The 113,320-nt window shown below is 39.0% G+C and overlaps 3 protein-coding genes across 5 annotated transcripts in view; 2 read left to right on the top strand and 1 right to left on the bottom strand.

Moving 5' to 3' along the window:
• Nucleotides 1-2,120: 2,120 nt before the first annotated feature.
• On the top strand, nucleotides 2,121-4,969 carry LOC131249217 (pentatricopeptide repeat-containing protein At2g29760, chloroplastic-like). Its single transcript, XM_058249850.1, has one exon. It carries the CDS (start codon nucleotides 2,244-2,246, stop codon nucleotides 4,293-4,295), a length of 2,052 nt encoding a protein of 683 aa, XP_058105833.1. The 5' UTR covers nucleotides 2,121-2,243; the 3' UTR covers nucleotides 4,296-4,969.
• Nucleotides 4,970-10,577: 5,608 nt separating this feature from the next.
• Nucleotides 10,578-107,865, top strand: LOC131249216 (probable polyribonucleotide nucleotidyltransferase 1, chloroplastic). Of its 3 annotated transcripts, XM_058249847.1 has the most exons (25): nucleotides 10,578-10,930; nucleotides 12,309-12,377; nucleotides 14,243-14,349; nucleotides 14,451-14,493; nucleotides 17,834-17,917; nucleotides 26,008-26,072; nucleotides 26,421-26,577; nucleotides 27,724-27,780; nucleotides 30,988-31,101; nucleotides 36,073-36,339; nucleotides 52,702-52,776; nucleotides 57,264-57,377; nucleotides 67,122-67,214; nucleotides 81,144-81,322; nucleotides 81,503-81,686; nucleotides 81,802-81,849; nucleotides 82,025-82,097; nucleotides 82,424-82,497; nucleotides 82,587-82,694; nucleotides 82,786-82,880; nucleotides 94,308-94,371; nucleotides 101,491-101,544; nucleotides 103,323-103,364; nucleotides 104,752-105,299; nucleotides 107,562-107,865. In XM_058249847.1, the coding sequence occupies exons 1-24, from the start codon at nucleotides 10,655-10,657 to the stop codon at nucleotides 105,190-105,192; spliced, it is 2,883 nt and encodes a 960-aa protein (XP_058105830.1). In that variant the 5' UTR covers nucleotides 10,578-10,654; the 3' UTR covers nucleotides 105,193-105,299; nucleotides 107,562-107,865. The 3 variants fall into 3 exon arrangements, with proteins under 3 accessions (XP_058105830.1, XP_058105832.1, XP_058105831.1); XM_058249849.1 differs by lacking the exon at nucleotides 36,073-36,339; XM_058249848.1 differs by lacking the exon at nucleotides 101,491-101,544.
• A 2,898-nt stretch (nucleotides 107,866-110,763) lies between these two features.
• The window catches only part of LOC131249215 (cationic amino acid transporter 2, vacuolar-like), a 19,869-nt gene continuing 17,312 nt past the window's right edge, over nucleotides 110,764-113,320 (bottom strand). Inside the window, exons 12-14 of the mRNA XM_058249846.1 lie at nucleotides 112,832-112,944; nucleotides 112,293-112,368; nucleotides 110,764-111,367 (exon numbers count right to left, since the gene is read on the bottom strand). Coding sequence (XP_058105829.1) covers nucleotides 111,211-111,367; nucleotides 112,293-112,368; nucleotides 112,832-112,944 — 346 coding nt within the window. The 3' untranslated portion in view covers nucleotides 110,764-111,210. The remainder of the gene's footprint in view (nucleotides 111,368-112,292; nucleotides 112,369-112,831; nucleotides 112,945-113,320) is intronic.

Here is a 113,320-nt window from a genome sequence, read left to right as displayed (position 1 = left end):
GGAGTGCAAAATTTGCAGGGGTCAGATGCCCTACAACTGTGACATGGTATGAAAAATAGGGGCTAGATATGTTGGCATATAGCCTGCAGTGAAGAGAACTTGGGATTATAGGATGCTGGGTTGAAAGGTTGTTATAAGTTGAGGTAAACAGGCCTGTTGTTCAATGATCCAAACAGTTGATACTTTGCCCGGGCTTTGGATGGCATGTGTACCAAAATTCTTGAGACTGGATGAATCTTGACCTTTCAATACGTGGCCAACAAATAGATGGTTAGGAAAGAAAATAAGCAACTGTTCACATTCAGCCAAGGAAATGGCCCAATATTTATACATCTGATTTTCGGTGCGTGGCCATCTAAATGACACCCCGTGTATCAATGGTTCAGATCATTTTTCAAAATGTAGATGTGAATCACTCAACAATTGGGTCCACTTGCACAACATGAAAATCCAAACCGCTTGTTAGAATACCTGGGCAGGCTACTCTTGGTACAAAAAAAACAAAGGACTCCTTTATTTTTGCCATCTTGTCGCACCATACCATCTTTTCTGCTAGCATGCTACTTGTGCAGGCCATCAGTTTTTCAATGTTTCCAAAGGCGTGGCCCTCCTGATTAATGGGCAGGTTTTATTTTATTTATTTTTTGCTGGTCGATCTTCATTGTGGGGCCCTGATCTTGGATGGGCCTTTTAAAGGATGATGATAGCCTCATGTAAGGGACGAAACTCCTTGTAAGATTGAAAACGAACTTCTTCACCGGTGTAACACTCACCTTCAAGGTCCTTTGGATGCATGGTAAGTTTAATAAAAGCTTGGATGTCTATGTCCAAGGGAGCTTTCCACAAATGAGGATTGGGCGGATGTGGGGAAACACCGAGGTTGGTGGATCTATCACTGTGAGGCCTACTGTGATGTATGTGATTTATATCCACGCAATCCATCTGTTTTGCTAGCTTTCTTATAGGGCACGAGCTCAAAAATGAAGCAAATCCAAATCTCAGGTGGACCACACCACAGGAAACTGTGGTGATTGAACTCCCACCATGATCAAACTGATATTTGTGTCTTTCCTTCATTCAGGTTGTGGATGTTATTGTGCACCCAAGGATCTTTTTAATTGTGGTGTGGTACACCTGAGATTTCGACCTGCTTCATTTTGGGGCTCATGCCCTGAAATAAGCCATCAAAACACATATGTCATGGTTGGCCCCACGCCATGGATCCACTGACCTCAGTGGTTTTGTAAGGATGGAATGGAATTGCAGTCGCCCATTGATAAAGCTTCAATAAGAATCTCTCTACTACGTGTCCTTATTGCAACTGTACAACCCAAAGGTGCTAATTTCTGATAGAGGGCTTGGATCACACTACCTGTTGCTGGGCTTGAGTTCAATCGGGGATGTTATTTTTAAATTTCATATTTTAAACGGTATTTTTGTAATTTCCTTCTTAGATTGGTTTGCTGTGTTACAAACTTTCAGTTCTAGGACATGGATTAGTTGTAATTAGGAAATAATCACCAACATTAGGGAGTGTTAATCGTAATTAGTTGTAGATTTCAAGCTTGAGCACGGCCCATGGGTCAATTTTAATGGCGAAGCCCTGGCTTTCCAGGGCTGGGCCACCAGGACTCTCCCCTAGATGGACTGGGATTCGGTAGGGACCCGTACAGGTGCTTGGAAAGCTGTGTGGGCCCCATCATGATGTATGTGTTTTATCCACACCGTCCATTGATTTTTCCTGCTCATTCTAGGACATGAACCAAAAAATGAGACAGATACAAATCGCAGATGGACTACACAATACGAAAGAGTGGTGATTGAACACTCTCCATTAAAAGCTTCAAGGTGGCTACAAAAGTCCTGGATCAAGCTGATATTTATGTTTTCCCTTCATCCAGGTCTATGTAACCTAATCAACGACAGCTTATATGACAATTTAACATTACAGTGGGCCTTAGGAGGTTTTTAATGGAGGGTTTTCAATCACCACTGTTTCCTGCGGTGTGGCCCACCTGAAATTTGGATCTGCCTCATTTTTGGGATCATTTTATAAAATGAGCTGGAAAAATGGATGGATGGCGTGGATCAAACGCATGCATTACGGTGGGACCACATAACTTCTTCCAGCACAACCATCGGTACTGGAGGGGTCACTACCGAATCCGAGTACCCCTGGCTAAGCTTATGGTGAAAACGTTTGTATTGTATCTACCCAAACGTAAAGGAAAGAAAAAAGAGAGATGCTTGCTATTCTCCCTCCAAACACTCTCCAAACTCGAATAACGTCTCCGAATCCCTCTCAAAGCCCTCCAAAACCCACCCCCACTCAATACAAAAACCCAAAAATCTCCACCAACCCATTCCCATGGAACACCAGAATCCGCACCCACGTCGACAAGAATCAACCAAAACAAGCCTTCCTTCTCTACATCTCCATGCTCGAAAACGCTGTCTCTCCTGACCTTTTCACCTTCCCTTTCCTTCTCAAGGCATGTTCTTCCCTAAATTCCTCGAAACAAGGCGAACAGATTCACACCCATGTCGTGAAAAACGGTACTGCATTCGCCCATGACGTTTTTATCCAGAATGCTCTGCTGTACATGTATTCCTGCTTTGGGTTATTGGGCATTGCACGGAAGGTATTCGATGGAATGTCGCAGAGAACTTTGGTTTCTTGGAACTCGATGATTGCTGGGTATTCGAAGTTTGACGGGCTTGGATACGATGCCTTGTTGGTTTTTGTTGATATGCTGCGTGAAGGGGTGGTGCCAGATGGTTTTAGTTTTACCGTTTCGTGCAAGGCATGCGGTTCGGTTTTGGCTGTTGAGGAAGGGATTCAGATTCATAGCCATGTGGTTAAGCTTGGGTTCGAATCGGATGTGTTGGTTCGGAATGGTTTAATTGATATGTATGTCAAATTTGACTTGGTGGATGATGCCCTTAGAGTGTTTGATAGAATGCCGGAACGGAATTTGGTTTCTTGGAATGCCTTGATTGGTGGGTTGATGAGGTTGGGCCAGTTAGATATGGCAGAGGCTCTGTTTAGGGAGATGGACGTGAGAGATGTAGTGTCATGGAATTCGATGATTTCAGGTTATGTGCAGAACGGGCAGTGTGATGAAGCCTTGGCCTTGTTTCAGCAAATGCAGCTCGAGGGCATAAATCCAAATGCAGTTACTGTGGTCAGTGCACTCTCTGCTTGCTCGAATGCAGGTGCATTGAGTTTAGGGAAATGGGTTCATTTGTACAGTGAGAAAAACTGCTTTATTTCCAATGAGTTTGTCAATTCTAGTCTGGTAGTTATGTATGCAAGATGTGGGGATATCGAGAATGCATGGCAAGTTTTTGAGAGGATGCCAAAGAAGGATATCGTTTCATGGGATGTTATGATTGAAGGTCTTGCAATGCATGGGCAAGGAAAAGAAGCATTGGAGCTGTTTGTGAAGATGAGAAGGGCGGGAGTTAAACCCGATGAGATTACTCTCATTGGCATGTTAAACGCTTGCAGCCATGCTGGTTTGGTAGATGAAGGGTTGATGTATTTTAGAAGAATGAGTCATGAGTTTGGGATCGAACCAAATTTGGAACATTATGCTTGTGTGGTTGATCTTCTTGGGCGTGTGGGCCGCGTAAATGAAGCATTGGAAATAATAAAGAGAATGCCTATAGCTCCTGATGGTGTTGTTTGGGGAGCATTGCTCAGCGCTTGCCGGACCCACAACAATGCTCCGTTGGCAGAATCTGTGGTGAAACATATCATTGAAATGGACCCCATGAACTCTGGAAGCTACATTCTTCTGTCGAATATTTATGCAGCAAGATGCCAATGGGAAGATGTTGCTAACGTTAGAAGTGTTATGAAGCATAAGGGGATTGAGAAAGAACCTGGATGTAGTTTAATTGAGATAGAGGGATCTGTTAACGAGTTCCTAGCTGGTGATTCTTCTCACCCTCAATGTGATCAGATTTTTTGCAAGTTAGATGAGTTAATGGAGCGGATTAAAGTGTTGGGTTATGCCCCAGATTTGGGGTCTGTGTTGCATAATCTGGCTGAAGAGGAGAAGGAGAGTGTTCTTTATCACCATAGCGAGAAATTGGCTGTTGCCTTTGGGCTTATTAACACTCCTTCAGGAATGCCAATCAGGGTAGTGAAGAATCTACGCATCTGTGGTGACTGTCATTCTGCAATTAAGCTTATTGCAGATATTGAAGCAAGAGAGATTATTGTGAGAGATCGGCATCGGTTCCATCGGTTTAAGGATGGGGAATGTTCGTGTGGGGACTATTGGTGAGATTGGCTTGTAACTGTAAGAGGTGTGCTGCGGATTGGGACCATTGATCCAGTCAGCTACAAAGTGGAGGGACCAAAAACAGGAGTGATTGGGTGATCCTAACCATCCACTGTTTGCTTGGTTTGTGTCGGTCAGTCATTTTCAGACCACTGAATGGATGATCGACACAGATCATGTTGATCGTTCAGCAATGGCCCACCTCACAACAGCCCACCAAAGCAACTATTTTGATCGTCAAATGCAAGTTCCATGTGTACAGGGAAACTTTTGCAGGCCTCCTCGTAAACTCTGCAAAGCATTGCATCATAGTGGACACTTGACAACCTTGTAGAGATATGCTTTCATCAAAATGTTGGATGCTTATTGAAAGTTTTCAAAGTCAGGCTGTTGTTTTCCGACCTTCTTCGGCTTCTTACATAACCTGCTTCTACGCACAGTTCTTCCTGATGGATATTTATCGACTCCTTGGAACGAATGGTGGTCTGAGTTAAGAACCATTCATCCATTTCAATATAGAGAGAGAGATGGACTTGTCTACAAATACATGTTGGTTTTTCCTTTTAGCTAGAGAGAGATCCAATTGGTAGTGATGATGTTGGTTTTCTTAACAGTGTCTTCTCTGAGAGGAATTATGAAGCATATGAAAGTGTCATCTTCTCACAAGGAATTATCAAGCCTTCATGCATCGAGATGTTAATAGCGTTCTGATCGAACCGATCCATACAAGTGGGACCCACACTTAAGTGATCTAGAATGTTGATTTGATGGGCCCTGCTTTGGGAGGGGATGGTAACCCTTGAGTCACTAAGGAGTTCTTTGGATGCCTGTAAAATCCTTTGGATGTAAAGGCTTACAGGTAAAGTGTTTGTACAGGTGGTGTATGGATGGAAATTTTTGGGTGTAAACAAGTAAAAAACCCCATTTTTTTTCAGATGCAACAAAACCATGTTTCATATTACACGAAAAACCTGGGCCCTGGCCCTTGCCCTTGGAATGAAAGGTTAGACCGAAACCCGCCCATCGCAGATGTAAACAGGCCAATGTTTGTAACTTGATGGACCTCAAAAAACATAGCCAAAAATCAAACCTGAGCCTGGCCTGCTGAACCAATATTTACATCAAGCCCGCCATGCCAGCACGGCCCATTGACGGCTCTTTCACCTAGCCAAGACCCAAGAAAGTTGACTCCTACCTAGTTTCTTGAAAGGAGGGTTTATTTGACACTCTGGCTACATATGACACTTGATAAATGGGCACTTAGAAACTATACCCATGGTATTACATCCCAAAAAATCAGATTGGTTGAACAACCTTTACTTTCGATTCATCAACACTTAATTTATATAAGACGCTTCGAAAGTCTTTTCATTTTTAACTGTCCAATAAAAGTCCACCATTCTAACTGTCAGAGAATCAAAATATCTGGTTCATTTTAGACCTACACCAGCAAATGTATATTGGGCCAGTTGATTTGAATTAGTCATTTCGCATAGTATGCAAATCCAAAGTAATTTATTAGTGCCTGCATATAATCTGCACGAGAGTTTATTGCAACAACTGTTACAGGGAGTTTCCACGACATAAAGCCTGTGGGTTTACTGAGATGCCCGTGTGAAATCCACCACATCCATCAGTTCTGTCTGCTTATAATATGATGGAAGGCTAAAAATGAATTGGATCCAATTCAAGTGGGCCACTCCACAAGAAACAATGGGGACTGAATACCCACCATTGAAACTTCATTGGGACACAGGGGTTTTAGATCAGGCTGATGTTTGTGTTTTCCATTCATAAAAACATTTAGTGCCGCCTTCTCAAAATCAGGACAAGACTATCATGGCATTGCGAGTAAAAAACATCTTTGGCATGGACGCAGATTGCGTCCTGCCCCTGCCCCTGCCGGTCTCTAGCCATGAACGGGCAGTTCTGTGTGTGGGGCCACCCTGATGCATCTGTTTATCCATGCCGTCCATCCCTTCTCTCGTATTAGTTTAAGGTATGTGCACAAAAATGAGCAGATCCAATGCTCAAGTGGACCACACCAAACAATAAGCTTAGGTTGCATTAAATCTACAAAGCATTAAATGCAAGAGTCATACGTGGTTTAGTCAACCTTAGCGTTGGATCCGTCTCATTTTCGTGCCCATACCTTAAACTGAGCTGTGAAAAAGTGAGATGCTCAAGTGGACCACACCAAATAATAAGCTTAGGTTGCATTAAATGCACAAAGCATTAAATCCAAGAGTCACATGTGGTTTGGTCCACCTCAGTGTTCGATCTACCTCATTTTGTGCTCATACTTTAAACTGAGCTGAGAAAAGTGATATGCTCAAGTGGACCACACCAAATAATAAGCTTAGGTTGCATTAAATGCAATAGTCATACGTGGTTTGGTCCACTTAGGGCGTGTTTGGATTCACAGTTTCGAGTGTATAGTATCATATTAGTGGGGTTGATGGGACATGGCCCTCGTTTGGAAACGAACGGCGGGCGACGTATTCAACCCGCACGAATACGCCCAAGAACCACTTTGCATCATCGATGAGATTGTACCGGGCAACTAGCCGGACGTTCTGTCAGACGTAAACAGGAAGAAAGCATTTTCTTCTTTCACCGTGTTGCTGGTAATGCCCAATATGGCCGTCTTTTGACAAATCCACACCGTCCATCATCTTCCTCTCGAGATTTAAACCATGAATGGTGAGTTTGATCATCCGATGATGTGGCCCACTGAGACAATCAAGCTGAAACAACAGTCGAACGGTCTTCTTTTGATCATTGTAGCGATCATGAGGAAGTACATGGCCATGAAAGGTCAACATGTTTTTGATGGGTTTTTCTCCCTCTACTTAATGAACGGTTCAGATCCACCTTTCACTGCATGATGGTGGCCCACAACGAAAAGACGGAACCTCTGTTTCGCAACAGAGTCGACGTACGTCGACTCTGTGAAGTTTGGTGGCCCACTTATTGAAGCTTCTTGGAAAATCCACTCTGTCCATTGGATTTAGGTTGAAAAACCATCCGGAAGGGAATACTTTTGGAGTGAAATCAGTGTGGCCCATGAGGGTGTTTACTCCGCCATCCATTTCATGTGTAACGGTTAAGATTCTGCAATAGTTTGCATAGAAATGAAATGACACCTACACAAGGGTAATGCCCGCCCTCTGAAGTGAATGAACGGCTCAGATCATTCAATGGAACAGTGAGTGGGCCCCACTATACGCATGTATATACATCGTGTGACCCTTATTCGATCATTTCCAAACATTGATCTGACATGAAATTGTATACATGCTAGAGTAATACGTCCAATCCAAACATTGGTTAGTGGCACGTCTCCGCTGGATGTATTTTGAATATCGCCCAACATATACGTGAATAGTACCGGATACAATACAATACAACCAAAACGTGAATCCAAACACGCCCTTAGAGTGTTGGATCATTCTCATTTTTGTGCTCATACCTTAAACTAAGTTAAGAAAAGTGAGATGCTCAAGTGGACCCTACCAAACAATAAGCTTAGGTTGCATTAAATGCACAAAGCATTAAATGCAAGAGTCAAATGTGTTTGATCCACTTAAGCATTGTATCTACCTCATTTTTGTGCTCATACCTTAAAATGAGCTCTCATACCCTAAACTAAGCTGAGAAAAGTGAGACGGCATGGATAAACAGATACATATACATCACGGTGGGCCCACCCATGGAACTGCCCGTTCGTAGGGGGAGGACGCAATCCGCACCCCTTTGACACATGAGAAAGTGGTCTTGTAGAAACACATGGAGTAGCAGTGTAATGTAATTCATGACATAGTTAAGGGAATGACGATGAGATATCTAAGCTATGGAAGCGGATTGCCTTGTGTGTGTTGACATGGCAAAGTTCCTTGAGCCTCACCATGAGGTATGTCTTGTATCCACATTGTCAATCCATTGTTCGAGATCATTCGAGGATGTAAGTTTAAAAATGAGGTAGATCCAAACCTCAAGTGGACCACATCATAGAAAGATGCGGGGATTAAATGCCTACCATTGAAAAACTTATTGGGGCCAAATAAGTTTGGATCAAGTTGATATTTGTGTTTTTCCTTCATCTAGGTCCATGTGAGTAGTGAACAAGTTGGATGACAAAAAACATCATGGTGGGCCCTAGGAAGGTCCCAATGGTTGGTGTCATCGTCCTCACTACTTTATGTGGTGTGGTTCATTTGAGGTTCCCATCAGCCTAAGTAACTGGGGATTTCAAATCACCTCAAAAAGAGGATTTGAAATCCGGGTGGAAGCTAGGATAGCATCTAAAATCCTCTTATGAGTTGCATGTGTAACATGTGTCACTTGCCTGCTAATTTATTGGGTAGGTGGCCACTGGTGATATCCCGAAACAATCAGATTATTAACAACATCACTAAAATTATTTAAATAGGATGATTTGCACAATTCAAACATTGTCTGTGTAAATCAACGGTTAAAAATAGTTAGTTAGTTGCTCGGATGTGATCCTATGCTTGTGGGCCATACGAGACTTGAAATTTCATCGTTTTTGGCTAACCTATATATTTCAATGGGCTTATCACAATCATTATGTCAAACATTACATACGTACACTAATTAATGATGTTAAAGTTAAATTAGTAAACAAATTCAAACCCTGTAAATATGTTATGCATAGCTACTTTTGAATGTATAGGGAATTCTAATTCGAGGTGTCGAGCACATCTGAAAGATTCCAAATTCAAAGATTTCTAATCCAGAGTATTTCAAACTCATGGTGCCAAACGAGGCTTTATCTACTCTTTTACCACAATGAACATTATTAGGTTTGACATATTACAATCATTGTGTTTAGAGGTGTACATCGAGTCGAGCTGGCCTCAGCTTGACTTGGCTCGAACACTAGCTGACCTTAGCTCGAACTTGATTTGGCTCGGTTCTCAAGCTTGATTGGCTAGCTCGGCTCGGTTCGGTTCGGTAGGCAATTTGGGCTAGTTCGAGCCAAGTTCGAGTTGAGTTCGCCTTTGCAGCATTTTCACAAACACATGAACTGCACCTTCAAAATCTCATTGTATGTAAAACAACAATAGTGATTTCACAAGTATTTTATCAAACACCTTCTAAGCAACATAAAAATCAAGAAAAAAATGGTATTTATTTCATATACATACTTTTCTCGCCACCAGCCTCACTTCGTTGAGTCATTTTATCAAACACTTGGTGGGCAACATCAATATCGAAGTAACCGAGTCACTAAACTGGTTCGATCCGAGTTCAATTTGAGTTGGGTTTGATCCCAGTCGAGTCGAGCTGGGGCCAATTCAAACTCAACTCAAACTCAGCTTCAAACCAAGTCAGATTGAGATTTTTTGTGAGCTAACCGAGCTAGCTCGGTTCATGGACACCTCTAACTGTGTTAGACATTACATACATGATACACGCACTAATTAGAGAAATTAAAATTGATTTAGTAATTAAATTCAAACTCCAATCAATATACTATGCATAGCTACTTTTGTATTACCAAAAATTCTAAATCTAAAGAACCAAACACAAATAAAGAATCCCAAATCCAGATATTTCTAATCCAAGTTAGGGTGCCAAATGAGGCCTTATATGCTCCTTTGCCCCAATGCACATTCTTAGTTTTCGCTTCTCCTTGATTTTCTTTCCATCACTTCACATTCTCTTCGTTAATACAAGATGAGCTTAGCACTTGCTTTTCTTTATATTCTTTTACATTCTCTTCGTTAATACATGAAGAACTTAGCCTGCATGCACTGCGTTTTCAAACTGAAGTAGGGTTTGAGCGCCTGGGTGGTTGTGGAAATAAAAGATTACTTAAGCATATTTGGACCATATTATAATGTTTTATTTTATTTCCAATAATATATTTCCCATTACTAGTTGTGGCCCATTTCACCAATGGATTGATTTGATGTGTTATGGAATGTACATGGTGGGCCCCACACAAAACAAATAACGTGGACCATGAACACCATGCCAAACCCTAGAATATGCCGTGGATTTTATATATTTTTAAATTTTTTCCAGCGGTTAATTTTTCTGGTACGAGTGTAGATCATTGAAGGTGGACTGTCTTGATTTACCAGTTTAAAAATTATCGTCCTTGGCCCCACAGGATGAATGGCCTTGATCTCTCACAAGTCTGCCAAGCAGGCACGTGCGATGCGATTCACTACTTCAATATGCCCTCGCGCGAATCGCCCTGCATACTTGATCTCAAAAATCTCTTCAAAACCTCTTTTAGAGGGAGAAAAACGGACGGATAAAGTTCCAGAGCTGCTCTCTCTCTCACTGTCACTCTCTCTGCGCCGAAGAGAAAGGGTAAATCCAGAAAAATGCTAGCAAACCCTAGCTTCCATGGCAGACCTTCTCCTCTCTCTTTACAACCCCCTCGCAATCGAAGCCTCTCCTTCTCATCCTTTTGTCCTGCCTTCTCATATTCCAGAACCCTTCCATTCCCTTCCCTCTCATCGATTTTGCACAGAAACCCTAAGAAATTTCGAACCAAAGCTTTGACGGACTCCAAACAACCTGGAACCAGCGATTCCTTCGACAAGGCAAATTTCGCACCGCGACCATGCTCCGTCAAGATCCCCGTCGGAGACAGACACGTGAGTCATTACCTCTCGAATCCATGCTCTCTTCCGCATCGAGCTTCTGGGAAAATTTGAGGAACTTTATTATGTGGAAATGATATTTACACCCTTTTTTTTGTTGATATAGACACCCTTTTCAGCTCTAAAATGTGAATGCAAATATGAAAACTGCGGGAGGAAATTTCATTATCTGTTATGTTATTTGTTTTGGAAGTTTATGGTACTATTTTTGAGTTTCATGGGCACTTCAATTGTAGAAACTACATCATACTATCATTGACAGAGAATGGTTGTTCATGATTATGCAACATCTGTGCATGTGGCGAGCATGCATGTTAATCTAGACCGCCCAAAATGTGGGCCGTGCTATTGATGTGGCTTATACCAAAAAAGAAGCCGATTGGACCACCACAACCGTTTGAATTTGGACAGCTTACCATTTTCTTTTGTTGATCCATTTGATGGGCACTGTTCACGATGGTTGAATTGTCTGATCAGTGTGGTTTCTGGGCTACACACTACATCACAATGTAAGCCACAATTTGGATGGTCTGGATTGTCATGCCCATGATATGCATGTCGGTATATTCCACTGTACTCCACCAGGATTCATATAATTCCACTTTTCTTCATTCTTTGGAGTTCTTTTTTGTTTTTTTAAAGCTTTGTTTGGTATCATAAGCTACATTCCCGGAATTTGTTGAAATCTTGGAACTATGACTTTCCAGAATTTCCCAGCTCCTGGAATCACAATAGTCTATTTGGTTGACAAGAAAAATGCTCACATGTTTTTAAGATGAACCATGTTGATTCTGTGAATTGACCATATGCTTTTTTTAAGTGATGAAAATTTGCTTTCTTAGAGCCAAACTATTCTTCTCCAATCCAGGCTAGCTTGGTCTGAAGTTTCCATTGAGGTATATGGAGTATGGACTAAATCAAGATCTGCAAACAACATCCTCTGGATGCTAATAGCTTCCTCTATCATCCATGAACATGGTACTCCTACAAGAGGCACACCCATCAATGTCAACAGAGTAGGCTAGACTTAACATTAACTAGAATTGCTTGGGAGCCAAGACCACTGGGGTCCTCAAGCTCTTCATCATGGATTCCTATGAAAAGTTGGTTTTGTTTCCTCATGAGATCTGAAAACTGCAAAAAGCACTAATCTAAAGAGTCTAGAGCTGGATATCTTCTAGCAATTGCCATGAAACTTGATTGATTTTCTGGAAACCTTTATTTATTTCAGGTAAGCTTATCTTATGTTTTTGTTGCTGGAAAATCATGAAAGTATATAATTCTTAGAATTCCTCAATCGTTACTGCTTGTCCATATCATTATCAGATGCGCATTCCAAGCATGTAAACGCGGCTCCTATTCATTATTGCAGATCGTGGTTGAGACGGGTCTTATTGGAAGACAAGCCAGTGGGTCTGTTACCATAACTGATGGGGAAACCGTAAGTTGCTATGTTTTCTTTATGTAGGCATGGTTTATGTTCCTGTGTAAGAAATAGATTCTTTCACATGCATATTACTTCTTTTAGTTAGGGATTTATTTTAGTGCTCAACTAGTAGTCCTTGGAATATTCATTTGTTGGAAAGTTTCTCTTAACAAAATGAGCTTCACATGCATACATGTAAAAGGCACACCCAGTGGATGTCAGCAGGGTGTTTATCATTTACTTGGAACTGATATAGGCACCAAAAGACAAATTTTAGCCCTTTAGACGGTCTAGTAATATTTCCGTGTTTTGGTTTGGAAGTTACCACGGAAATATTCAAACTACCTTTCTGTTTTTTTATTTTTATTTTTAAAAATCTTTTTATTATTTAATTATGTTCATTGTTGGTATAAGGCTATGATGATGATGATATGCTCATTGCTGCTAGCAATTTGAATGGATGTGGTTTAATCATTACTTTTTTGAAAAAAAAGGTTCCATCATTACTTGCTACAAAATTATTTAGATTTTTTAATGTTTAGTTCTAGCAAATTTTAAGGTAATGCTTTATAATTAATTTCCATTTCTAGAACCATAACAAAGAGTGAATTTGTTGTCAAACAACCATTTACTCTAAAAGCTTAAGCTGTCAGAGTGTGGTGTATCAATGTATATCAAGGGACTTTATCACTCTAACACCCCCCCGCACGTGCGGGGTGAGAACATACTGACAAGGGTGGAGGGACACTCACACCATAAACAGGCCGGGTTTGATTTCCTGGTCCCTGGGCCGGACCTGATTTTCCTGATCCTCCGTGGGAGAATAATATATTACCGAGGCATATTTGTTGCTCTCGGGATTCGAACATAGGACCTTCCTCTCTGATACCATGTCAAATAAGCATTTACTCTAAAAGCTTGAACTGTCAGTGTGATGTATCAATGTATATCAAGGGACTTTATCACTCTAACATTTGTGTCATCCATAGTTATCTCCTTATGAAACAACTGCAATCAAAGCAACATCTTATTTGGAAAATAAAGCAAAGTAGTTTGAAAGGAGATAATCTTGAACTTGAGGAACATCAATCACCATGGTCTTAAAAGTTGCGGGCCAAAGAAATCCAAAGCTTTTTCACTGCTATTTGTATTATAAATGGGAACTCAAAGAATTTGTTCTGCTGGTCACCCTTGGAGGGTAGCTAACTGGATTGAGGAGAACTATGAGCATTAATTTAAATCTCGAATCTAGAGTTTTATCTCCTTGGGGACCAATGACCAAATTTGTATGTGGAGTGTCTTCCCTTTTGTTTGATTTTGCCTTTGAAATAAATTGTCTTTGTTTTACCTTCTTGAAGTGGGTTAATAGTTGAGAAGTTTCTGTTTGTGGCAAGGGATGAAACATTTGTAACATTATATTCCAATTCTAACCAAGAAGCCTGTTCTTTAAGCCTTTAAACAACTCTCAATTTTGGTGGGAGAGAATCAGTCCTTGCTTTCGAAACAAGAGTGGATTGGAGGCGGATGTATTTTCAAAAGCAAAGATGGATGTAATTAGGTGGGTTTCATGTTTAAAGGATTTTGACCGAAATGCTTGGTCTTTCATCTCTGAGCTATAATTGCTTTGCGCCTTTTGTGCTTTCTTAATAATTTTTTTCATTACCTTTCATAAAAAAAAAAAAAAAAAAATCTCAATAGTTTTTTTCATTGAGAATGCCATTTGTTGCAATTTATGCTCTATACACTGGTGCTACTCTATAGAGTTTTTCCCTATTTATTTAGAGGTGAATTTATTAAGATTTTATGGTTGAAGAGTTTGATTCGATGGGTCCACAACACAGTCCTTGCAAGTGAAAATCCTTTTACTTTGACTTTTGCAGATTATCTACACATCTATTTGTTTGGCCGATGTTCCAAGTGAACCTTCTGATTTCTTCCCTCTCTCAGTAAATTATCAAGAGCGCTTCTCTGCTGCAGGTCGTACAAGGTATGATATATTTAACCTCCCTTTGTTTCATTTTGAGAAATTATTTCAAATACTTTTTTTTTTTTGTCCACCTCACCTCTTTTGGCTTTAAATAATTTTAGTGGCGGTTTCTTCAAACGAGAAGGGAGGGCAAAAGATCATGAGGTGCGTGGACTACGTTTGTACATAGGAACCTTTTTAATCTAAAGTCACCATGGGAGTAGTTTATTTTTAATTTTAACTAGTGCCATTTTTCATAAGCCTATGGTGTAGGACGACCTAATCCAACCCTAAATGAATGTGATATTTGAAAGTGGCAGATTTATGCAAGAACAAATGAAGGTGGTATTTAAAATGGGCAGATTTATGCAAGCATTGGCAATAAAATTCAGTATTATACATCATAAAGCAAGAAGGAAATAAAGAACATTCAACATTAATCATGATCATCCATCACAAACATGTTGTATTGAACCTTAAAATCTGAATTTAGTTAGATCGGCTAAAGATAGGACTTTTGTCTTGCAATAAATCCTTGTAACGATCCAAGTGGATTTTCTAATCCAGGAAATAGGAATTTTTTGGATTGGAAAATTTGAAAAATTCAGAAAAATTGATGGTTCTTCAAATCTAAGGCCTTGAGATATGAAGAATATCAAAATATGTAAATGTGGGAATGAAAATCTTTCAAGATTTAATGATTTGAATTGAAAAGAAAAAGGATCGACTTCTAGATCTAGAGAATTTAGAAGAAAAGGAAGAAAAAACGTTTAAAGAAGAGAATACCTTAAGAAAAGAAAGAAGGAGAGAGAAGGAGAAGATGAGAAATCACTTCCTTGGGCCTCACATCCTCTTCCAATCATTGGAAGTCGAAGACGGAATCGTCCGGTCTTGAAGAAGCAAAAGCTCTATTTCTTTTCATATACATAACATAACATATTTAGGTTTAGGGCAAAACGCCCTTATAAATTTGTTATTACATTAAATGACCAAAATACTCCAACTAAAAAAAATTTCAAAAAAAAGAAATTTGCACAAAAAATCGTGCGCGCACTGTCTCAAAACTCAAATAAATAAAATATTCATAAGATAAACTCAAATAGAAGATGCCCAATGGGCCCCAATGATAGCGCAATGAAAGTGGGCCGTGACGATCCAACGGTCCAATCACACCATTCTCGCGATCCAACGGTCAAAATATTTCCTTCAAGTAACTTACACATGTCACGAACACATGTGTAAGGTTTTCAACCTCTAGAGACCCGACCCGTACCCGTCATCTAACCATATTGACACGGGTAACGCATGTCTCCTGCGTTGATATATTTTGAATGGTTTGATGTTTGCATCAACTCTCCTCAGCTGAGAAGAGTTCGACTCCGGCGAGATAAAACTCTTGTGCTTTTATAACAAATCCGGATCTAGCCTCTGTAACTCCGCTTTTGTTAACCATGTATAGTCGGATGATGATCTATTCTTCCACTTTACCAAGTACCTCTGAAATCCATCGTCTCAAGTGGAAATACTTTGTTTATCCACAATTCCTTCAATTTCTTCTCTTTTCTTGGGTATAGTGGGCATAGGTGGTGTAGGTTGGGAAGAAAATTTAGAAATTGGCCAATGGTTTGGAACAAAGTTAGGGTCTATGAGACGGCTTGAACAAGGCATTAGAACCTCCACATTGAATGTTGAACTAATCCCTATGCGAGATGGAAGATCTATCACATATGCATTGGATCCAATCCTTTTTAGAATCTTAAATGGTCCAACACTGCGTGCTTGTAGCTTCTTAACAGCATCTTGTGGGAATCATTCTAGCCTCATCCCAACCATTACATGATCACCCTCATTAAATTCTTGAATTCTATGATGTAAGTCAGTTGAAATTTTGTATTGTTCATTACTAGCATTTATCTGCCTCCTAATCTCTGCATGCAACTCATGAATGTGATAAGAAAATGCATCGACTAGCTCTAAGGGCCTATGGGCGACTAACATAGGTAACAAATCTATGGGCAATATATGTTTGTAACCACTAGCAATCTTGAATGGACTCATACCCGTAGACCTATGAACTGAACTGTTATATGCAAACTCAGCGACAAGCAAGACTAAGTTCTAAGTTTTAATGTGTTCACCCACTAAACATCGTAGTAGATTTCCGAGACTTCGATTCACAACCTCATTTTGGTCATCAGTTTGATGATGGTAGGCATACGACAATTGGAGTATGTACCACAATGTCTTCAAAAAATAACTAGTAAACTGGACATCCCTGTCAGACACTATGGTCTTAGGCAAACCATGTAACCGAACCACCCCCTCAAAGAAAATCTTGGCTATGTTGGATGCATCTGAGGTTTTTGAACATGAGAGAAAGTGAGGCATTTTTGAGAAAGAGTCCATGACCACAAAAATGGAATCGTGCTTTTTAATTATCTTGGGAAGCCCAAGCATGAAATCTATCCTGATGTCTTGTCATGATGCATGTGGCACTGAGGAAATCCTTTCAAGGGAAATCCTTTGTATTCAAAGGCTTTACAATGGCTCTGAGGTACTATTGAAAATGGGACGTGGGGTAGTGGAGAAGGGAGGCTTCCTTAGGGATTCATGTTAGGAGGTTGTTGGCCAACTAATGGAAAGAGAACACTTTCACCCTGAAATCATGTCTGCCTCAAGATTGAAACAATGGTGTTTGGGTTTGAGAAAGCATGTCTGAAGGCAGTTAGGCCAGGTGCCATAATCATCCATGAAAGGAGGATGCGGCTACAATGTAGTGTCAGCTGTGTCCTTTTGGCTAACAATGCTGAATATAGACCTTAAACAAAATGGTTAATATGCCAAGGGAGTCAGGGTGTGTTTTCTGGTTGCCGCTGCTGTACACCATTATGTGAGGACTTTAGAAATGAGTGAAAACGACAAAATTTAAGATGAAGGGGCTTCAATAGAGATGATTGTGAGGAAAGTTTAGTCTATGACTGCTGCGAAGCCATGGTTGTGCCAGAGCTTAGAAGATCATCTTTTTTCCTTCATAGTAGCAAATTGGTTTTGTTGTAGAGGTGATTAGGGTCTTTGGCTAGTTTTTGGGCTGTTTCATTGTTTTTTTTTTTTTTAAAAAAAAAAAAAAAAAAAAAACTTTGGTGATGGTTAGGTGTCTTGGTTGTATGCTTTGGTAGGGATGATTTCTCATCCTCTCCTTTTCTTGTACATGTTTTGGCCTGCTGTTTCAATGATTTTTGGTTGTTTTTTGAAAAAAAGAAAGAGTAGATGGATGGATTTCTCTTGTAAGGATTTCTACAAAGTCTGTAGTATTTAAACAAGATAGGCGACACTTTAACACAATTGTTTAAATAAATAATGCGTTGATAATAATTCTAGAACTACTACCTGATATTCTTTTGCCCCCTTTACTGAAAAACTTGGTTAAATGATGGAAGCATGAAAAGGATGCTATTTTTATATTTTAGAAATCTGTAGGATTAATTTCTATATTTGTTGTATGCAGGTTCTTACTTGTAGATTGATAGATAGACCCTTGCGTCCAACAATGCCGAAGGGCTTCTACCATGAAACTCAGATATTATCTTGGGTACGTTTCGTTTTTCCCCTTGAATGTTTCAATGTTTATTTTTGTATCTTTTGGTTTTTTAGTGGATAGATATCCATGGTTAGTTAACCCCCACCCCCCTCTTTTTTTTTTTTTTTCCGAGTACGTAGCTCAAAAAGAAAAAAAATAAAATGATGGATATCTTTTCTTTATTGTCACTTCCGCCAAAGTGAACCTTTTTGCACAGGATTGCTTCTATTCAGTTCCACTGCTTTCAATATCCTTTTAACTGATTGATACTGAACTGGAACCAAAGTAAGAGAAGAACACAATATTCTTGTATTTCGATCTACAGTTGCACAACCTTTTAGACATTCATTCTTGTTCTCAGATGAAGCCTACTATGTTGTGTATGAACTAGTGTTGTTATTCCCTCATTATTATTATTATTATTATTATTATTATTATTATTATTATTTACTTAACAACAAAGATGTCCTTTTTTGGCAATAGTGATTTGTGATGACAATATGATGAGATCTGTAATCTTTCAACATCTCATAGAATGCATTTCCTTTTAATTTAACTTTGGCAGCATATCCAAGCAAGTTATTACTCTTGCCTACTTGTCATGATTGCTGATGAGAGGCAAGGTGGTTATTCTGTTTAGTTAGGCTATAGATCCATGTCCAATCTAGATGACCATGCTGTCCATGAAAGCTCTTTCAGGGTTAGTTATTGGTTTCCAAGATTGCTGGTTGGAAAATGCAGTTGGGGTTGACAATGTCATATGAGGTTTTCTTCTCCCTCAAATGACATATCGAGGAAGGTAGAGTGCATGCAGATGTATGTGCATCTGAGTTTTTTGTGATCTATATGTAGGTAAAATCTCATTTATAAGGGTGTGTGTGTATATGCTCTGGTTCTCCCTCAGGACACTATTCCTTTATGTTCATTAGGTTAATAAAATATCATTAATGTGTGAGAGGAGAGAATTCTCAACGGAACCCTTTCTCCAAAGGTTCTCTTTTCTTCTTCTTTCTTCTCCATGGAGCATTAAGATCTCCACACCCCTACCCTCTTTCTTTTTCCTCACCTACGCAATAGTGATATGCTGCAATTTCGTTCTATAATACGAGCTAAAGTACTGTGCTAGAGTACCACGACAACAGCGTGCTACAGTATGTGTGAGTTGTCGGAATATAGATTCTGTCACTGAGTAAATGTAATAGTTGTTATTTTTTCATTCATCACATTGTCAGTGCAAGTTGGCGTTTCTTTTGGGAAGATCATATGAGTTCATACGATCAGAGAACTGGGGTAGTTAAGGGGCCCGCACAACCAGCTCACCATGTAGGGTTTTATGATCACCACTGTTGAGCTCAATTGCCACAACTACCTTGAATGTCTCAATCTGGCACGATGTTCATTGGTAGCAAGAGAAAGCCAGGGTACATTATGGGTAATAAGGAGCTAGCAGCAGATGATCCATCCCATGATGATTGGGAAAGCAACAATCTAACAGTTATGTCCTGGCTTCTTCATTCAATGGATCCTAGCATTAGTCATGGCTTGATGCTCCTAAAAACAACCAAAGAATTGTGGGATAAAGTTGCCAATGCATATTCTTAGTGGGATGATATCTACCGTTATCGGCCATGAACAATATGGGTTTGTTGGCCCTTTATCGGCTTGAAACAACCTGATACAGGGTGGTACAGGGCAGTACCTGATGGTATCGGTGGTGAACGATACGTTAAGTAACATGTCCATTTCAAACCCTGGATGATATGGCTCATGTCTATTAGTTGCATAGAGGGGTCACGAGTATGCAGTGAATCTTCTGTGGAGTAATATTTTGCAGCTCTCCACAGAAGTGTGAGGAACTTGATCACTGTCAATTAGCTACTTCCACTCTTGAAGAGCTCAAGAAGCAAATTAGCTACTTCCACTCTCGAAGAGCTCAAGAAGCAAATAGACAACGACATCTATTTGAGTTTCTGGGTGGGCTACACCTTGATTTTGAGCCTCAATGCTTCATGTTTTGGGGAGAGTCTCTTCCTTCTCTGGAGCTTGTCTACAATTTTGTCAGAGGGGAGGCTCATTCGTAGGGGGGTGGGGCTTACTGTGGTGTGTATGGCATGCCATCCAACCTATCCAGTCCACCATGAAGGTCACCCCGCTACAGTGGTGGTTTTTGATTGGTTGTGCACTGTTTTCTATGTTGTGGCCCATGTGATGGTTGGATAAGCCTAATTTTTATTTTTATTTTTAATTTCTCTGTGGTGGCTGTCCATTGTTTTCTATTTTGTGGTCTGGTAACCAACCCATCCAGTCCCACATTTGGTTACACAACTTCTACACATTTATTCATTTTGTGATACTTGGTTACTTGTCAAATTTTTTTTTTTCCCCCACTAAAGCTCCTAAAAAGAATCGTGTATATTTGTTATGTTATTTGTTTCCTGCCAAAACTGTTAATGTGATTTTTTTTTTGGATTGAATATAGGTGGGTTGGCTTTTGATAAATGATAACTTGTTTTGAACATGCCTTTACTTGAAAAATGAAGCATATTTTTTCTAGGCCTTATTTTATTTTTACTATTTACCATATTTTCCCTATTATTATAATTAAAAAACAGAAGACTTGTGTACCTTACACTACATGCCATAGAGGGGTGAACACAATTCTACACGCTATTTAAAACACTGGATTTTATATGTATGTAAAGTCTCATCTATAAGGGGTTGTGTGTGTATGCTTGGTGCTCCTTCAGGACACAATTTCTTTATGTTCATTCATCATCACCATCATCTAAACCTTATACCAATTAATTGGGGATAAGGTTAATAAAATATAATTTGGATGTGAGACGAGAGAATTCTCAATACAACACTTTCTCCGAAGTTTCTCTTTCTTCTCCCTTTTCCTCTTCTTTTCTTCTTCTTTCTCCACCATGTGATCATCATCACCATCATCTAAACCTTATACCAATTAATTGCGAATAAGTTAATAAAATATAATTGGGGTCTGAGAGGAGAGAATTCTCAATACAACTCTTTCTCCAAAGTTTGTCTTTCTTCTCCCTTTTCTTCTTCCTTTCTTCTTCTCCACCATGTGATTAATTACAAGATATTCTCTATATCACTCAAGAATAATCAGTGAAACTAGCAATGAATTGTTTATTAAGCTAGGAAAGTTAAGTTTGGAACCCAATGGGAGTTGAATTAAATAAAGATGTCTTTCCATTTTCGGTTCTATGGAGCGCCTCCTAAAGTAGCAACATTCATTTTATAGGTGGGGAGGAATAGAGTTCTGACCATATAAAATCTTCAGAAGCGCTCTCTTTACATTTCGAACATGTGCTTAAGGACGCCGAGACTGTAGCCCATTTGTTCATCCGTTGCCCGTGTGCGGCTAAGGTATGGGAGCTTCTCTTAACAGAATTTGAGGACATTTGGATCATGCCAGGTTCGGTTAGGGATCTCTTGTGAGCTTTGGCGCCGGGGGGGGGGGGAGGCGCTACCGAATTAGTTGGCTTTTGATGCTTCTAGCTATTTGGTGGGCAATTTGGGGTGAAAGAAACAACCGACGTTTTCGCGATTCCGCCTGTCCAGTAGGGTCTATTGTGGAATCCGTTAAGGGATGGATTTCTGATTAGAAATCCTCATCTTGTAAAGGATAATGGTCCTTGGCTTGTTTTTCTGTCTCTGGGGCTTTTTGTATTCTTTCCCTACCTTTTGGAGGTTTCGTTAATACTATTTTATCAACCTTCAAAAAACATTGATGTCAGAATGTAGTATATCTATTGTGGAATCTGTTAAGGGATGGATTTTTGTTGGAAATCCTCGTCTTGTAAATGATAGTGGTCTGTAGCTTGTTTTTCGGTCTCTAGGGCTTTTTGTAAATGATAGTGAAAGAAACAGCCGGCGTTTTCACGATTCTGCCTGTCTGGTAGGGTCTATTGTGGAATATGTTAAGGGATGGATTTTGATTGGAAATCCTTGTCTTGTAAAGGATAGTGGTCCTTATTTTGTTTTTCCGTCTCTGGGACTTTTTGTATTCTTTCCTTGTTTTTTGGAGGTTTCGTTAATACTATTTTATCAACCTTCAAAAAACATTGATGTCAGAATGTAGTATATCTATTGTGGAATCTGTCAAGGGATGGATTTTTGTTGGAAATCCTCGTCTTGTAAATGATAGTGGTTTGTAGCTTGTTTTTCGGTCTCTAGGGCTTTTTGTAATCTTTCCGTGCTTTTTGCAGGTTTTGTTAATACAAATTTATCAATCTTCAAAAAATATTGATATCAGAATGTAGTATATCTATTGTTGTCAATGTATGGCTGTATGGATTGTTGTCAATGTATGGTATGGCTATATTATATTTTATGCAGAGGAAGATCCATGATGTAGGGCAATTAATCACTTGCTCTAAAAGCTCGAATTGATAGAGTATGGCGAATTAATCCCTTTATCTCATAACCCAGGCCCCACATCTCATGGGTTAGGACCTCGGCCGAATCCCCCTTGTGGGCTCGTGGGCCCCAAATCACATGGGCCACCTACCCCGAGTGTGTCGCCGCATCCCACGGGCTACCCCACTCGAGCCCAGTGTGAAATGCCCTTGCATTTAATCATCCCCCTGGTAAAGAGTCTCGAACACGAGACCTCCCGCTCTGCTACCAATTTGATGCAGGACAATTAACCACTTGCTCTAAAAGCTTGAACTGTTAGAGTATGGGGAATTAATCCCTTTATCTCCTAGCCCAGGCCCCACATCTCATGGGTTAGGACCTCGGCCAAACCCCCCTCGTGGGCTCGTGGGCCCCAAATTACATGGGCCGCCCACCTCGAGTGTGTCCCCGTATCGCACGGGCAACCTTACTTGAGCCCGATGTGAAATGCCCCTGCATTTAATCACCCCCGGTAAGGAATCTCGAACACAAGACCTCCCCCGTGGGTCCCAAATCATATGGATCACCCACCTCGAGTGTGTCCCCGCATCCCATGGGCTACCCCACTCGAGCTCGGTGTGAAAATGCCCCTGCATTAATCCATGGAGAATGATGGGATTAATAATAGAAATGTGAATTTAAGAACTGATCATGTAATTGTTTAGTGGCTGCTTTATGTTCTATGCGCCACTTGGTTGTAGTTCTACCACTAGTTCCTATCTAGGCAACTGAATGTGATGCAGGACATGAAATTCAGCTATGATGTGCTAGATGTTCAGGTTTTAGAACACACTAGTTTAGAAACAATTACACAAAATTCCACATCTCACACAAAAGTTCAAACACTTAATCAAGGGGAATCTTATGTGGATCCAGGCCTACACATGCTAGGGCCGGATCAATCAAAATTATAAACCAAACAAGAATCAAAGGAGGGTAAATTCATCCACACATGCACAGAAATAATTCCCCAATCCAAGGGGTTCACAGATTTCAATTCGAGGAACCCTAAGGTTGAAGAAAGGGCATGAAATTGGGGATTTGAGTAATTTAGGGTTAGTGTTAAGGATTTGGGGTGAAAGAGATGAGAGAGATAAACCGGAAAAGTACCGCACTTGTGGACAACAATAATGGCCCAGATGCACGTGCGTGTGATCTCGGCCGCACGTGTGTGGGGCTCACTTTTCAAAAAAAGGCCACCTTGGCCTTGGTTGGCCAGGGATGGACTCCAAAATCCCCAAATCTCAGCTCGATTCAGTGCACGGTTTGTGCGTGGTGCTCCGTCGAAGTTTCAGCCCTTCTGCAGGGCCAGATTCTGGAAAGCTGCTGTAGGTGGGGAAACGCCTGCAAATATTGATGGATTTGCAGATGGAATGCTTGTAGGAGAAGAGAAACATGGATGAAAGAAGGTGGGGGCGAATCGGGATGGGTGTGGCTTCGCATCACGATAGTCAGCCCTTCGAGGAAGGGAAGGTTTCGTATCCAATTGAATCTCCATAACTTAGAAATTTAAAGGAGCAGAAAAACACTACAATTTTATTAATCTTCATTGAGAAAAAAAGACTACAAGGGGTGCCTATTTATAATAAAACCTTATACCCCAAAACTCATGACATGTGCGCAACCTATTACTTGGAGATGAAGTAATAAAAAATAACAACTAATCAAAACAATCTAAACCATTTATGATATTCCTAATAATAATAATAAGCAAAACCCAAAGTACTAGATTATTTAAGATAGTGAGCCACGATCATGAGAACCCATGGTGGGATTCACATGCCGATGGGTCCACTCCAAGGAACCAAAACGCAGTCCTCTAACTAGGAGGTCCTTCTTAGACGTCGTCATCGATCCAGATCGATGGTGGGGCCCTCCTCCTTGCGTACGTGTGCGCGTGATGTCCCCATCAGAATAGTTATATTTTCAACCCTTTTTGTTTCTTTTTTATCCCCAAGAATGTCAAATATTCATTCAACTGCTTATTAATGCTTCAAGTTCTGTCCCTTGCTGCTGCATCAGTTGCAAATCTATCTTTTATGTGTTCCGAGTACTATGTTGTTGACAACTGCTGTAATGCAATTTTATACTGATAATTCCTTGATATCTATGCTCATTCATGGAATCTGATGTGTTCCCGTCATTTCACACTTCCGAAGTAGTGCTTCCTGAACTATGATGGGCCTGATTCTAAATGAGAGGAACTTTGATGATCAGGGCCATTAAGCTGGGTGTGATGGTTGATACATGGTCACTAAGTGATTGTACACATTGTGTACATGTTATTGTAAACCATCCAAAATCGTGGGAGCCAATTTACATGGCCCATAATCAGGAAATTACAATGATTTGGTTTCCTAACTTGATGATAGATAATTGAGAGTCAAAATGAAAAATAGTGAACTTCCCAGATTCAACAAATACATACTAACCAGAGATTAGGACAGTTCAAGCAATGTGACTTTTTGATGATGACGTATATACAGCAGCTCCAACAATTTGGCCTGCTTAATTTGAGTCAATGTATGCATGTACAATTCCTTAGTGCCTGTATATCAATCATCACACTCTGGACAGTCACATAGTGAACTATTAATTGGTTTATACCTGGAATGGTATATGGAATCAGTGTTTTAAATATCGACGATATCGACCTATATATCCTACAATATATCTTGTATCTTACCTATGTGATACGAAATGCATAGGTAGTGCCGATATATCCCACCTATTTGATCCGGTGAGCATTTTCGATCCTTTTTTTTTTTTTTTTTTTTGCTGTAAATCATGTTAAATCAGCTTCAGATGGTTACAAATCTATGATTCTTCATGTTTTCCATGAAAAATCATGGATTTGGTGCTTCGATTTCGAGATTCGGGGGAGATGAGGCAAGTTGTGAAAAATTGGAAAAAATTGAAATTTCTCATAAATCAGTTGCAATCTTTGTATCCAAACACAAAATCAAACATGTAACCTGATCTAGTGATTCTTCTTTTGCTTTTGAATGTATTACTTGTGTTTCCATACCTGCTTTCTTACGTTTATAAATTATATGAATAGACTTTAAATATACTTGCATCAGTTCAATTTGACAGTGCATGTATTAGAACCCCATACAAAGGAAACCCCTATTATGTGCACTTTTTTTTTTTTTTTTTGTAATGTTTTGATTTCTAAGTGTGTATTGATGTCTTTTTCAATGATACTTGAAGTTTCCTTGAAAAATTCGACCAATTTCCCAATGTTCCCATGTTTCTCAACAACAGCGATACATTATGCGATACAACTGATATATCCCATGCAATAACCGATATGTATCCATACCCATGGGTGCAATACATTACGTGATAACGATATTTAAAACATTGGATGGAATTGACAATAAATAGTGGTGGAAATTCAGTTCTCAACTAGCCTAGAAGGATAGTTTCCTTTCTAGTTCAGCAAGCTCGCTCACTTATGCCCTATAACCTGGAGTTTTTCTTTTTCTTTATAATAGAGCTTGATCATCAACAAGTTCTTTCTAATCTATATTTAGAAAATGATTGTCATGACTCCCTTAAAAAGCATTTCTTGTAAGCTTGGGAGCTTTACTTGCTTCGTCAAATGTTGCTTTTGTGATGCACACATACTTGTATTTTGAATACCCATTGTTATGCTGTCCTTGGAATTTTAGGTTTTGAGCTATGATGGTTTGCACTCTCCTGATTCTTTGGCAGTCACAGCAGCTGGAATAGCAGTGTAAGTCTAACACATACGTGCGTGCTTTTTGGGGGTGTGTGTGTGTGTGTGTGTTTTTTTTTTTTTTTTTTTTTCTTTCTTTCTTTCTCTTTTTTTTTGGGGGGGTGGGTGGGGTGCGTGTTTGTCCCTGTTGGGTTGCTTGTGTGCGTGATGACCTTATAAATGATATGCTCTCTTCTTTTATCAAATAATACAAAGCTCTTCTTGAAGTCTCAAACTACATAGCAACATGCACGCAGTGTGGGGGTGAATGTGTGCTTGTGTGTGATTATAACCTTACTGCTGGCTGTATTAATTGAGCTGCTTGTATAAATGATATGCTATCTCTTCTTATGTCTAATAATGCAGAGCTCTTTCAGAAGTCCCAAACTCCAAAGCAATTGCTGGGGTCCGAATTGGCCTAGTTGATGATAAGTTTATTATCAACCCAACTACCAGAGAGATGGAAAAGTCAGAATTGGACTTACTGCTAGCTGGGACAGATAGTGCCATATTGATGATAGAGGTTGATCCTGATTGCTCCTTTTCTGTTGACGTTCCATGTACCCTAATATAGGTCTTTACTAGAAGGGTGAAATACCTAACATTGATATGCTTCTGTTCTACATTCAATCATACTCCATATCAAAATGGGTCCGTTTTAACTATTATGACTGTTGTTAACTTTTTTATGTAATTTTATGGTATGAGGCACATGCCTCTTTACCAAACCTTACCTGTTATCCCATTGGTTGCTAGTTATGTAATCTGAGGCACTGGGGCCACTTCAGGTCATTGTCTCTGGCTTGCATAAGGTGCAAGAGACATGCTAGGATATTTTAGGCCCAATGTTTTTAGTCATGTATGCAAGCATGTTTTTGCTTTAAAGCTCAGCTGTTGTTGCAGACGTTTAAAGAGGAGTCCACATTCATCCATACAAGTCAACCAATAAGAAAATTAAGTCCACATTCATCCATACAAGTCAATCAATAAGAAAATTAAGTCCACATTCATCCATACAAGTCAATCAATGAGAAAATTATCTCCACATATATCCATTCAAGTCAATCAATAAGAAAATTAAGTCAGTCCTTACGAAAAGTGTTGAGCTGAAATTGGCTGATCAAACTCTGCTTGTATGTTGGTGGAATGCATGGAGTAAAATATCCAAATTTCTTTGGAAGAGTGGATTTCCAGCAATTCTTCTGCGATTTCTTAGAGCCTTGAAAGATCATTTTAAAAGGGTTGGTTTGTGTTTGGTGAATTTGGGTGGTGCATTGGAAAGGGGGTTGCTTTCCGCATACAGTGGGTGCAGAAACAGCTAAAGATCACCAAATGGAGGTGTCCTTTGTGCAACTATTGGCTTAGGGGGTCTCGCCTTCTAAGTGCAAGTCCCTAGCCTAGTGAGATTGTACCAAGATGCTCTTGGCAACATGGTTTACAAGTTTGGAACTGGAAGTAGGAGAACCAACTAAAAGTAGGAAAAACTGCCAAGAAAGTGAGGTTCTCATTCTTGAGATCATATCTGCTTTCAGTTTTCCCATGTAAAGAAAAGGACAGAGTCTGAAAAACATCATAACTCACTCTTTTAGGAGGTACTTGATCTAGGATGTGATATAGTAGCTTGCATGCTTAAAAAGTTATTTTACAAGTGCTTTTTTGCTCTCTGCAGGGCTATTGCAATTTTCTTACAGAGGAGAAGTTATTGCAAGCTGTGGAGGTTGGGCAGGTATGTGTTGCTAGTTGCTAATCTTAATTTACTCCTACAAGCATTTTTCTATTGCATACTGTTTTCATATTGAGGTCAGACAAGCTGAACAGTCTCTCATGGGATGGCACTTGTGTATTCTATCATGTGTTCTTGCATGCTGCTTTAATTTCCTGCTGACTGATATGCATGTTTTGTAGGTTTCATGTCAGCCGTGCATATCATTGGTTTGAAAAGTTTCTTTTCTTTTACGATGGCCCTGCTTCATGGTTCTTTTAAATATGTTTCAACAAGGGATCAAATTAGATGTTTGCCTGAATTGTGATTGAGGTTACACATGGTATTAGGGACCATGCTTGGGAATGCTAATAATCCCTGGGATAATAGGGTTGCCACCCTTGTGATGTCATCAACCTAAGTGCATTCTCACATAGAGCTTATTGATGGTGATAGGTCATTCGAGGTTGGATATTCTATTACTACTTTTAGTGCAAGGTTTCTAATTTCACAATAACTTTTCTGTTAAAGTTGTTTCTGCAAGAAACACTCCCTCAAGAGCAAAAATTTGCCGTAAATGTAAGGCAAATAAATAAAATTGACAATACAGCTAGAATGTTGTTAAGCCTACTTGGCTTTACATCTAAGGAAGTTGTATGTATTTGAAACATTTTTTTTACTCAGCAGGCTTGTATTAGCCTTTCTATTTAACACTAGCAACCCAAATTTTGCTAAATATTTTCTGTTTGATCTTTATTTTTAACTTTTGATCTTGATTGCAATTTCTTTCCTCTTCTCCCACATATTATCTTTAGAATTCATTAGTGCATTTGAAGTGAAAGTCTAGATGGATATATCATGTATCCCACTTGTGCAATACGAAACACACAGGTAGTGCCGATATATCCCACCTATTTGATCCAGTGAGCATTTTCAATTTTTGATCCATGTTTTTGTTGTAAATCATGTTAAACCAGTGTCAAATGGTTACAAATCTATAATTCTTCATGTTTTCCATGAAAAATCATGGATTTGGAACTTCGATTTTGAGATTTGAGGGAGATGGGCCAAGTTACGAAAAATTGAGAAAAATCAAAATTTCTCAATATTTCACAAATCAGTTGCAATATTTGTATCCAAACACAAAATTAAACATGTATGTAACCTGATCTAGTGATTCTTCTTTTGCTTTTGAATATATTGCTTGTGTTTCCATACATGTCTTCTTACATTTATAAATTATATGAATAGACTTTGAATATACTTGCATCAGTTTAGTTGGAAAGTACATATATTAAGATCCCATACAAAGGAAACCCCTATTACGTGTTTTTTTTTTTTTTTTTTTGTAATATTTTGATTTCGAAGTATGTATTGATGTCTTTTTCAATGATCCCTGAAGTTTCATTGAAAAATTCGACCAATTTCCCAATGTTTCCTTGTTTCCCAACAATAGCAATACATTACACGATACAACCGATATATCTCATGCAATAACTGATATTTATCCGTTTCCCAAGGGTGCGATACTTTACATGATAACGATATTTAAAACATTGGTTCCAGCTAAGTTCTACGTTGTTGTATTGAAGTTCATAGAAGTTGGTGTGGTGGTAACTGAAATTGATGCGACTCTTAACTTGCAATTGACTTACTTTTATTTGCAGTTATGAGGTAAATTTTACATTTCTAATTTATAATAGAAACTGCATTATCACATAATTAATTATCGAAATCAGATCTCCCAAGTGATTGTGGGTTTTGTGCCCTCGAATAGCCAATCTCTGCGGTTCCCTTTGCTTGTAGTCATCCCACATCACACATTTAGCATCACATGAATCATTTTCATTTTATTTATTTTTCCTCATATGTTTGTTCTTAACTGCATAAAATGATTAAACTCATTGAGTTCACTGATGTTATTCTGGCAATCCATGTGCATTAGTTAGGTCAATAGCACAAGGGATTTAGCTTAGCAGTTCCTTGGCATAAGAATAAGTGTTGGCAACTGGTGATGTACGTGGGTGGTGCATAAGGAAGGTTGTCATGGTACTGGATGACTACTTAAGCCGTGTTGGTTAGGTCTTGTCCTATTTGCTGGAGGTACTCAAATTAGTACATGGGTGTGCATACATGTGATTGTGCACAGCAAACGTGGATCTGCTAAAGGAATGCTCTTATGGTCTCAATTTGAGAGCATACACTTGGTCTGCATGTTTTTTTAGTCCTTTGACTAAATCATTCATTATGGACACTTGGGTTTTCTCCTAGGGAGCCTTTGAGGAATATAACATGAGTCCCAATGGGGGGTGATACCTGGGTGCTCGTGGATTTTTTTGAAGGAGAAACTGTATATCGAGTCGAAAGGGATCCATAGGTTAGTGTCTTAATTGAAAACTGATAACTAACACAATCAGCCTAATCAATCATACCGGATTGTTTTGCCACCGTTACTGTTATGTAACGGCCGGTAGGCACACCATGGGTAACATGGAATGCCTATTGTGCAACTGATATTGGTTTCCCTACAGTTTATGCCCTATAGGATTTTGCTACCCGTGACTATTTGCGGTTTTCAGGATATCTGCATTAGAGTAACCCTTCCATTTGTTGATCTGATGCAAGCTGTTAGATAAGTAACCTTGTGGTTTTCTCGTAGGGTTTGTTTGGTGATATGTATATATGTACATGTACAGCTGTACAGCTGTACATACTATAGATAGCTATATGGGTGGATTCGTGTCTATCTGTCAAGATCTTAGATAAATCTCCCAAACCTTCCATATATTCCGGTCATTCACAATGAAATAAAAATAATACACTTTCCACAATGTAATTTCAATGAAACGTAATTTGGTATCTTTGTATCAGTGCCATGTTCATCTATACTTGTGTTAATAACTTAATCTTGATTTTGACATTGAACGCTTTTTGAAATTCAACCATGTTTGGTTTATTTCTGAGATCGGGAATGATATTATGCTGAAGGATTTCAATGAAGCATGATAATATAATGTTTATGGTTTCTTTCCATGAAACTGTCTCTTCAACAATCATAGAGAAAGATGTGTATCAATCGATAGAAAAGGACACATGTTATGTAAATTGATCTTCCGAACTTGTGATATTATTTTGGCAGCATATGTAATGAAGTTTTATCATAAAATTCAGTGTTTCTAGATCTATTTTTATACAGAGAAGAACTTGAGCTTTATCCTCTTACTTTACCAGGTTGCTGTACGCGCAATATGCAATGAGGTGGAGGCTCTGGTTAAGATGTGTGGAAAGCCAAAGATGCTTGAAGCAATTAAGTTGCCTCCTCCTGAGCTATATAGGCATGTTGAAGTATGGTTTATGTCATTACTTTCTTTGGAAGGCTCATTTTTTCTTATATGTCTATTACCCATTTAAGAATGATCTTTCTCAGTTATCCACATGTTTGTGGCCACTGTTTCATGTTACTCATTTCATTTCCATGGTATAGTTTATCTACATTCTACTGCAGAATTTGTCCACAAGGATTGAAAATTGTAGAACAAAGTTGGTTTTATTATCATTGAGATGAACCTCCATTGCTTGTAAAGAGAGGTCAGATGACCCTTTTTGGATGATGGGGAAAATGCAGCAAGAGTCTCAACTCTCAAGCCTTTATCCTGTCCTTTTTATTTGGCAAGCTGTAATCATCCTTTCTGCAATTGTTTATCAATCTCTGCATCAATGTGCATTGCAGGCTTTTTGGCATATACTGCCAATCGAATAAATGGTATAAATCAAATTCGATCTACATATATGCATGGAAAATTTGTTTGGTTTAGTAAAGTTATTATTTATAGAAAAGGCATGTATGACACTAAACCATTACTTTGTTCTCTACACGTGTTTGAATATCCAGGAAGTTGTCTAAATGTTTAAACCTCAGTACAAAATGAAAATAAATCTGTAATATATGGGCTTATCTTGATACTGGATCTCTTCTCGAAGGAATAAGGGTTGGTTGAAGTCTAGGACCTCAGGTAAACCAATTTATTATGCTATTTGTATAAGATGATAGCCAAAGTCCTAGCTGCTTAGTTGAAAGAAGCCACGGTCTTAGTTATTCCCATATATCAGGGAACCTTTTATGTCACATTGTCAGGATTCATGATAAAAGTTGTGGTAAAAGTTTCATGCCGGCTGCCAACATGATGCATCCCTCCTTTACCTGGGCTTGGGATTGGCAATGAGAGCTCAAAACTACCACATATTCTATGCAGTAGTCAAATTTTATAGGTTGATTAAAACCAAGAATCCTTCACAAAGGAAACTTTACAAAGTGCAAATTATCATTGGCAAATTATCGATGGTATTTGATTTGCAAACAAATGTTTGGTCAAGGTAGGTATTTCTGTTATTCTATGCAAAATGGACTTGGAGAGCCTATGACCAAATTGATTGGGAGTTTCTGTTTATTGCATAGGATGGTTTTTGGAGCGAAGTGAGAATAGTGGATCATTGCTTGTTTATTGTTTACTCATTCTACTGTACTTCTTGATGGTTCTCCAATATGTTTTTTGAAAAGTTCTAATGGTATTCAACAAGGATGTCCATTTTATTCATTTATCTTCATAGTTATTTGTAAGGATACAATACTAGTGGAAAGAAACTGTTTATTGTGTACCCTGCTCTCCTTTTTTTTGGAGATTTTATTGAGAAAGTCGTGGTATCTAAGGTATATTTTTGAGATGCTTTGAAGTGTGTCCGGATTGCAAGAGGGGAAGCTCAGTAGAAGTGAGAAAGTTCCAGTACCCATTTATTTGTTTAATGGGATATATAATAGATACCATATCTAAGTTGTATCTTTGACTCCAGAGATATGGTTTAGTTTCTTTAGAGTTTGTTCGTAATGTGTAGAGGAAAAATGGTGAGATGTAGGAGATAATATTTGTCTTTGTGGTGGTGGGTATTTCTGATTAAGTCTACATTCTCTAATCCTCTTTTTCATTTTATCTCATCTCTATAAAAACTTGTCTTTTGTGGCAAATAGGTTGGAAAGTTTGCAAATATAATTCTACTAGAAAAGAGAGGGAGGATTGGGGCATCAATATCAGTTAGTGAAATTGTAAGGGGCAAGCAAACCAATAATGGATAGACTAGGATTGGAAACATTAGACAGGCATATGGTCTTTTGTGCAAATGGTTATGGAGGTTAGTGGAGGAAATTTGGAATGGATGGGTACTTTTTCTAAACATGGGATTGGATAGAGATTGTGATGGTTGTACAATGGGTACAAGTTGAGTGAGTGTGGTGTTTCATTTGTAACTTATAAGGTTTTGATGAATTTGGCTCGGGTGCCTGAATAAAGGCTTGTGTTATTGTTTTCTTATAAATATATGTTTTCCGAGAAGTACATTATATACTTATATACATGCATATGCATCTATGCTACCTACATGCTTATATATACACAAGTACAACCACACAAAAACACGTGCATAACATATATTTTAGTTATTAAGTGACCTTTTTTTTTTCCTTTTGATATATAATGGAAATTTATTGAAGTGGATTAAAAAACCTTTAAGATAAGTGGACAAAAGCACACAATCGGGAAAGAATTCCTGGTACCAAGAGCCAATTGGTTGACACCCCCTTTAGTTGATGTATTAGTGTGTATTGATGCACACCAAATCAAAAGCGTAGAATCTCTATTTATATATGTACCTTTTTCTTCTTGAAGATCAAACCACAATGTTTGTTCACAACTCCAAAAATAAGGGACTGCAGATTGATATCCAACAACCTACTAGCTTTTACGGTAGTAATCAAAATACCCCTGCTCTTTTTCTTCCATAGGCAACACATACCAGAAGGGAAGCAATACATGCTATAACCCATGCAAATAACTTTGTTTTTATTCCACAACAACTATCCATAAAAGATTCTTTATGTGCCTTTGTACCTATTTTAAAAGCAAAGGAAACCCCAATATAATCCTAATCATCCATTGCTTCTAATCTTAACCGTTTATTTCACTAAAATATTAAAAATAACCAAAATATTCTGAACAAACACATTTCTTTGAAACATGTAAGCTTTATGGAAATAGGCCATAACTCAAACGGTACCGGAATAACATGATCTTGGGCTTGTTTGTAAGCTAACTCAATAGGCTTCAAATGTGACCAATTTTGTGTTATTCAAACATAATTTGATACATGAAAAGTGGCCCATAAAATAAGTGACAAAAATACTACGAGAAACTTGTTTCGCGAGCCATCGCTACTCTAAACTCTCTCATCTTACTAAGTAATAAAACATAAGAACTTATCAGACCACTCATTTGGGCCAGATCTGTCATTGGATCGTTGATCTAATCTAGATCCTCTATCATGCCAATTTGGATGTTGGATGGTCCTGTTCCAGATCTTTGATCAGCCTAGTAGCGTTGCCTGGATGCATCCTTTTATTGATCATGTATGATCTTGGACAGCAATTACAGTATTTTGTATAAAGACTTGTCAATGAGTTTAAAGCATATGTTGCTTCTCTCCCTATGTATATGTTACCTCCATAAGCATGTGGTGCTCACCCCATTGCATCAGTCTCCTGGGATTATTTGCACGTGTTGTGTTATCGATTGTCCGGGCTAAAGAGTAACTTAGGTGAAGTATTTTTGTTGGGTTGCTCTTTGTGAAAGGCATGCAGCTAATTCAAAATTCTTTTGTTTTGATTTGGTTATATTACATATTGCCTCTCTACCCCCATATGGACAAATGAAATGCTGATCCTAGAAGCTATTGCCTGAATTGTTATAGATGTAAAGGCTGCTAGTTTTCAAGGTTCTGATTTGTTTGAAGAAAGACCTAGAGATTACGTTTGTGGATTGCACAATCAATGGACCACTATCACTGTAACCTTATGCTTATTGAAACTACTAGTTTTCTAGGTTATTGAGCAACTCGGGCATTTTTTCTTGTGTATTTTCATGGTTCCTTTGTTATATATTTATGCATGCTTTTTTTATTTTGGTGTGGAGTGGAAAGTTCCTTTTTTTTTTTTAAAAAAAAAAATTTATTTAATGTGGGGTTGTGGGGAGGGTTGTGTGTGGTGGACTGGAGGGCCACAAGAAACATGCACCACTGGGTTTTAAAGGACGAACAGCTTTATAGCTATAGATAGGTAGTAGGAAGATTTGGCCCCAAGAAACATGTACCCCTGGGTTTTAAAGGACAAGATATAATTTACAAATTGTACATTCAACTTTATAGCTATAGATAGGTAGTAGGAAGATTTGCGTTTACCATATCCTATCCTCTAACACCAAGGATGAATCTAGCAATTGGCATCATTTACAGGGTGGTTGTAGAAAGGCATGAGGATAGTGCTGGCAGTGGGGGCAAGATGCCTGGCAATGGCTTGGATGTTGACTATGGTGATGGTAATTGGAAGATGTTAGGAGGGAGTAAGAGGAGAAGGGAAAGTTGGTCAGGATTAGAAAGTTCGCTCTAACACCGTGTATAATAGAATAGAGATACTTCTATTTTTTCAATCAAAGAATGAACAATTCACCCATCTAGGAAGATTATAGAAACCTAAGGATTCTAGGGATCTTGAGAGACTAGATATTAAAACTTTTGCCTCGTATTACAGCTATTGTACTACAACATATTTACAAAAATGCATTGTGGCACAATGTACCTCAACACTAGGACTAGGACAGCCACATGCTTATATTCTTAGGTTAACACTATATGATACTGGTAATGCCATGGGATACGATTAGTATATTTACAGAATGTGATTTATCAGATCTTATACTAGTAGACTCAATGTTTTTGGGATTCCTGACAATTTCTCATGGTATCAACATGTTGAATGAGTTTTCCATGATTATGCATCTATGTCCTTGATTTTGGAAATGCAAAGTCGTATGCCTTGTCCTATTCTCCTTCTAGTTTCTATATGTGTCACGGTTTGGGTCTGTCCATTTCCTTATTTTCTTTTGTTTGATTACAATGCTTACCTGTGCATTGGGAATTGATTTTCATTTTTCCTCATTTCATCTCCATTCAACTTATTGGATAAAAGCACTGGCATCATGTGTGAGATGGACATTATTTGGTGTTGCCATTGGTGTTACTTTTCTTACCATACTTCCATTTATAGTTTTGCCATGACAAGCGGGTGTTGCTTTTTATTGATAAAAAGTTGGTATTGCTTTTTCTATCACAACTTCTATCTATAGTTTGGAATAAATATTGGGTGTTTTCTTCTATTCTTTATCATAACTTATCTCATTAATGGTGGTAACAAACTCAGTTATTTGTGCCGCACAGGAAATTGCTGGTGATGAATTGGTCAAGGTACTACAGATAAGGAACAAAATACCTAGAAGAAAAGCTCTTTCTGCACTGGAAGAGAGGGTTTTAACCATTCTTACAGAGAATGGATATGTTGCTAAGGATGAACAACCTTCAGGTACGACCGAAGTGGAACCTGATATTTGTGAGGAGGAAGATGAGGATGATGTAGTGATTGTGGATGGTGAAGTCGATGAAGGTGACATCCATATAAAGCCAGTTTCACGAAAACCAATTCCCTTGGTGAGGGTCTTCACTCTCAGTTCCCAAAGTTAGTTCATTTGGTAGTAAATGATACATTTTATTATTATTATCAATGTTGTCAAATCGCATATGCGATCACATGCGATCAACATATGCTGTTTGCATTTGCAACTGCATATAGTTTTTTTTTGAAAAAGAAAAATAAAAAAGGAAAAAAATTGAAAAAAATTCTAAAAATTAGGGAAAACTTGCCTAAGTTATTGGATAACTTATTTTACTTATTACATTGTAGTTTGAGAGTTTTATTGCGTTATATATTTAATTACTTATATTATATTTACATAAATTCTAACAAAACAATCAACAAGCTACATTAAGAGAAAATTAATTATTTAAAACTTCAAACGTAGAAATTTTATTGATAAATGGATAATTCGATAACTTGAAACAACTTACAAGTTACAAGTTACAACTTAATGTATTTTTGTAGAGAGATTTGATTAAGAGAGAGAGAGAGAGAGAGAGAGAGAGAGAGAGAGAGAGAGAGAGAGAGAGAGAGAGAGAGAGAGTGAAAGATTGTAAGGGCTCGATTGGGAGCTTGTAAATGGAAGTAAATGGGAAATGGATTTGGAGGTAAATGAATTGGGAGTATATGACTTACGAAGTTGTGTTTGGAGGGGAGAAAATGAAATGCATTTGAAATCAAAATATTCTATTTGGATGTGTGTAAATGGGAGTAATTGGAATGCATTTGAATTTTTCAATATATTCGCACGCATATATGTGATATCCCAGATTGGCTTGAATATCCGAACTTAGTGTACATATGTGATATTCAATAGAAGGATTGTAATAGGCCCATTGAAGTATACACTTTAACAAAAAATTAGAAAATTTTGAGTCTCAGGTAGGCCACAAACTTGTCAACATTTTTTAGCCATTCATTTAGATGGCCATCCTTTGGACAGTTTGGATCATTCTTTTGGTGTGATTTTAGTGATGTAGCTGATTTTTGCTTTGTTTTGGAGTATCATTAGTGTGACATGTGTATGGCGGACGTGCATAATGGACCTTTGTTGACACGTGTGACTCTCCAAGGGAGCTCAAAAAGGCATTTCACCCCATTTACGTCCAAATCTTCTCTCGTAGAGAAGATTTCATTTACATGCACATTTACTCCCATTTCATTTCATTTACATGCATTTACTTCCATCCAAACACACCTCAAATACCATTTACCTCCATTTAGTCCCATCCAAACGGCCCCTAAGCTTTAGAGTGGAGATCAATAGTGAAAATGTGAGGTATTTGGGTGCCTATTTGTGTGGCTGAAATTGCAAAAAAAAAAAAAAGAAAAAGAAAAAAAAAGAGGTCTTAACGGTCGTATTTCTGACCATTGGGCCATTATGCGATCGCATATTAGTCGGATATAAAAGTATGCCAGGACATACTTGCCATGGTCACATATGCCATCATGGCATATGCGATCTCTTCCATAATATGCGCATTTGCGGTCATATTTGACAACATTGATTATTATTATTTATACTTAAGAGAAGCTGCAAGTTAAGATCCCCTACACCACCAGAAGCCTAAAACTTGCCAAACCAACCAAGCTAATCCTCAACACTATAATATTTTTGGTGAATACCTTAAAATTTATTAATGCAAAAAAGACTGAAATACAACCCATCAAAGTAATGGATAAGTCCCCTATAAAAAGACGATCTGTGGACTTCCTTTCAAGAGAATCGGTAATAGAGTTGGCTTCTTCGAGGACCTAATTAAAGTCGATAGAAGAATGACAACACATTCATATGTCATTTGGAACAAACACTAACGTCAATGAGGTCGATGCCTTCTCGAGGTCCATGTGATTGCCAAAATGGAGTCTCCTTCAACTTTAAGCATTTCCTCAAAATAAATTGATCCTGGTTTAATCACCATAAGTTCAACTCTATTAGAATTGCCATTTCCCACCAGACTAGAGAAGCAAAGAATAATAGTGCCTTTGTTATCTCTAACCACCCCTCTACCTGATTCCCAATGTTACCCAAACACTATTGTTACTAGAATTGCACTTCTACAACACCCCTCTAATCACCCCTCTAATACAAACATCTCTAACCACCACTCTAATACCTTTGTCATCTCTAACTTCCCACTTCAACAACACATGGTTTAGGCTCCTATTAAATGGAAACTTAGCATGCATATATATATATATATATATATATATATATATATATATATATATGTATATATATATATATATATATATATATATATATATATGTATTGCAATATTTTGGTTCTTAACTGTGTAAACATGTGTATTTTAACATCTCTTGAAGTTTTGCTGAAAAATTCCTCCTTTTTCCCAATGTTTCATTCAGTCAGGGATGTTTTCTGGGTATTAGTGATAATCTCGGAGATATTAATATATGTTTCTATATCTCCAGTTTTTGGTACATGTAACAATGCCGATGCTCTGAATAGTGGTGGTGATGATGACAATGTAGCCCGTAAGCGTGCCCGATCAACAAACGGCGCATGATCCAATGGATTTACATTATCTAAGATGTCAAACTTTACAAGGCCAAAGATGAATGGCCTTTTTTGGATGATCCACCATTTGGTCCTTAGTTACAACTGCTCACTGGATACAATAAATGGCTAGGATTGTAAGATTGGAGCCAATGCCCCATGGCTAGGATCATCAACACAAGTCATGGTCTGTGGGGACTGGGGAGATATCCCCCTCTCTTTGATGAAATTTTATCAAGGAGCCTTTCTTAGTCTTTAAGATCCACAAGCAAATGTTGCATTTCTAATGATAAAGAAAAAGCAAACACTACTATGTGAATACCACACCTCATTTGATGCTTGGGAAATGCAGGTCGTGATTGCAAGGTGCTTCTTTAGAGTATTGGTATTGTTACATGTATCGATGACCGGGGATACAAAAACATGTATCGGTATCGTTGATATTATTGTCGATACTCAGAAAAGATCGCTGTCTGAGGGAAACATTGGGAAAAAGGGGGAATTTTTAAAGTAAAACTTTAGGTGATGCTAAAAGGCACATGTTTACACATGTACGAATCAAAATATAGCAAAAAACAACTATATATAATACATTAAAAATTTTTAGGGGCCTAACCATGTGCTGTTGAAAAAATCATTAGAAAATTAATATAAAAATTTGTAGAAAATCACTAGATTGGCCAACACATAGCATATGAGAGTTTCACATTAATTAATAGTGAAGAACACATATTTTCCAATATAAAAAATGAAAAATTTTTAGGATTTCCCCCATTTTTCACTTAGATCCATGTTAATGCATGAGAATTATGCATATACGTGGATTTCCATTGCAATCCATGCTAACATTTGAGAAGAAAAAGAAGAATTTCTATGGATTTTCCATCACCTTTGAGTTCCATCCCATCTTCGTTTCGAGTTGAGATTTCTCCCCAAATCAATACTTTGATTCAATAAAAACCAATAGTGATTAAAATCACCTAAAGAACAACATTCCAAAAAATCCCTCAAAAATGGAGATTTCTTGGTTTTTTGAAAATTTTCTAAAATTTTGTCAAATTGTCTTTTTATGGATGTTTCCCCAGTATCGGGGATGCTATCGCTAGTAAAGTGGATATTATCAATGTTGTCGCCAATACCAGAGAACTTTTATAAGGGATTCTTCTCAAAGTATCGTTGGTATCAATAATATCACCAAGTATCACCGATGCTATTGAACATATTGGCAATATTTGAAAAATTTTGCACTTCTAGTAGTTCCGGCATTGTGGACCTGATGATATCGATAATATCGCTGATATTTGAAACATTGCTTATGTCTATCTTTTATGTGTTATGCATTTGAGAGGATTCATTGTTGATGGTTAATGTAGATTTGCATTTTATTTTGATGATTCTAATGGGAAGATTCCATAGTCGTCGAAGTCAACTTTTAGAAATGCTATTTTACTATAAATATGGAAATTTTTGTAGGAACTACCATTCTCTTTTTTTTTTTTCCCCACGTCAGTGGTATATGTATTGTTAATCGGACACTTGTTTTTTTTTTTTTTTTTCCCTCTTTTGCATGAAGCTTTAGGACACTTGGGAATTTCTTGAAATGCGATACTTTAAAATCGGTATAAACAAGGTGTCCTAGTGTTTTCATCAAGAAATGTCTTATGCTAGACACTTTATGTGAGGAATTAAGACGCCTTTTAGATTTCCTTTCAATTTTATTTATTTATTTATTTTTTTAATTTATTTAGATCAGAAGTTTTTTGAACCTTGCCCCCAAGCTTCCTCTTAGTGGTGAAGAAACTCTTTGTAATGATTGCCTCTCACACTCTAGAATTTATTTCATTTTGTGACAGGCGCAATGGCCACAAAATGAAAGCTCACAATTCTGGTTCCTTTTATGTCTTGGGGTTTAATGTTCATAGAAGCTAATATTTCTTGAGATGATTATTGGGTGATTTTTTTTTAAATTTAAATGTTCGTTAATTGAATATTTGTTACATTAGACTACTAATTAATTTTTATTAGAAATTTATTTATGTTTTAAAAAAATCAGCATCATCATCTAAGCCTTATCCCAACTAATTAGGGTCATCATCTACACAAATCCTGTGTTTTTTTTTTTTTTTTAAATTTATTTTATAAATGTGTTTCATTCATGTAACAGATTATGGGTCTAATTAATTTTTATTAGAAATTTGTGTATGTTTAAAAAAAATAAATCAGTATCATCATCTAAGCCTTATCCCAATTAATTGGGGTCATCATCTACACAAATCCTTTGCTGCCATGCCACTCTAGTAAAGAATAATTTATTAATTTATTTGTGTAAGAAAGTATTCCTTTGCCTAGATTTTGCAGTTTTTTGTGTTGGGCACTTTAGAACACTTGACATGTTGGCACCTATGCCCTGTGTCTTGGTCATGGTGTGTCGTAACCAGTGTTCGAAATATCGATACTATCGGCTGATATATCGGCCGATATTATCGTTATCGGCCCCCAGCGAGACGAAACCCGTCCGATAACGCTAGGAAGATACAAAAAATCTCAAAATCTGGATATTGCACGATATATCGTCGATATCGCGCTATATATTGTCGATATCGCCGATACATCGTGTGATATCACACGATTCCTCCTCCATTATTGTCAGAAATCGACAAACAGACTCATTATTCGGGAAAAAAAAACTTTCAACAAGTAGATTTCGGTACCTGTAGAGGAGGTCGCCCTAATCGGAAGTTGTATTTGAAGGGCCATTCGAATCGTAGCAACAAAATCTCTGATTTGGGTGAAATCCAGAGAAATCCAGAGAAATCGCGAAATCCAGAGAAATTCTCGGCGAAATCCGGAGATAGTCTCGGCGAAATCTGGAGATATTCTCGGCGAAATGATGGATTTGGTAGAGATTTTAGGGTTTCGGAACGCCGGCACCCTCTCTCCTTTGAAAAAAAGGGCTCCGAGCCCTTTTTACGGGATGCGGATGGGCTGGCGTACCACACACCACCGACGTGGATGATGTGTTGATGTCACCAAGTTCTGTGGGTCCCATCATGAGTATATGTTATATCCAAACCGTTCGTCCATTTGGGGAGCTCGTCGTAAGGGTTGAGCCAAAAAATAAGACAGATCCAAAGATCAAGTGGACCACACTGGAAAAAAATAGTGGGATATTGAACGTCTACCATTGAAACCCTTTGGGGGGTCACAAAAGTTTTGGATCGTATGATATTTGTTTTTCCTCTTCATCAAGGTCTTTGTGACCTCATGAATAGATTGGACAGAAAAAAAAAAAAACGTTATGGTGGACCGTATGAATGTTATAACGGTGAGAATCATTGTCCTCACTGCTATTTGTGGTGTGGTCCAATTGAGGTTTGGATGTGACTCATTTTTGGGCTCATGATCTAAAATGATGTCTCCAAATGGATGAACGATGTGGATATAATAAATACATTATTGTGGGGCCCATGTAACTCTGATCTCCTTTGAACTGTTTGTACAATTGGAGGTGGATGATTGTCCACGCTACTTCGCATGAAGTTCATGCGCTAGAAACTTAGGTGGGGTCCACCACGATGTTTATGAGAAATCCACTCTGTTCATCTGTTTTTTGTGCACGTTTTAAGACAAAGGGCCGAAAAATGAGCCGGATCCAAGACTCAAGTTGGCCGAAAACGTGAGGACTGAAGGTCCATAGTTGAAATATTCGTGGGGCCACAAGTTTTGAATCAGTCTAATATTTGGGTTTTCAATTCATCCTAGTAGTAATGCCGTTATGAACGGTATGAATGGAATGTAAACATCACTGTCGACTCAGGAAGGTTTCAACTGTAGGAATTTACCTACCCACCTTTTTCTTTAGTGCGGCCCACTTGAGTCTTGGATCGTGCTCAATTTTTGCCTCAAGTCTTAAAATAAGCTCACAAAACTGATGGATGGAGTAGATTTCTCACAAACATCACGGTGTGCCCCACTCCTGCGAAAGGATTTAGTAGGAAATCTGTGTCCCATCTTCACACGACACATACCCATACCTCACTGATGTGTGGTACACCAGCCAATCCACACCCTCCATCCATTTTCATAAGTAATTTTAAGGTATGAGCCCAAAAGGGAGATAGATGTAAGATCAAGTGTACCACACCACAAGAAAATGTGCTGGCAAGGGCCCACCTTAATGTTTATTTGTCATCCAATCTATTCATGAGGTTTGACAAACTTGGATGGGAAAACATAAATATTAGCTTTATGCAAAAAATTTATAGCCCCAAAAAAGTTTAATGGTGATCATTCAATGACCACTATTTTGTGTGGTGTGGTCCACCTTAGATTTGGATGTGCCTTATTTTTCAAGCCATGCCCTAAAATGATATGTTAAAATGAATTTCAATTGAGGTTTGGATATGACTCATTTTCATACATATCTTTATACATTTATAAATGGTATGCATCATATTTAAATATATTTACCTTAGCTTAAATAGATAACGCAAAACTCAGTACCTTATACAAAGAAAATTTATTATGTGCACTTCTTTTTCGATATTTTATGATTTAAAAGTGTGTATTAAGGTCTTTTTAAATAATCTCTGAAGTTTCATAAAAAAATTCAACCATTTTGCTTATGTTTCCCCATGTTTCCCAAAAAGTGCGATAAATTATGTGATACAAACGATATACCCCGTGCGATAACTGATACGTATCTGTATCCCAAGGTTGCGATACATTGCGCAATATTGATATTTTGAACACTGGTCGTAACGACCATTATATAACAGTAACGGTGGCAACTGTTATGCATTACAGGTTTGTTGTGGTTGTTTGGGTGGATATAGGTTTTCTTTGGAAAAAAGAGAGGATGTAACGGCTGTTGAGGCCCATATCATAACGATAAAGGTGGTGGCCATCACAACCATCGTTATCGTTACAAAATACCTTGACTCTTGGTAACATTGAGAATCCTATTCCACCATGCTACTCTATTAAGGGATGATTTATTAATTTGTGTAAGAAAGTATTCCTCTGCCTAGATTTTTGGAGGTTTTTTTTTTTTTGCATTGGGCACTTTAGGACACTTGACACTTGGCGCTTGTGCCACGCGTCCCGTTAACATTGAAAATATCAAACTCAATAAAAAAAAGGGAATAATACAAAAAGGGTTCCTTTAGGGTGCATCTTTAACTTGGTTATTTGCCACTAGCACTTCTATGCCTTTACATGCAAATCAGACGGAGGCCTTAGAAATAAGAAGGTTATTATGTACTTCGATCGTTGTCATCATCGTCATCATCTAAGCCTTACCTCAATTAAATTGGAGCGGCTATGGCTACATGAATCCTGTTTCACCATTCCACTTTATAAAGGGCCATACCTTCATCAAGTCTTTTCTTACTACCTCCATCCACCTCCTTTTGGGCCTTCACCTTTCCCTTTTTTAGCCCTTCAAAATCTTTCCGACTGTAACAAACATTTCCACCAACCCTTCGATATCTGTTTTTGATTGCTTTTCTTTGGTTGGGTCAGGTGTCTGGTGCCCTCCGTGTAGGAGAGCTCTATTAGACAATGAGTTGATTGAACTCCTTGAATTGCTACCTAACCTGGACTCAAAAGACTCCTCCTTCTGGACACATTCTCCTTCCGGCACATTCTCCTCCAAAGTCCTTATGGAAGCCATTCGGACTCGGAATTCCTCGACTACTATGAGCATCTCTTGCTTCCATTGGTCTTACGGAGCTACACCAAAGGTGGCAGCTTTTTGCTGGTTAGAGGAAGAACACTCAACATTGACAGCCTTCAATGCAGAGGATTAATCCTCCCAAATATCTGCCTCCTCTGCCTCAAGGAAGCTGAATCTATTCCTCGTCTATTCATGTGCTGCCCCTACGTCTTCAAGGCTGTTCTTCTTTTTGCATCATCTTCCACACTAGTTGGGTGATGCTTGGCACCATTGCTGGGATCCTTTCATCTTGGCACAATGCTGGTCCAGACAAAGACCTCAATCAAATCCAAAGTTTGTACCTTATGGCTACTTTGTGGGCTATTTGGGCTGAAAGAAATCTTCATTGTTTCCAAAACAAAGCTGCCCCTGCTTCCCACCTGTTTGCACGCTTGTAGACTTCTGGAGGATTGGTTCTTATCCATCCACTGCAGTTATAGCTTCCTGATCAACATGCTCCTTAATTCTTCAGGCTCATCTTCTATAGCAGCTTAACCTCTTGGCTCTCCTCCCTACAGTCCCGGGATCCTCTCTTCGATAGACTTTTGGAGTTTTCTCTGGGGTTTCTCTTGATGTCCAGTTTTCAGATCGGGTGGCCCCGGGGTTGGTTTTGAGTTGTATTGAATTGTATTACTATTGTCAAATAGCATATGCGATCCTGTGCGATTGCATATGCGTGTGCGCATATGCGATCGCATATATATATATTTTTCGCATTTTTTCAAAAAATTAAAAAAAAAAATCAGAAAGATCAGAAAAAATTAAAAAAAATTAGAAAAATCAAAATAAATTATTATATGTCATTGGGACATGAAATACGTTTAATTTAAGTAAAAAAAATAAAACCAACCAATTACATACATATAATAATGATACATCATACATTTACAATTTAAAAATTACAATATAGTTAACTTCTTAAATCTTAACAATTAACATTTTAGTTACATTTAACAATAACAAATATGAAATATGAAATATGAAATATGAAATATCAAATTCAAATAATAATATCCATATTCAACATTCAACACTGCATGTACATGATAGTTGATGCAATACATAATATATCAAGTTATCAACAATCAACAACATCAACATCAACACACTTAGACTTATGAGACAAGCATTAAACAAAATTAAGAAGTTATGTATTTATTATTTATCTAATCAATAATCATTAATTATATACATTGATCTAGCATCCATTGTGGCACATCACCACTAGGTCCACCACCACCACCATCATCATCATCATCATCATTATCATTCGAGTTATCTCCTTCTTCTACATACACTTCTTCTTCTTCCGTTTTTTTATCATCTATGCGTAATAATACTTCATCAACATCCAATGGTGGATGATCTTCAATTTGATCATCCTCATCACCTTCTCCTCCTTCAATCTCCTTAATCTCATCAACGGGTTGACGGCTACTACTCGCCTCCCGGCTCCCCCTCGTCCTTCGCCTTCGAGTGGTACTACTACCTTCACCAAGTGTCGATCCATATGCGGCATCTTCAACTTGTGCCCATGTTAGATCATCTCCAACAAATACCGGGTCCTCCGTCTCTATGAGCCACTCGTTATCTGCATCCAACTCATTTAAGTAGATACGGTCAAGAAGCTGGGTTTTTCTTTCCTACTTTGGAATCGTTCTCGCAATTTTTGATTGTATTGAATGAAAACCAAGTCGTTGAGCTTTTTTTGCTCAAGGTGATTCCTTTTCTCGGTATGAATCTGAAAGAAAGAAAGCGCATTTGGCATTAGCTATTTAGGTAATTAATTTAGCTTAGGCCACTAAAAAAATTAAAGTTTACAAAAAAACAAAACAATTACTAAACAGTCTAAACTTACCGCCTCGAACGTGCTCCAATTGCATTCGCAACCACTGGCAGAACACGTGAGTCCAAGAATCTTCATAGCCAGCTTCTTTAGAGCTGGATCCTTCCTGTTCGGGTCCACTCCATAGGTAGCCCACCAGTCAGCTGAGAAAAATAATTTAAGTATTGGTTAGAGTCTTAGTCTCTTAGAGACACTTGGTAGAAAAACTTTTTGTAAGAGTTCAGTACACAGTTGACAGTACACTAACATACATTTATATAAGTACTTACTGGGTAATTTCATTGTTCGATGTCTTATTTTGATATCCTTTGAGAATGTCTCTTCACTTTTTATGTAGAAGTCCAGCAAAGTTGAGATCTTATCCTGTTCTCTTCTATCTGGAATCATTCTTTACAAGACATCAATAAATCCAATCATATGCATAGTTAGTGCTTCTGCTGGATCAGCAGAAGCGAATAAACAGACTGGGTTAAGGATGTAAGCAGCCGAATACAATGGGGATGACATTTGGCTGCCCCATCTTCTATCTATAATATCTAAAATTGGCCTGTAATCATGGTCTCTATAGTTAAAATGGTCCATGATCTTATTTTTTGTCCTCTCCATCGCATCATATATGTAGCCCATTGCGGGCTTCTCATCCCCGTCCATCTATCGCAACACAGTGACTAAGGGCTCGGATGATTTTAGCGCCTTTACCACTTGAGTCCAAAAACTTTGAGAAAGAATTGTTTGTTAAACCCGTTTCCCTTCAGCCTTCTTTGACCAAGGCCCACTTGTAAAATCGGCTGACAATATAAAACTTCTAAGTTCTGATTTCTTTGCATGTAGCCTTTGTAGTGTTAAAAAGGCTGTAGCGAAACGGGTGACTGCTGGACGTAGCAAGTTACCCCCAATGCATTTTCTTATTCGACTGAGAAGAAGGGCGTGTTTGTACATAAAGACCGTGATTCTTCTAGCCCTTGCAATCACATTTATAAATAATCTACCTATATCTTCTAACATAAGATCAATACAATGGGCCGCACAGGGGGTCTAAAATAAACGTCGTCTCTTCTCCATAAGAAGACGACCGGCCATTACATACGAGGCTGCATTATCTGTAATTACTTGTACAACGTAGTCCTCACCTATTTCTTCAACTACACTATCTAGTAAGTTAAACAAATATTCTCCTGTGTGTGAATGACCCGACACATCCACTGACATCAAGAACATTGTCCCAGCTAGACAATTTACCAAAAAGTTAATGAGAGCCCGACCGGATCTATCGGTCCATCATCGACCATTAGTGAACAACCATACATTTTCCATGATTCCCTATATTCAGCTATGAAGGATTGTGTATATTTAACTTCAGTTTTTAGGCATGTCTCCCTCATTTCATGATATGAAGGAGATTTAAGCCCAGGTCCAAATTGACCTATAGCCTCAATCATTACTTTGAAGCCTTTTGATTTAACGGCGTTGAGAGCAACACCGGTTTGGTAAAACCACTTAGCAATATATTGAATTGTGGTTTTCCTATCTTTTTGTTTATACCGGTTCTCTAAAGTTGATTGAGCCGGCCCTTTCCCTCTACCCCTTTGGTCGACCACATCCTCGGGGTGTGGTCTACACCATCTATCTATGGGCCCATGCCCTCGGGCTCTTTTCGATGGTTGTACTTGTGGTCTAGACCGGCCTGTTGAAGTAGGGGGAGTAGGACTAGCTTCATTTACATTAACTACATTTATATCTTCATATGCATCTTGTTCCATATATTCCTCTTGACGTAGGGCACTATTGCATTTCTTTCTTGATTGTTTTTCCATATACTCCACGATCTCTCTTTAGATTTCTGGAGTAATTTTATCGCATGCTTTTGCATTTGACCCCGGTAAATGTGCAAGGTGTTGCTTGTGCCTTGCAATGCCACCGGAACTCACAAACCCACATAACTCACATACTATGTGAGTCTTTTCGGTAGCACTACTGTAGTGCCCATACTTCCAACCCGGGTCATTCGACATTATGATGGTGGATGATGGTGTGTGTATTAGCACTAAAAAGTAACTAGCTAGCTACTAACTAGAAACTAGAAAGCAAACTACAAATAAAAAGAAAACTAAAGTAAGAGACTAAGAAGAAGAACTAAGAAGTAAGAAAGAAGTAGATCTAAGAGAGTAAGTAAGAGTAAGAGTAAAGAGTAAAGAGCCTAAGGAGATGGGACTTGAGAGAGAGAGAGAGAGAGAGAGAGAGAGAGAGAGAGAGAGAGAGATTTACACACAAATAAAAGTAAAATTACAAATGTAACAAATCTAAAAGAGGTCTCCAACTTCCAACTTTCAACTTCCAAATTCGACTCTAAGTTGTCTACTTGTCTTCTCTTCACCTTTGCCCCTTCACTTGAGTATTGATCTTGAAATCTTGTTGTAACTTGTACTTGTAAGTTATAACTTGTAAGTTGTAACTTGTAAGATGTAACTTGTAAGTTGTAACTTGTAACAACTAACAATTAACAAAGTAACAAATCAATTAACAAAATATATATATAAAAAAAATGATAGAAAGAAGTTGTTAGAAACTTAGAATTAGAAACTTCGAACTTAGAAGTTAGAACTTAGAAAACTTAGTGGATGGAGATTGGAGAGGACTAGAGGAGTGAGGAGTCTCTTGACTCTTGAATATAGATGGTAATGGTATGATGTATAATGTATCTTGGATTCTTGATTCTTGATTCTTATAGACTTATACTCAGGGTGTCCCAAATCGGTTACGTATCGGCTGTAACGGCCGATACATAACGGTAACGGTGGGACCCGTTACGCGATACGGGGCCGTATCGGTTGATGTCCCGATTTTGTACTCGTAACGGCTGTTACTGACCCGTAATGGCTGTTACGGGCTTGGAAAAAAAAAACTTGCCTTTTTCTTTTCTTTTCTTCTTCATCTTCTTCTTCTTCTCGGACAGCTGCGGCCCTACTGCGGCTATAGCCTGTGTCGTTGTCTTCGTCTTCTTCTTCTCTCTCTCTCTCTCTGTTCTTTCCCTCTTTTTTCTTCTCTCCTTTCCCTCCTTTTTCTTTTCGGTTTCCCTCTCTCTCCTTTTTTTTTTTTTTTTAGGTGTACCACACCAGCTTAGCTGCTGTAGGTATGTGTCACGCTAAGACAAGTGCTAACGCTCCTCGAGCTCCAAGTTGTATGAACGGTTCAAAGGAGATCAAAGTTATATGGGCTCCACAGTGATGTATTTATTATATCTACACCGTTTATCTATTTTTAAATATCATTTTAGAGCATTACCCAAAAAATGAATCGTATCCAAAGATCGTCTGGACCACACCAAAAATAGCAGTGGAGATGATGATTTTCACCGTTAAACAATTCGTAGGCCCACCATAACATTTATTTTCCATCCAATCTGTTCATAAGGTCAAAAAGACCTGAATGAAGAGGAAACACAAATTTCATATTGATCCAAAAGTTCTGTGATCCTAAAAAGGGTTTCAATGGTAGACGTTCAATCCCCCACTACTTTTCGCAGTGTGGTCCACTTGATAATTAGATCTGTATTATTTTTCGTGTCAAGCCTTAAGACGAGCTCGTCAAATGAATGGACGGTTTAGATATAACACATACCTCATGATCAGACCCACAGGACCTGCTTGCGTGAAATGAATGGACTGCGTGCGAGTTACGCAGCACGTTGCACATTTTATTAAATTGTACATGTGCCACATGGGCCCCACCATGATGTATATATTTTATCCCTGCCGTCCATCCATTTTGCCACATCATTTTAGGTTATGATTCAAAAAATTAGTTAGATCCAAATCTCAGGTGGACCACAGCATAGGAAAAAGTGGTTATAGAATGCTCACCATTAAAAATTTCTTAGGGTCCACTATAATGTTTATTTTCCATCTAACCTGTTAATAGGGTCACACTGATGTGGATGAAGGGAAAACACACATGTCAGCTTGATCTAAAACTTTTGTAGCCCCAATAAATTTTTAATGATAGTCGTTTAATTATTGTTGTTTCTTATGGTACGGTCCACTTGAGCTTTGGATCTGCCTCATTTTTGAGCTCATGACCTAAAATTATTTGGCAAAATGGATGGACAGTGTGGATATAACACATTCATCACGAGTGGGGTCCTAAAAACTTTGACACTCGTGTGCTACACTTCACAATCCGAGTCCTACCTAATTCGGGCCCTTAAAAAATTGTACACTAGACATGTATTAACTTAAAATTTACCAATTAAATTATGGACTGTAATTGCTAACTCAAAATGCCAAAATCAAATTGTTTGAATAGTTTTAATTGTTAATTTGTGGACGCTTATTTTTTTAAAACAGGGCCTTTTGATTTTTTTTCATGATTCACTATCCAATAAATGTCCACCAATTCACAAGTGGGATAATGCTAATAAATTGCATGAATTTGAGGCTGATTTGGGGCATGAATTGGTCCTCCAAGTCGGCCCCAAATTGGCAACGCAATCTACCTGAATTTAATTTCATTTTTTAAAAAGAACTATTGGGAGAAAGATATTAAATTGTTAAGTATATAAATTAGATATTTAGAAAATTAAATATATAAATTTTGTAGTCAAATTTAGGTTGCCTTGTTCAAAAATTAATCAGACAGTCCGATACAACTTCTCACCCTAGAGTGGACCGTTACACCACCATAAACATGTTCCAATTTATAAATGAATGCATATTTGGAATGCTTAGAATATTCCGGATTAAATCCATATTTTTTCATATTTTTTTGGCAAAAAAAAAAAAAAATTGCGCCGTTACGCCCCCGTATCTGTATCGGTTTTGGAGGGCACCGTTACGCCAACCGATACTGATACGGGATACCTTACTTATACCCTTGATTCTTGATTCTTGAAAGTTGAAAGAAAAGAAAAGAAATATGAAAATGGAATATGGATGGAGAGGAGTGGATGTGGAATGCAGATTGTAAAGTGCTTAGAAGTTAGAATTAGAAATATGTAAGAGAGGATGTAGTAAGAGAAATAGAGAATAGAGAGAGAGTTTGAGTTTTTTTTTTTTTTTTTTGCATGTAGGAATGCTTAGAATGCATATTTATAGAGTAAAAATCCGGATTTAAAAAAAAAAAGGTCAGAAATCTGATCGTTGGCCATTATGCGATCGCATCTGCGATCGCATATGCTGGCACATGTGGCATATGTGATCGCGTATGTGCAAGGATTGCATATGCCATTGCCGCATATGCGATTGGCCCACATATATGCGCATATGCGATCGCATATTCGCATATGCGACCGCACATGACAACACTCCGTGTTTCAAGTTGTATAGTTTTTTTGGTTTTGCCTCGTTGGCTGGTTTGAGTTATATTTTTCTGTTTCTCTCTTTTTCTGTTTTTTTAGTTTATTTTGTTTGTCTTTTTGTTTGTCTCTTCCTTTGGGTTGCTTCGGCTCCCCTTTAATAAAAAATTTCAACCTTTTAAAAAAAAGAATCGTACTAACTCACACGTTCTAATTGGCATGGTTCTTGGTCTCCCTTGCACATGACCAAACCATCTAAGTCTACTTTCCCTCATCTTATTGCCTATTGGTGCTGCTCCTAAGCTCCCTCGAATGCATTCATTTTTAATTCTATCATTTCTCGTCTTGCTAGTCATCCATCTTAACATCCCCATTTCAGCGACAATCATCCTATGAATGTGTTGTTCTTTAATTGCCCAATATTATGTCCATAAAGCATGGCTGGTCGTATAGCTATCCTATCAAATTTCGCTTCCAGTTTTAGTGATACAAAGCGATCACGTAAAACTCTGGAGGCACGTCTCCTTTTCTTCCACCCATTTTGAATTCTATGGGAAACATCCTTCTCAATCTCTCCACTCCCATGAATAATCAACACAAGAAATCGTAAGTGGTCATTTTGGAGAACTTTTTGGTTAGCAATCTTATCTAATGCTTCGTTTTCACTGCTATTGTTACTAGAACTGCACTTCATATACCTTTCCCACACACAAAAACGAAAACTGCACTTCATATAGTCTGTTCTACAATAGGGAAATTACTCCAAATATTGTTCAACAAGAGGGATTCTTATTATTGTTGTTTCCATGATTTCTTTCTTCCATGTTGGAAAAGGGTGTTCAATTTTTTTTTTTCTGGTACATACTTTTCCATGTTGTCTTGATAAACAAAATTTTCTGATAATTACTCTGATATCTCCTTAAAATGCTATAAATTTGAAGAATGAAGTTTATTGGTTTTGACAATTGACATACAGAAAATTTCCAATTTTGTCACATATAGTTATTTTCTGAAGTAGACGTCAAGCTGGTTTTTAAGGAAGTCACATCCAAATTCTTGCGTAGACGGATCGTGGAGGTATTCTATAACCCTATGTTTATTATGAACATTTGGAATGATATTTTATTATGTTTCTTGTTTCTGGATTTTCTTGTATTTTTCGTCTTATTTTGAGAACACGTCTTTGAGGTATTGAATGCCTTATTTTGTTTAGTTTGAGTTCGTAAAGGGACCCATGCAACCATCACAAGTCACAATCACACACTCAGTACTATGGTAGGGACCAAACATCCAAGATTGTATGTACATATGTTGCTCTCGAAAGTTGAAACTACACAAGGCTTAACACAGAGAAGGTGAAGTAGGATGGAGAATATTGAGATGTTGAGATGGAAGCAAAGTAAGCAAAAGAAAACCAAAGCGCTTGCTCCATATGTCCAAGGGTTATAACCTTTGTACAACCCAAAGATATTAATAATCCTACCAATGCTTACTTTGTTATATAACTAATGCAAATAGCACTAAACTAATAAAACAACCATTCCTAAAAAGTAACTTACGCCTAAAGACACCTAAGAGTATTGAAGTGTTTTAAACCCTGTAGGACTGACCAAGTTAACAATTAAGTCCAACACATCCTTATTATTTACCTTGTATGTCTCATCAATAATAAAGTTTCCTTTTCTTAGACTCCAAAATGTAATAAGCACATATTTTTGTGATAGTTGTGTTTTGTGAAAGAGTGATGCAGGACTGATGCATGAACCAAATAACATGTGCGATCAAATAGCCGAATTAAGATATTCAACAAAAAACACAAACATCGCTATAATCATCACAAATATCATGAAAATCAAAAGAGCATCATGCATAATCCTTAGCCTAAGCTACCAACATCGTAACACAAAATCATTTAATAAAAAGAAACTAGGATCTAATAGATGTAGAGACATCCAATTAGCATATGGCATAGTCTATTTCAAAAAAAAATCTAATACAACCTAGGGTGAAAATTAGGGTTCGGATAATTTAGGAAAGTAGGAAAATTAAGAATTTTAGTTTTAAGGTTAGGGTTTCGGGGATGGAAGAAAGGGGTTTTGATATAATAATGATCGGAAACCAAGAAAAGGGGAAAGGTGGGATTCACACGTGTGGCCGTACGGTCACACGTATGGCGTGGGGTGGATGAGTTTAGGTCAATTAGGGTTTGTGATTGTCGATGGGTTTGGGAGAAGACGAAGATCTGGGATGGGAGAATGAAGAACCTGAAGAAAATACCTGGATGGGGGAGAAAAAGGAAGATGGTGTGGGAATAGATGGAGACCTCGCACTTCCACCGATGAAGATTAGCCTCACACCAATCTTCCTTCCAAATCGCATGAAGTATCTTTAAATCGCATGAAGATGGAAGAAGAAAGGAAAAGCTTTTCTCTCTCTTTTTTTAATCACAAAATCCAATGGGAGAGAGGCCACCCGCTCCCCTCTTTTTATAAATCCAAGAAGTTTCAAAAATTACAATAATCCCCCCGTATTGTGAATCTTAACAAAATTAGCCATAGTCTAAATAAAATCAACCAAAACACTCATAATGTGTCCAAATATAAAATAATAAAAAAATAAATCCTAAAATATAATAAAGTCTAAAACTGATGTGGACGATTAATGATCAATGGCAAGGTATCCCGTATCGGTATCGGTTGGCGTAACGGTGCCCTTTGTTACCGATACGGATACGGGGGTGTAACAGTGATACGGGGGCGTAACGGACCATAACGGTGCAATTTTATTTTTTATTTTTGTCAAAAAAATATGGATTAAATCCGGAATATTCTAAACATTCCTAATATGCATTCATTTATAAATTGAAACATTTTTATGGTGGTGTAACGGTCCACTCTTTGGTGAGACGTTGTATCGGACTGTCTGATGAATTTATGAACCAGATAACTTGAATTTGACTACAAAATTCATATATTTAATTTTATAAATATCTAATTTATATACTTAAGAATTTGATATCATTTCTCACAATAGTTCTTTAAAAAAATGAAATTAAATTCAGGTAGATGGTGTTGCCAATTTGGGGCTGACTTGGAGGACCAATCCATGCCCCAAATCAGCCTCAAATTCATGTAATTTATTGGCATTACCCCACTTATGAATTGGTGGACATTTATTGGATAGTGAATCATGAAAAAAATCAAAAGGCCCTATTTTAAAAAATAAGCGTCCACAAATTAACAATTAAAACTATTCAAACAATTTGATTTTGGCATTGTGAATTAGCAATTACAGTCCATAATTTAATTGGTAAATTTTAAGCTAATACATGTCTCGTGTACAATTTTTTAAGGGCCCGAATTAGGCGGGACCTGAATTGTGAAGTGTAGCACACGAGTGTCAAAGTTTTTTGGGCCCCACCTGTGACGAATGTGTTATATCCACACCGTCCATCCATTTTGCCAAATAATTTTAAGGCATGAGCCCAAAAATGAGGCAGATCCAAAGCTCAGGTGGACTGCACCATAAGAAACAACAATAATTAAACGTCCACCATTAAAAATTTATTGGGGGCTACAAAAGTTTTAAATTAAGCTGACATGTGTGTTTTCCCTTCATCCACGTCAATGTGACCCAATTAACAGGTTAGATGAAAAGTAAACATTACGGTGGACCCTAAGAAAATTTTAATGGTGAGCAATCTATAACCACTATTTCCTATGGTGTGGTCCACCTGAGATTTGGATCTTACTAATTGTTTGCATCATGACCTAAAATGATGTGGCAAAATGGATGGACGGCATGGATAAAATATATACATCATGGTGGGGCCACACAGCACGTGTACAAAAGCGTACCACACAAATTTCTTTGAAAGCGGATTAGGTGGTGTACCTCAATGACATACCTGTATTAACGTCAGTAAGTCCTGTGGGTCTGATCATGAGGTATGTGTTATATCTAAACCGTCCATTCATTTGACAAGCTCGTCTTAAGGTTTGACACTAAAAATAATACAAATCTAATTATCAAGTGGACCACATTGCAAAAAGCAGTGGGGGGTTGAACGTCTACCATTGAAACCCTTTTTGGGATCACAGAAATTTTGGATCAATATGAAATTTGTTTTTCCTCTTCATTCAGGTCTTTTTGACCTTATGAATAGATTGGATGGAAAATAAACGTTATGGTGGGCCTACGAATTGTTTAACGGTGAAAATCATTATCTCCGCTGCTATTTTTTGGTATGGTCCAAAAGATCTTTGGATATGATTCATTTTTCCGGTAATGCTCTAAAATAATATCTAAAAATAGATGAATGGTGTAGATATAACAAATACATCACTGTGGAGCCCATGTAACTTTGATCTCCTTTGAACCGTTCTTACAACTCAGAGCTCGAGGTGTGTTAGTGCTCGTTTTAGCATGACACGTACCTACAGTAGCTATATAGTTATAGCTGGTGTGCGGTACACTAGTCAGTTGGCTTCTGATTTCAGATGAAAAAGACGGGAGAGAGAGGGAAACCGAAAATAGAGAGAGAGAGAGAGAGAGAGAGAGAGAGAGAGAGAGAGAGAGAGAGAGAGAGAGAGAGAGAGAGAGAGAGAGGAAGAAGAAGAAGAAGAAGAAGAGCCCATGTGCATGGTCTTCTAGATGTTCGCACATGCACATAGGGTAATAGGTGTGAAAAGCATTTCTTGGCTTCCTTGGCGAGCCACACGAGTAAACAAAGGTGTCGTTATGCTCCTAATCCGCTGTACCCGTGGCACGCTGATGATACTATGAAATGATCTAATCATTGGCTGCATCACTAAAATCACACAAATAGAATGATCCAAACTGTCCAATTCTATCCATCTAAATGGATGGTTTAAAAATGTAGGCAAGTTGCTTGTTTGTGATCCTTACATTTGTGGCCCACCCAAGACTTGGAATTTCCTCATTTTTGGCCAAAGTATATATTTCAATGGGCTTATTACGATCATGTTGTCAAATATCACATGTACACTAATTTGGGATATTAAAGATGATTTGGGATATTACATTGTTTCTATGAGTATGTTGAAGAATTCCAATGCATTCCAATTCGTCCCACTTACTCCCATCCAAGCATAATATTTGGATTTCAGTGTATTTTGTTCATGGGCTACCAGACACAACTGAGGATTTCTTTACAATTGATTTGAGTGTAATTGTGAAATGGATTTCATTTACCTCCATTTATAAGCTACCAAGCGAGTCCTTGGATTTGTTCCAGGAATACTAGGACTACTTTAGCACAATAATATGTTAGGAACTTTTTATTTTGGTTCTCTTTTCATTTTTCTATCCTTGGATTTGTTCCAGGAATACTAGGGGACTACTTTTAGCACAATAATATGTTAGAAACTTTTTTTTTGTTCTCTTTTCATTTTTCTAGATGATTCATCTAAGTTTATACTGCAACAAAATATAATGTTCATCGATCAAATAACATTACCAAGTACTGTTGATTTAGTGCGGAGGGTGCCTTATGTGCACAATTTAAAGATATTTCACTTTATTCATGGGTTTCTGTTTCACAGGGTGGAAAAAGAAGTGATGGACGAAGTCCGTCTGAATTGCGTTTAATCAGCTCACAATGTGGATTACTTCCAAGAGCACATGGAAGCGCACTTTTTACACGTGGAGAAACACAGGTATGGCGAATGTCGCAAATCTTCTCATACATGTGAAATATGTTCCTGGAAATCAAAGCTGCATTTGGATGTACTATTGAATAAGAGGATTTCGATGCTCAGGGTGTCTTATTGTAATTGCTGCATTTTAATCCTCCCAAAGACTAGATAACCACTATCGAGTATCAAGACAGAGCCAAATCCCCTCCTTTCCTTTACCAGATCCACCCTGATCCAGTTGAATATAAGATCAAGGGTTTGAGCCAATAGCATGAGAGGGAGAGGAGGAAGAAAAGATATTTAGGGACTAGTAACTTGTTAGCCTCAAAATGACTAACTTGTATTATTAATGACTGATATTGTACTCCTTGTGACTACATGAGAATACAATACTCTCCCTCACGCATGACTTCATATCTCTCTCTACAATACGGATGTGGATTGTGTAGCACCGCCCTATAGTGTAATGAGTAAACTCTGTGGGATGCGGATTGTGTAGCACCACACTACAGAGTAGTGAGTTGCAGCAACGATCCATTTTTCCAGCTCATTTTAGGGCATGAGCCTAAAATTGAAGCATATCCAGAGCTGAAGTGGACCACACCACAGAAACAGTGGGGATAATGAGGTCCACCATTGAAACCTTCCTACGGCCCACAATGATGTTTACTTGTCATCCAACCTGTTCATAAGGTCACACAAACATGGATGAAGGGAAAACACAAATATCAGCTTGATCCAAAATTTCTGTGCCCCCCCCAAGAAGTTTTCAACAGTAGGCGTTCAATCCCCACTGCTTCTGTGGCGTGGTCCATTTGAGCTTTGGATACACTAATTTTGGGCTCAGGCCTTAAAATGAACTGGAAAAACGGATGGGTGGTGTGGATAATGACACAGACATCACAGTGGAGACCACAGAGTTTACTCACCACACTATAGTGTGGTGACTGGTGAGTTACTCGCTGCACAATCTGGATCCCTTCAATACTCGTCAAGCTAGAGTGTGAATATCAGGCATGCCAAGCTTGAAACATGTCCAATGAAGATGATGGTGACCAATTCCTACAGTTAAAATCAGCAAGTTGATTTTCAGACATAAGATACAACATGTCAATCTCCTTGGAGGACACCTCCGGAACAAAGTGACAATCAACTCTAATATGTTCATGATATACTGTATTGGAAGCGATATGACTTGCTGCCAAATGATATCACACTGGAGCTTCATCAGAAGAGTAACATGAATCCCCAACTCTGTCAACAAAGACTTTTAACTAAAGAATATCAAATCTGGAGAACCTCTGGGTGACATCTGGTGACACTTGCCCTCAACTTTCTGTTGCTGAAGTTCATCCAAGTCATCAATTGTTGCCACAACTCTTCCATCTGCACAAATCTGACAATGGTGAAGCCCCACCCATATCTCCTGTGAATTGCTACCTTGATTGCCACATCCGTTACATTCCCAAATCCCCCTAGGTGCCGGCAGAACTTTGTGGTGTTCCACTCTTCTGAGAAATTTTCCACGAAGATAATGAAGAAATTGCCACCACACACTTTGGATATGAGCTTTGATCTCTTATTATGCACTAGAGAGTCAAGTCATCCTTTGATCTCTAGTTGTTCATCTCGACTGTACTGTCAACAAGAGAATTATATGAAGTTTTTTTTTTTTTTTTTTTTTTTTTTTAATCTACAAAGTTTAAAATGAAAAATTTCTAACTATGATCCATATCAAATCACTTCTGATTCCTCAAATTTCATAGTAAAATATGTACCCTTGTTGTTTGTATGTGACAACCAGTGTTCCAAGTTTTGGTGATATTATTGATCATGTTGCTGATATTATCAGCATTGCCACCTCAGCGATACTAATAACACTGTATGTCTCCAAAATTCTAGGTGTTGGCGATATATTGGTGTATACCGTTAAAAAAAGGAGAAGATATTTAGCCATGTATCACCACTATGTTGATATTTTCAATAAATCGCCATGTTGATGCAGGACATGAAAATTAGATATAATGTGCAAGATTTCAGGCTTTAAATCATAATAATTTAGAAATAATCACAATAATTCCACATCCCACATAAAGTCAAGCATTCAACGAGGGGAATGTACGAGGGTCCAAGTCTACACATGTTAGGGCTGAATCAATTAAAAATTATAGACTAAACAATGCTCAAAGGATAGTAGATTCATCCACACATGCAAAGGATTATTTCCCAATCCAAGGGATTCTTACGTTTCAATTCGGGAAAACCCAGGGTTTCAAAAGTGGAATAGAACTTGGGGATTTGAGATGATCTAGGGTTAGGGTTATGGAAACAAGGCGAAAGAGGAGTGAAATAGAGAAGAGAGGGAACCTGTGATCAGCCCGCACGTGTGGACAACAAATCGGTCTGATGCACGTGCGTGGGGCCCACGAATCTGGAATCGGCCAGCTAGGGCCTGGTTGGCCAGGGATGGGCCACATTCCCTCCAAATTTTAGGCCAAATGGATGATCGGTTTGAACACGATGCTCCACCGAAGTTTCAGCCCTCCTGCATGGCCAAATTCTGGAAATCTGCTGTAGGGGAAAGATTAGCTGTAAACGTGGATGGATTTGATGAGAGGATGACTGTAGGAGATGAGGAATATGGAGGGTAGGAGATGGGGGCGATTTGGGATGGGCGTGGCTTCGCACCACGGTAGTTAGACCTTTGAAGAAAGGAGGGTTTCGTACCCAATTAGGTTTCGACAACTCAGAGAATTAGAGAAGCAGGAAAACGCAGAATTTTATTAATCATCTTCCAAAAAAAAAATAACTACAAGGATTTGCCTATTTATAAGAAAAACCTATACCCCAAAAGTCGCATCATGTGCGCATACTATTACTTAAAGACGAAGTAATAAAAAAAATAACTAATTAATATAATCTAAACCGTTCATGATGTTCCTAATAACGGTAATAAGGAAAACTCAAAGTCCTAGGTCACCTAGGGTAGTGGGCCACGATCATTAGATCCATTGACGAGAACCACATGATGATCGGGTCCACCCCAAGGAACCAAAACACAATCCTCTAACTAGGAGGTCCTCTATGGATGTCGTCATCGATTCAGATCGAAGGTGGGTCCCTCCTTGCGTACGTGCGTAAGGGGGGCATGCGTGTGTGCGAGATGTCCCCATCACATGTTCTCTTGTATATAAATTCTGAGTGCCTCTTATATCAACGAGAATATCGCCGATACAAGTTGACTTCCCATCCATTCACGACACCGTCCATGCATAATTTTAAAAAAATTGAGAAAAAGCTTCCCAAGATGTCGGCTCTTTGCCACTTGGGGGTTGTATTATGTTTCAAGGGAGAGAAATTGCGGATCAACAGCTTAGTGGGCTGCAATTGGGAAAATCAGAAAAAATTAAAAGAAAAAAAAGGAAATTTTATTTTTTTAGATTTTTTTTTGGGAGTGGATTTCACCAGTTCCTTTGAAAATCATAAAATAATAATAATAGATTTTTTTATTTTTTTTAAAAGAATTTTTAGGGATTTGGTTGGGGAATGAATTTCGACCACTTCCATTTTGATTTTTTTTTTTTAATTATATAAAAAATTGAAAATGAAGAAAAACTATTTTATTTTTAAAAATAATGATATTGTTTCATTAAATGTAAATTAAAATTTTCTATTTATGGATGAGTGATATTGCAATTTTTAATAAAAAAATTTATGAAAAAAAAGTCTACTTTTAAAAGTAATTAATTTACTTCATAATTATGTATGCATTTATGGATGGATGTATGATATACATATGTGTGGATGTGTGCATGGATGGATGGATGTGTTATAGATGGGTGTGTTGTGCATGTATGGTGTATCATGGATGCATGGATGGATGGATGTATTAGTGTATGCATGTTTGGATGGATGGATGGATGTATTAGTGTATGCATGTTTGGATGGATGGATGGATGGATGTATTAGTGTATGCATGTTTGGATGGATGGATAGACATATATGGTTTTATGTATGCATAGATGGATGGATGTATTAGTGTATGCATGTATGTGTGCATGAATGGATGGATGGATTATGTGTGTGTGTATCGCCAAAACTTGAAACAATGTATGGATGGATTGATGCAGGACAATTAACCACTTGCTCTAAAAGCTTGAACTGTTAGAGTATGACGAATTAATCCCTTTATCTCATAGCCCAGGCCCCACATCTCATGGGTTAGGACCTCGGCTGACCCCCCCCCCCCCTCGGGGGCCCCAAATCACATGAGTTGCCCATCCCGAGTGTGTCCCCGCATCCCACAGGCTACCCCACTCGAGGCTGGTGTGAAATGCGCATTAATCACCCTCGGTGAGGAGTCTCGAACACGAGACCTCCCCCACGGGCCCCAAATCACATGGGTCACTCACCTCGAGTGTGTCCCCGTATCCCACGGGCTACCCTACTCGAGCCCGGTGTGAAAATGTCTCTGCATTAATCACTCCCGGTGAGGAGTATCGAACACGAGACCTCTTGCCCTGATACCAATTTTATGCAGGACAATTAACCACTTGCTCTAAAAGCTCGAACTGTTAGAGTATGACGAATTAATCCCTTTATCTCATAGCCCAGGCCTTACATCTCATGGGTTAGGACCTCTGCCAACCCCCCTGGGCCCTAAATCGGGGGCCCCAAATCATATGGGTCGCCCACGTCGAGTGTGTCCCTGCATCCCACGGCCGAGTGTGTCCCCGCATCCCACGGGCTACCCTACTCGAGCCTAGTGTGAAATGCGCATTAATCACCCCCGGTGAAGAGTCTCGAACACGAGACCTCCCCCGTGGGCCCCAAATCGTATGGGTCACCTACCCCGAGTGTGTCCCCGCGTCCCACGGGCTACCCCACTTGAACCCGGTGTGAAAATGCCCCTGCATTATGGATGGATGGTGGATTGTGTGTGTGTGTGTGTGTCCGCACATGCACACATGCATGGATGTGTCTGCACATGCATGCATGTGTGTGTGTGTGTGTGTGTGTGTGTGTGTGTGTGTGTCCGCACATGCATGCATGCATAGACGTGTCTGCACATGCACGCATGCATGGATGGATGCATGCATGCTTGTATGCATGGATGGATGTATATATGTATGGGTGGACGGATGGATGTATTAACACATGTATTTATGGATGCATAGACATGTATGGATGCATATATGTATGTATTCATTCATGCTTGCATGGGTGGATGTATGATTTATTTATTTAGAAACAACTTTAAGTAATTATTGTATTCCTAATGATATTATTGGTATGAAATGAACTCATTTTAGTTACCATTGCACTGATTTTCTATGACAACACATGCGTTAGGCCACTATTAAATCGAAACTTATTATGTATGTATGTTTTTTTTTTTTTTTTTTTTTTTTGCAATTTTTTGTTCCTAAACATGTAAATGTCTGTTTTAGCATCTCCTAAAGTTTCATTGAAAAATTGCACCATTTACCCCATGTTTCCCTAATGTTTCACTCACTCAGTGATACATTTTCAGGCATTGGCAATATGAGTACATGTTTCCATATCCCCAGTTAGCGATACATGTAACGATACTGATACTATGAAAACTGAGGGCAACGTTGGTGTATGCACGTCATATTTGGGTTTCATAGGTCCCAAAACATGTGTTGGCAAAAGCTCTTGAATGACAAGTATAATTTTATTAGGATTCAAATATGTTCAAGTTATTACCAGTGTTCTAAATATCGGTATCGCGCAATGTATGACAACCTTGGGATATAGATACGTATCGGTTATCGCACGGGATATATTGTTTGTATCGCATAATTTATCGCACTTTTTGGGAAACATGGGGAAACATTGACAAAATGGTTGAATTTTTTTTTTTTTTATGAAACTTTAGGGATTATTTAAAAAGACCTTAATACACACTTTTAAATCATAAAATATCAAAAAAGAAGTGCACATAATAAATTTCCTTTGTATAAGGTCCTAAGTTATGCAGTATCTGATTGAACTAAGGTAAATATATTCAAATATGATGCATACCATTTATAAACGTATAAATATATGTATGAAAACATAACCAATGCATTTAAAAGCAAAAGATACATTAGAAATTAGAAAACATACCTATCAATGATGTGTGTATTCAATATCCACCCGTCCATCCGTTTTTCCATGTCATTTTAGGACATTATCCAAAAAATGAAGCAAATCCAATAATCAGGGGGACCATACCATAAGAAACAATGGTGATTGACCATTAGTGGGCCACAAAAGTTTTGGATCAAGCTGATAATTGTTTTTTTCCCTTCATTCAAACTTACGTGGACCAAGCAAGTGAAAACAGTTGGAATTGATGCTACCGTTGAATCGAAAACAATAGGGCCCACCTCGATGCATGCACGTCATATCCGCATCGTCCATTTGTTTTGCAACCTGATTTTAGGGTTGGCCTAAAAAATGAGGTAGTTACAAATTTCAGGTAGATGTGGACCACTCCACACGAAATAGTGGTTATTGACCATTAAAAATTGTGGGCCACAAATTTTTTTGGATCAAGCTGATATTTGTGTTTTCCTTTCATCCAAGTCTGTGTGAACTTATCAACGAGTTAGATGGTCACAGTGGACCCTAGATGGTCACAGCTGATATTTGTTGGTCCAATCTCATCGGCTTTTACATTCCATCCATACCGTTCATGACGTCATTACTATTGGGATGAGTTGAAAACATAAATATTAGATTGATTCAAAACTTTTGTGGCCCCACGAATATTTCAACTGTGGACCTTCAATCCTCATGTTTTCGGCCCATTTGAGTCTTCGATCCGACTCATTTTTGGCCCCATGTCCTAAAATGTGCTTAAAAAAATGGATGGACAGGGTGGATTTCTCACAAACATCACGGTGGACCCCACCTAAGTTTCCAGCGCAGGAACTTCCTGCAAATCCGTGAAGATGAGTGCTGACAATCGTCGAGCTCGAGTTGTACACACAGTTCAAAGGAGATCAGAGTTACATGGGCCCCAAAATAATGTATTTATTATATCCACACCGTTCATTCATTTGGAGAGATCATTTTAGATCATGAGCCCAAAAATGAGTCATATCCAAAGCTCAATTGGACCACGCCACAAATAGCAGTGAGGACAATGATTCTCACCGTTGTAACATTCGTAGGGCCCACCATAACGTTTGTTTTCCATCCAATCTGTTCATGAGGTCACAAAGACCTTAATGAAGAGGGAAAACAAATATCATATCGATCCAAAACTTCTATGACCCCAAAAGGGTTTCAATGGTAAACGTTCAATATCCCGCTTCTTTTTTCAGTGTGGTCCACTTGATCTTTGGATCTGTCTTATTTTTCGGCTAAAGCCTTAGGATGAGCTCGCCAAATGGATGAACGGTTTGGATGTAACAGATACCTCATGATGGGACCCACATAACTTGGTGACGTCAACACACCATCTAGGTCGGTGGTGTGCGATACACCAGCCCATCCGCTTCCTGTAAGTAAGGTATCAGGGCCCTTTTTTCAAAGCAGAGAGGGTTTCGAAATGTCGGAACTCTAAAATCTCTCCCAAATGCCGATGATTTCGACGGATTTCACACCCAAATCTATCCAAATCAGAGACTTCGATTCAAATGACCCATCAAATGCAGCTTCCGATTAGGGCGATCTTCTTTATAGGTACCGAAATCTACCGTTAATAGTTTTTTTTTTTTTCGGATAATGATGCTCTCCCAACAACCCGGAGTTGGCTACAGTAGCCTCGGTAGGCGTTGTAGCAAATTTGTCGAAAAAAGTAATAAAATCCTGATACATCGTGCGATATCGACGATATATCGTGCAAGATCTGGATTTTTGGTTTTTTTTTTGTATTTTCCGGGGGTTATCGGATGGGTTTCATCTCGTTGGGGGCCAATAACGATAATATCGGCCGATATATCGGCTGATAGTATCGATACTTAAAACACTGGTTATTACTACTCTTACTACTACTACTTCTGTTGTTGTTAATACATGGATCGATTTAGAAATCTGTGCCAAGACTGATGCAGGACTGATGCATGAATTAAGTAACATATGAGATCAAATAGCTGAATTAAGATATTTAACAAAAAAACACAAACATTGCTATATTCATCACAGATATCATGAAAATCAAAAGAAAATCATGCATAATCCTGGCCTAAGCCACTAACTTCGTAACATAAGATTATTAAATAAAACAAAACTAGGATCTAATGGACATAGGGACATCCAATTAGCATAGGGTATAGTCTATTTTAAAATAGAAAACCTAATACAACTTATGGTGAAAATTAGGGTTTGGGTAATTTGGGAAAGTTGGAAAATTAGGAATTTTAGGTTTAGGGTTAGGGTTTCGGGGATGGAAGAAAGGGGTTTTAATTTAATAGTGATGGGAAGCCAAAAGAGGCAGGTGTGATTCACACACGTGGCCGTACGGTCACACATGTGGCACGGGAGGATGAGTTTAGGTTGGTTAGGGTTTGAATTGCGGATGGGTATGAGAAAGTTGGGTTTGGGAGAAAACGAAGATCTGGAATGGGGAGAATGACGAACCTGAAGAAAATACCTGGATGAAGGAGAAGAGAGAAGATGGTGTGTGGATAGATGGGGACCTTGAACCTCCGTTGATGAAGATTAGCCTCGCACCAATCTTCCTTTGAAATCGCATAGAAGTATCTTCAAATCGCATGAAGATAGGAGAAGAAAGCAAGAGCTTATTTATTTTTTTATTTTATTTTTTAAATCACGAAATTCAATAGGGGCGAGGTCACATGCTCCCCTCTTTTTATAGATCCAAGAAGATTCAAAATTACAATAATCCGCATCTTTTGAATATTAACGAAAATAGCCCTAATCTAACTAAAATCAACTAAAACACTCATAATGTGCCCAAATATAAAATAATCAAAAACTAAATCCTAAAGTATGATAATGTCTAAAACTGATGTGGATGATCAATGGCCTGATCATGTGATCCATGCAATCCAATGGCCTGATTGTCGCGTCCCTCCGATCCAATGGTCTGGTTCACTTCATAAAGTGGCCCATGTGCATTTTCCCAATGTAGGGTCTTCCAGATGCTCTCACATGAACATGGGGTTTTCAGCACGATCACGGGTACTCGCCTAGCCACAGGGAAATCGGCGCGGCCCACCTCCTCCTCTGATACATACGTAAGGGTGTACGTGACGTGATGTCCTCATCAACCAATGTACTAAAGAAAGAAGATTAGCAGATTTGGGTACCATGACTTAGCTACTCGGTCAGAATGAATTTCTAACCTTGGTTGATTTATGAAGCTTCATGACTTGTGATAAGAGAGAATAAAAGATGGAAGAAGAAGACGAAGACACACATAATTCTTCTATGGAACTTCGAACTTCACAATAATTCCAGCCCCTTGATGCTCATGTTAATGGTGTGAAAAACTCAAGCCATACATGTTAGAGAGCTCTTCACGCCACCTGTTGCTCTCCAAATTGCAAACATGCAGAAGTACAATTGTATCAACTAACCCTCTCTAGTCTTTGTTGATATCCAAGCAAATGTTCTGGTTGGTAGCGTGTTACATGATTGATTCAATTCCACTTCTCTTTTTCTTGAAGCCTTTGGTTACCTTTTGCCCTATTGGTCATGTCAAAAATTAGGTGATGTTCCTTCTTAGAAAAGGAAACTTCGTTGATGTTTCATTTTAAGAGATTGTCATATTGTATTATTTTTCAGTCTCTTGCAGTGGCTACTCTTGGAGACAAACAAATGGCACAAAGGATAGACAACCTTGTGGACGAAGATGAAGTGAAGAGATTCTATCTTCAGGTATGTATAATAATCTCAAGATTCTCAACTTGTGTTAAGTTTTAGAATGTAATGCATATAATTTTCAGCAAATCACAATCAGATAACTTCTCGTCTAAAGTATGAGTTGTGGGCTTTCGTAACCTCCTGTTGCCTTCATATTTGTCTCACTAGGAAATATTCTTGCTTCGTCTGTCCATGGAAATTAATTTATTCCATATATATGTTCTCATTCGAATGTCCTTGTTCTTTTACTGATAATTTTTCCTTATGCTATATGCCATGGATGGTATTGGGAAATATGAATATGGTGATAAGTGGTACCTGAACATGTGCAGCCTTTTTTTAATCAAATTATTAAGGTTGACATTTGAGCCTGTACACAGAATAGGCATAGACAAGGGCAGGAGTTGTATTCTTCGAGCCTGACCCCATCATTATGTTGGATGTGCGGGATAAAACAACTTAAGACATCTGTCTCAACACTTGTGGGAATGCATCTTCAATATCATCAACATGTGCTCAGTTTTTATTTATTTGTTTACTTGCATTCATGATATGCACGAGTCGTAAAGCATATCAACTGTAACAGTCATACATGCATTATCATCTACCTCCATCTTTGTGGATGTTCCAGTTATTGTTAACATCTTTAACTAAAATAGTCAAATCATGAAACTATGTTCAATTTTGTTAAATAGATATTGATTTTCTGTAAGATAACAAGATAAATAAATGTAGTTGTTTAGAATTCAAACTCAATGTTTTGTGTTGTCTTATGGTATTGCCTTGAGAAATTTCTCCCACATACAGTATTTGTGGGATGCCAGTCGTCAGTGTTCTAAGTATCAACAACATCAGCTGAATCCTGGCTGATATCTTGGTTTTCCCATGCCTGATATGATCATAGTTGTCAAAATTCCAAGGTTTGCAGTTTATGATTTACGATTTATGTTGAATCTTAAGCAAAATGATTTGAATCTCATTTCGAATGAATCCTACAATTTAGGATTTAACTCCCTGTTTACAGTTCAAATTATAGTTAGTCCTCATTTTGAAATTTTATTTGGCTTCCATTTTATGTTTGCAAATTGGAGCCTTTAAGATTTTTATTTTTATTTGTATTTTTTAAATACTGGTCAATGGTTTTATCTTGTTCTTATAAGAGATTAATTGATGGATGAGCTCCTTTATTTATTTATTTATTTATTTATTTCTTACCTCTTTGTTTCTTGTGACACCAAATTTATAAAATCCACTCCAAAATGTCTATCAACTCCTTTTACATCATCAAGTGTAACCCATTACACACGCTTTCAAACCCATCATATTATCAAGTGTAACCCCATCATACTATCTTGAAATTCCATCACATGCTTAAGTATAACTTGATCACATTATCATCCAACCCTTCACATACTCAAGTATAACTTAAATCATACACTATTTCAACCATATCACGTTTCCTAATGATTTAATCAATCACACACCTTAACAACCTCATCACATCCTTTAATTAAACCCCATGGTAAGTCCACCAAGCCCATCACATCTACTAATGTAATTACATCATACTTTCCACTAAATTTACATTCTCAAGTGTAACCTCATCACCCAGTCCGTTACCCCAGCACATACTCAAGTGTAACTCCATTACACACTCTTTTAACTACATCATATTTCTTAATGAATTGCTCCATCACACTCCTTACAAATTCTATCACATCCCACGTTCCAACCCATGACTCAATGGTAGACAATGTGTTTCAACACCTAGGTCATGGGTTTGAATGCCCAGCTGGGGTGTAAGTATGTGTGTGAGTGTGTAGAAAAACATCATATCCTCTAATTAATCCCAAGTTCATCAACCCCATCATATTCCCTTGTGTGACCCCATGCCACAATCAACCAACCACATCACATTCCTTTGTGTAAATCCATCACATTCCAATTTATAATACACCACATTTTCTTAATATAACCAAATCAACATTTGTCCACTAACCCATTCACACTCCCTAATTGATGAGGACATCCGAGCACCATATCAGAGCACCATATCAGAGGAGGGTTGAGCCCCTCTCTTTATGGTTAGACAACCATTACATGGGGCCCACTTGACCTAATTCACATTCTTAGCAAGGTTGAAGACCCCACGTGCATGTTCATGCATCTTTGAAGACCCTACACTGGGAAGATGCACGCGGGTTGCATATATGAGCTTGATAGACACATCGGACCGTTGGATCATCATCATCAGACATTTCAATCGTGGACGCCCATGGGCCACGAAATAGTTTAGTTGTTTAGATTGTTTACATACTTCATTATTTTTGGTATACCTTGTATTTGTGTTAAGATTAGGAAGTTAGGAACAACTTTTAATTTATTAAATGTTTTTATGTTGAGAATCTTATCTGAGAGCATCTTTTTGTCAAAGGTCTTTTCTGAGACTATAAAAGAGAAAGATGGGTGTGTGAAGCCCTAATGCCATTATTTAAATAAATAAAAAGCTTTGTGTTTTCTTTTCTTTATGTGATTTGAAGAATACTCCATGTGATTTGGAGCTTGGGTGTGGTGCGATTTCATTCCCCATTCAACGGAGGTGCGAGGTCTCATTCTATCATCTTCCTTCTCTATTCCTTTCTATCCAAAGGAGGTATTTTTTCAAAAATTTTATCTATTTTCTTCCTTTCCTATCCAAGACCATCCAAATCATATTTTTCTTCAACTTTTCATCATCCAACTTCAACCCGAACTGAAATCAACCATTGAGGACCCAAAAAGCCTAGCCAACGACCCACATGTATGAGACCCTAGGCTAACCGCATGGACAACCGCTCAATCCTTTGATTTTCCCTTGCTTCCCGTATAAACTCTCTTGATTTCCCATCCATAACCCTGCCCTAAACCCTAAACCCTAGATCCCCAATTTCCTATTTTTCCCAATTTCTAAAAGCCATAATTCTAAAATTCTCAATTCTCATGAACTCTAATTTTCCAATTTTCATATTTTCCCCTTCCTAACCCTAATCATAAAACCTACAAATTTATCCCTTGAGTGTGGATCGTGCCTATGCTAAATTGGAAGTTCTATCTTTTCATCGGGTCTAGTTTTAATTGATTTATGTGATTCCTTAGCATGCGAGAATGTGATTTAGGTTAAATTAGATTTTATTGCCTATTGTTTTCTCTTCGTTACTTGGTGGATTAACATCTTTTGTTAATTGAATTACTTTATGGAATCTTTCATAATTTCCACGTTGCATGCTAATATTAAATCATGTGTCCTGCATCACTAATGCAACATCATCACTCTCCACGAGCTCAATCACATTCTCAGCTCAATCACATTCTCTAAAATATGACCCCAACACACTTTTTGCATGGGATATAGATACGTATCGGTTATCGCATTGGATATATCATTTGTATCCCATAATTTATCGCACTTTTTGGGAAACATGGGGAAACATTGGGAAAATGGTTGAATTTTTCAAAGAAACTTCAGGGATTATTAAAAAAAAACCTTAATACACTTTTAAATTATAAAATCTCAAAAAAAAAAAAGAAAAAAGTGCACATAATAGGTTTCCTTTATAAAGGGTCCTGAGCTATGTGTTGGCTGACTGAACTAATGCAATTATATTCAAATTGATTGCATAAAATTTATAAATGTATCAAGACATGTATGAAAACGCAATTAATTCATTCAAAAAAAAGAAGAAGATAAAAAGTAGTAGAAATTGTAATACATATCCATCAATAATGTGACCGATTAATAAACTTCCCACGTCTCCCCATGCAATAGAATATGGACACGAGTAACGACTTGTTACCGAATGGTGCTTTGTAGGCTCCACCATGATGTATGTGTTTTATCCACACCGTCCATCCATTTTGCTAGCTCATTTTAGGGAATGAGCCCAAAAATGAGGTAGATCTAAATCTCAGGTGGACCACACCACAGGAAAAGTTGGTGATTGAACGACCACCAGTAAGAAGAACTTTTTAGGGGCCACAACTTTTAGATGAAGCTGATATATGTGTTTTCACTTCATCCAGGCCTTTGTGACCTAATCAACAGGTTGGATGGCAAATGCACATTATAGTGGGCCCTAAGAAGCTTTTAATGCTGGGCGTTTAATCGGAACAATTTTCATTGTGTGATCCAATTGAGATTTGGATTTGCCTCATTTTCTAGATCATGCACTAAAATAATCTAAAAAAATAAATTAATGGCATGGATACAACACATACATAATCGTGCGGCACTTCATCCTGGTGGGAATAACCTTATAAGCGGTTTAGATGGCATGTAAACATCAAAGTGGAGTCTAGGAAGGTTTTAATGATAAGAAATCCTTTCCACAAATTTCCCTCTCGTGCGACCCACTTGTGTTTTGGATCTACCTCAATTTTGGTTGCATGTCCTAAAATGAGCTCTCAAAACGTATGAACGGAGTGGATTTCTCACAAACATCATGGTGGGCCCCACCTAAGTATCCTAGCGCTGGAACTTCTTGCCAAGGGCTTTCGTAAGAGGGACGCTTCCCAATCCACGTACGCCCTGGTCTGGGTACTACCCAATCCACATACGAGGAAATAGCGTTGTGGGTGGCACCTTGATTGTGGGCCTCACCACGATGTATGTGTTGTATCCAGTGTTCGAAATATCGGTATTGCGTAATGTATCGCAACCTTGGGATACAGATACGTATCGGTTATTGCAGGGGATATATCGTTTGTATCACGTAATTTATTGCACTTTTGGGGAAACATGGGGAAACATTGGGAAAATGGTTGAATTTTTCAATGAAACTTCAGGAATTATTTAAAGAGACCTTAATACACACTTTTAAATCATAAAATCTTTAAAAACAAGTGCACATAATAGGTTTCCTTTGTATAAGATCCTAAGTTATGCGCTGTCTGGTTGAACAAAGGTAACTATATTCAAATATGATGCATAACTTTTATAAATGTATCAAGACATGAATGAAAACACAACCAATGTATTCAAAAGCAAAAGATATAAAAATAAATTAATATTTTAAATTTTTTTAGGTGGACCATAATACAGGAAACAATGGTAATCAACCATTACAAACTTTTCATGGGCCATAAAAGCTTTGGAACAAGCTGATATTTGTGTGGTCTCTTCATCCAGGTCTTTGTGACCTTACCAACAGGCAACAGGTTGGATGGCGAACAAGCTGATAATGCTCTGTGCGCCCCACCATGATGTGCATGTCCTATCCACTCCATCCATCCATTTTTCTAGACTATTTTATGGCATGAGCTTAAAAATCAGGCAGATCCAAATCTCATATGGACCATACCATGGGAAAGAGTGGTGATTGAACACTCACCGTTAAAAACTTGTTAGGGCCACAAGTTTTGGATTAAGCTGATATTTGTGTTTTCTGTTCATCCAGGTGTTCGTGACATAATCAACGGGTTGGATGACAAATAAATATCACAGTGAGCTCTAGGAAGTTTTTAATGGTGGGCATTCAATCACCATTGTTTTCTTGTGATGTGGTCCACTCAAATTTGGATCTCCCTCATTTTTTAGCCCATGCTCTATATTAATTTGGAAAAATAGATGGACGGCTTGGATAAAACACATATATCATGTGGAGCCCACATAACACTAGGCAATCGGCATCTCAAAACAGGGATGCAAATTAGGTGTTACCCGTGTAGTAGCTTAGTGGGTGTTGCCCCTACCGTAGGGCCCACCTTGATGATGTTGTGTATATCAACACTGATCATTCGTTTTTCTAGCCCATTTTAGGATGGGATACCAAAAATTATGCAGATCCAAATCTCACTTGGACCACACCACAAGAAACAGTAGTGATTTAGTGCCTCACCATTAAAAAATCCAAAGGGCCCATCGTAAGGTTTTTTAATGTTTATTTGCAAATCCAACCTGTTGACAATGTTAAGAAGATCTGGATGAATGGAAAATAGAAATATCAGATTCATCCAAAACTTTTATGGCCCATAAAAAGTTTTTAATGGTTATTCATCACTGTTTCTATTGGTATGGTCCACCTGAGATTTGGATTTTGATGATTTAGGATCTCATCCTAAAATGAGATGGAAAAACAGATGGTTGTCATGGATATATAAAAAAAACATCAAGATGGGCCCAACATGGTTAGGGTATACTCACTAAGCTGTTCCACGGTAACTATTAATCCACTCTCCACTCTCAGTCCGCGTTGCACAACGGACGAGCTATGTGAGTGGGACCTTGACTGTGGGCCCCACCATGATGTATGTGTTATATCCACACCATCCATCCATTTGGAGAAATCATTTTAGGGAATCGGCCAAAGAATGAGGCCGATTCAAAGCTCAAGTGGACCTCACCACATGAAACAATATGTACAGTGATGCCCACCATTTAAACTTTTAACGTTCCTAGGGCCCATCATAATGTTTATTTGTGATCCAACTTGTTCATAAGTCCAGGGAGATATGGAATAAGGGAAAACACAAATATCAGCGTGATCGAAAATTTCTTTGGCCCTCAATAAGTTTTGCTATGGTAAACGTTCAATCCCCATTGTTTTTTGTGATGAGGTCCAGTTGAGCTTTGGATCTGCCTCATTCTTTGTTTCATGACCTACATGGATATTTAAAAATGTATAAACGGAATGGATATACAATATATACATCAAGGTGGGCCCCACCGTAAGGATTGCACCGTCCTAAATACACCGTACACGCACCGAATCCACTCCTTATATAAGGAGAGAGTCGACAAGACCCTCTCGAATCATTTTCTTCTCCGTAGGCTCCGGAAGGTGCTGGATTTCGGTTCGAAAGCCCCAAAAATCTTGCTGGAATCCCTACCAAAATCCCAAAAACCTTGACGGCAATTTAGTTTTTTTTTTGTTCGGGAATTTCTCTCCGAAAGGAAAAAAATAAAATAAAATTGGAGGTTTTACGATTTTCTTACCTAATCTGGCGCGCTCGACGTTTGGCCCACCAAATCTGGTCAAAGGCGACTACATCTTTAGGTAAGAGAGATTTATCTATATATATTTTCGAATTTGTGGGGCAGCAGAGAGGATTTTGCCTCGTACCGCCGAAAACGATGCCGCTAAGAAAGATTGTGGTAGGTGGCTACAGAAGATTTCGTCGATATCAGCAGATATCGACGATAGTGTATAAAATCATTGGAAATTTTACGATACATTGGGATGTATCGTCAATATTGGCAATATCGCACGATATTTTGTGATATTGTGCTATATAGAAAGAATTCCCTATTTATTTTTCATTTCTGAGCGAATTCCACGGAGTTTCGTATCGCTGGCCAGCGATAACGATAATATCGGCCGATAGTATCGATATTACGAACACTGGTTGTATCCACATCGTTCATCCTGTTCCTTGTGACCTTACCAACAGGTTGGATGGCAAATAAACATTCCGGTAGACCTTATGAAGTTTTATTGGTGGGGATTCAATCACTACTGTTTCCTGTGTTATGATCCACATAAGATTTGGATCTACTTCATTTTTAGGATCGTGTCCTAAAATGATCGTTCAAAATGGGTGGATAGTGTGGATGTAAGGCATATACATCACAGTGGGCCCCACAGGGAACCACTGAGGATCCACCCAACCTATGCGGAACTAGTGAATCGGGCATCCACCAAAACCACACAGATGGAGCAACAATGTGGGTGGGACCCTGAATGTGGGCCCCACCATGATGTATGTGTTATATCCACACCGTCCATCCATTTGGAGAGATTATTTTAGGGCATGATCCAAAGAATGAGGCCGATCCAAAGCTCAAGTGGACCCCACCACAGAAAATAGTGGGGGCAGTGATGCCCACCATTGAAACTTGAAACCATTTCTGGAGGGCTCACCATGATGTTTATTTGAGATCCAACCTGTTCATAAGTTCATACAGATATGAACGAAGAGAAAGCACAAATATTAGCTTGATCGAAAACTTATGTGGCCCTAAAGAAGTTTTTAATGGTAAGTATTCAATCCCCATTGTTTTCTATGGTGGGGTCCATGTGAGCTTTGGATATGCCACGTCCTTTGTCACATGACCTAAAATGATCTTTCTAAATGGATGGATAAAATGGATATACAATACATACATCAATGTGGGCCTCACCGAAAGGGCTGCATCGTTTCATGTGCAACCGGGTCCCACCGAATCCACTATCCCTTAAGGGGCGCAGATTAGGTGTTGCCCAGGTAATAGCTTAGTGGGTGTTAACCTTACAGTAGGGCCCACCTTAACAATATTCTATATATCCAATCTGTCCATTTATTTTTCCATCCCATTTTAGGATGTGGTCCCAAACATTAAGCACATCGAAATCTTACGTGGACCACACCACATGAAACAGTGATGATTGAACAATCATCATTAAAAACTTCCGAAGGCCCAGCCAAGATTTGGATATGCTTATGTTTTTGGATAACGTCCTTCAATGATTGAGAAAAACTTATGAATGATGTGGATATGAAACAAATTCATCAAGATGGGCCCCACACGGTCAGTGTTCGAAATATCGATACTATCGGCCGATATATCGGCCGATATTATCGTTATCGCACCCATGCGAGACGATACACCCCCGATAACCCCCGGAAGATACCTAAAATGATCTTATCCACATACGTTTTTAGGAAATGGATGGATAAAATGGATATACAGGCCCCGGTGATGTTTATATCCAAACCGTTCATACATCAATGTGATCTAAAACCTGTGGGCCCCAAGGCCAAGTGGTGTGGTCACCTTTGGATATAATTAAATTTTGGTTGAAAGCCCTAAATTTATATAATAAGGCGGATGTACGGAGTTGATACAATGCATGAATGACCGCACACCACCGACGGGTGTGTTGACGTCGTCACCCAATTTTGTGGGTCCCATCATGAGGTATGCGTTATATCCTAACCGTTCGTCCATTTGGTGAGCTCGTCGTAAGACTTGAGCCACAAAATAAGACAGTTCCAAAGATCAAGTGGACCACACTGAAAAAAGCAGTGGAAGATTAAAGGTCTACCATTGAAACCCTTTTGGGGTCACAAAATTTTTTATCGATATGATATTTGTTTTTCCTCATTATCCAGATTTGTGTGACCTAATGAATGAATTGGATGAAAAATAAACGTTATGGACATGATGTCAAAAATGAACCGTTTCCAAAGCTCAAGTGGGCCGAAAACATGATAATTGAATGTCCACAATTGAAATATTCATGGACTATAAAAGTTTTGAATCATGCTAATATTTGTGATTTCATTTCATCCTGTTGGAATGAAGTTATTAATGGTATGGATGGCACATAAACATCATTGAACTTTTAACGGTAGGAACTTCCCTAACCACATTTTCATTTTTGGCATATTGTTTTGAAATGAACTCCGATGGAAGGGGAGGATTTCTCACGAACATCACGGCGGCCCCACCTGGTCCCAGCGCAGGAACTCCATGCGAAAGGCTTTGATCCACGTGCGTGGGGTGGGAACGACGTAGTGAGTAAACTGTCATGATTCATGTATTTTATCCGCTCCATCCATCCATTTTACCATATAATTTTATGATTAGCCCAAAAGTGAAGCATATCCAAAGTTCAAGTGGCCCACTAATGGTCAATCAATTGTTTCCTATGATATGGATTATGATCTACTTTAGTCAAACAGCGCATAGCTTAGGATCCTCTACAAAGGAAACCTATTATGTGCCATTGATTTTATGATTTAAAAATGGACTTATGAATGTTTCCCCATATGTGCGATAAATATGCGATACAAACGATATAACCCATGCGATACATTGTGCGATACCGATATTTCGAACACTGGACACGGTAAGGTTAACACCCACTAAGTTATCGTTCCAAGAACAGCTAATCCGCTCCTCACTTAAGAGGAGAGTTCTAGAGAAGACTCTCTTCTTCTCCGTTAAGGAAGCCGCAGGTCTGAACCTATTACCAAAATTTCCTCGGAAATCAAACCTAAAATTCTCTCTTGAAATTCATTTTTTTTTTTTTTTTTGGGAAATCCCAATCCAAATCCCATCTTTCTCTGCGAAAAATTAGTTTCCTTCCAAAATAATTTCCTTTGAAGAAAAAAACGGGTTTTAGGGATTTTCATTTTCTTACATGGTTCGGCAATGTCGACTGTGGCCCACCAAATTCAATCGAAAGTGACTCATTCAGGAAGATCACAAAGGTAAGAGAAATTTATTCTATATTTTTCAAATTTGTAGAATTTGTGGATGGGAATTTTCACAATATTAGGGATTATCGATATCTCATGAAAATTTGCAATATCTTGCTATATATGGCACGATACACAGAAGTTTGTCAAAATTTCAGTATTTTTCGAATTTCTAGGGGGTTTCGTATTGTTGGAGTGTGATACCGATAACATCGACCGATAGTATCGATATTGCAAACACTGCTCCCCACTAACCCATCACATCCTTTAATTAAACCTCATTACAAGTCCACTAACCCTACGTGGTTGCCGGACAAAGTGACGGGGTTCCACTAGTCAAAGTGACAAGGTTGCTAGACAAAGTGATGCAGTTCCACTTGATAGTGACGGGGTTGCCGGATAAAGTGATACGGTTTTTACTAGATAAAGTGACAAGTTTCGGTGGGTGTCATTATCTCGCTACTTCCTGTGATGTGGTCCACCTTGAGTCTTGGATTTACCTCATTTACCCAAACTCATTTTAGGTCATTGAATACCCACCACTAACAACTTTCTAGGGTACACCGCAATATTTTTTTTTGCCACCTAACGTGTTCATAAGATTACATAGACCTATATGAAAGGAAAACACAAATATTATCTTGATCCAAAACTTCTATGACCCCCAAAAAGTTTTCAGTAGTAGGGTTTCAATCCCCATTGTGTCATCCACTTGAGCCTTGAAACTCCCTCCATTGTGTCATCCACTTGAGCCTTGAAACTCCCTCTTTTGTTGGCTTGTATCCTAAACTGAATTGGAAAAATGGATGGATGGTATGGATAAAACCCATACATCACGGCGCCCTCTCAGAGCCCATGTCTGTTCTAGCTAGGAACGGGCGGGGATAGTACCCAACCCACCTCCATCATTGTGGGCGCTGCCAAAAATAACTACCACATACTCTCCAAACTAGACGCAACTTCGGTGGATCCTTGACTGTGGGGCCCACTGTGATGTATGTGTGCTATATCCATGACGGTCATCCGTTTCACCATATTATATTAGGGTACGAGCCCTTCAATGCAGAAGATCCAAATTTGAAGTGGACCACACCACAAGAAAAAGTGGTGATTGAACGCCCACTTCTTGTGGTCCACTGGAATATTTATTTGCCGTCCAACCTGTTGATAAGGTCTGAAAGACATGGATTAAAGGACCACACAAATATAAGCTTGATTTGAAACTTTTGTGGGTCCCTAGAAGCTTTTTATGGTCAATCACCACTGTTTCCTGTGGTATGGTCTACTTGAGATTTGGATTTGCTACATTTTTAGGCTCATACGCTAAAATAATTAAGAGAAATGGACATACGGCATGGATGCAATATGCATATATCATGGTTGGCCCTACAGTCAGGGATTCACCGAAGCCATGTCCTCCAAAACTGTATAACTAGTATTAGGAAGAAAAACGGAACTATTATGGGATGCCAACTTTTGATTTTGATGGGGCCTACCATGATGTTTTTGTAAGATCCACTCCCACCATTAGATCTTAAGTTCCATATTATGCATAAAGACAAAAAATCTAGTTGACTTGCGATTCTGGTGGGCCACACCAAAGGAAATAGTTGGGCGAGAGATGTCCACCCTTGATCTTTTACAGGGCCCACTGTGACACTTAGATGAAATCCACTCCAACCATTAGATTAAACATAATGATTTAGGCACCAGGCCCAAAAATCAAGCTCATACATTATTTAATTGGGCCACAATAGTGGAAACAGTTTGAAGGGCGAGTGTTGTCCTTTACACGGTTTCCAATCATATGGTCTACCTGGATTATAGATGTTGATTTTTTGGGTCCGTTGCCTAACATGGAGTGGCTCACTTGGTGGTCAAGGTTGATGTTATATAAACATCATGGTGGGGCCACTGACCCATTTGTTGGTGGGGGTAGCCCCACTAGGACGCAGCTAGAGATGGACAGTCTTATTTGGGGCTTTATGGGGCCCACGTTGATGTCTGTGTTTTATCCATGTTGTCCATCCATTGTGAAAGATCATTCTAGGGCATGAGCCCGAAAACGAGGCAAATTTAAAGCTCAAGTAGACCACACCACAAAAATCAGTGGGGATTGAACGCCTACTGTCAAAAACCTCTTGAGGGCCGCATAAGTTTTGGATCAAGCTGATATTTATGCTTTCCCTTCGTCTTGGTCTGCATGCTTATGAAGGGGTTGGATGGCAAATAAACATCACAATGAGCCCTAGGAAGGTTTTTAGGGTTGGCGCCAATGCTTCCTGTGGTATGGTCCACTCAAGCCTTTGATCTGCCTCCATTTCGAGCTCATGCCCTAAAATGATATGTCAAAATGGATGGATGGCGTGGATCAAACACATACATCATGGTGGGCCTCACATAGTCCCTGCCAGGACCATCCGTCTCTATCTAGGTCCTGGTGGGGTTAGCATCCAATCTGCGTCCTTTGCTACATGGGGCATGAGGGATGACACTAGAAGGTAAAAAATGCAGCGGAATGTAAATTCCATATTCACTTGAGTGTATTTTTGTAAGATTTTTTTTTTTTCCCAAGTGTTATGCTAACGTCAACGTAAATGACATGGCCCAATGAAATTTCAGGGGACAGGAAGTTCCTGTCCCTTGGAAATAGAGGATCCACACATTGTCTTAGGGTTGAGTTTCGTTCCATATTGGGTAACTTTGGGAATGTTGGTTGCCACTCCTATCTATAAAGGGGCTCAGGTCCTGTAGTCTTGTTTAGGAGAGTATAATTTAGCCATTTGAGCACCCATGAGCTCTAATTGAGTCAATGCCCTAAATGTAACTCCCATCTCCCCCCCCCCCCCCAAATAATTTGTTTAAGAACCACATATTATGATGAAAATGTAAACCAATATTTAGTATTTAAGACATTGGGGAAATTGATAAAAACATAAAATATATACCATGGCGTAAAAACAGGTGAGATTTAATACTGTATATTGTAGTTGTATTGGAAGGCCAAGATACCTTTACATTCTGCTTGATATTTAATTTCCCAAAATGATATTACTGTGAGACAATAAGCACACTATTTAGAAGTCAATCTAGAGTGGGTTCATGCTTTTAGGAAATATGTTAACTATTTTCAGGAGATCTTTGTCTTAGGTAATGGGTTTCCTGCATTATTTTAGGAAACAGGGATAGGTACAAAATTTTCAGGAAGCTTGTTAAAGGCCAAAATAGAGTTTCTGGTAACTATGATACAGGTAACATTGAATTGATACTTATCACTTTTGCCTAACTCCAGAAAAGCTAACTGGGTGGACTCAATATTGCATGGTATTAGCAGATGAGCTGGTCCTGACTAAAGGAAAAGAATGAATAAAGATATTAATGGCACGGGATGCTCCTGGTTTCATTCCGGTTTGATAGTGGGGCATTTGAGGTATATGCTCGCTTCTAATTGAATTTGGTTTCTGAGGATGAGATCACTCTTCCACCCTTATAGTAAAGGTACCTTACCTGCCAGGAGTGTTGCATGCATGCCACCAAAGTTAGTGAATGATAGGTTCTCCTATGTAAGTTCTCACCCCTTGCACTGGGAGTTTGTTTGATGCTTTGTGTCAAAGGTGTACTACGTATTTGGCATTTCGTGCAAGCTTGATATCAGAATGTGGGTTCATTTGACTTGCAAGAGAAGGCTGCATATTCAGAAAACTTTATTTTTGTTCTTTTGTTCAGTATTCCTTTCCACCATCATGTGTGGGGGAAGTTGGGCGCATGGGAGCACCTAGCAGGAGGGAAATTGGTCATGGAATGCTTGCAGAAAGAGCACTTGAGCCTCTTCTACCTTCCGAAGAGGATTTTCCTTACACCATACGTGTTGAGAGTACAATTACTGAGAGCAACGGTTCTTCCAGGTGAAAATTTCTAATTGATTGTTTTTTGAATTATTTAATTTTGTGAGCATTTTCTTGTATTCCTTGGAAGGTTTTGCATACTTTAGCAACCTTTTTCTGCCTTTTCGAACGTATAATCTGATAGACTGTGGTAGCTGAAATTCCAATAGATATTTAACAGCTAAGTTTTTTTGTTGACAGTATGGCATCTGTTTGTGGGGGTTGCTTAGCATTGCAAGATGCTGGGGTTCCTGTGAAGTGCTCTATCGCTGGGATAGCAATGGGTTTGGTTTTGGACACTAAAGAATTTGGGGGAGATGGAACCCCACTCATTCTCTCTGACATTAGTGGGTCTGAAGATGCTTCTGGAGATATGGATTTAAAGGTCTAGACCTATTGTACTCTGATCATTGGTTACTGCATGGTGCTCAACTGCTTGAGCTACATTAGTAGCACATGAAAATAAATGCAAATTATAACCTGTGATTTTAGCATTGCAGGTTGCTGGTAATGAGAATGGCATCACTGCATTTCAGATGGACATAAAGGTCAAGACAAATCAAATCAACTAAATTCAGCTTCTTCAGGAGATGCTTTGTTTCTTGTGCATTGGAAAGACAGAGCAATTGGCCTGATATCTGTAGATACATTTTAGAAGCCCTGCCCCTATCAATTGATGTAAGTCAATAACTTCAGATTACTATTTGATGTCTCTTATGACAGGTGGGAGGAATTACTTTACCTGTTATGGAACAAGCACTTCTACAAGCAAGAGCTGGGCGGAAGCAGATTCTTGGTACAGATTAACAGTCAATGAATAGTTGTTTTATTTATTAGGGAAGATTGGGTCAAGACCATAAATTAAACCATATTTTGGTTGAGGCTTTAAGACGTATCGGCGGCCATAATACATTTCTGCAAAATTGCTTTCTTTTTTAAAGAAAAATAGTCAATGCTCCTTATGGTGCATTTTGTCTGTCAGCATTTTCAACCCTCCCAGCTGTTCAGTCCTTTTCTCTTTCTAGGGTTGTAACAGTTTAGGAAGACTAGGCTTTTCTATCAAGCTTCTGCTTGCAGTGTTGCTACAACACTATTCGAGGTCAATGAACTCTTTTTTTTCAGCTGAAATGTTGAAGTGCTCACCCCCTCCAACAAAGAAACTTTCCAAATACGCTCCATTGATACTTGTTATGAAGGTTTGTTGTCTTAGTGTAGCTTTTCCTATGGTTACATATTTGCAATGTGATGTAGCTTTCTTTAGTTGTTTATTTTCTTTATCGTGTAGGTCAAACCAGAAAAAGTAAACCTTATTATTGGCTCTGGTGGAAAGAAGGTGAAAAGTATTATTGAAGAGTCTGGAGTAGAAGCTATTGATACACAAGATGATGGTGTTGTAAGCATAGAATTGGACCTTCTACCTCAATCTCATCTGTTGCATATCAGCACCGTATTATTGCAACTTCCTGTGGCTGTGGCTTTGGCAGGTTAAAATTACCGCAAAGGACTTGTCAAGCTTGGAGAAGTCCAAAGCCATAATTAGCAATCTGACAATGGTTCCAACCATCGGTGATATTTACAGGTCTGATGTATCTCTCTGCTCGATTTATGTATGTAGAAGTTATCTTAAAATGGCTCTTCTGATCATCAATTATCATAAACACATCTAATCAGCTGTGCTATTCTGTTGTTCCTCTCCCATAACCTGTTTGGAGTTTGTTCTTGCTGCTTACCAGCTTAATTACAAGTGTACTTCCATGAGGCACATCATATACATTCATATTGTGTTTGTAATAGATGGAAGAACACCTTATTTGTGACTTTTGATTGGGAAGAATAATTGCCAATGGTAAGATGTCAAGGAATTGCAGTAACACCTGTTATATGACTCCAGTAAAAAGCACTGAAAAGGAGAAAAAGAAAACAGGACTTGGAAACAAGATAAACTCAAAACTGTATATTCCCTTTTGAACCCTTGGTTGTAAATGCAGCTATAATTTTTATACACGCCACTAGATAGGGGGAAGAGTTGAGTTGATTGTGCTACCAGACCTTTTATACATGATAAAAAGAAAAGGGAAAAGGAAACCAATCTAACCTAGTAATGTGTAAGCTAAATTATCAGCTTAAGAGATTGGATGGTAGCGAATCAAAATGCTCCTCTGAGGCTTGTGTCAGTCCATGCCTTGGGTTTGCTAGAAACTGCAGATGACACTATTCTATTTTGTGAGAAAAAAAAAAAAAGGGACACTATTCTATTTTGTAAGGTGGCCATGGAGCATATTGCAAATGTAAGGCATATTTAGGTTCTTTGCAGCTATGTCTGGTCTTCGGGCTAATTTAAGGAAAGGTGTGGGCAGTGGGTTGTAAAATTCTGGTGTTTCTATGTACGTATTGGGTTGGGTCTTCATCTTGGGGGTAAACCAAAACACATCATTTTCATATCACATTGTTGAAAGGACTGAGGAAAAGTTGATTAGATGTAAAGGTTTCTCTCTCTCTCGATGCCTCTCTAATTTATTGGTGTACTTTTCTTTCTATCCTTTTAGTTTCCCGTTGCAATAACCATGGAGATCAATTGTCCTCAGAGGAACTTCCTGTGGATGGGGAGGGAAACAATTTTTCATATATTGTCAATAATATCAACTTTAAAAGCGATACCACGGTTTCACTAGCTTAGCAATAAGAACCCTATGTAAAAAAAAAAATGCACTTTTTGGCAATATTTTTGCTAGTAGTGCCGCTATTTCACGATATTATCAATATTGTGAGATATTGTTCAAATGCCCCTTTTATAAACACAGTATTGATGATGTTGTCGATATTTTCATTGATACTGAGTGTTTGTACGTTGATACAATGAAAATCGAGAGAAATTCGAATTATTATTATTATTTTTTTAAGAGACCAAAATCCCTCTTCTTCTTTTTTTCTTTCTTTCTTTCTTTTTTTTGTGAAAATTTTGGGGGATTTGTCTTTCTAGGGTGATTTTGACTGATACTCTAGAGTTTGTTTTGATCAAATATCAAATTTGGGGGAGAAATCACGAGTCGAGAGCAAAAATTGTTTGAAACTTGAAGGTGATAAAAATACTATTTTTAGACATGTTAGCATGATTGCAATAGAAATTTTGAGGCGATAAAATTTAAATGGTGGGACATGGAAGAAATTGGGGAAAAACAACTTTATGTAGTAGATTTCTATTTTATATGGACCTAGACCATGCATTATCAGATAAAAGCAGTGCAGTTATGTCCATTAGTTCATATCATTCAAATATCAAATAATGTAAGTAATAAAATACCAATAATACATCCAAAAAACTAAAGAGAACAAAGGTTATACCTTTGCCCCAAACCCAAGTAGAGCTATCAAGCGGCTTAAAGTTGTCATCTTTGTCCTCATGAGGTTTGTTAAAGTCTCTCAATATACATTGATGCACCATCCTCTAATGGCTCAAGCTTTTAGAGAAAGTGGTTGTTTGACGGTATCAAAGTGGAAGGTCATGTGTTTGAATCCCCGGAGCAGCAAATATGCCTCCCTAATATATTCTCCCACGGGGGGTTGTTTATGGTGTGAGTTGTGGGTGTCCCTCCACCCTTGCCAGCATGTTCCCGTGCGGAGTTCCACCCTGCAAGTGCAAGGGAGTGTTACACATTGATGCACCATCCTCTAACGGCTCGAGCTTTTAGAGAAAGTGGTTGTTTGACAAGGTTGGCAATAGTATTGTTGTTGCACTTAATCCACAGTACTATGTCCATGTCATGGTAGAATGATGCCAACTTAGATACTCTCTCAGGTATCATTAGTACTCATGCTCCCCGAGCTGAACGAGTACCCCCATTTGTAGATACTATGTGATTGATATGGTCTATGGTTAATGCGCATCTGCAGTTAGGTACTTAACTAGGTATATATGTGACTCCTACGTATATCTACTTGTAGTCGTATGAGTATGAAGAATATTCATGTCCGTATTTATAGCTGGAAATATACTCATACCCATATTCATAGCTAGATAACTCTGATTGAGTGTCATAAGCATTGTTGGAATTGGTCATCCCATAGTCGAAGTAGCCACACTTCAAATCTTATTTCAAGGGGTAAAAATTAAGGATATTCATGTCCATATCTATAGTTGGCATACTCCTACCCATATTCATAGCCAGATAACTCTGATTGAATGTTATAAGCATTGGTGGAATTGTTCATCTCATAGTCGAAGTAGCCACACTTCAAATCTTATTTCAAGGGTAAAAATTAAGGATATTCATGTCCGTATCTATAGCTAGCATACTCCTACCCATATTCTAATGCAGGGGCATTTTCACACCGGGCTCGAGTGGGGTAGCCCGTGGGATGCGGGGACACACTCGGGGTGGGTGACCCATGTGATTTGGGGCCCACGGGGGAGGTCTCGTGTTCGAGACTCCTCACCAAGGGTGATTAAATGTAGGGGCATTTCACACCGAGCTCGAGTGGGGTAGCCCGTGGGATGCGGGGACACACTCGGGGTAGGCGGCCCATGTGATTTGGGGCCCACAAGCCCACGAGGGGGGATCAGCCCAGGTCCTAACCCATGAGATGTGGGGCCTAGGCTATGAGATAAGGGGATTAATTCGCCATACTCTAACAGTTCGAGCTTTTAGAGCAAGTGGTTAATTGTCCTGCATTAAATTATATTAAATGCAGGGGCATTTCACATCGGGCTCGAGTGGGGTAGCCCGTGGGATGCGGAGACACTCGGGGTGGGCGGCCCATGTGATTTGGGGCCCACGAGCCCACGAGGGGGGTTCGGCCGAGGTCCTAAACCATGAGATGTGGGGCCTGGGCTATGAGATAAAGGGATTAATTCACCATACTCTAACAGTTCGAGCTTTTAGAGCAACTGGTTAATTGTCCTGTATCAAATTAAGTATCAGAACTTAGGGTTTTCATAGGGGAATGCATTGCGTGTTTAGGGTTTAGTCTATTCACGTCTATTTTGCATCACATCTCATCATATAGGGCTGTTTAGGACTCATCATTCACAACATGGACTGTTGAATTTTTTGTTGTCAGAAAATTCCTAATTTTCATGGCCAAATTTTCTATTAACAAACTATTTGGACAGTTATGTTGCTGGAATTTTAGTAGCGTTGTGTAGTTTCCCTCATATAGAGTCCTATAGGATCATTTAGTCTCATTTAGACGCATATAGTGTATTAGAGGGTCTTTGAGTTGAGTGAGTAGTTGTATGCCCATGTACTGGTCGTGGTTTTGGCTTGGACTCTACACTAAACATGGAGCAATTGCAAGAGTCAATGAACAATATAACCCGATAGTTTGAGTCTTTAGGTAGGCACTTGGAACAACGTATTGACCAATGCTTTGAACAACTTAATGTGCGCATTACCCAACTAGAGACCTCCGCCCGAGCAAACCCCACCATTGAGGAAGATGCCCAATATCAGGCAGGTGGTCAGGAGGATAGACAAAGGAATGGAGGTGGCCAAGGAATTGGTCATGAGCGCGCACCCGTGCACCCACCTCGCAAGGGACATCATGATCACTATGACCCAGATGCGTGACTCCTCCAGGGAGTTGAGTAAAAGCCCCTATGTTTGATGACCACTTGGACTTTAAAGCTTTTCTAGATTGGTTGGTGGATATGGACTACTATTTTGAGTGGTATGACATGTCGGATGCTCGTCGAGTCCGATTTGCCAAGATGAAGCTTGTGGGCCAAACAAAGAGGTTTTTGGCTACTGTGGAGTGAAAGAAAGAAAGGTCGAGGGAATCCCTAATAGTCCATTGGGAAGAAATGATAGAAACTCTTAAGGAAAAATACCTCCCTTTCTCCTATCACTTGAGGTTGGTTGAAGAATGGCAGTCTCTTCGACAAGGTTCCATGAGTGTGGTTGAATACATTGAGAAGTTCGAAGAGTACTTGACTCAGTGTGAAGTTGATGAGGATCCCGTACTCACTCTTGCTCGATTTAAGACGGGCCTCCGTTCTGACATTAGGAGAGAGTTGCTCGCCAAGGACATAGACGCTCTGGAACAGATGTATTAAGTAGTGTTAAAGGTCGAGCAATATCTCAAAACACTTGTGGAAAGGCGATTTGAGCCTCGTGATTCTGGCTCTATGGCCAACCCTTCTGGGGCTAAGTCTAGCATTGGATATCAATACAAGCCTTCCAGTAGTGTTCAATCTGGGCCCAAGGATGATAAAGGTAAATGAGTTGTTGGGTCTAGCTTGCGCAAAAGTGATGTGACTAGGGTGTTTTAGATGTCAGGAGTTTAGTTACTTTGCCCACTAGTGTGGCATGAGAGAGGGCACCAAGGTGTTCCTTATTGATGGGCAAGTAGAAGTAGTGCATTCAGAAAGTGATGGTGAGGAGGAAGAATATGAGCCAGCAGAAACCCCTTATTGATGAATCCTTGCTCTTGCTCGGGTGGTAGACTCTCGGGAGTTTCAACACCCGGTCAAGGGTTCGAGTATCCATAGGTGGTGAAAACCCACTACGGCGTGTGTGGGGGTGGGTGTGCGTGTGTAAAAAAAAAAGAAGAGGGAGCGCAAGAGTCTGCAACCCTTGCGGTTGTGCATCGCACCTTTGCACAAGCAAAGAATACCGACGATTGGGGCCGCAACACGACCCTCTATACTTGCGCAAAATGTGGTGATAAGAGTTGCAAGATGATCGTGGATAGTGGTAGTTGTACCAACGTGGCATCAACTGGTACTGTGAGCCGTTTGGGCTTGAAGCTTGAAGTCCATCCTCAACCCTATAGAGTGTCTTGGGTTGATGAAACTTTCAGTTCAGTCTGCACCGTTGTCTTATTCCTATTCAGTTTGGATCATATAAAGCCACGCTTTGGTGTGATGTTGTTCCTAGGAAGCTTATTGATCTTCTCCTTGTCCCTGTCTCATAGGTCATCAGAGTCTACAGAGTCCTTTTCACATCACATTCATTCATTGCATCACGAAATCAGGCGAAAGATCAATAATAGTAATGAACATTACAAAATTTCTACAAACCAACATAAACGATTCAAGGAATTCAATGTAGGGGACTATGATGGTCCACATTAGGCTAGAGCGGTACCCTTAGGGAGCCGTTCGTAAATTACACGCGCGTAGCGCTGGACCATTTAAAATTATAAAACGAAACGGTCTCAATGCGTATGTGGTAGATCTTCCACCTTCCATGGGAATTAGTTCCACATTCAATGTGGAGGATCTAGTTGCATTTTAGGGGACCACTGATACATTGTCCAGCCTTGCACCGAACCATCCCGATTCCCCAGACCTTTCCCTTGATTCATGGCCTCTTCCCGACCCATCTTCCTAGCCTCTACCTCCCATACTTACCCCTCCCACACCCAGAGAGGAGATAGAGGATATTCTGGACCATTAAATAGTATCGATGTCGGACGGCGAATTTCAAAAGTTCCTGGTCAAGTGGAAGTCACACCCAACTTCAGACAGTGCGTGGCTCACTGAGCTTCAGAGACTTGATCCTGACATCTTGGAACGGTTCAGGAGTTTTGTTTCGCCAATGACAAAATCTTTGCAGCCAGTGAAAGTTGATGGGGACATCATGTGCACGCGCACGCCCCCCACCCTACGCACGTACTCAAGGAGGAGGAAGGCCCCACTATCGATCTGGATCGACAACGACATCTATGGAAGACCTCTTAGTTAGGGGGTCGTGCTATGGAGCATTAGAGTAGACCCAATCATCATAGGGATTCCACCATTGGATTTCATGATCGTGACCCACTACCCTATATGATCTAGGATTTTGAGTTTTGGTTATTATCGTTATTAGAAACATCATGAACAGTTTTGATTGCATTGATTAGTTGTTATTTTTGTTACTTCGTCTCTAAGTAATAGTATGCGCAAATGGCGCGACTTTTGGGGTTTAGGGTTTTCTTATAAATAGGCAACCTCATGTAGGTTTTTTTTTCATTGAAGTTTATGAATAAAATTCTGTGTTTTTTTCTTCTCTATTCCTTGGAGTTGAAGAAGCTAATTGAGTGTGAAACCCTCCCTTCCTCGAAGGGCTAACTACTGTGGTGCGAAGACAACCATCCCAAATCGTTCCCACCTCCTACACCCCACATCCATCAACTCCCACAACCTTCCCATCTTCAGATTTATCTTTTCTTTGCACTCAAATTCTCCTTTACACCAGATTTTCAGATTTTGGCCCCACCAGGGGCCGAAACTGCGACGGAGCACCACACACACACCGGACTGCAGATCGACGTGAAGCTTGGCATGAGGGTGGACCTCCCCTGGCCGACCAATCCCTAGCTGGACGTTTACAGTTTCGTGGGCCTAACACATGTGCAGACAGAAACTCACGCACGTGCGTCTGGGCTGGGCTACTGTCCACACGTGTGAACTTTCTCAGGTTATTCTCTCTCCCCTATTTTATTCCTCTCTAGCCTTAAATCCCTAACCCTAACCCTAGATAATCCCAAATTCCAAGCTTTTTCCAACTTTTGCAAACTCTAGACTTTCCCCGAATTGAAACATGGTGAATCTCTTGAATTGGGGAACTATCCTTTGCAAGAGTGGATGAATCTTACACTCCTTTGGGCATTGTTTGGTTTATAATTTTATTTGATCCAGCCCTAAACGTGTGTAGGCTTGGACCCCCATAGATTCCCCTTGTTGAATGTTTGATCGTATGTGGGACGTGGAATTTTGTGATTGTTTAAAATTGGTATGATCTGAAGCTTGAAATCTTGTATGTAATATTTAATTTCATGTCCTGCATCATATTCATAACTAGACAACTCCGATTGAATGTCATAAGCACTGTTGGAATTGGTCATCCCATAGTCGAAGTAGCCACACTTCAAATCTTATTTCAAGGGGTAAAAATTAAGGAAATTTGGATTTCCCCTATGTCCATTTTCCGTTACCCAAATGTTGATTTTTTTTTATTTTTTTTATTTTTTTATTTTTTTTCTTTTCTTCAAATGCATCTAGCATGTCAATACATGAGAAGAGGGCTTCGATCAAGGACATCTACTGTAGATTTAGGGCTTGGCTAACCTTCCTTGAGGAAACCAAGGTCCAAGCGGTCAACTGGTCTCTAATGGATTTGATTTAGGGAGTCCCTTCCAAGGATTGGGTGGCTCTTAATGCAAAGGGGTTTGTAGGTGATATTTTGGTGGTCTAGGATACCAAAGTGTGGACCAAAGAGGATGCTAGGTGGCCTTGGATAACGAAGTGTGGATCAAAGAGGATGCTTGGATAGGCAGTTCATGGCTTTTGCAGAGCGTCCCAGAGGCACTTCCTCTACGAAGACCTCGATGATATCTGGGCCAGATGGTCACCACCATGGAGGAGACTTCAATGTTACTCGGTTCACCTTTGAACAGTCGAATGGAGGTTTTCTTTCCAAAGCGTGAAGCTCTTCTTTGATTGATTTGACAAGGATGAGCTTGTTTGACCTTCATCTATGGGACATGAAATCCCCTCCCCCAACACCAAATTCTCTCTCACCTTGACAAATTCCCAGTCTCACCTGGTTGGAGTCCTTCGCCATCATTTTGCAACGAGGCCTTCTTCACCCTATCTCTAACCTTTGTCGATTTTGTTGGACTGTAGTGAGAAGAGTTTGGATCCTAAGCCTTTCATATTCAAGTTAATGTGGCTTGAAATAGAATGTTTCTTTACCAAGATCTGTAATTGGTGAAATCCCCTTTCCATTTATGGCTTCTCAGTGTTCGTTCTTAGCTAGAAGCCCAGGCTGCTAAAAGGAACCTCGTGTCATTGAGAAAGGAGATTATCAAGAGCAAGGAAGCCGACGTCAATGAATCCTCTTGTCTATCAAATCTCTAGGCGTTAAAGAGGAAGGCGGCTTGCTATTAGAAGAAGAAAAGGCCTCAAGATCCATTCTCACTATTGACTACATGAATAAAGTCAAGCAAGAAGAGATAAAATGTAGGCTACATTCACGTGCTGAGGGGGACAAGAATATGCACTTCTTCCATAATATCAATATATCACTAGCGTGAGGATCAGATGCAATGGGATCAACAATGTTTCTATTGACGATAGAATGGAAGACAAATGTCTAGTTTGTGATCATATTGGCTCATTCTATAGCAACCTGTTATCCTGTAAAGGTTGGATCCAGCCTAAGTTGGATAACCTTGCCTTCTCTCAGGTCTCCGCCGAGGAAGTCTCAGCGTTAGAAGCCCCATTCTCTGAAGAAGAAATTAAGGTTGTTGTGTTCTTGCTCAACATAGACAAAGCCCTAGGTCCTGACGGGTTTCCTTTGGCTTTCTTGCAAGTCTTATGAGACGTGATCAAATAAGACCTTATTAACTTCTTCATCAAAGGCCGCAGGCTGTGGGAAATAAGGGTCTCATTCATAGTCATTATTCCCAAAATTGAAGGTGCAATCTAGCTCAAGGTCTTTCGGCCAATTAGCCCTCACTACAAAATTCCAGCCAAGGTTCTTGCCTCTAAGCTTAGACCGGTCTTCACTGGTATTGTCTTTGAAGCCCAGGGCACTCTTGTGGCTAACCATCAAATCCTTGGTTGCGCCCTCATAGCCCCCAAATTTATTGATTCCTGCCTTTGAGAGCGAAGGAGTGGAGTAGTCTTCAAGCTCAACATTGAGAAAGCATTTGATCATGCCGATTGGGACTACCTTGGCTTCTTGCGTGGCCGGCTCGGTTTTGGTTCTAAATGTTATAGCTAGATACGTGTGTGCATCTCCTCTGCGAAATTCTTTGTTCTTGTGAATGAATCACCTAAAAGATTCTTCTAAGCTTCCATAGGTATGGAACAAGGTGACCTGCTATCCCCTTTCGTCTTTATCATTGCTAATGAAGACCTTAGCAGAATGCTGGATAAAGGAGTGTTTGCTAGCCTCATCAATGGTATCAAGGTTACGAGTGCAAGTCCCCTTTCCACCCATATTCAGTTTGCCAACGAGACAATTCTCTTTTGTAATGCTGACAAAGTGTCCATTGAGAACTTGTGGAAAATAGTGCTTTTTTTAAGGCTATCTCTGGCCTTAAGATTAACCTATCCAAAAGCGAGTTGCTTAGCATTAAATCACCCCTCCCCTGTTCTATGTAAGTTAGCGGTTGGCTTCTAATGTAGGGTTGGCTCCTTCCCTTCCTCGTATCATGGCCTCCCTTTGTGTGTAGGCAAGCTTGCCAAGCATTTGTGGGATGTGGCCATCAAACGGGTTGAGAAGGCTCTCTTATTGGAAGAGTCGTTCATTGTCCCTTGGAAGGCATCTGATGCTCATTAAAGATGCTCTCTCCAACTTGCCTATTAACTTCCCGTCTCTCTCTCTCTCTCTCGTTGCTCAAAATCTATTCCAGCCATATTGGATAGGCTCAGGAGGGACTTCCTTTGGAGCAGGAGTGCCAATAGTTGCAAATTTCACCTCCTTAGTTGAGAACAATGTTCGTATTGTCGATATCATTATGGTATTGTTAGTTGAGGATACAGAAACATGTATCGGTATCACCTATATTATTGCAAATACTCGAAAATGTATCGCTCACTGAGGGAAACATTGAGGAAAATGGTGGAATTTCTTAATGAAACTTCAAGAGATGTTAAAATACGCTTATTTGCATATTTAGGAATCAAATAATTGCAAAAAGAAAAAAGGACGCATACATAACAAGTTTTCCTTCAATGGGGGCCTAAATGCATGTAATGTTGACTTGGGGAAACATGGGGGAAATGATGGAATTTCTCAATGATACTTCGACAAATGTTGAAATTCATATATTTGCATATTTAGGAATCAAATAATAGCAAAAAAAGATGAAGACATAATAAGTTTCCCTTTAATTGGGGCCTAAGAGCATGTATCGCTAACTTAGGAAAATATTGGTGTAACATGGGGAAAATGGTGGATCCATCCATCCATGCATGCACATATATACATACAAACACACATGCATGCCTACATATATACATGCAATGGCGCGCATGCGCTCACACACACACACATATAGAGAGAGAAATGCTCACTTGCGCACCTTCTTAGGTGAGCGCTCATGCACACCTTTGCACACGTGTCATGGGCACAAAATCTGATCGGTCCATGTGATGCAGCACCCCATGTAACCCTTGGGGCCCAACTATTCAGCCTGATCCAATACTCTGGTGGCCCATAGCAAAGAAAGGTAAATCAGGGGAGGAAACTGTTTCCTTTTGCCATGGCCCACCAAAGTTTTGGATCAAGGTAAAAGTTGGGCCTTGGGGGTTTTATGGGGTGCCGCATCATGTGGACTGTTCGGATTTTGTGCCCATGACACATGTGCAAAGGTGTGCACAGGTGAGCATCTCTCTCTCTCTCTCTCTCTCTCTCTCTCTCTCTATATATATATATATATATATATATATATATATATATATATATATATATATATATATATAAACACAAGCATGACCCACCCAGTCATGCATGCGTGCATGCATCTATCCATGCATGCACATACATGCATTTCATCATACAACCATGTCTCCCTAAAAGAAATTTTGAAATGGATTTTTTTTAATAAATGGATTTTTGGCAACAATGATACATTGGTGATATTATCAATAATGTTGCTGATGCATTGGCGATACAAGTGTCATTTAGAATTTATACAGTAAAAAATATTACAGACTAGTCAACGAGAAGAGTGTGAACCATAATATCCGGTCAGTAGAAAGTGTTCCATATTGTAAATGACCCATAATCCGGATGGCACATTTCAGAATGGAAAATGTAGACAGATGGCAATTTAATTAACATTGGTCTTGCCTCCATTGTTGTAACAAATTGATTATGACTGAGTTAAAATTCTACACATTCAAGAATCTGATCTGAGACCTTCACAGTTTGCTGATTTTGTGCGATGTTGAAAACTTCTAAGTGTGCCACTTGAACAGAATTTGTTGCTTAATTTGATATGTTGCCACAGCTATGGCTCTAAATACGTTAGTTGCGCAGTTATCTAACAATTTTTTCATTCATCACAGGAATTGTGAAATCAAATCCATTGCCCCTTATGGAGTTTTTGTTGAGATCGCACCTGGGCGTGAGGTATCTGTTTCATCATAATATGCCCAATTTCAGTTTAACAATTCAAGTATGTTTTGTCAAACGCATTACATCTACTTTCTGACACAACTTCAGGAATTGGTTTAGGATTCCAAATGTTGTGCATGATGGAACTAGTGTAACTTAAAAACTATGACTAGTTGTGAAAAAAAGTCTGCACTCCATCAAATAAAGAGGAAAATGCAAGATTTGATCATGATTGCTTAGAACAATGAACTGTACATGACGAGCCCAACTTTTAGTGATTAAAATTGTTAATATGGTATATTTTTCATCTGATATGCCTAATTTCATTTTTAACTTTTAAAATTTTGATATGCTTTATTCTTGCTCTCTTCATAACTATATAACACCCACACACACATGCACGCATGCATGCACCACCCCAAATGACGAGACAAAGGAGCTCTCAAATTCTTCTCTAGATCTTCTAGCTAGCATCCCTTGAAAAAGGAACCCCTTGTGCGCTGAATAAAATATATGCTTTCATCCTATGGAATACTATTTCGAGCAATTCCGATCTGTTGTTGAATGTCCTGTTATTACATTCCTTGCATAGTGTACAAAACATCAACAAGATTGGAAAATGCGACAAAATGCTTCTTATTTTATCAATAGACCCTCTTCAAGTTTGAAATAGAACTTTGAGCGTCTCAAGGGTTACAATAGATATGAATATCAATATCGTATCAACTGATACGGCCATATAGTATCCGTATCGACATGAGATGATATGCAATACAGGGCGTATCGGCACCAATACAGGACCGATACGCCTGATATAGACCGATACACACAATTTTGATTTTTTTTTTTTTTTCAAATTTTCACTTATGTCTTCTCTTCTTTTTTCATTTAAGCCATGGAAGAAGCTTAAAACTCATTTTAGGCTAAATATAGACTTATTTTGGGATCAAAACAAATGATTTGAATGGGATTCAACAAATCGAAGTGAAGTGGACCATTATGGGAAAAATCAGAAAGAAAGATAAACCTTTACTCTTTAAATAAAAAATAAAAAAAATTCATCTTCTTTTTGTTGTCTTTCAAGTTTCAATGTAATGGGCCCTAGTTCACAATCATGCTTGATTTGTGTTCAATTAGGGTCCATTTAGTTGACCTTCAACAAGTCAAACCGATAGACAACATTCTTATCAAAGAATGGTCCGATACACCATCATATGCATGTCGGAAATACAAAGAAGAAGAAGAAGAAGAAGAAGAAGAAGATTGATTCATGGATATCTTATTATTCTCTTTTTTCCTGATATTTTCCTAAATTCTTTGGCTTAATTTTTTTTAAGACCGATCTGGACTGATATAGCTCTAACACTGATACACGACATCGTATCATTTTTTTTCCACCGAGCCAATACGCCGACTGATACCGACATTCAGAACCATGGGGGTTAACCCATTGCATGCCATAAAAGGTTGACTATCCTTTTCCAAATAAATGCAGAGAAGTTGCACAATAGATTTATGGTTAGCTGATTCGTCTGCTTTTAACCACAGTATGCATGCATTTATTATAACCATATTTCTTTTCCGAAGGTGATCTGTGGTAATTATTTTTCTTTAGAAGCTAACATCATAAGGACTACTCTTAGCAGCTCTGGAAGTCAACAAATATTAGCCTCCATGTCGGTCCTCCCTTGCTGATGCAGGACATGAAATTCAAATATGATGTGCGAGATTTCAGGCTTAAGATCACGTTAGTTCAGAAATAATTACACAAATTCCATATCCCACATGAAAGTCCAAACCATTCAATTAAGGAGAATCTACGCGGGTCCAAGCCTACGCATGTTAGGGCTGAATCAATAAAAATTATGAACCAAATGATACTCAAAGATAAGAAATAATCATCTACACATGCATAGTAATCAGCCCCTCATCCAAGGGATTCCTCAAGTTCAATTCAAGGAACCTTAGGGTGAGAAAAGGGGACAAATAAATTGGGGCTAATGCAAGCTAGGGTTAGGGTTTATGAAATAGGAAAACAAGAAGAAAACTTGACCCAGAGAAAGCTCCCGCGTGCAGACGGTGACCCGGGGCTGATGCACGTGCGCAGGTGGGCTGGCCGCATGTGTGATGGAAGCCCGCCTTCCCAAATTGACACCTAGGCCTTGGTCGACCAGGAGTCTTCCAATCCCTCCAAGTTTGATGACGATCCGGCGTACGGTCGCGGTGCGGTGCTCCGTCGAAGTTTCAGTCCTCCTACAGGTCCAAATTCTAGAAATTGACTGTAGGGGGATGAATGGCTGCAAAAGCTGAAAAATTCGAAGCAATGATGATGATAAAAGATGAGAGATATGGATGGGAGAGGGTATGGATGGATGAGGATAGATGTGACTTCGTACCATGGTAGTTAGCCCTTCGAAAAGGGAGGGCTTCGTACCCACTTGAATTCTCCCACAACTCACGAAGAGAGAAGAAAAATAAAGCAAGAATTTTTATTAAGCTTGAATGAATCAAAAAAACTACAAGGGGTGCTTATTTATAGGAAAAATCTTATACATCTAAACTCGCGCTATGTGCACAACCTATTACTTAGCAGTGAAGTAAATTAAAATAAAAACCAAACAAAGAAATTCAAAGCGTTCATGATGTTCTAAATAATAACAATAAGCAAAACCTAAAATATGAAATCAATCTGACTAGTGGGCCGTGATCATGAGATCCCATGATGGGCATTTCTTGACTAACGGGCCTACTCTTTTGAATCAAAACTTTGTCTTCTACCTAGGAGGCCCTCCCTGGACGTCGTCATCGATTCAGATAGACAGTGGGGCCCTCCTTCTGGCGTATGAGTATAGGGGGGATGGTGTGCGTGCACGTGTGGACGGCGTGCGCGGGATGTCCCCATCATTTGCCTACCATCTCTCTTAATTATGGGATAAAATGAACCTAACATGCCAAAATCCCATCTAACTATTGGAGTGTCCTGACGAGGGATGCCTATATGCTCCTTTTCCTGTAATCTGGAGAATCCTCGTTCTCCTCTGATATATTTCTATGGAAACATGAAGATGATAGCATGTATTGCCCCTCGCTTATGAAGCAATGTGAGATGAAAGAATCTTCATTGCAATCCTGTATAGATTTCCTAAAGACTGCCATGGTCTATCTCTACACTAGATCTTCCCAAAATCATATTATAGTTCCATTCCCTACGACAAATGAGATGCCTTTATTTAACTCCTGTCTACCTATGAATCCTTGGTGAACCAACCTTCATCTTGAATACCATATTTTCAGGCAATTGTCTCATTAGTGAGTTACCCTTCTTCTTGAACCTACATTACCATTTACTCAAGTGCTTGATTCATCACTGTCAAATCTTTTATGGCTATACACCCATATTCCTATATTTTGCAACCTTACTTTGATTCACCATTTGGAGCATTCTTTTATCTTTCATCTTTCATCTCTTTCCATAAGAAGTCCCTTTGAAGCTTCTCAACTTGGTGGGTGACTCTTGTGCACTTGAAAGATGACATTAAGTGCAACAGCATGTTAGAAAGGGCAGCCTTAATCAATGTTTTTGACCTCCCAATGATAGATATTTGCTTTTCGACAATGACAATTTCCAGCCAAATAGTCTTTTAAGGGGTTTACCGGTGCACAGGTAAACAAAGGTAACATAATGGTAGTCTTCTTGCCTTACAACCAAAAATTCCAGAGCCCTTTTTTTTTTTTAGGAAAAAGAAAAAAGAAAATGTTCCACAGTCCATTTAGTCAAATTCCCAACATAACATTTTTCTGGAAGTTAATATTCTAACCCTAAACAATCTCAAACAATCTTATCACCATTTGCAAATAGGCTACCCGATCTTTCTTAGCTCGCAAAATAAGAGCGTATCATCAATCTCGAGACAATGTAATATCCAATAGCCATCTCTTCCAAACTTTTCTTTTAGGGTCAACGATGTGAACTGATATTATCAGTATCAATGTTGTTAAATGCGACCGCATATTCGCATATGCGAATTCCCGTATGCATATCGCATATGCCATAATGGCATATGTGATCGCATATGCTAAATGTGTGAGGATATGCGATGCATGCGATCACATACAGCATATGCGATCGCATATGTGCCAGTTGGCACATTTTTATTTTATTTTTTGCCAAAAAAAAAAAATTTGAACTTTTGCCTACAAAAAAGCATCCAAACCTCCTCCATTTGCAACATTATCACTCCAAAACTCTCTTTTACTCTTACATTCTTACTTCAATTGCAAATATAATCTCTCTCTTACATCCTACTTCCAGCCAAGTTCCTAGTTCCTACTTCTCTACAAGATTAAAGCAAGGTGATCATTCAAGAAGAGAAGTTTCCCCCTCTTGGAAGATCAAGCTTCAAGCAACATTCATTTATTTAGATTTTAGACTATTAGTATTATTTATTTATTTTGAAACTTGTAAGTAGTGTTAGTGTTATAATGTATAAATAATAAACATCAAGATGTAACTTCAAAATTGTATTTGTACAATAAACAGCTTATTGATGGTTTTGTTACTTAACTATATTGTTGAATGTTAAATTTGATGTATTCATTCATTTTTTAATTGATTTTATTTCTCACAACATAATTTTATATATGTAAAATTACTATATTAGTTATCTAAACTTGGGGAAGTTACCCCTAACTTCTTATATTTTTCTACATTTTTTTTTTCAACTGAAATTTTCAAAAAAAAAAAGAAAGAAAGTGCAATCGCATATGCACAGAACCACGTATGTGGTTTGACAACATTGATTAGTATTATAGGTGTGTAATATGAAACAACAAAGGAATTATAAAACTACCTGGTATCACCGATTATATCGCATTGTATCGATGATATCGCCCAATAATTTGAAATAACACGAGATATCATTAGGATTCGTCATAAAGTTCCTTGATATTATTGGTACATGAGACATGTATTGTCGTTATAGTGCCAGCACATGGGAGGGGGAAAGTTGGAAAGAACCAAATAAAAAAAAACCTCATTTTCTTTTGGGGATTTTTTAGGGAATCTCTTGGTGTGATATAGTGGGAATAGATGTATTTTTTGTTTTGTTTTTGGTTTTTGATTTTTTTTTTTTTTTTTTTTGGGGGGATGTCTTGTTTGTGTTTTGGTACTTGTATTGTATTTGGATATAATTGCATCATTATGTCAAACAAATGGTTTTGGAACCTATACAAAGTAAACTTATTGTGAATTCTTTCTTTCTTTCTTTCTTTCTTTTTTTTTTTTCCTCCTTTTATTGTTTCGAGTTCTAAGTGTATAATCATCTCTTTTAAAATCTCTTGAAGTTCCATTGAAAAGTCCCATCATTTTCCCAATGTTTGTCTCAAACAGCATTAGATTCCACGACACATGCCATATTGACATGTTTCTATATCCCGAGGGTGCCATACATGCATTGATAAACACTTAATGGAACCTTGAATCCCCTTACCAACCCAACCTCCATTACTTTCCCAGTCATTCTACTCAAAGCTTTGACAATCACCATAAATAAATAGGGGTAAGAGGGGATACCCTTGACAAATACCTCTGCAAACCTCTGAAAAAACCTTTTGGAGAACTATTTAGCAAGATTTAGTAATGCTTTAATGAGATGTAATGAGATGCAATTGTCATCCAATGCCTCCCAGCCCCATTCTATGTAACAAAAATGTAAGAAAGTACCAGAAATACTCCTTGTGATCTTGAAATAACTCTCCCTAGAACCTTCCTTAATATGCTTACTAATATCGTGGCCAATACTTTGTACGGCCTTCCCAGCAAATTGATTGACCTAAAATCGCAAAGGCTTTCTGCCCCTTTTATCGGTACTAAAACCAAAAACATGCTCCCACCTTTTTTTATATCCACCCCCTGTTGTAAATTCTCGAAATAAACTTCAGCAGGTCCCCTTTTACCTCTTCCCAAGACACTTGAAAAAGGTATTGGAACCTCTTTTATGGGTTGTTCCCCAGTTTACCTTCCCATCTCTAATGCGTTCAGACTCCAAGTAATCCAAATTTGATCGTTTTCTTGAGTCGGCAGATCATAGATTAGAGTGGAAGTTGACGATGTTGCTCAACATTTCCTGCTTACCTTCCATCATGCTTCCATTGACTTCAATAACATGGTATCTTTGTTTTCTTCTTGCTCTCGTGATGCAATGGAAGAATTTAGGGTTCTTGTCTCCTTTATTGTGATACTACAGTGGTAATTGAACACCCACCATTAAAAACTGCTTGGGGGCCACAAAACTTTTGGATCAAGCTGATATTTGTGTTTTCCCTTCATTTAGGTCTGTGTGACCTTATCAACAGGTTGGTTGGCAAATAAACATTACGGTGGGCCCTAGGAAGGTTTCAACGGTGGGTATCATTATCCACACTGTTTCCTGTGGTGTGGTCTACTTGAGCTTTGGATCTGCTTCATTTTTGGGCTTGTGTCCTAAAATTAGCTGGCAAAAAAGATGGTCAGCGTGGATATAAAACACATACATCACAGTGGGCCCCACAGCATTCAACACCACCTAGCTGGGTGGTGTTGGTATCACCACCCAATCTGCCCTGTTGTTTCTCCAAACAGGATTTTTTTTTAAAAAAAAAAAATTAATTTTTTTTTAAAAAAATTGAAGTCCTGTAACTTTGTTTCCTGGAAGGTCATGATTTAAGTTTTTTGCTTGTAGCAGTTTCCGTTATTAGAGCCCTCTTCCCTGGACACTCCATGCCTTGCAAGTTCCAAGAGATTATCTACATTAAGAAACAATTTGCACCAAGAGATGATTTTTCTTTCTAACACAACTGAGGGAATCAATTTTTTACTTCAATATTGTGAATGAAAATGCTGGTATAATTATGAAGTTACAAACTGTTAGAAAAAGAAATGTTCTCTATTTTGTGATGTTTGAATAAGGAGGAAAGAAACAAATTTTTATTGTGCATTTACTTGGCTCAATAGACCGTACATGTGAGGTCCAGTTTTGCTTGCACCATTTTTTTAAAAAAAAAATTTTGCAGATTGAAATTATGTTATATTACTTCTTATACATGCACAAACACAGTTTGAATTGCCTAAGTTATCACGAGTTTTATCCTTCACAGGGGCTCTGTCATATCAGCGAGCTGAGTTCAAATTGGTTGGCGAAGGCTGAAGATGTAAGCATACGGAAATTTCCACATTATGTGATACTGTTCCTTGTTTGCCATCCAAAGAATATCGAAATCAATGTTTAAAATGTCATACTCTACTTAGAAATCAGTCATTTGACTTCTAAGATAATAGGCTGATCAATGATGATCACACACACACACACACACACACATACAAAAAAAAAGTCTCAAGTCTAACTGGTTGGACCACAGTTTACAGTCCACCCAGTGGATTGCTTTCAACCTTTTAAGTACTTGTGGCATCCAATCCTCATGAGGCTCACCGAGTGCAAAAATCAGCCACATCCAATCATCAAGTGAGCCACACCATAGAAAACAGTTTATAGCCATTGATAAATAACAAAATACCTTTGGGGTTGCTTTTTCCAATAAACATCGGTTACATTTCTTTATGTTGTTTGTAAAAGTGTGGTCCACTTGGTCAGTGTGGAAGGGGCTGATTTTTGCATGAAATGTTCCTCATGGTGGGGCCAATCTATTGAACGGGTTCGATCTCCCATGCACCTAGCAAGTTAGAAGTTATCCACTGGGTGGACTGTAACCTCTATGTGTGTGTGTGTGATGTCCACTGCGAGCTGTGTGCCATAGGGGGATTTACGTGCAAGCAAAACTGGGCGGACCTCAGGTGGAACCCACCCCGATCTGTATGTGACATCCATGTTGATAATCAGATGGGTTACCCTAGTCCTAGGGCCAAAAATCAGGTCCATCCATCATTCGGGTGGGCAACACGATCGAGAACAATGTGCAAGGTGATGCCCACCCTCCAAAATGTTTCCCTTGGTGTGCCCCACCTAAATCATGGACCAACCTGATTTCTTGGCCCAAGGCCTAATATGCGATGCATTTAGTGGTCTGAGTGGATTCCACGTACACATGACGGTGAGCGTTGTAAAAAATAAGGGTGGACGTTCTTCTTCCAATTAGTTCCCTTGGTGTGGCCCACCCGAATTATGGACCTGCTTGATTTTTGAGCTTTGTGCCTAACATGTGATGATGCATCTCTAATGGTTGAAGTGGATTTCACATATACGTCATGGTTGGCCCTGTAAAAATTAAAGGGTGGGCATCCCTCTACCATGGGGTAATGCATCTGATGGTCAAAGTGGATTTTGCATATGGATCACAATGGAGCCCACCAAAGGCAGCCCCCATTTGCTTGCACGCGGAGTTTCCTGCGAGGAACTCTCAAAGGAGACCATATGCGCACACATGCATGTGTGCGCGCACATATGTGTGGGGGTGTGTGGGACATCCAATCAGTGTGGGACGGTTCATTCAATAGTACCAATGGGGGCACATCATTGGGCAAAATTCACTCTGATTGGATGATCCTAACCCTTTGGATGGGGCCAATTTGTTACAATTGTCCGTTGTTTACAACCCGTAGATCACATGGTTAGAATCATCAAACCAAAGTGCTACTTTGGAATCATAAGCAATACAAAGTTGGATCTTTCTAGTAGATGTTTCAAGATGATGATTGGAGTTATTTTGTTCATCTACTCAATCTCGGTTTTCTGTTTTCCATTATATTGATCAAACGCTTAGGATCATCCGACTGGCATGATTTTTAAACCATGGCTGACTCCTAGTTGTATGAATGAATGGTTCAAATTGATGATGGGTTACCCCATGTGCCATTTAAAAGCTTCAAGGATGTTGCGAATGTTGCGAACATCCCCTTGAGATTTCTGATTTGATACGTGATTTTTGGTTATTGACTAGATTTGGGGTCCTTTGCTTCCCTTCCTCATTTACAGGTTTTCAAAGTTGGAGACCGCTTGGATGTCAAACTTATCGAGGTTTGTGACCTAGTTTTTCTGCCTGCATGTTACATTTTGATCTTTTCATATGGTATCTACTTGAAATTTTGATAACTGTGCTTTTAAAATTTCTTTGTGGTGAATGGTATGGAGATTCGAAGAGGAGCCATAGCCTTTAATCAGAAATAATGGCACTAAAAGTCCACAAAAGAGGATCTACAGAATGGTATAATAGTCACTATTGAGGCATGAAGCATATACGCACTTTCTCCTTGTCATGAGTAGAGCAATGTTTGCTTCACATCTGTTTCACCCAAGCTGATTCAACTGGTGAAAATGAATTGCTTTCAGTTGTTTTCGCAACTGTACTTTTTAAAAACCAATCAATAGGTAATTGGTGGCGTTGATCATCCATGCCTTGTGCATCTGTTAAATACCACAGCCAGGAATGTCAACCTGAACATGGAACTCCTTCTAACAGGGATAGTTGAATATGCAGTTCAAATTCTTGATTATCAACTTGGAAAACAGCCAAGTTGTCTCGCTCAGGTTTTGATTAACGAATTAAAAGAAGTTTTCTATTGGCCAGGTGGTGTCAAAACTCGTAAAACTGAAAACGATTTCTAAACCAACTTGAACATTATTTTATTTTTGTTTTATTTGGTGTTTTATTTTATTTTTTGTTTTATTTATCCAACCAATTCTGGAGATGCTGCTCTCAACTCAAGTTCTCAAACAAAGTTATCATGACTTGTGCATAGACTACGTCGGCCGAACCCTCCTCGTGGGCCCCACTTCACATGGGCCCTCATCACAAAAGCCACCTACCTCACACGGGCCGCCCACCCTGAGTGTGTCCCCGCATCCCACGGGCTACCCCACTCGAGCCCGGTGTGAAAATGCCCCTGCATTAATCACCCCTAGTTAGGAGTCTCGAACATGAGACCTCCCTCTCTGATACCAATTTGATTTAGGACAATTAGCCACTTGCTCTAAAAGCTCGAACTGATAGAGTGTGGCGAATCAATCCCTTCATCTCATAGCCAGGCCTCACATCCCATGGGTTAGGACGTTGGTCGAACCCTTCTCGTGTGCCCCACTTCACATGGGCCCGCTTCACACAGGTTGCCCACCCTGAGTGTGTCCCCTCATCCCACAGGCTACCCCACTCGAGCCCGATGTGAAAATATCCCTGCATTAAGGCCTTTTGTTATTTCTATCCTTCTTTTCAAGTTCTTTGGGTGTCCAAGTTAGCATGGATTCTATACAAGTTGAAACACTCCATTTACTTGAACAAAATCTTTATTAAGCAGAGTCGGCTGGCTAAAGTTTTTCAATTATCATCCTCCTTTCTCACTGGTCAATTTTCGCTTTTTAATAGTTACCATAGAACAACTATTTATGGAAAGATTTTTTTTTTGGTTAGATAAATGAAAAGGGTCAACTGCGCCTAAGCCACAAAGCACTACTTCCTGACACAAGCCAAGAGAAAAGCAGTGGCAAGCAGCGATCAAGCAGCCCCGCGAAGGAAAATGTTTCTTCCCAAAATGCATCCGATAAGGGCACTTTGAGAAAAGTAGTGAGCACACCAAAGGATGAACTCGCCAGACAGGACACAGCACAAACCCAGGATAAGAGTGCTCCTAAAAGTGTCACAAGTTCTGATAAGGAGGTAACTTCAGTCCAGGATAGCATCGCTGATAAAACTCTACAGCAAGAGAAGGCTGTCAAGAGATTAGTTACCCCTTCTAGAGATGGGCCATCTCTTAATAAAGACAGGCAGAAGAAGAGCAGCAGTAAAGAAGTTACAGGTGTTGGGACTGCAGATGGAGGCAACTTAGTGAATGGAGAGACTAAAATCGGGTAAGAAGCATTTGATTTCTTGGTTAAGGGACTAAATTCAAAGGGGCATGTCCCATCATCCATGCTGCTGAAGACCAATGGCAGATCCTTCAATGCTTACTGATTATCCAGGTATTTTAAGTTCCTCTCTAACTGCTATGGCTGCTCAGCATTACATTCACTGTCACACACACTGTCACACAAAGAAATAGTGGACAAGCATGCATGCGCATGAGAGAGTGGATCAGCGTGATTTTTTGGCCATCCTAATTCCATGATGAGGGAACCCTGTTGGATAAATTGGATGACATTCATGCACCATCTTTGGAATTTGAATATTTTTGGGTGGTTATCCATTGTTTTCCATCATGTGGCCCACATGAAGATTGGATCAGCATATTTTTGGGCCATGATGGGGCACCTTGTTGGATGGATTGGTTGACATGCATACACCACTGTAGGTCCCACTTGCAGCCAGTTGCACGTTTTTCAATCTACAACTAGTCTGTGAGAACTCCCGTGTCTCTGTGTGTGGACTGATTCAACAAAATTTCATTTGCAAGTGTGTGTGCACGCATTCCCTCACCTTGACTCATGACTGATTCAACAAAACTTCATTTGCAATTCTCGTGCATTCCCTCACCTTTACACCTTCACTCATGACTGATTCAACAAAATTTCATTTGCAATTCTTCACTATGTGCTACCCTATAAAATCTTTGATCAATGTCACAAGAACTTTTTCTTGAAACAGAGGAGAAATTCAACCAAACCTGAGGGTCACATAGGTTTAACCAGAATAATTGCAAGTAGCAAACAAGAATTATCACATACAAGTACAGTTTTCCTTTAAAAGAAAATCAGTTCTAACAATGACTCAAATGAGGTGATACAGATGCTTGTGGTAAAACTGACAAACCCAAAATACCCCCAAGGGAAATGATTACAAAAATGGAAAAGCTTGGATTAGTGGCTAAAATCATCTAACAATATCCTCAGATGCATGCAGTTACATGTTTCAAGGAGCTTTGAAAAGGGTAATTCGCGATATAAGTTTGAGTGGATAGATTTTACCTAGTAAGTATCAATCTAATAAAGAATGGCATGGTGTCTTGAAATTGCACTGCGCCTTTACATTATTCATGTGAAGAAGAATCTCCCAAGTTTTGCATTTAACATATACTTTACAATTTGTCATCAAGGACCATTTCTGGGGCACGGTCAAGGGTCAATGGTTGGAGCAGATTTTCCAAGTTAATTAGTTAAGTGCTAAGAAATTGAACTAATTATGTAATTCGGCAACCATAGCATATGCATGAAAGACTCGAGCAAAAAATAGGCATTCATTATATCTTTGAAGTCAACAACCATAGCATATGCATTAAAGGCTCCAGATAGTGTATCATACATGGCAATTTTGTATATGATGATCCAAACCAGGAATCCTGTAAGCCTCTGCCATTCATTGGCTAATGATATCTTAACCATATAATACATGGACATTTCTCTCACTGAATTTGAGCCATTGTTGACATTTGTCTTTTAGTTCAATTTTGTGCATCTACTGAAGGGTTAGGATTGTCCAAACAGTGATTTTTGGATTATGGCCCATGAATGGTTTCTATCTAGTCCAAGTATGCTGTGTAGAAGCAACATGGAGGCCAATTTGTAAATGGTAGATTGGGCATTTTGCTTTTCACACTTGAGATGTTTTAGGTAAGCCAATCCACTATAGCCGGGACAAGGCTTTGTGTTGATGACATGAAATAGTTTGGGTAAATTTAAGTGTTTTTTAAAGGTGGCTTAGATACTTTCTGTAAATTAAAGGCTTAATTTGGTTAGTCCTTTATTTAAAATTCCTTTTCTTGTCCCTTTTATTCAAAAGTAGTTCCTTGTGAATAACCATGTAATGTCATGCACTTGCATATATGAATTGGTAGAATATATCCCAAATTATTGCAATAAGACATGTTGGGATTCTAGCCATTGCATTTGGGTGTTTTTTCAGTGACCCAAACCATTCAGAGGGGTTGGGGGGTTGGTTTGATATTTCAACCCTATGATCAAACAAAGGTTGACTATCCATGTTCAAAGCAAAAGAACCGAATGATCAAAGGTTGAAGTAATCTGGTTGACATCTTTTATATGTTGTCTATCTAGCACGTGAAGTGAGACTCATGAATGGTTTGGATCATTGGAAGATGACCCAGAGTCGAAGGCAAAAACCCTGATGATAGGACTGCAATATATTGGGATGTGTTCCAGAAAACCTCTATATGACTGCCATATCAAACTATTTCTTTCCAGTTTTTTGATACACGTTTCTGGATATGCCCTTTCCTGCATCCAAACTTCTAAGATTCTTTTTTTTTTTTTTTTTTTCATATATTGCAGAATGATCTATTGCCTTCTGTTGGATCTACCCATTTCAGTGCCTGTTAGAGTTACTGTGTAACTACAATGCCTATACAAGTGAGAGCTACAGGAAAAGGACCGTGCTTGTGGCATTTGATTGTTTTGATTTAGGGAAGGAGGGATTAGTATGCCTTGGGAAAAAAAGAAGTAACTGATGGTATCAGAATTTTCCCCTTTTTTTCCTTGGGAAACCCAATTTAGGATGATGCATCATACTATGATTTGGTACACAGGTTTGAATTTTGTTTATTTTTCAAAGGAATTCAGAGGTCCTTTTCTTGTATTTGTTTATAGGGAGAAGATTGTGACTGCAAGGTGTGTACAGGGAGTTGGTGCCCGTATCTCCTGCCATCCGTGAATTTGAGTGGGAATCTTGACATGCTTTTCAAAATAGAAATTCAAAATTTCAAATGCTCATAGATTCCTGTCAACAGTGGTGGGCGATAATCCACCATTTCTTGGTGCTCCCTGTGCCCAATGAGGGTGTGCTCCTAATTATACAGTTTATGGTTATATTACTTGTTCTCTGTTGTTCATGCACAGTTCTGAATTTAGAGTGTTGGCGCTGCTGCTGACTGGCGCAGAGAGAGAGAGAGAGAGAGAGAGAGAGAGTGGATTCGGTGAGACCCCGTATCCACAGAGGTGGGTGGGACCCCTGACTGGGGCTCACAGTGATTTAATTGCCTTAAATCCACACCGTCCAACCATTTTGAAAGCTCATTTTAGGGCATGATGCCAAAAATGAAGCATATCCAATTCTCATGTGGACCATACCACGGGAAACAATAGTGATTGAATCCCCACCATTAAAAACTTCATGGGGGCCGCCAGAATATTTATCTGTCATCCAACCTGTTGATGAGGTCACAAAGATTTGGATGAAGAGACCACAAAAATATCAGCTTGATCCAAAACTTTTGTGGCCCACGGGAAAGTTTTTAATGGTCGATTACCACTTTCCTGTATTATGGCCCACCTGAGATTTGGATCTACTTCATTTTTTGGATTTAAATACGGATTTAGTCACATAAATCACAGTGGGCCTCACCCACCTCGGTGGATACCGACGCGGATTGCGTACTATCCCCGCCGGTCCCTAGCTCCGAACGGGCAGTTCTGTGGGCGGGCCCACCGTGATGTATCTGTGCATCCAAGCCGTCTATCCCTTTTCTCAGGTTATTTGAAGGCATCAAAACAAAAATAAAGCAGATCCAACGGTCAAATGGATCACACCATAGATGACTCTGGCATTTAATGCAACTGACATTTAATGCTTTGTGCATTTGAATGCAACCAAGCTTATTATTTGGTGTGGTCCACTTGACCGTTGGATCTGCGTCATTTTTGTGCTCATGCCTTGAAATAATCTGAGAAAAGTGCAAGGGGATGGGGGTGGGAAGTCACTTCCCTGTAAGTCACTTACAGGCTCAACGGTCAGATTTTTAAAAAGAGGGGAAGAGGGAGAAACGCACCAACCCACCAAATCTCTCTCCGTCTCTGCAATCTCTCGCTGCAGTTACTGCCTTCCGTCTCTTCTCCTCCTAAAGCAGTAGGGTTTCAAGGACTGTGGCCTGTGGTTGGTGATCCTGTAGATCGTTTATTTGGTTGGTCTCATTATGGCCTGTGGTTGGTGATCCTGTGATGTACTCGTAATGTTGGTGAATCTCTAAGATTGCACAGTTAGAATGCAAGTAATTTAACGATCTACATCAGTGTTGGTGAATCTCTTAGATCCTAAGCATCAAACTCCTCATTAGAGAATGAGAAACACTTTGATGATAGAGTGGGATTGGTGATGCGCTGGCCCTTGGAAATTACATCAGATTGCACAGTTGGAATGCAAGTAATTTAATTATTAGATTTTCTATTAATGTTTTTAAGTTTATTCTCAATGTTTAAATTGAGTTATTACTCCGAATTCGTGGGCCCACTTTTATAGCCCACTTGATGATTGGTTTAGCTTAATAATTATCTCAAATATTCATCTTGATGGGCTTAACAAAATAACATATTTGATCCCATGTTTTTTATATGATTATAACATTTTAGAACGTTCACCTTGAAATAATCTGAGAAAAGGGATTGACGGCTTGGATGTGCAGATACATCACGGTGGGCCCGCCCACAGAACTGCCCGTTCGGAGCTAGGGACGGGCGGGGGTAGTACGCAATCCGGGTCCGGTGGATACGGGGTCAGCTCCCCTTAAGACTACCCTATTGGGAACAGCATCTGAGAAATAATAATTGCAGAGTGGTTTTTCTACTATGAAACAAGTTACAACGGGACACCCTTGGACAGTCCTACCCATCTGACATTATATGGAATAGACTTTCATTAGTATAATCCAATCCATCCATAATTTGGCCATCTTTCTAACCACTGTCCATTACCCAAGGCATAACTAGGATTGCCCCTTGGCATAAAGCGAAAACTTAAAAACCATAGGCTATCTCTAACAGGAGTCTCCAATTGTTTATTTGAATTATTTCCTTACTATCTGGGCTGTCCAATGCAATGATTATTAGACTTACGGATCTCTGTATCAATGTGATTTTCCATACTGTCTTGTCAGGATCAGGCAAGTTGTGGGGCTGAGTTAGGCATATTTAGGGAGTGATTTATGGTACTGGAACAGGTAGCTCGAATGAACTGGCAATCCATGGACCCAACCCAAACCTGACCAGTTACAGACAAGGAGCATCCACGCTTCAAGAATGTTATTACATCTGGAATTCTATGGAAACAGTAAAACAAATCAACCTATTATATAAACCTCATGCACCCGTTCAATCTTCTTGTTCATACATGTGAGGCCCATTGCATTGATCCAAATAAGATGTACCACCATCAGTGGTGAATGCACCAAGAATCACCCAAAGACTAGTCAACGAATAGAAGGTTATAAAGAAATACAGCCAGAGTTCCATGGCTAGGATATTCCAATCTAAGGGCTTTTTGGTGGATGGGACCATCTCCACGGTCCCACCACATCAACATTTTTCGTTCACTGATCCCTGGGCCCCAATTGCACAAACTGAAAGCCCAAATGTACGAAACAAAACTTCACTGAAACATTGTATAACATCTCAGATATGCTCCATTTCTTCCAACTGAAAACTACATGTTAACCTTTTTCCTGCCACATCTGCAATCTATTTACATCTTTTGCACAACTGCAGCTAAGGCAACACCCAATGTATATCACTATACAGATAACATATTAACAAATACAAATGTTCAATGACCCAGAACATGTATGTTGATGGGTCCCACAGGCGCCCCCACTTCCAAACCGTTCATCAGTTGGGCCCTCCATTTCCCCAAGAATCAGCCCAGACAACTCAATAGTAAGGCAACAAACGTGTTGTCTAGGAAAGAATGCCAACCATCAACATACATGTTTGGACTGTCTGATGAGTGGACCCACTTGACTCTTTGGGCCAGATCATCCAACGGTGGCTCTTGTTTGAGGCACATCCCTGACGTCCATGTGTTGAATGCATGTGGGCCACATGACAACTTAATAAATACAAAAGAAAATATTGATATTCAAGCAACAAGTAATACAACACTAGAAAGGTCCACATCCTCATTCTCGGGCAGAGAGGGTTGCTGGATGGTATTCTCTTATACTGTAGGTTCTGAGAAGCTTCTATATATCTCATCCGCATGAGCAGTGGGCACGTAAACTACATCTGACAGCGAGCTATGCGTCCGTCCGTAGAATAAATAAACAAACACTCCAATTACCAGCCATATGGAAACACGGATCCACGTCCCAGCACTGAGTCAACAAGAATGATAATTAGAGTGGCCACATTTATTGCACACAATAGGCAAGCCCGCTCATTGTGTATAATAGATACGGATGGATAATTAAAACATGTACCAATGGTCCACATTCAGTTTCCAATTAGTCAGCTATTTCACAGACTAGCTGGGTTTTTGGGCCATGGCAGGAACAAGGGGTGGCCAGCATGATGAATATGGATCTCGCACCAGTGTTTGGCATGCTATCATGGGTAGAGCTGGGCATCGAGTCGAGTTGGACCGAGTTAGGGTTGACTTGGATTGATCCGGTTTTCAAATAGGCTTGACCCGAACTCGACCCGACTCAGTACTGAGTCCAGCATGCCTAACCCAATCTGAGTCCGGGTCTGGCCTGGTCTAATCCAGATTGAGTCCGATCCAGTCACAAGTACTGAGTCGGGTCAAGTCGGCACCAAGTCAGGTCGGGTGTAGTGGGTATCCACGTGCTGAAATCACAACTCAAAACCTAAATTCACTTGCCAAAATTGCAGCCTCTATCAGCTACAAGGCATCTCAGATCTGAAATGTCTGATCTAAGTTTTTTTTTTATATATAATATATAGGTACGAGTTGGGTTTCAGATTGAGTCAAGTCAGTACCGAGTTGGATTTCGGGTCAAGTCGAGTCGAGTTACTGGGTGACTTGAACTCGACTAGGTTTGAGTTCAGATTGGACGAAGTCAACTCGATTTGGATTGACTCACCCACTCGGTTCGGATCAAGCCGGATCTAAACAAGTCGGATAAGTCGAGTTGAGTTTTTCAAGTTGTGCCCAGCTCTAATCATGGGTGGGTGTGCAATAGGATTCTGATCCCATTAGTGCATAACCATCAAATTTCTCTAGTGCTATATGCAAATTTAGAAATGAAAGAAATAGCATGTAGGCATTTTAATACTCACCCAAGATTGATTAGTAAGTATGCATTTATGAGAATGCAAGAAATGGGAAGGAGAGGAACGAAGGGGCAAATGAAACCTGCAGAGATGACAACAGACTCATATTCCATAATAGTGAACTAGATAGAGGGAAGATTTTGAGAATTAAATGATAGTCGAGCTTCGAGTTTGGAGATGTGGGTCCCACAAATCAGCAATGTTGATGTGATGGGCTCCATAGTGGACGGACCATGCCTTGAAAATTATATGAGATTGGAAGCCTGTCCATCTGACCTTTGTTTTATTTGTTTTTGGTTTCTTTTTTTTCCTCCCCCATTGAATGTGGAATGTTGCATATGGTACAATTGCCTGACAACAGTAAATGAGGGCTCAGATGCTTAATTAGGTTGATTTTGGGCAAGACCTATTTAGATCAACAGTCCAGATCTAAAATCCATGGGCCCCACTTGTCCAAACCTAAGGTTTAAGGCTACCATGCATATGGTTAGTTTGAGGATCATATGATTTCTCCAACAAGGAATATAAGAAAAGATGATACATGCCTCCTGTGTGTCCAAAGCTGTGCCGGCCATTATCTTGTTCGATACAAGAGAGGACGATCAAGCCACATAATAGAAGCAAGCCGCCAATGATACAAAGTGAGAATCTCGGAAGGCTGATAAGAAGACAATAAAGCCGAACTGAGAAGTTAGAATATAAATTGTTAAAGTTGCTCAAAATATCTCGAACGTGATTGTAAAATCACAAGAGAGACCAAGTCGAACCGTAAAATTGGATTGTGATTCAAAATCTAAAATTGTCTAGAACGACAATGATGAAATTATTTACAGTCACAAGAAGCAAAATAAGGCCAAGCCAACTCAACCATCCTCTGATGTTCCACATCAAAGTTGGACTGCACAAAAAAAATTTCCATGGCATTGCTGTGAAGTAGAAAAATAAATATTGTAGTGTAATTAAAAACACACATATGCAATGAAGACCAAGAACCAAGCCAGTTAAGAGTAAGTTGGTACAAGTTAAAGGCTCAA

The sequence above is a fragment of the Magnolia sinica genome, chromosome 6 (genome assembly GCF_029962835.1).
Source record: "Magnolia sinica isolate HGM2019 chromosome 6, MsV1, whole genome shotgun sequence".
Taxonomy (NCBI): Eukaryota; Viridiplantae; Streptophyta; class Magnoliopsida; order Magnoliales; family Magnoliaceae; genus Magnolia; species Magnolia sinica.
This window is presented reverse-complemented; position numbering and strand designations above follow the sequence as displayed.

What these genes read in the sequence shown, in the direction of transcription:
- LOC131249217 (XM_058249850.1), top strand. Translation starts at nt 2,244, where the DNA reads ATGCTTGCTATTCTCCCTCCAAACACTCTCCAAACTCGAATAACGTCT.
- LOC131249216 (XM_058249847.1), top strand. Translation starts at nt 10,655, where the DNA reads ATGCTAGCAAACCCTAGCTTCCATGGCAGACCTTCTCCTCTCTCTTTA. An exon ending in TGAAGAGATTCTATCTTCAG is followed by an intron (nt 67,215 to 81,143) that starts GTATGTATAATA and finishes TCTTTTGTTCAG; the next exon opens with TATTCCTTTCCACCATCATG. An exon ending in CATTTCAGATGGACATAAAG is followed by an intron (nt 81,850 to 82,024) that starts GTCAAGACAAAT and finishes CTCTTATGACAG; the next exon opens with GTGGGAGGAATTACTTTACC.